General features: G+C 44.4%; 6 protein-coding genes and 1 pseudogene across 10 annotated transcripts; 3 read left to right on the top strand and 4 right to left on the bottom strand.

Annotated features, from left to right (window-relative positions):
• Positions 1 to 7448: 7448 nt before the first annotated feature.
• Positions 7449 to 8380, bottom strand: LOC123186784 (uncharacterized). The gene is made up of 2 exons (XM_044598486.1): positions 8157 to 8380; positions 7449 to 8078 (listed from the first exon to the last, which is right to left on the bottom strand). The coding sequence occupies exons 1-2, from the start codon at positions 8367 to 8369 to the stop codon at positions 7467 to 7469; spliced, it is 825 nt and encodes a 274-aa protein (XP_044454421.1). The 5' UTR covers positions 8370 to 8380; the 3' UTR covers positions 7449 to 7466.
• Positions 8381 to 80591: 72211 nt separating this feature from the next.
• Positions 80592 to 83411, bottom strand: LOC123191247 (uncharacterized). Its single transcript, XM_044604057.1, has 10 exons — positions 82803 to 83411; positions 82617 to 82714; positions 82478 to 82523; positions 82241 to 82323; positions 81959 to 82020; positions 81710 to 81771; positions 81427 to 81486; positions 81280 to 81312; positions 81091 to 81156; positions 80592 to 80963 (listed from the first exon to the last, which is right to left on the bottom strand). Exons 1-10 carry the CDS (start codon positions 83346 to 83348, stop codon positions 80907 to 80909), a joined length of 1113 nt encoding a protein of 370 aa, XP_044459992.1. The 5' UTR covers positions 83349 to 83411; the 3' UTR covers positions 80592 to 80906.
• Positions 83412 to 83417: 6 nt separating this feature from the next.
• Positions 83418 to 92358, top strand: LOC123191248 (tubulin-folding cofactor B). 5 transcript variants are annotated; one of them, XM_044604062.1, is made up of 9 exons: positions 83421 to 83695; positions 83788 to 83939; positions 84031 to 84149; positions 84371 to 84432; positions 84517 to 84555; positions 85444 to 85577; positions 85713 to 85782; positions 85903 to 85956; positions 92102 to 92358. In XM_044604062.1, exons 1-8 carry the CDS (start codon positions 83597 to 83599, stop codon positions 85954 to 85956), a joined length of 729 nt encoding a protein of 242 aa, XP_044459997.1. In that variant the 5' UTR covers positions 83421 to 83596; the 3' UTR covers positions 92102 to 92358. The 5 variants fall into 5 exon arrangements, with proteins under 5 accessions (XP_044459994.1, XP_044459995.1, XP_044459993.1 ...); XM_044604059.1 differs by having other exon boundaries at positions 83418 to 83695; positions 84371 to 84555; XM_044604060.1 differs by lacking the exon at positions 92102 to 92358 and adding an exon at positions 86353 to 86630 and having other exon boundaries at positions 83418 to 83695; positions 84371 to 84555.
• LOC123191249 (receptor kinase-like protein Xa21) lies at positions 86135 to 89948 on the bottom strand (annotated as a pseudogene).
• An 8695-nt stretch (positions 92359 to 101053) lies between the features above and the next one.
• Positions 101054 to 103471, top strand: LOC123191244 (uncharacterized). Its single transcript, XM_044604055.1, has 3 exons — positions 101054 to 101846; positions 102060 to 103052; positions 103149 to 103471. Exons 1-3 carry the CDS (start codon positions 101058 to 101060, stop codon positions 103305 to 103307), a joined length of 1941 nt encoding a protein of 646 aa, XP_044459990.1. The 5' UTR covers positions 101054 to 101057; the 3' UTR covers positions 103308 to 103471.
• Positions 103472 to 104771: 1300 nt separating this feature from the next.
• On the top strand, positions 104772 to 107338 carry LOC123191246 (UDP-galactose transporter 1). The gene is made up of 5 exons (XM_044604056.1): positions 104772 to 105116; positions 105683 to 105932; positions 106049 to 106256; positions 106481 to 106712; positions 106792 to 107338. The coding sequence occupies exons 1-5, from the start codon at positions 105006 to 105008 to the stop codon at positions 107017 to 107019; spliced, it is 1029 nt and encodes a 342-aa protein (XP_044459991.1). The 5' UTR covers positions 104772 to 105005; the 3' UTR covers positions 107020 to 107338.
• A 124-nt stretch (positions 107339 to 107462) lies between these two features.
• LOC123191243 (putative 1-phosphatidylinositol-3-phosphate 5-kinase FAB1D) lies at positions 107463 to 114204 on the bottom strand. The gene is made up of 12 exons (XM_044604054.1): positions 113877 to 114204; positions 113380 to 113558; positions 112712 to 113254; positions 112448 to 112592; positions 111963 to 112310; positions 110968 to 111846; positions 110378 to 110712; positions 110115 to 110241; positions 109853 to 110014; positions 108486 to 109742; positions 108129 to 108389; positions 107463 to 108043 (listed from the first exon to the last, which is right to left on the bottom strand). The coding sequence occupies exons 2-12, from the start codon at positions 113427 to 113429 to the stop codon at positions 107687 to 107689; spliced, it is 4464 nt and encodes a 1487-aa protein (XP_044459989.1). The 5' UTR covers positions 113430 to 113558; positions 113877 to 114204; the 3' UTR covers positions 107463 to 107686.
• Between the last annotated feature and the right edge of the window lie 29975 nt (positions 114205 to 144179).

The raw sequence follows: 144179 nt of genomic DNA, 5'->3' as shown, positions 1-144179 counted from the left end.
CTGGTTTTCCCTGCTTTGGAGTGCGAGGTTTTTCTGTGATTTTTTTTCTGCGGACGTGCCTCATCGCACGAAGCGAGGTGGGGATCGAAGGAGGTCGAACCATCACGACGTTTGATCCCCCTTTAATAGTAGAGATATGTTGGCGTTCAACTGGTGTGGCATTTTACTTCTTCTGACTGTTAGGAATTAATTAATTAGATTAATTAATTATTAATCCATGCTAATGTCGGTGGCCATGTTTGGCAACCGCCTCCTTTGTAACCGCCTCGTAACGAGGGTATAAATACCCCAATGTTCACTCAATGAAACAACTGTTCCATCATTTGCTCCCTCTCTCTTGTTTCTCTCTAAACACGTTATCAGCCCTTTGCCCTAACCTAGAGGGAGCGATTAGGCCACTAGGCAGCGCCAACGGCGCCCGTGCACATCAATCCGTCACCGGCGACGTCCTTGATGCCCGAGAGGCAGCAAGATTTCTGCCCTCCTTGATGCATCGCGTTATACCCGGCGGTGCAGTGCCCTCAGGCATGCGGCGCCGCCAGTCTGACTCCTCCCGGTGCGGATCCCCACGTCTCGCGACGGACCTCAACCCGGGCCTCCATGATGCGGCCTTTTATCCAGGAAGAATGGCGCTCGACGTGGCTCTCGGCCTGCATCCTCGCAGAAAGGCAGCGCATGCAGCAACCGCGGTGCGGTACAACAAAGGCGACCAACGGCCGATGCACAACGACGACATCCTCCAGCTCGACAAGGCGCCAGCAAGGATGCGTCACTCGAACTGCACGGCGCCGGTGCTCTCCGGCATGCGCGGCTATGGATACAACGCCCTCAGGCATGGTGCGGAAGCCGGCGGTCTGCAGCGCCCTCGGGCGTGCGGCGCAACCGGCGGCACCCGAGGCCACTCACTGCCGGAGCACAGTGCGCGGCACGCGTGAATACGCGTCAATACGAGGCCACATCCTCTTAGTTGTAGATGTTAAAAAGAGAGCGAATCATGACTCCTTGAAGATATGTGCAATTGCATGCTAAATACGAGAACTTAAGGTGATAACATTCAAAATGGGAAAACCATATGAAATATAGATATTTGGTTAATACTGCATGGATACAACCAGCGTTGCCACGGGACAAAAACAATTTTATACACACTCAATGTTCTAATCAATAATGTGTATTGAACTTGACAGGATATGTTTTTTATTCATAGAGTCACAAGTATTCCCTATCACCTGCTTCTTTTTGCGCCGCAGGTGTGGTATTGATACCCTTTATTGCCCCTAAGAGTCTAACAAACAGGGCAACAATGAGATGTGGAAGAACTAAATATAAAATGCTAAAAGCATAATTTACTAAGGATAACCCTTCACATACTGAAACATAGCTGAGCAACAGGTAAATTCAGAACACGCTACCCCCAGTACCACGAAAGAAATCTCTCTCCCTACCCGTCCTCTCTCTCTCTCTCTCTCTCTCTCTCTCAAACTCATTCAACAACATAAGAGCTCAAACTAAGTTCAATTAATTATTCATCTGAAAAGTGCATGAATATAGGTTACTATAGTATATTATATAGAGAAAAGTATGTTTTTGGTCCCTCAAGTTCCCACAAAGTATAGAGTTGGTCCCTCAAGATTTTTTTGGTATACATTTGGTCCCTCAAATCTTAAAACCGGATAAGTTTGGTCCTAAACCAGATTTTGAGCATGTTGACCGGTTTTGACCGCCACAAATCCGCCTGATGAACAGTAAATTCGAAAAAAGAACATAAAACAAACCTTAAATTTTTTGGGGTCAAATATGCTTACATGCGGAATATGCAAACAAAAATTCGGGCTCTTTCGGCACTCGAGGAGCTCGTGGCAAAAGAAAAAAAACTGGCTGATGAATAGTAAATTCAAAAATAATCAAAAAATTCTGAAAATTTTTGGGGTCCAATATGCTTACGTGCGCAAGGTGCGACCAAAATTTTGTCATGAAATGACATTGGACGGGCTCTAGCAAAATTTTGTCATTTTTTCGAAGTTCTTTTTCATATTTACGGTTTATCAGGCGGTTTTGTGGCGGTCAAACCCGGTCAACATGCTCAAAATCTGGTTTATGACCAAACTTATCCAGTTTTGATACTTGAGGGACCAAATGCATACCAAAAAATCTTGAGGGACCAAGTCTATACTTTGTGGGAACTTGAGGGACCAAAAACATACTTTTATCTATTATATATGCAACTGATTATGAACTAAACCATCTTTGTCTTTACCCTTCACCCCCTCCGTTTTCATTATTGACATCAAGTGTGAGCTCCCTTCACTAGTAGAAAACAGGGCTTTCGTCCAGGCCTGTTTAGCCCATTAGTCCCGGTTCAATCCAGAACCGGGACTAATGCGAGCATTTATCCCGGTTCGTGCGGCTAAGGCATTAGTCCCGGTTCACATGTGCCCTTTAGTCCCGGTTTGTGCCTCAAACCGGGACTAAAGGGTGCGATGCCCATTAGTCCCGGTTCATGCCTCAAACCGGGACTAAAGAGTAGACCTTTAGTCCCGGTTTGAGGCACGAACCGGGACTAATGGGGTTGAGACCTTTAGTCCCGGTTCGTGCCACGAACCGGTACTAAAGGTCCCATTTTCAAACTCTACCCCCCGCCCCCCCCCCGTGGATCGCCTTTTCAATTTTAAAAAAAATAAAAGAAAATGATGGAAATGTCAAAAAAATTAAAGAAAATAAGTTTCCCATGTGATATGTGGTCTAGTTGTTGGGGAAATTTGCAAATGTGAATTTCGACTTTATTTGCAAAATCTCTCTGGAATTTGTAAATATGGGCATAACTTTTGCATACTAACTCGGATGAAAAAGTTTTTTATATGAAAAATCATCTACTCGAAAAATTACATCCAAATTTTAGCAACTGGAACCCCGTTAAACATTTTCAAAATCCTCAAAAACCTAACAGAAAAAAAGATACGGGGCTTTTAATATCTAGAGTGGAAAAAATCGGAAAAATGACAAACTGTGGTCAAACCATGGTCAAACTAATTATTCTAGAATATTAATAACTAATTTGTTCAGTTATTTTGAATTTTGGTCAAATCTGGTCAAACTGTAGTCAAAGTGTGGTCAAACTATGGTCAAACCCTGGTCAAACTAATTATTCAAAATAACTATTGTTTTCTAAATAATTATTGTTTTTGAAAACAATAGTTTGAAACTCAAACAGTGAAATGTGTCAATTCATGCTCAAGCAAAATTCCTGAGGGTTAATAGGATTAACATCTTACTATTGTCAGGAAAACAACAAGTGCAGACTTGGAAACGAGGGAGAATAGAACCCGAAAGTTAAGCGTGCTCAGGCTGGGTGAGTGGGAGGATGGGTGACCGTTCGGGAAGTTAGGTGATTTGGAATGATGAGGGTGATTAGAGAAGAGGATAAATTGAGCAGTGATGAGGGGTGCTGATTAGAGATTCACTAATGAGGGGTTAAAATAATTCAGAAATTTGAAAATAAAAAATTTCAAAAAAAATTTCAAAAAAAAATCATAAAATTTCCATTAGTCCCGGTTGGTGTTACAAACCGGGACTAAAGGTGGATTGTTAAAGGCTCCACGTGGCCGCGGCCTTTAGTCCCGGTTCTGGATTGAACCGGGACTAAAGGGGGGAGGCATTAGTACCGACCCTTTAGTCCCGGTTCACCAACCGGGACTAAAGGCCCTTACCAACCGGGACAATAGGCCCTTCTTCTACTAGTGCTTTGTAAAATCTTGTATTTCCACATATTATATTTTTATTTCAAAATATTCGTATGATCTCCTTAGTTTCTATAGGGATTTTGATCTCCTTCGTTGACAATTAGTCAGTCAAAAAGGAAATATAAGTTAAGTACATCTCAAATTATGTAAACATGAACTATGGTGAAATAGAAGAACACAATCTTATTTTTCTAATAATAAATAACTCTCAAACTGCATATACTGGCCCCAAACCAAAAGGAAAAAGGATATACAGAAGATATATATTAACTGCACAAATTATGAACTTCATGCCACGTCAGAGAAATTTTAAAATACAAACTCAAAATCTAGAGCCGAGAAATATGTAATGCTTAGTCTACACTCTTACAGCCCAAACCATATGATTTGATCACCTCCAAGTTCCAACTTTACCACGTTTTCACAGTTTCGTCCATGTTTTTTCCTAAGCTAAATTCGCCATATTAAAATCTTCATATCAGCTTGAGTTTGTCATAAATAACAGTGATATGTTGTTGTAGAGGCAGAGCAATTGTATAGTTATTGCAATATACTCCCTCCGTCTCAAATAAGTGTCTCAAGTTTAATACAACTTTGTGCTAAAATTAGTGCAAAGTTGAGACACTTGTTTTGGGACTGAGGGAGTACAAAACAGTTTCATTTATAAAGAGAGAGTGCTGAAATGAACATTTAGCACATGATCGTATATAAACAAAAAGTTTCATGCTAGACACCCTCAATGTTCCGGCAATTCGTAAATGGCCAAACACCTGCTTATCCTCTCACATGCCACCACATTCCCATAAAGAGCAGTGATATGCACACGACATTATGTCGTTTGGTATTTGTGCAACACCAGCGGCACAAGCATCCATGCCCATGGGCCATGGTTATCCCAGGAGATGAAAGATCAAGTAAAGAATGAAGTGAATCTGCTAGGTACCTTAGAATCAAGTACGCAATGCATTACTTGGAAAGCCACCCTCCTCTTTCCAAATTTCCAGGAACTTTTTGCTGTTGCGCCCGAGCTAGCGCCACTTTGGGTCACTGAAATCAACTGAGGTGACCTCGTTGTAGCCTGGTAAGCCTAGTCTGAAAGAACAAGCAAGGGTTGGCAGTATATACACATCTAAAACTCGAAAAGACATGAACAGATTCATAAGCATCATTATATGTGACAATAAAACTGTCCCAGTGACAAAATAATGTCAATGTAAATACTGAAAAGAATGTGTTCATCATAGTTGTATGTGTTACATTTTACTATAAAGAGAAATACATATGCAGCACTTGGTCGTCAGTGGCATTATTAAGCGCCAATATAATATGCAAGCATATAAATGATAATCCAGCATCTCGTACAAAAATATATGATAATGCGGCAATAAAGTCCATAGTAGAAGAAAACAAATAACTTGGACGTTCAGAGTCAGTTAAATAAAAAAGTTGAGTGTCCACTTTTCAAATAAAAATGACTTTTGACCTTTTCTAATTTGCCAGATTCCATGAGTTGTATCTTTAATCTCTTGCATCAATCAAGGGTTCAAATTGTCAAGTTTCAGCTGTGAGTGTAGGAGAGAACCGTAACCAAAGGGGGCGGAGTTGGATGTACAGGGAAAATAGAGTGCTCATATTACGCAGAAACATAGACCAGAAATTTGTTAAATATTGTGCCAAATATTAGCCACAACATGCAGAGCTCTTTCATAAGTAATGCAAGATAGGAAAACTCTGGGCAACTTACCACAGATATTAGAACAAAGTGAACAGGATATATGCCATCTTCTCGCAGCTATGCCGGGTTTTTCCCCCAAAACTGGCTTTGTGAATTAAAAATCAGGTTTCATAGGTCCATATGGAATAGACTATGTGGATCAGGAACCTCACAAATATACAGTTCTTTCCCCCTTGTGAGGCATCCTCATATATAAAGTCTGCACGAAACTGAAACAAATCATAATTAATATATAATTCTAGGGAGCAAAGGATAAACACCAATATAGAATCTTGCAAACGAAAATCAACACCTACATCAATAAAATACAGTGGCACAATGGCGCACTTGCAGATCCTTCCTCACTCTTCTCCTTATCCAGGAACGATTCATATCCCACAACCCTCTGAAATTTCAGAGACCTCCTTTAAAAGGTAAACCCATGTTTCCTCATGCCGTTGTTGCTCCTGCTCATTCTAACAACATAGAGCGATGCGTGGTTCATTGAAACATCAAATAAAGTCAATCAAATTATATGCACCTTACCTGTTTTTGTTCTGCAAGACTGGACTAAAGTAATAAATCCAAAAGAAAAGTTGGCATACAATAAGCCATAACAATAGCTTCGTCACGCCAACCATGCAACTTGTTAGTCAGAAACACAGTAGGTTTGCCTAGATATGTATTGGAAAGTAAGGATTATAAAATCTAGTTTTTTAACCAGAGTTTGGGTTCAGAGATCAGTATGGAGAGTGAACCGACAAGTAAAATAGGATGCACATACTCACACATCCATGTTCACCATCTCTTTAACTGGACCTCCGCAACAAAATTTCTACCATGCAAAAAAATTGGATTTTTTAAAAAAAGTTTCTAGTATTTGTTTTGATTTTTTTTGACCGGATGTAGATGAGTCTGGGCACCAAAATGCTTCACTCAAACCGCCACTTCTATTTTGGAAAAGTAGCAATGGCGGGTACAAAAATGCCCCGCCACTGCAATCACGACAATAGTGGTGGGCAAAAATACCCATCCGCGAAGCTCTTTCAAATTTGCCCAGATGCTCAAAGCAAGTATTAGTTAGTGCCGCAACAGTGGCGGGCAAAACTTGTGGCCGCCACAGCAATATTTCAGTAACCCGTGACAAAAAATACAAAATTTGCAAAAGTTAGAAGTGGCGGGCAGTCACACATTTATTAAATCCTAGAGTAGTCCCAAATTTGATCATGAGGTTTTGTATGGTGTTTATTACTAATGAAAAATATTTGAAGTCCAAATGATTTAAATAAATGGAGTAGCACGTGGAAGGCGGTGGTTTATGTTCCAAACCCTGACACCTCGTTTGAGAGTGTCCGGTTTGCACATGAGTTACATCAAATTTTTACCATAACGCTTTCAATTTTTTTACCACACCCTACAAGGGTGTAATGAAGACACGTACCATGCCAAATTTAGTCCTCACCTTATTCAATTTCCCAGTTTCTTCCTCGCCTCACTCTCTCTTGCCAACTCCCCGCCCGAATGATTCCCTGGCCGAAGGCATCCTCGGCCACTGGAGCCGCCGCCGTACATGTTGTCTACCGTCCACGCCGCCGCTTCCTCCACCCACCGCCGCTTCTGCCATCGCTTCGTCAAGAGTTGCCGCCCAGGGTAAGCGTCCTGCCCCGTCCACTAGGGTTAGGGGTAGATAGTGGTGGGTAATCAGCACTAATTTGGCACTGTTCTTTAGCTAATTAGCATCAAATACATAATATTAGGGGGCGCTAGGGTAAATTTGCTTCAGTAGAGTAGTTACTAGACTTGTTAATTTTAGAATTTGCTTCAGTACAGTAGTTATTAGACTTGTTAATTTGCTAAAGCTGTACTCCCTCCGTTCCTAAATATAAGTTTTTCTAGAGATTCCAAACGGACTACATACAGAGCAAAACGAGTGAATCTACACTCTAAAATATGCTTCACCAAAATTCTGCAACAACACTCTACATCGATCAGGGTACAATATCCCTCCGGTACTAGCCAAGCTCGTCCATGGGAAGGAGGGACCAAGCAACAATGATCTCCACCACCCTAGAGTTGCCAAGTAAGCATTTCCGCTTGCTTACTTGGCATTCCTGTACAGGAAAGTTCACATGACCCTGTAGAGGAGTGGAACCAGCATTCGAGTAAGCTTGTATGCAAACTTTCAATGTAGTATGTATATCCACCGAAACCACATTCCTTGATAAATGAATGTAACCATCTGAACGTGCAGGCATTTCTTTGCCGCGAGATTCAAGCAGCACAACTTCCATCGGCGTGGAATCAATAGCCTCTTCAATAGGGGACAAGGAGCAAGAAACTCGGCATCCATACTTACAAGGCCACTTTCCTTTGACGACGCGAACACCAACAATGGTGGCCTGGATTGCTTGAGTAAGCCCCTCGAGGCTTAACTCTGCCATACAACAACGGCTGTAGATCAGAATGGTGGAACACCGCCTGTCAAAGGCGTAACTATAGCTGGAAGTGAACAATGCTGTATCTTTAGACTCTGCTCCGTACTTCATTTTTAGTTGGACTTCAAACATAACACGATCTTGGGCCACAATTGCACGTGACGGGCCAATCAAGTGCAGAAAAGGGTCCTGCAAGCAGCATCATCATTATTCTACTATACTTATTAGGAACAGACTAATCAAAAATTAGATTGACACTGTACATACATCTTGGGTGACTCGTTGGCAGTTAGCCTCGGACCCGTGGAAGAGAATGTTGCGGTTGTGGTCAAAGCAGTCTCGTGCGGCAACCACGCCGTAGACATGGAGGGGCCAGTCTAGATTGGGATTGAGGTTGACGATTTTGATAGAGTAGATCTGCAAGGCGCGGCCGACCGTAGAAGAGTATGGAAATTTAGGAGGCGTGTGCGTAAACTGCATAGGACTCCATGTAGCTGCAACACCAGATTAATTAAAATAAGTGAGTGTGGACGTAGAAATCAATCAAACTAGTCCGCGACAAGTAATATGAGTGAGTTGTACTAAACCAGCACCAAGAAAAGGAAATATTTTTGGGAAACTGAGTCGTCATTTTTTTTTAGAAAAGGAGGATGACCCCCGGCCTCTGCATCTGGGCGATGCATACGGCCACTTTATCATTATTCTCACAAAATCTTACAAAGCCATACAACAGAAATACTAAAGGCACCGTCTAAGCAACAGCTGTCGCTACACCAATCCAACTGATGAAGGGACGCAGATAGTCTGGGCCTAATACCAAACAGACATCGCAGCCAAACCTAAACATCTAAGACTTGAGGTCCCAACCAGGACGCCTGCCGGGTATGGGGCACCTACCAGTCCGGCGCACTCCTCAACCAGGACGCCCGCCGGGTATGAGGCCGCCGCAGCCACATGCCATCAATCCATCTTCAGAGTTGTACTGTTGCATGAACCGTGCCAGGTCTCTTTGCCATCGACGCCAGACAGCGCCACCATCCTGCACTCGTCCATCATCACACACGCCCACCGGCGAGACCCCCGCTGCTCCATGCCGCTGAGACCCGCCGTTGTCGACGTGCCAGATGCCACGCCGATCCTCCTCTTGTCCCCTCCAGCCAACACTTGCTCCAAAACAATGCCCCCAGGAGGGAAAACGACATCAAAACGTCGCCATCGTCCAATCCGGTAAATCCAGATCTAGGGTTTCCCCCGGAACCTTCCGATCAGGTTGACGTGACCTGCAACGACGATGCCTCGAGAAGGGAATGACGTCCGAGACGCCGCCATCGTCCGCCATGACCGCAGTCAGACGCTATTTTCACCGGAAGCCACGGCGTCCCGATCTCGCGGTTGGCTGGAACGGAGCCCTCCGCCGAACCGGTGATGTTGCCGCCGATCCGATCCCACCGCCGTGCGACGCCCCCGATGGAGATCCCGATCTAGATCGAAGACGACCTCGACCGAAACCCTGCCACCAGCACCGCCACACCGCGCCACCTCCTCCTAGCCCAGTCGCCGCCGGATCCAGCCGTCCCCGCCTCCGGGAGACCAGCCGGACGAGGCGCCCCTTGTCCCCGATCTGACGGCCCGCGCCGCCGCCACGAGGACCAGAGGAAGGAGGGAATGCCCCGCCGCCGCCACGAGGACCAGAGGAAGGAGGGAATGCCCCGCCGCCGCCCGCGCCGCGCAGGCTTCGCCCGGCGGGCGCACTCCGGCGGCGGCGAGGGGAAGGCGATGCTGGGGAGGCGACGGCGGCGGCGGCCGATCGGGATCTCCCGAGGCACGCGCGGGGCGCGCCGCGGGAGCGGTAGGCCAGTCTATACCCTCTAGATGTTGATGTTTGGTATTAAAGAACAGTTGATAATCTAATCTGTTGTTGAAAAAAGCATTCTTATCTTACTTGTGTCATAAAATGTGCCATGAGCTGGCGGTGGACTTCCCCACGTAGACTTCCAGCCGGAATAGTGAGAACGAAGAGGCCAAGGAATTTGGTCGTCCTTGTAGTCACGAGGAGGAGGAGATGCATAATAAGCAATGCGGTGGACATGAGACGCATCTTTTGGAGCTTGTCCGAGCGCATGTCGACTTGAGAATTCCTCAGAAGCGATGCCTGGGACTGAATCCGACGGCGCAACCCTTGCGTCTCATGCACCAGAAAGCCGAGGGCCTTGTCAGGATGATCAACAAGGTAAGCCGCCAAGTCGACGGCCTTGTTGATTTGTTGTTGGGTACTACTAGTATTATGCATCTCCTCCTCCTCAACGCAAAAATTGGACATCTATCTATCTATCAATCTGCGCGCTTGACTCGGGAACGAACGTACGTACGTGATCTCCCTCCCTGCTCTGTATCTGTATGATATCTCACGGTACGGTGGCGACAAAGAGCGCCGGCCGGCCAAGTATTTATTCTGTATCCTCGGATTCCTCGGGGACGTGAGGAGGTACCGTACGTGCTCCGCCTCCACCCCGGACTCGCACTCGGTCTCCGTCTTGTGGCCGGATGCCGAAACCGTGTCGCTCTCCATGTCCTTCACCTCGATCCTGCCTTGCCGCAGTGTGCCTACGCCGAGTGGTGGTGGTGTCGCCTGATGGCTCGTTGTCGCTGGAGCTCGAGCAGAATTGCCCTTGTTCCACGTCGTTGCACACCTCCGCCTCTGCCGCGCACGCTTGATGCAGAGATGCGTACATCCGTGCTTACAAGCCGAGGAGGAGGAGCAGACTATGGTGCCGATCCCGTGGCAGACTCAGCCGCATATGCCAAGCTTGTAGACCAACCAGGTACAAGAACAGAAGAACTGCATCTACTATATGTGAAGTGAAAAAGGTCATGTGTGATGTAAGCAGTAGACTAGATGTGGAATCCTGAAGCATCAAGAGGATACAAACCCAAAGAGCACACACCCGACCTCTGTGTACATTGTGTGTGTCTCTTTTGTTAGGAATATGCAACTTGTATTTCCATGGGGCCATAAGCCGGTATATATACATGTACAGGTGCAGGAAATATGAAGGAAACCCCTTTTACAACGAGGTTAAGACAAAAGGCTACATGGCTATATATACTACTCTAACCTCCCCCCCCCCCCTCTCAAACTCATGGTGGAAGAACAAGACTGAGTTTGGAGAAATAGAGGCCATCTTGTGCTCTAGTTTGGGCCTTTGTAAAGAAGTCCGTCAGCTGTAACTCGGAAGGCACATACTGAAGAACAATAACCTGATCCTGCACACCAACGCGCACATAAAAAGCATCAACACCAATATGCTTGGTGAGCTCATGCTTCACAGGGTCGCGGGCAATGCTAATAGCACCTGTACTGTCAGAAAATAGCAGAGTAGATGTAGTGACAGAAACACCAAAATCATGAAGTAACCACCATAACCAAGTCGCCTCTGCCGTCAAAAGAGCCATAGCTCGCAACTCAGCCTCTGCACTCGAACGGGAAACTGCGATCTTTTCTTCGTCTTCCAGGCAATGAGAGAACCACCAAGGAAAACACAGTAAGAAGAAAGTGAACGGCGATCCGAGGTATCACTAGCCCACATAGCATCCGAAAAGGCCTGAAGCTGTAATGAACTGGAGCGAGGAAAGAACAAACGGTGAGAGATCGTGCCATGAAGATATCGGAGAACACGAAGAAGGTGACTGTAGTGGACTGAAGTGGAAGCAGAGACAAACTGACTCAAAATATGGACTGGATAAGAGATATTTGGACGAGTGACAGCTAGATAGACAAGACTCCCAAAAAGATGACGGTAACGCGTCGGATCAGACAAGGGGTCACCATCAGTATCACGGAGGTGAACATTGAGCTCCATGGGAGTCTCAACAATGCGCCCATCAGTAAGCCCAGCACGAGCAAGAAGATCCTGGATATACCTTTCCTCGGAAATAAAAAAGGCATCAGAGGTAGAAGAGACTTCTATCCCAAGAAAGTACCAAAGAGGGCCAAGATCAGACATAAGAAAATGCTCACTAAGACGGATCTTCACAAAGGCAATATACTCGGGGTCATCACCAGTGATGATCATGTCATCGATATAGAGAAGAAGAAGAGTCTGACCACGAGCTGAAAGGTGGACAAACAACGCTGGATCATGAGCACTCGCTAAAAACCCAGCGGCAGTCACCACAGAGGGAAAACACTCAAACCAGGCGCGAGGGGCCTGCTTAAGGCCATAGAGAGAGCGACGAAGACGACATACCAACGCACTGGTGGCCCTGTGACTTCCCGTCATCGCGTCGGAGAATGTCCACCTCGAGGTCGCGCTCGCCGCGCAGCGCCTGGCGCAGCAAGACACCATGGACATAATCACCCACGTACGCACAAATCGTCCACAAGGACTACTACATGCAAGAGGAGGACGATAGGACGCTGGCCTTCTTGGACCGCAGGGCAACCTTGGACGGCATTGTTCAGAAGCACATTGAGCTCGCCGCCAATGCCGCTGCTCCTCACACGTCGGCTGGTGACCCGGCGCACTAGTGCGTGAGGATGTCGTTGATGGATCCGTATGTATTTTTATCTTTCCGCCAAATCCATGTAGTAGTATATGGTACTACTAGTAATTATCTTACCTTTCGCATCAACTTCATAATTTTCGTACGTACTCCATGCATGAACCGCACCAGGACCAAATTTCTCATTACTCTAGGGAAAATCGTTATTTCTATCTATTGGTCACGCCATGGAGCAGAACCAAATTTTACAAGTTACAAGTTCAAAAGGAAAAGCCTGCCGTGTTCGCGTCACACCCCCACACGGTTGGTCCGACACGCCACTCAAGGGGGAATGCGTGCTGTGTTGCATTTATCACTTACAAGTGGGACCGCAGTTGAGCAAACCGACTATCGGCAAACCCCCACCCCGCTCACCGCGCGATGGCTGAGAAAACAGGAGGGAGAAGAGATGGCTGTAGCATGGACTCCAAGAAAATTGGTGTCGGATGGGACTCCTGTGGGTGGCGTGTGCCGTACTGCTAGACGTGAATGCTAGTTATGGCCCATGCCACCCCACTATATCGAGCCCATATCGAGGTGCTTGTTACATAGAACAAATTTCCTGGAGTCCGTGCTCAGCCCTCCTCTATCTCTCTTCTCAGCCAGCCAGCACACGCGCGGAGCCCACCATCTGTTTACTCATATGCTGTCCCACATGTCAGTGAAAATGCAAGAGGACCCACTGAACCTGCACATCTTTCACCTCGACATGCTGGTGATGAAAAACAAATCCAATAAAGATCTTCGGTGGCCGCTTTTGGAGTTACTCAAGAGTAGTAAGATTCTATTTACAGTTTAACCCAAGATGCACATCACATGGCTTCAACTACCACTCCATTTTCTTGCATGACACGACCTGGATGCTGGATGTCCCACGTGTCAGCAAAAGAAGGAAGAACTCGACCAAATCTTCGGTTGTGCTCTCGGATTAGACTAGTTGTGCTAACTTAAAATTTTTATTGTGTAGAATGGATGCAAGTTTTGGTATTGGGAAAAAGAGTACATCGATATATTAATAGAGCGCAATTTAGTAGATGTTCTAGCACTTTTAGCTAGCATAGAGACTAGAGATGAGACTAGTACACTTGTTGATAGAATATAGGCTAGACATGAGACTAGATGCGAGGAAGCAACATCTACTTCTTTACACTCGAAGAAGAAAGAAGCATGCAAGATCGAGCCTCCGCATATCAACAATGAATGCATCGAGAAGGCACTAGTCCAACTTATAGGAGCAGTTATGGAAGTTGGATATCTTCTAAAATGTATTCTTGTGGTTCTTGTTTTCTTTGGTCTTGCTTTTCTAGTCAAATTTTGGTGATGTATTTCCATGTACCAAAAATCAATGATGAAAAAAAGATATGTGTTTGCAAAGAAAAATGTATGCGGCCGGGATCCGTCCGCACGTTGGGCGCACGGCCACCGCATCTGAGAAATGGGCCGGACACGACCCCATTGCCCTACCCAAATGGAGAGAATCCGGGTAAAATGGAGGTCTGTTTGGGGTCGTACGTTGGAGTTGGACTTACAAGTGGGACCACAGTTGAGGAAACCAACTATCGGCAAACCCCCACCTCGCCCGCCGCGCGATGGCCGAGTTAGAGAAACGACGAGGTTGAAGAGATAGTTGTAGCACGGACTCCAAGAAATATGGTGTTAGATGGAAGTCGTGCTGGTGGCGTGTGCCATACTCCTGGACGTGAATGCTTGTTCTGGCCCATATGCCACCCTACTACTATATAGTAGTAGTATCGAGGATTCGAAGTGCTGGTTACATACAGCGAACACATTAACATATGTCCCACCTCATACTGTAGCCAAATTTCCTGGAGTCTGTGCTAGGTTAAAAATTGTTCTTTGTGAGAGTGGGTGGATGGTCTCAAGTTTAAAACTTGTTGTATTGCGTATACGTAGACGTAGAGATAGTGCGGCAGTTCTGAAAGTTTAAACCCAGACATCAGAATGCAATTTCTACTGGACTCATCCGAGGACCTAGGATGATGGGATTCGCAGCTACAGTAAAAACACCCGCCCGACGCGCGAAGCATATGAAGCTAGTACAAAGTGTACTATTGTTGATTGGCCTCATCCGATAACCTGTTGCAATGCATGTACAATTATGTGTTCGGAAAATATTTTTTACCCCGTCGCAGCACCCACTCAGAGAAGCGACTTGAAAGTCATTCATAAATTTAGTAAGTTTATCACAGGCATATCATTTTATTACATACAACAGGTCATCAACCCACAACGACAACCAGGATACATTATAAATACTAAAGTTTTCATGACACAACAAATAACAAGCAATGAAATGAACTTCAACTCCACCAATCCTCGGTGTTGGAAACGCTTGCTTTGAACCATAAGTGATTCTCTGGGAAGGGCCATCTACTGTCAATCTTGAGACCAACACATGAATGATCATCCAGGCTGAAGCGGCCTACTATATCACGACCAGGGTAGGGAACCACTAAAATGTCCGAGGTATAGATACAGTTGCTTCTCATAAATGGTAGTAACATTGTGTCAACAACAGTTGGATCGCCTTTCACCATCATTGGATAGTTTTGTCCAAGGAAGAGCGAGTTTTCTCCAAGACTATCAATACTGTACCAGGGAGAAGGTGTTGGCGCTAGCACACTAGTATCCATCCTGAATACCGTGCAACGGGTGTTGGAATAGGTCCGGAGAGTGCGACCATGGGAGAAAACACCTGCTTCCTTAGTAGTAACATCAACAGTGGGCTATATACAGATAAGAAGGGGTGATCCATCGGAATAAGTTGCCAGGCGCCACTGAGTATATGGGCCCTGCTCGTCCTCATGCTCGTGATCATCACCATCGTCATCTCCCCCTTGGTTATAATTTTTTTCAAGTATAGGTGGTGGAATGTTGACGGGACCTTGGAAACACAAGAAGAAGGTTAATTTGTAAGGCTGGTTGTAATGGAGAGGATCATATACTAGTATCATGCATATGGTACTAGTGTATGAGACTACATCCGTAGTGCATAGTATCATATGTTAGTATTATAGGATAGTCATTTATTGCCATGCATGACATATAGTAGCACATCATTTAATATGATACGGTGTCATGATATGATACTCAACCCCCTCTTTCTTCATTTAATTCCATGCCACCTCATCAAAACTTCCTAGTTGGCATGCATGATACTACCTATGATACTCTCACTACGAGCAGCCTAAAGGGAAACTTGCTAACCCATATGCATGTGGATGAAACAATTATAATTACGATGGAAGACAAACGTACCGAAACTACGAGGATCCCATGCAAAAACAGTGTCACGAGTGGTGGAAGCAAGCACAAGACCCTCGTATTGAATTGCATCACAGTACACATCCGTGTATAGAAACTGATTTTTGAGCAATATCCATCCAGTCGAACCATGAAGGACGGCAACAAGCTTGTCGAAGATAGCAACAACTACATAGTTCCTGTAATGCCAAGAGCGGTTGGGAACTCGACAAATTGCTATCTTTCATAGAAGACAGTCACCATGATCGTATTTGAACGTGCCTAGAATACCGGTGTCACTACTAGGGAAAACCCTAGTAGTAGCGCGGGTTTAATGCCCACTAGTAGCGCAGGCTGCCGCGCTACAGCTATTACTTAGCAGTAGCGCCTGCCGCACGCGCTACTGCTAAGACACATAGCGGCAGCGCTTGTTCTCTCCCGCGCTGCTGCTAATCTAGCTAGTTGGAGCGTGTTTACTATCCATCGCTACTAGTATTCTTTTTTTATTTTTTTATTTTTAGTGTATTTATACACCGTTATACAAATTTTGGTACAATACCAATTATGAGGTTTATATCATTATGTCCATAACAGTGGTGTATTCGGTTCAAGTGGAGGCAATATGTGGTGCATGTCAAAGGTATACTACTAATCCAAACTTGATCTAGTTTAGACTAGTAGTACTTTCGATATGCACCACATGTTGCCTCCACTTGAATCTAATCTGCCAGCACAAGCTATTTAATCATCATCATAGTCATTACCACCAACAGTATTTATTTAATCACCATAGTCATAGTGTATCACACCATCATCTTCAAACCCATTCTAATCACCACCAACACTAGCTAATAATAATCATCATAGTCATTACCACCAACACTAGCTATTTAATCATCATAGTCATACTGTAGCACATCATCATCTTCAAACTTATTTCTAGCTAGCTAATCACTCCTGCTGCTCTCTCTCAGGTAAAATAACATAAAACATGTGTAGCTCTCCTCCTTCATCAAGTTGGAGCATGCAGATGAACCTGTCTCCTAATCGTGCGCTGCGCTTCTGATTGCTGCCCCCTAGTACTTCTCTGCACTCCTCCATCACAAATTTGGTCCAGTCTTTCACTATTAAGCATCCCTCGCTATTAGAAATCTTGAATGCACTAAAGTGCATTGTAGGATATCTTGGCCGTAAGCTAACAATACTCATGGTACCTTTAGTCTCGATCCCATGAGGCACAACATTCACTGGGAGTCCCTGTTGAAGAACATCGTATAGTAACATACTTAGCAATGAAGTTTAGCTTAAAAAATGTATGCAAAAGATGCACTGAGGACAAATAGTCAAAATCTTACCATCTTTCCTAAATAGATGTGACCGTAGTTCATTACGAACACTATTGGTCGCACGTTTTCAGTACTAACATTTCTAAGTGCAGAAAGAAAATTTGTCTTGACAGTATCAAGATCCTCAAGCCATGAAACATAATGACTTAGCTCCTTGCAGTTTAGTTCAGCCCTGAGACAGTAGTAGGTCCTGTCTACCAAGCGCTGGACATGTTTGCTTGAACAGAAATAAGCTGACGATAGAAATTAGTTGTCAACTATTTTTTAATAAACAATATCAAAGACATAAATATGGTTGAGAAACTCACATAGTGGTATAACTGGAGGCATCTGCACATTGACCCAGATGTCGGTATTACCTTCAATATCATCTTCCGGATGAATATCAAAGGTGATAACCATATCAGGCTGAAATGCATAAGTCTTGCATAGTGCTCGCCAAGTTTTGCAACCAAAATAGGCGTAGTCGTCTGCGTTGTATCATTTTCCGTGGAAAATACAACCATGCTCGTTCTTCAAGTAAACTTTGTTTACCTCCATAGTACGACTGAAATCTATCTTATCCAAGAAAAAAACTCTTGCATGGCAGGGGATACGGTAGTAGAATAGTAAAAAAAATAAATTATAAGTTGAAGCAAGTGAAGCAGATGTCATGCTTAATTACGAAAAGGACTTGTCGCTGTGACTTACTGTATCCACTTCGAAGTTCACGCCCAGCTTGATGTTGAAGCGCCTATCATAATCTAGGAAAATTTTGTCGCACATGCCGCGCTCGTCTTCGCAGTATTTGCAAATACCGAAATCATTTTCGTTGTCAGACATTTCCTGTGTTCATAGTTGAAACATTAATTGAAAATCGATCGAAGACAACTACCAAGATACTCAAAATATCATATAGGACTCATATTGACATAGGCATTCAATAAGCAAAACCAAATCGTAAAATAAATAAGTATTCAAATTAGCATGCACTCAATAAGCAAAATTAATCATCTCACTCCATATGTCCTAGTTTCTAGCACAAGTCATGCCGAAATTCATGGAAAATTTCGGCATGACTTTTACTAAAAAGTGGACAAATCGAGAACCTAAAATTTGCCGGAACGGAAATAAATCAACATTCCGGCAAAACATAGGCCACTCGACTTCATTCCCTGGAAACAACAAATCCACTTGGGAACAATCGAACCACTTCAATAATGGAATATGCAAATGAACATCAATGACATATATCATATAACAACAATCATGTTTTTTGTTAACATAGCAACAATTAGTTTAACCAAGTTTTTGAAAGAAAAACAATTCTGTTTTTTGTTTTTTCATCAAAATTTGCCCTAGCTAATTTCCTAAAAAAATTGTTAATCATTTTTCCTAAATGCTAAAAATGCCTACTGCCCTAAATAAATGCCTATTGCCCTAAAAATGCCTAATGCCTTAAACAAATGCCTACTACCCTAAAAAATGCCTACTGCCCTAAAAATGCCTACTACTAAAGAGCCTTACGGTGACTGCGGCGAGGGAGGGGCAGGCGGCGTCGAGGGCGGGGTCAGGGCTCGGGCGCGCGAAGGAGGGCGGCGTCGATGTCGGGGTCGGGGGCGGCGTCGAGGTCGGGGGCAGCGTCGAGGTCGGGGTCGGGGGCGGCGTTGAGGGTGTGCGGCGGGCGGCGGCGGTGGTGAGGTCGAGAGCGGCGGCGGTGAGGTCGAGAGCGGCAGGGCGACGACGGCGATGGAGCAGTTTGGGGAGAGGGGGAAGTGGAGGGGAAGGACTTAGGGAAATTTTGAGCCCGACGGCGGGGGTTAAGTCAAACTAGCAGCAACGCGTTTGGCCCAAACGCGCTATAGCTAAGTTAGCTATAGCTTGTCAAGCGAAACACGCTACAGCTACTCCTTTCTGTTTTATGATATCAGTAGCGTTTTGCCCTGAAAAAATGCTACTGCTAAGTCAAAGCATGTAAAAACTTCAAAAATATACATTGGTCATCATTGATCTTTTTGTGTAGAATCTAAATAGTCAACATGAATCATCACTGTACCTGTATAAGCACTGGTGAAGATTCATATTGCAGCCACAAATCCTACACATATAGTTCAATGAAGACCAAGTGCTCGAGATAGTTTGAGAAGTAACATATTTAAGGTGGTAAACACCTTGTTCGCTTAGCAGTATGGGACTAAACTTAATTAGGTGCAGTACTTAGCAGTAGCGTGTTTTGGAGAAAAACATTGCTACTAAATACTTTATCAGTAGCGCGTCCCCGGAGGGGCGCTACTACTATATCTAGCCCGGGGGCAACGCCGTGGCAATTATAGTAGTAGCGCTTGTTTCACGTAGACCGCTACTGCTACCGTGCTATTAGCAGCGCTGTTTTCTGAAGCTCGCTACCGCTACCTAGTAGTAGCGTTTGTTTTTAAACCGCGTTGCTGCTAAGATTCTGTGTATAAGGTTTTCCCTAGTAGTGTGTGCTCAACCTCTGGGCAGTCTGAGATTTTTGGAAGTGGAACCCGGTGACGAGTGTACACATTCACAAGTTCCCACTCGCAGTTGTTCCCAATATAAACAACCCAATCTCCATTTGTGCCTGCCCAAGACTTGCCCTCAAGCGATGGCATCTTAACATCATACGTATCATTATCAAGCGGCATCAACTTGCACAAGGCGAGGCTTCCCTCGTCCCCGCGCCAGTCAGCAGGGTCACGGTGAAGAAGATAGGGGAGATCAAACCACTCCTGGACCCTTGGGTTCCTTGTAATGATGTTATTAGTTGAGTCGAGAATGGTCTTGAACGAACCTGCCATGCTAGCCGAGCGGATGGTGTCGCACCGATCAATGAGTTCCTCCACCATGTCATCTTTCAGATCGGGGCAAGAATAACGGGATCGTTTCCTGGCTGTTCCCTCCATGGAGAAGACAATCGAACAATGGCAGAAGGAAGTGTGAAGGTAAATGGAGGAGGGAGGAAGAGCGTGCGACATCAGTTCCAAATCGAGAGGGAAAGGCGAAGAGTCGGTGGACGGTTGCCAGTTTGCCACGGTACACGAAGAGGCGCCCCAGCCTACACGTCCGTTCGGAAATAGTACAAAAGGACTCGCCGTCGTCTCACTGACATGTTGGAACGGGACCACATGTCAATAAGACATGTTGTGTAATTTCTCTTGCAAAATGCGATCTGGCCGCGTTGGCCCGAGGTACCGCATTAGTTATCGACCTTTATTTTTTAACATACAATCTGAGTGGATAGCTCATGTGGTCATCACACGTGAGCGGATATATAGGTGGGCTAGGTGGGCAGGCGGCAAAAATCTAAGTGCTAAAAGAGTTGATCCAATGCTTGGTTTTGTTTGGATTTTCCAACTATGACCGTTGGATAGAGTGAATAAATGGCTTACGTTCAAAGTTATTCTCATACTATAGAATGGTATAGGAACGTGGAGAGATTTGGTTGATTTTATATCATTGAATAATATAAAATATTATGAGTGCAGACGCTCCACCGCGAGGTTCGTTGCTCCTTCTCGGTCGTCGGGAATCTATGTTCTTTCACTCTTTCGTTTAAGACATGAGCTTTGTTCATCCTTTTGCCAACACGCGAGACATCTATATGCCTCCATTTTAAAAATCATACTATATGCCTCCATGAAACGCGGGACATATAACATCTAGGTGGCGTGTCATGCAAGAAAATGGAGATATGCAGTGCGTAAGTGAGTCGTGCACTTCGATGGCACCTAGTACTATGCAATATTTTTTCCTCGATGGCACGTGAATAGTGCATGTACTCAATGACAGAGCACGGGATGGTAGCCATGGACATGGTTGGCCCTTTTTGAGGAGAGTACTAATAAATAACTTTGATGTGTCCCGTCAACTCGCAGAACGACGAGAAGCTTGCTTGCTAAGTACGCCTTCTCCCTCGCTAACGCGTGCGCGGTGGCTCGCAGCATGAGGAGAAACTTTTGCTTACAAGCGATGGATGTGCAACAGTTCATTTGGTGTCAGATTGCCAGAAGTACCACTGCAGTACCATCATTATTGTTCGACTTCCAGAAAAGAAGAAGAGCCAAGCACAAGGTCACCTACTAACCTAGTACAGTACTACTATAGCCAAAGCTGGTCCACCTTTTTAGAGCATGGTTAATTAATATAGGCGGCTCTTGCATAGGCACATAACTTAGAGAAAGTACTCTCTTCATAGGAACAAAGGAAGTGAAACAAAAGTTGGAGTGGATGCTAGATTGCCAATTAAAACATGATTACATAGGGAAAAAAATTCCTATAGCATTCTATCCTATGAATCAAACGGCCAATATAGGAATATTATGAGGGGGGTGTCTCCAACAGTGTTCATCGGCTCGCACCTAGCATCACGGTGGTCGAACTTGGAGTCATTCATCTGGTACAAGTGGTGACGCGACCTCTCACTTTGTCTGCCATTTGAAGCGACACACCGATGGAGGGCTAGCATACTCCAATATTAGGTTGGCTGTAACACCCCTGATGTAACTTACCTTATTTATATTCCAACTCTTGCCATTTTCGGCACTAAGTTATGATATTTCCACTTTGTCGGGTTTTTGCCTTCGTGTGTTTTCGTCTTTGTCATGCATCTCATATCATGTCATCATATGCATTGCATTTGCATACGTGTTCGTCTCATGCATCCGAGCATTTTCCCATTGTCCGTTTTGCATTCCGGCGCTCCTATATCCTCCGGTGTCCCTTTCTACCTCTTTCCGTGTGCGGGTGTTAAACGTTTTCGGATTGGACCAAGACTTGTCATGCGGCCTTGGTTTACTACCGGTAGACCGTCTGTCAAGTTTCGTGTCATTTGGACTTCGTTTGATACTCCAACGGTTAACCGAGGGACCGAGAAGGCCTCGTGTGTGTTGCAGCCCAACACCCCTCCAAACTGGCCCACAACCCACCAAAACCTCCTCCATCATCTAGAGCGTTCGATCACGATCGCGTGGCCGAAAACCGCACCTCATTTGGAGCTTCCTAGCTCCCTCTACCCCTATATAAAGATCCCTACATTCCAAATCCGGGCGAAACCCTAAAATTCCGCTCCCCGCGCCGCCGGACACAACTCCGCCGCCGACACGTGGCACCACCTGACTCGTCGCCGCCCGGTGCCCACATCGCCGCCGCGCGGGCCCGCCTGGGCCCGGGGAGAGCCCTCCCGGCCCACGCGCGCGTCGCCGGCGAGCTCCGCCACCCGCCGGCCCGGTGCGCCGCCCTACATCGTCACCCCGCCGACTCGGCTTCCGCACCGCTCCGAGGCGCCGCGCCCTCACCATCCTCGTCGCTAGCCGCGCCCCCGCCAGATCCACCTCCCCCTCACTCCGGTGGTTCGTACTCCGGCCGTCTACAGCTCCGGCGAGCTCGGATCCGCCGCCACCTCGATCCGTGTGCGAACCCTAGATCTGAGAATCGGGTTGACTTTTGCCTCTCTTAGTAAATTTTAGCATTCTTCATCATGCCATAACTTTCTCATCGTAGCTCCGATTCGTGCGTGTAGCATATCAAATGTTCGCCTCGACGAGTACTCCATTTCATCTCATTGCATCATTTTTATTTGAGCTCACCTTGATGCCCGAAATACTGTTGGAAGAGGGCTGTGTGAAGATAATTTCAGATCTGTTTCAGCAAATAAACTTTTGTCATTTTTCTCATGATTAATATGTGCATGCTATGATCCCGAGCTCTACATGTATTTTGATGTATGCCATGCCATCTTTATAGGGGTGTATGCCATGTATTTTTGCGACCTTTGTGGTGACTAGCACAAGCATGCAAAGTAGCTTACTCAATGATGCTGATTTCAGGGACTTAGAATTTCACTAAGTCCTTGCCCTGTCATTATTTTTATGCCATATGTTCATGTTGTTTCCTAGTGATCTGTGCCTCTTTTGAGCATGATCAGTAAAGGATGTTTTGTAGATAATGTTGTGATCTATCCATACATGCCTTTGTTTGCAATTATGGAGCACCCTAGATTGAGTCAATCGATCTCTAATTTTACTATAAAATGTTCCTGGCAGATTGTTAACATATTTAGCGATTTTGCCGAGCTTATTGTAGTTGATCCGTGCATGCTATGTTGTTGTTCTTGCCATGTCTAGCTTCTATGCCATGTCTATTTGCTGGGTGTATGTTTAGTTTTTCATGCAATGCCTCGTAGTGAGTGCATCGAGCTCGTAAACATGCCTACTCGTTATCTGTTTTGCCATGCTCCAGTTTTTCACTAAGTCTGAATCTGTTTATGTTTTTGCTATATTCACATGCTTGCAATTGTATTTTGTGATCCCTTTTGGCTCATGGTCTCTAAGGGACTTTTGTTATATGCTTAGAGCAGCTTCATACCATGCCTTGCTTTGCCATGATATGTTCCTGTAGCATATAGTTATCGTGCTCTAAACATTGCTTCCTGATGATAAATTCCTGACATGCTGTTAATTTCACTAAGTCTGAAACCTGTTATCTTTTACACTTTTGTCATGCTTGTTTGAACCTGCTATTGAGTGAATTAGCCGTAGCTCAGTGTTCATATTTTGTCAATCATCATGAGTGGATCCCTCCCATGTATTTTGTTATCATGTTTGAGTGCAGTAGTTTATTTATCTTGATGCATTTAGAAGGCTCTTGCTGATTATCGCAGACCGGTGCCATATTTGTTTTGCTTGCCATTTCCAAACCGTGCATCTGTTTCCGGTGATCTTTATATTGATTTCAACCAAAATCAACTCCCCTTTCTAGTGGCACTCTTGGATTTCCATGTTGAGGCCAAGTTCAATCATTCCTTTCGAAATCATGCATATGCATCACATACCGCGTCCCGCATTATCATACCATGTTTGCATCATGTTGTTTGAGCATTGCACGGGATTGATTGTGTTCCTTTTGCTTGTTGTTATTACTTGGGTAGAGCCGGGAGACGAGTACGTGAACGAGGAAGCCCGTTGAGTACGCTTATGAGGATCAAGGCAACTCTGAGAACTTTGCAGCCAAGATGACCATACCCTCGAAATCACTTCTATCTTTGCTTGCTAGATGCTCGCTCTTTTGCTATGCCTATGCTACGATACCTACCACTTGCTTATCATGCCTCCTAAATTTCCATGTCAACCCTCTAACCCACCTTGTCCTAGCAAACTGTTGTTTCGCTATGTTACCGCTTTGCTCAGCCCCTCTTATAGCGTTGTTAGTTGCAGGTGAAGATTGGAGATCGTTCCTTGTTGGAACATGTTTATTGTTGGGATATCACCATATTATCTTGTTTATCTTAATGCACCTATATACTTGGTAAAGGGTGGAAGGCTCGGCCTTTTGCCTAGTGTTTTGTTCCACTCTTGCCGCCCTAGTTTCCGTCATATCGGTGTTATGTTCCCGGATTTTTGCGTTCCTTACACGGTTGGGTTATAATGGGAACCCCTTGACAGTTCTCCTTGAATAAAACTCCTCCAGCAATGCCCAACATTGGTTTTACCATTTGCCAGCTAGCCTCTTTTTCCCTTGGGTTTCCGAAGCCCAAGGGTCATCTTTATTAACCCCCCCAGGTCAGTGCTCCTCTGAGTGTTGGTCCAAACTAGAGCCCCTTGCAGCACCACCTCGGGGAAACTCGAGGGCTGGTTTTAGTTGTATGGATTGCTTATCTGAGTGTGCCCTGAGAATGAGATATGTGCAGCTCCTATCGGGATTTGTCATCACATTCGGGCGGTGTTGCTGGACTTGTTTTATCATTGTCGAGATGTCTTGTAACCGGGATGCCGAGTCTGATCGGATTGTCTTGGGAGAAGGAATATCCTTCATTGACTGTGAGAGCTTGTGATGAGCTAAGTTGGGACTCCCCTACAGAGATTTGAATTTTCGAAAGTCGTGCCCGCGGTTATGGGCAGATGGGAATTTGTTAATGTCCGGTTGTAGGTAACCTGTAACTTAACTTAATTAAAATGCATCAACCGCGTGTGTAACCATGATGGTCTCTTCTCGGCAGAGTCCGGGAAGTGAACACGGTGTTGGAGTAATGCTTGACGTAGGTTGTTCTAGGATCACTTCTTGATGATAGTTGATCGACCGTGCTTTTGCCTTCTCTTCTCGCTCTCTTTTGCGAATATGTTAGCCACCATATATGCTAGTCGCTTGCTGCAGCTCCACATCATACCTTTACCCTACCTATAAGCTTAAATAGTCTTGACCGCGAGGGTGTGAGATTGCTGAGTCCCTGTGACTCACAGATTACTTCCAAAACCAAATGCAGGGACCGATGATACCGCTCCAGATGATATGACCGAGCTCAAGTGGGAGTTCGATGAAGACTCTCGTCGTTACTACGTGTCTTTCCCAGATGATCAGTAGTGGTGCCCAGTTGGGGAGATCGGGGACTATGTTGCATTTGGGGTTTATCTTCATTTTGGTTCCGTAGTCGGACCTTGAGTGTATTTGGATGAATGTACTGTTATTTATGATATTTGTGTGACGTGGCGAGTGTAAGCCAACTATGTACCTTTTCCTTTATTGTATTACATGGGTTGTTTGCGAAGATTACCTCACTTACGACATTGCTTTCAATGCGGTTATGCCTCTAAGTCGTGCTTCGACACGTGGGAGATATATCCGCATCGAGGGCGTTACATTGGCTCTATGTGATGTGGCAACTTCATATACTAACAGGATGCTGGCTATACTACTACGGTACTCACACTCCAAGAAGTGACTCGAAAACCATTCATAAATTCAGTCTATGACATGCATTTGCAAATGTACCATTCATTACATACAACAAGTCATCAACACACAATGACAACGAGGATACATGTTAGATTATAGAATATTTCCAACAAAACATTATAGTAAATACTGAAGTTTTTATCACACAACAAATAACAAGCAATGAAATGAACTTCAACTCAACCAATCCTCGGCGTTGGAAATGCTTGCTTTGAACCATAGGTGCTCTAGGAAGGGCCAGCTATTGTCAATAACAAGAGCAACGCATGACTGATCATCCAGGCTAAAGCGGCATATATAAGGACCAGGGTAGGGAACCACCGCAATGTCCGAGTTATAGATACAGTTGCTTCTCATAAATGGTAGTAACATTGTGTCAACAGCAGCTGGATCGCCTTTAACCATCATTGGATAGTTTAGTCCAAGGAAGAGCGAGTTTTCTCCAAGACTATCAATACTGAACCAGGGAGAAGGTGTTGGCGCTAGCACACTTGTATCCATCCCGAATACCCTGCAACGGGTGATGGAATAGGTCCGAAGAGGGCGACCATGGGAGACAACACGTGCTGCCTCAGTAGTAACAATCTCAGTGCACTATATATAGACAAGAAGAGGTGATCCATCGGAATTAGTTGCCAGGTGCCACTGAGTATATAAGTTCTGCTCGTCCTCATGCTCGTGATCATCACCATCATCATCTCCCCCTTGGTTATAAAAATTTTCAAGTATAAGTGGTGAAATGTTCATAGGACCTTGGAAACACAAGAAGGTTAATTAGTAAAGGGAAACTTGCTAACCCGCATGCATGTGGATGAAACAATTATAATTATGGTGGAAGACAAATGTACCAAAACTACGAGGATCCCATGCAAAAACAGTGCCACGAGTGGTGGCAGCAAACACAAGATCCTCGTATTCAATTGCATCACAGTACTCATCATCTGTGTACAAAAACTGATTTTTGAGCAATATCCATGGACAAACCGTGGAATCAATAACGACGGCAACACGCTTGTCGAAGATAGCAACAACTTCATAGTTCTCGTAATTCCAAGAGCGGTTTGGGAACTCGACAAATTGCTATCTTCCGTAGACGACAGCCACCATGATCGTATTTTGAACGTACGCATATCATCTATGTGCTCAACCTCGGGGCACTCTAAGATTTTTGGAAGTAGAATCCGCTGACGAGTGTACACATTCACAAGTTCCACTCGCAATTGTACCCAATATAAAAAACCCAATCTCCATTTGTGCCAGCCCAGGCCTTACCCTTAAGCGATGGCATCTTGACATCACGCGTATCATTATCAAGCAGTGTCAACTTGCACAAGGTGTGGCCTCCGTCGTCCGCGCCCATGCATATCATTATCAAGAACAGGCTTATAGTGAAGAAGATAAGGGAGATCAAACCGCTCCTGGAACCTTGGGTTCCTTGTTATTATGTTATTAGTTGAGTCGAGAATGGTCTGGAACGAACCTGCCATGCTAGCCGAGGTGACGATGTCGCACCAATCAATGAGTTCCTCCACCACGTCATCTTTCAGATCGAGACAAGAATAACGGGGTCGTTTCTGGCTTGTTTCCTCCATGGACAAGATGGTTGAACAATGGCAGAAGGAAGGGTGAAGGCAAATGGAGGAGGGAGGAAGAGCGTGCGACATCAGTTCCAAATCGAGAGGGAAAGGCGAAGAGTCGGTGGATGGTTGCCAGTTTGGCACGGTACACAAAGAGGCACCCCGGCCTACACGTTCGTTCGGAAATAGTACAAAAGGACTCGCCGTCGTCTCACTGACATGTTGGAATGGGACCACATGTCAACGAAACATGGTGTGTAATTTCTCGTGCAAAATGCGATCTGGTCGCGTTGGCCCGAAAAGCCGCATTATTTCTCAACTTTATTTTTGTAATGGCGTGCCGTTGAGTTTTGAAGCACGACTAACTGGTACTGTATGCAAAGAAAATATAAACTACTCTACCACTACTCCACCTCTAGTACTAGTAGTATAAAAAAGATATATAGGTTGGAGCTTCAGCGCTTTCTTGCTAAGGGTTGCCTAGTTGCTTCTCACACTATCACCCTCTCTCCAGATCTAAAAAAGATGGCCTCCCTCTCCCTCCTCACCGGTGGTCACAGATCCGCCGGGGAAGAAAAGGACGTGCAGCGTTGACGCACTCGTCATCGGCGAGCGAGGTCACGCATTAACGACAAGGCCGTCCTCTCAGACCTAGCGTCCGCACGGAATGGCCTCCGTCCCCAAGCTCGCTGCCGTAGTGTGTGCGGAGGACGATGACCACGAGCGAAGCCACTTCTCGCCGACCCTCAGGTATGCTACCTCCTTTGGAACCATACCCTTACTCTATTGCCCCATCTGTCACGTCGCTGCATGTGGGTCTTTTTTCACTCCACCATCTTCCCAATTTGCTATCCTCTGCTCTGCTGGTCACACAGACGAAAACCTTAATTTGCACTATTAAAGGAAACCCTACTTCATGCATACTAATCCATGTCTGGGTTGAATAAGGAAAGGAAGGGAGACTGTAGGCATCGAACCCGCATCTAGGTTGAAAAGGGGAAAATCAGTAGCTAAGGAACGAGTCTCGTGTCTCTTGGTTGAAGAAGGGTAGAAAGGCATGACAACACAATAGAGAATGACAAGGTCGATCAGTTTGTTGTCCTCACATAGGAAAAAGGTGGCTAAATAGAACAAAAATGGGACGTAATCCACATATGCTGCCTGGATATTTGTTTGCTCTGGGCAACCATACCTCCCTCACCACTCTATGCGTCCGTGGAGGTACATTGTACTGGTGTGCCCACTGTCGGAATGGGCCTCCCATGCTCTTATTGTCACTTTTTTGCTGTTTGTATAACGCCAACAGTCAAGTCAAGCAATGCTACTGCTAAAGTGATGTGACATTTAACTAATGACGCACTCAGTCTAATGCCACCGATAAATTTAAGCAATGTCATTTAATGTCACTGGATTATTTCAGGGTTAGCTGTTGATTGTGGATGAATTAAAGATTTTTCAGCTAAGGCATTCTAATGTTGTTGCACAACCAGTATACCAACGATGAATCTTGTTACTACCTTCAGATTTTTGCACTGTTAATGCTTATAGCTTACATACCTTATTTTCATGAGATGAGTCAATTTTTTTTACAGTGTCAAGAGGAAAGGTCAAGAGTGGGTACCTCCTCCTCCGGTTGTTCTCTTGATTCGTTCGATCAAGTTTTCATGTTTGACCTATTATCAAGATTGGGATAGGAATATTTAGGTCCCCTCGAGTTCGAAATGATATTTACCTTGAAGGTACATGGTTTGGAATTTTTTATACTGTCATTAGTTAATAATGCTAGTTACCTTCAGACTTTTGTATTTGGTTTAATGCCCATGCACAGCTAGTATACCAATGCTGAAACTTGTTACCTTTACATTTTATATTGTTAATTCTTATAGAAATCTTCCAGTGCTAGAGTTTATTGAAATCTGTTCAGTAAAACTATTGTACTGTACCCTGTAATAAAATAACTACTTTACTATTGCACTAGCCACTAGATTAGTGTATATTTGTAGTATTCGAATGGTGTTGCATTAGCGTATGGACATAAATAAAGTGTGGCAAGCTTTCCCAGATATCACTACAAGGATACCCCTATAAAGCAACACATATTCTACAACGTTTTGACTATAAGTTGCAAAATTTACAAGAGATACGCATATAAGCATTGCAGCATATGCATTGTCGACTTGTTCGTTATCATAGTGCCCTACATAGATTGCAACAGATTTTATATGTTGTCATGTATGTGTTGCCAATATATCTGCTACACACAAGGAGTGTGGCGCGAAAATCCGTTCGGGCGAAAATCAATTTTTTGCGTAGTCCCTTCCTTTTATTCTCCGATCCAGATCATAGGAGGAGGCACAGGACGAGCCACGCTCCACCCTGGAATTTTGGCCCAGCCTGTATACCACACATAGGTAATATAAGAGATGGGCTTGGAGAAAAATATAAGCCCAGTAACAGCCTACCCTGCTCCTCGTGTCGTGCCAAAGCGAAAGCAGCCACACACAGTCAGTCGACCCTGCTTCTCCAGTCCCGGGAATACTTGATCTACCACCTGCCTCGCCGTCCTTGCCCGGCCGCCCGGAGCCATCGATAGACCGCCCTGTGACCCTGACCGGCATGAAGGCTGATACCCGCAACCTGCTGCTTCCTGCCTCGGTTGGCGCCCGGCCGGCTGCTGTCCGCGCAGGCACGCAGCTGGGCGCACCACCGCGCCCTGCTGACCGGACTACCGGAGCCGCCCACTTCCAGTGCGCTCCGTGGTCGCTTCCTCAGCCGTTGATCCTCCGGTCCTCCCCAATCCTCGTCCCCTGCTCAGCTCAGAGAGGTACCTCATCCCCGCGTCCCCAGATCTCTGAATCTGCAAGCTTTGGACGAAATTATACGCAGAAGTTTTCAAAATACCGCCCCATACCAAAACTTATATGCAGAAGTTTTCAAAATACCGCCCCATACCAAAACTTCGGTATTATTATGCGTTGGCAATGAATACTACAGTTTCTAAAAACAGAAATTTTCTCAGTTTTAGTGAAACCGCCGATATATTTGGCTCGTACCATTTTACCATAGTTTTGACACCTTAAGCAACCGAACCTAACTTAGCTAGCTACACCAAGGAGCTACACGACTGGATGAACCTTTTGCATTTGTCAATCAAGTTGACAAGTGTTCTACGTGGATGACCATATCCAGGATGGTCAATTGTTTTGAAGATGAAACCTTGAGATAATTTTGATGGTGAAGAATGGAATGATGTGGAAACAGAACCTTATCATGTCAGCAAATTCTTCGAGCTTTTTGATACTGCCCATCATAAACAAAATTGGATGAGAAGACATATAGAGGGAGAAACTGTAGATGCTCCTATAGTGCCAATTGATGACACAGTACCTCGATAAAGGACAGCTTCCATTGTGATTCTGTTATTTATATTTTTAGTATTGTTGCTACAACTTATGTCATTTTGGTCATGAAACTTACTACTCTATTGCTTCTGCATGCAGGTTCGATGGATAATGAAAGTCACCGATCTGAAAATGTGGAGCCTAGTTGAAGTGACGAATTCATTACTGTTATTTTCTATTTTTTCTTTTATGTCCATGTACTTTATAATTCGGACAACAAGATTTGTAAGTGTGACTGGCCTAAAGTGTCAATACTTGATCCTAAATATGTTGATGTTGGTTGTTCTGTTTCCTACACATTCTTACACATGTTCATATGTACCTACATCCGGGTTGTTGGTTATATCTTAAACATCGAAGTGTTACATAGGCTTGTTCCACGAACTTGATCAATACATTGATGCTGGTTGTCTTTTGCCAATATATCATGAGGGCATCTCTAACTTGGAGGGGAATAGCGGTAGAGTGTTAGTGTTAATCTCTTTGCACTAGAATAATGTAGCTGTATCTTTCCTTCAGTTAGCTGTAGCGTTTCTTCAGTTAACTCTAGCTTTTCTTCAGATAGCTGTTTGTTTTGCACACGTGATTTAAAAAAAAGAAAACAAATTTGATGCTAATTTAAATAGATTGGACGATTTACGTTCAAACTTACATATTTTTAACATAAAACCGGACGGTATTTTCTCTCGTGAATTAAAACTTGAAAAAAACCAATCCTACCCTGTACTTGACGGTGAACTAGTACGCCTGGCCGGCTGGCCGACGACACCTCCATCACCGTTGTCGGCTTCCAACCGCGGAAGGGCGCGGGGTCACGGCAGTGCTTCCCGACTGCCGTCTAGCGCTCATGGATGATCTTGTTCGCTTGCTCCTGCGCCACGCGCAATGCGGCCGCGGACTCACGGATGATCTTGTTCGCTTGCTCCTGCGCCGCGCACAGTGCGGCCAAGGACACTGCGGATGGGCGAGGGGACAGATGAGCGAGGGGACATACCGGAGGTGGCAGCGTCGTTGTCTCGCTTAGAGACCACTATTTGCGGTACTTCAGCATCTCCTCGTCAAGAAGGCAGAGACAACGCTTTCTCGTCTCTATCGTGGTGTTCGACTTGTAAATGACCCAAGCCATCGCGTCAAGTCATATCTCTCCAGCATGTAACAGGCATGGAGACTCGAACGCGGCGCGGGCGTTGCTCTCGGCTGACCTGCCGCTTCACTGCCGGCTCTAGTGACAGCTCGCGTCCGCTCTGGTCGGCATCAATTTGGCACAAAGAGCAAAGGAGCGTTCGCGTGGGAGAGGCACTTGCGTGGGAGATGTTTTTGGTGGTCCCTGGTTTGCAGCCAGTTTGCGGGATTTCGGAAAAACTAGACCGGTCCATGGACTGATGGGGTACCATGTTGGAAGGCAAACTGCATCAGGAACGTAGATCCGGATGTTTGCAGACATTTTGTGGGTCCGTGTTGGGGCTGACGCAAAAACGGACACACCGTTTGTCCGTGGACTGGTTCGAACTGGTCCGTAGACAGTGATGCGGTAGCCGGCCATACAACCATGCTCGCATCCATTTCAAAACAATTTAGAATCAACCAGACGAATTTCACCAAACACGAGGGAATTTATAAAGTTTGTACATAATTTACACAAAACAGACGATATTTCATCCGTTGAACTAAAACCTAAAGAAACATGGCTAACTTGTAGCGGACGGTGACCTTGTATACCTAGCCGCCCTAGCCGGACGCAATGTCATCGTTGTCATCCATGTTGTCGTCGTAGCACGAGTCGTCCTTCCAGTGAAGGAAGGGCACCAAGGCACGACAGCCCTGATTGGGTGCCACCTGGAGCTCGTGGAGGAACTGTTCCGCTTCCTCCTGTGCCGTGCGGAGGGCCTTTGCGGCCAATGCCTACCTCGGCAACGGTGCCCTGGCAGCAGCCTTGCCCCTGCCTGCAGCAATGGAGGTGCCTCTTAGCGTCCCCACCTTGTCGATCCTGATGAGCCTCCCATTGAGGTGTCGTGCGTCACTGTGCGACCATTCTCGTTGTGGTGACGGACCGGTCATGGGTCCAGGCCTCCACTAGGTCAGGGTCCCCGAGGACCCAGGCCGGTGCCTCGTCGAACTTGGCGAATGCGGAGTGGCGCGCTGCGTTGCACCACGCCTGATGTGTCGCCTATCTCACTGCCCTCTCCTCGGTGGACCTGATGGCCCGCGACGAGGAGTCGGCACCATCACGGCTTCCGAGGTAGTGGAGGCGATGGAAGTGCGCCTTCGCGGTTGCATGTGGCACGTCTTCCTTGACGGACTTGTCGCACTAGTTGCGACGTTACGGCGACGCCATCCCGTCAATCCGGTGTAATGGTTGTGTGGTGGCGAGGGGCTCCACCTTCATGCGGCGCCCGATCGGGACGCCGTGGTTGCACTGTATGTCATGAAACTCTAAATTAATACTACGTCCATGAAAACTAGTGATCCTGGATGACAATTATACTTATACATGTAGGTCCGAACATGTAAGCTAAGAGTTTTTTTTGTGTTTTGGATGAATTTTTTCTATTGTTTGAGCAACAGAATTCATTTTTGCTTCACCCATATTGCACTGAATTTTTTCAAACATAGAAGAAGCACTGAATTTCTACAAACATAGAAGAAGCACGTTCTGTTTAGCACAAATATATGTACAAGTGCCTATCACGGGCCAGATGATTAATAACAAAATTCATAATTTGTTTCGCTCGACTCACTTCTATTTCTTTTTTGGTTTCGCTCCAATTTTTTCCTTTTCCCTCCGTTCTCTCCCGCCAACAGCGACTAATCTGACCAAGTACGTGCGCTTCATTACCATGGCCCCACCTGTCATTGGAATTCAGAACAGAGACTAAACATCGGTCAAACAGATCGTGATGAGCTAACTGCGCAAATAAAATCGGAAACCTCCCCCCAAATCAGAACGGTCCCCTTCGTCGTCTCGTACTGGATTCATCCGCACGCCCGGCGGCCGGTGGCGGAGGCATCTCCACGACCTGAGCAAGGTTAGTTGCCGACCCTCCCCCAATTCATCCTCTCTTCCTCCCTGCTCTACCGATCTATGCTCTAAATCAATTCACATCTCTCTTGTCAGGAAAACCCAGCTGATATAGATTCTCCAAATCCGACTGGTACGTGGTGGCAACAATCCTGCAAATTCATCTAGTAAGTGCCCTGCTCCTTATCCCATCTCATTGCTGCAATTCATGCCCTACATATTGGTTCTAAGCTGTTTTTTTCAACCACCAATCGATATACAGAGAGATCACGATTCTAGTTTAATCTGAAATTGACTCATATATTTTGTTCACTCGTTGCAAAAGTTTCGTCAGTCGACTGAAAACCATTTCAGTCAGATATTTTGGCCAATTGGAGCCTAACAATTTGTCCCTCTTTGTACTTGTCATCTGTATGTCCATGTCAGTTTTTTCTACCAGCCCCGCTGTTCTTTCCCCATTGAGTTGCTTCACAGTCTGATGACAAACAAAAAACAAGAAACATGAAACATATATCTGATTAGATCAATGTCATTGTAAACTTGAAACCACCACCAATTGCTGTGACCAAATAACAGCGAATCTTAGTAAAAGCACACTGTAAAAATGAATCAAATTGGCATTGTTATAAACAATACTTTAGTATCAGACTCGGAGCAGCAAAACACACTTGGATGCTATGATTCAAGTTTTCTATAACTATGTAGGAGAGTAGTCCTTGCTACATTGTAAAATATACAATAGATGCACGGTAAACAAAACAACATTACTTTAGGGAGCAACAGAACAACTACGAGCCTAATGGTTCTAGGCTCAAAATATATTACAACTTTGCAGTACAATTACATTTCTTTCACACTGAAAAATCATATAGTAGATGCATTTAGTAAAAACCTCGGTGCAGCAAACAAGCTCGCATGCTAGGGTTTACAATTACAAAAGGCTTTGTGGTAGAATACACTGCACGCATACCTAGTTTAGTACCTACTGGGAGCAGCAAACAAAATTCAGCTGAAAACACTAGGAAAAATAAACCATTTAGGACTGAACTTCAGAATTACTGTAGCTGCAGTACAGTTACATTTATTGTGACACTGTAAATAATATAAAAAATTCACTGTAAGATTACTAGAAATTACTAATGATGAAGACGGCTTCACAGATTGTGATGATGCTAATGCAGATGAAAATGAAGATGGTAAGTTTAGTACCTTCATCTATTTTTTGAACAAACCTTTCTGTATTTCTATGATAGGAAATTTCGGATCCAATGGCTACAATTGGGCTTGAACCTTTGGTTGATGGACATAACTCGATCGTAAAAGTATGTATCTTGTCGAAGTACACAAAAAAATTCCTCAAATTTCACTCAAAAATTATGGTCTCAACTAATAGTTTGTTATGCTATCTATAGAGAATGCTTGCTCCTTCGGCTGATGGACTCCGACTAGTTAAAAAACGACCCAATAATTTACAAAACAAGCCTAGCGGTTCAAAATAGTGCAGTTTTGCAAGCATCAAACAACCATTCTATTCCAGATAAGGAGGTTTATTTACTTAAATACTCTTTGAAACATGTCATTGCCGAGGATTACGTTGTTACACTACTAGAAAAAGGGCTATAGATGGGATTGACACTAATGGCGCACCAGACAAGCGGTGCGCCATTAGTATATACTAATGGCGCACCACCTTCTGATACGCTATTAGAGTTGAAACTACTAATGGCGCACCTGGCACAGGGTGCGCCATTAGTATCAAAAAAAAATTAACTAGTGCGCCTATCCAAACATACTAATGGCGCATCCAGACACAGTACACCATTACTAGTTGTAACTAGTAATGGCGCACCTGCCGGAAAGTGCGCCACTAATGTTGTTTTTTCTATTATATTTTTTATTTCCTTTTTTGCAAAACTACTAATGGCGCACTGTTCCACCGTGCGCCATTACTAGTGGCGCACTGTGGGACAGTGCGCCATTAGTATGTTTTTTTTGCAAAACTACTAATGGCGCACCACCAGAAGGTGCACCACTAGTAACCTGGATTACTAATGGCGCATTTAGAGTTGGTGCGCCATTAGTAAGTGGGCAGCAACAAGATATTTTGGACAGCCTCTCCTACCCACACTCACTTTCTCCCCACTTCATTCTCTCCACCTCCTCCTTGTCTCGGGTGCCTCCTCTTTTTCACCTCATTTCCACCATAGATTCATTCAATTTAAGTGGTTAAATTACCTTGTTTTGATAGGTAAGTAAGGGGGAAGCTATATTTATGTTGTTCTCCCTACAACAATGTGCACATGCACTTTTTATGGCCTAGCTAGATCTATGTATGCTCGTGGTGTTGCATATGTTTGTGATGTTGCATATGTGTTTGTGTTTGGAGGTGTACCGGTATTTGAAATGCGATAGTTGCCAATATTTTGCCGAAATGTTGATTCATTTCCGTTTCGGCGAGAATTTTGGCATTAAGCATTCTTTTTGGTCCTATTTTTAGGGAAAGTCATGCCAAATTTTTTCTTGGTTCTAAAATATCGTTTTGCTCTACCCCGCAGGTGACCATGGTCCGCATGATGACCGAAGGCATCGTGAATAGGTTTTTGAGGTCCGTGAAGGCCGAGATGCTTCAAAAGAACGAGACGGAGATAAGATGTCCGTGTCGAAGATGCAAGCTGAAGAGCCTTATTGCGGACCCGGAATCCGGGTAGGTGCGGGACCACCTGCTCTTGCGTGGTTTCATGGATGGCTATCGGTGGCAAGGTGATGAAGATGACTACGAAGTCGTCCATGGGGGCCGGGCAAGAAATGAGGAAGGGCAGCAAGACAACCACCGCGGCTCGGGCGGGCGAGAAGACGAAGAATCCCCAGGAGATGATCACGACGGTGATGCTGTACACAGTCATCATGTAGAAGATGCAGGACATGATGATGAGGAAGATGCCAGAGCAGACGACGGGCATGATCATGAAGATGATGATGCCGGCGGAGCAGACGACGCTGGACCATCGATGGGCTGGGTGCAGGACCCTCATATTCAAGAGCTGCTTCTCAAGCAGACGGATAACGCAAGAGCTGCCGCCTGAGAGAAAGCCAAGATGGATCAAGTTGAGTTAGACGCGGTTACTCCATTGTATGAAGGATGCAGGCCCGAGGATACCCGCCTGAAAGTAACGCTCATGGCTCTGGAGATGCAGGTAAAACACAAAATGACCAACGCATGCTTCGACGAGAACATGTCATTCTGGCACGAACGTCTTCCCAAGGGGAACAAGTGCCCGACCAGTTTGGAGGAGGCGAAGAAAATCGTGTGTCCTCTGGATTTACCGCACGTGAAATACCATGTGTGCATGAACAATTGCATCATTTATCAGGACGAGCACGCGGAGTCTACCATATGTCTGGTGTGCGGCGTCACTCGATACAAGAAGAGGAAGAAAGCTCCTCGAAAAGTGGTGTGGTACTTTCCGATCACTCCTCGTCTGCAGCGGTATTTCGCGGACCCTAAGGTAGCAAAGCTCCTACGTTGGCACGCGGATAGGGAGGAGAAGAAGCGAGAAGATGACGCAAATGATCCGGAGATAGATAAAAAAGACAAGATGCTGAGTCACCCTAAGGATGCGAGCCAGTGGCAAGCGTTGAACTTCGAAGACCTAGAATTTGGGAACGATCCAAGGAACATCGTGCTAGGCGCGAGCACCGATGGAGTCAATCCGTTTGGCAGCCAGAGAAGCACACATAGCACCTGGCCTGTGTTTGTGTGGATGTACAACCTTCCCCCCTGGTTGTGCATGAAGAGGAAGTACATTCACATGAGTACGCTAATTGAAGGACCGAAACAACCAGGGAACGACATCAATCTGTATCTGGGGCTGCTGAAAGAGGAGCTTGACACGCTGTGGAAAACGCCAGCCAATACGTGGGACGCCGCAGAGAAAGAATATTTCCCTATGAGAGCCGCGCTGCTCACGACGGTGCACGACTATCTCGGTTACGGATATGTCACGGGGCAGGTGGTCCATGGATTTTCTGGATGCGTCAGGTGCATGGATGACACAACATATCGCCAGCTAGATAGAGATCCCGGGTCTTCGAAAACCGTGTTCATGGGACATCGAAGGTGGCTTCACGACGATGACCCGTGGAGAAAACGCAAGGATCTATTCGATGGTGAAACCGAACCCCGAGGACGCCCGCGTACGAGGAGCGGTGAGGAAATAGACGAGCTGTTGAAAAATTGGAAAGACTGCCCACTGCCGGGAAAGAAGCAAAAGGCGCCAGAGCCGGGAAAGAAGCGAAAGGCGCCAGAGCCGCTGGTGAAGGTATGGAAAACAAGGTCTGTTTTCTGGGACTTGCCGTACTGGAAGATCCACCGTGTGCCTCACAGCCTTGATGTCATGCATATCACGAAGAACGTGTGCGAGAGTCTGCTTGGTACCCTGGTCAACATGCCAGAGAGGGCCAAAGATGGTCCAAAAGCAAGGGCAGACTTGAAATCAATGGGCATCAGGCAGGAGCTTCACGCTATATATGATGATGATGATGATGATGATGATGATGATGATGATGATGATGATGATGATGATGATGATGATGATGAGGCGAAGCAGGACACGGAAAGTCGTCGCAAAGGCAAAAAGGCCAAGAAGACCGGAAATGACTACCCTCCCGCGTGCTTCACTCTAAGTTAGGAGGAGATCGAGCAGTTTTTCACCTGCCTCGTAGGAGTAAAACTTCCTTACGGTTACGCGGGGAAGATAAGCAGATACCTAGACCCAGCGAAGCAGAAGTTCAGCGGGATGAAGTCTCACGACTGTCATGTGCTGATGACGCAGATACTTCCAGTTGCAATCCGTGGGATCATGGACGCGCACGTCCGTGAAACCCTATTTGGCCTATGCAACTTTTTCGACGTCATCTCTCGGAAGTCTGTTGGCGTGAGGCAACTCAGAAGGCTACAGGAAGAGATCGTGGTGATACTATGCGAGCTTGAGATGTACTTCCCGCCCGCATTCTTCGACGTTATGGTGCATCTGCTGGTCCATATCGTGGACGATATCATCCAACTCGGGCCGACGTTCCTGCACAGCATGATGCCGTTCGAAAGGATGAATGGTGTCATCAAAGGATACGTTCGCAACATGTCACGTCCAGAGGGAAGCATAGCCAGGGGCTTTCTGACTGAAGAGTGCATCTCCTACTGCACGAATTATCTAGGCATCGAGAACCCCGTTGGTCTGCCCATCAACAGGCACCTCGGCAGGCTCGCTGGATGGGGTCACCGTGAGGGTCGTCGCGAAATGCATGTCGACTTCGAGGGTCGACTCGCCGACTTTGAAAGAGCAAACCTAGTCGCGCTACAACACATAGACGTGGTCGATCCTTGGGTGGTAGAGCACAAAACCTTTATTAAGAAGACGTACAATGACTGAGGCCAACAGAGGACGGACGGAGATATACTCAAAGAGCACAACTCATGTTTCATGCGTTGGTTCAAGCAAAAGCTTCTGTCATACCCTTTACATGAGGATTCTTCCGCGGAAGAACTACTCATATTCGCCTTGTCACAGGGCGCCGAGCACAACCTGATGACCTATGAGGCGTACGATATCAACGGCTACACATTCTACACCGAGGCCAAGGACATGAAGAGCGATGGTTATCAGAACTCCGGGGTAACGATGGAATCCTACACCGGTAACGACAAGGACAGATACTACGGAAGGATCGAGGAGATCTGGGAGCTGAGCTACGCTGGAGAGAAGGTCCCGATGTTCTGTGTCAGATGGGCCAAGAGCGTCCTAAAAGAAGACCGGTATTTCACCACCATGGTTATACCCGAAGCCAAATCCAAGACCGCGGGCGCAAACGTCACCGCGAAAAATGAGCCATGGGTACTGGCTTCCCAAGTGGACCAATGCTTCTTCATTACCGACCCGTCAAAGCCCAGTCGTGTTGTCGTGAGGAGAGGCAAAAGGAAGATCATCGGAATGGATGGAGTAGCCAATGAGCAAGACTTCGACAAGTACGGCGACCCGAGGATCGAACATGACGACGATGATGAAGTAGCAGCATACACCACAAGAAGAAGCAGGACCACCCTACCTAAAGGACGTCCGTTCCACAGAAGAACTCCATTTGCGAAAAAGAAGGGCAAGAAGATTGTGAACAGATAGCTAGCTAAGATCGATTGTATTTAAATCGTAGCCTTCATTTCTCGATTGTATTTCATGGGCACTTTTTGAACTATCATGAATATTTTTAAATTTCATAGACACTCGATCTCGATCCCCCTCCATCTCGATCGCTATCCCACCTCGCCAGATCCGGTCCCCCTCGCCGCCGAGCACCCCCCGGTCCACCGGCCGCCGCCGCCGAGCCCCCGCACCCTCGATTCCCCTACTCAACCGCCGCCGCCGACCCCCCGCACCCCGCTCACCCTCCCCCGCTCCACCGGCATTACTGTTTGATGATATTTTTTAAAAAATTATTATTGTCTTATAAAAATATTACTGTTATGATTTAAACAAGTTTGAACATATTTAAACACAAATAAGTATCAAACAGCATTTTAAATGCATAAAAAAATTGTGGAGCCTGGGAATCGAACCCAAGACCTCCTGGTGTGAGAACTGGTTGCTGACCAGTCGAGCTGGTAGAGGGAACTTGGTGTGGATCAGGTCAGGTGGAAGATAACCTTTTGGCTCGAGCAGAAATCAAAAAAAAAGTACTAATGGCGCACCACGGTGAGGTGCGCCATTAGTATGGATGTAGTTATGGCGCACCGAGGGGTGGTGCGCCATTAGTATTGTGCCGCCCCATCCATATTTCCTCCCCGGCCCCTCCCTATCCCCTCTCTCTCCCTCGCCCTCGCCCTCGATCCCCTTCCCCTCTCCTTTCCCGACGCCGCCGCCCCGCCGCCCCGTCGTCCTCATCTCCCCGCCGCCCCGTCGTCCTCGTCTCCTCGGCGCCGCTCTCCCTGTCGCCCCACCTCATTGGACACCATCGCCCCGCCGCCCTCATCGCCGGTGGCCTGGACGCCGCCCCGTCCACACCACCGTCGCCGGAGCACCACCACCACCACCCGGACCTCGTCGCACCACCACCACCCGGACCTCGTCGCCCCGTCCACACCACCGCCCCCGTGAGCTCCCCCTCCTCCTCTCCCCCTCTCCCCCTCTGTTCATGTGAAGAAATGTGTGACAGTTTCACTAACTTAATTTCATTCTGAAGAAATTTGCGCCTAGAATTTCTTTTTGTTACAATGCTGCTTGCTAAATGGAGTGATGGCATCAAATTGAAACATGGATAGAAAAAAATTGTCTGCTGAAATGTTATGCTAGAAATGTAAAAATGTGTTCTGAAACACTTAGCTTGATCATAGTTAATTTACCGAATTTTTTAACAAAAAGGAGATCCAGCATGCACAGGCACATTGATGCACCGGCCCTGTAAGAAGCATCAGGGAAATAGAGGTTGGTTGTGGCAATTGTCACATTAGCCTTGCACTCTCCGACCAAATGTAAGATATGCAACAAATAACGGACAAATACCTAACAGTTTTTTGGAGCTAGCGAAGAGATTAAAATCTATGTGAGATATTCATAGCCATGAAGCCCAGTAGCCTGTAGTTCACTAAACTTATAGCCCAAGACCCAATTTACATGCTATACCCTTCAGCAACATTGCTTGCTAGAACTACTGTCACATGTGCACTTGGCAGGTAACACTAACTAAACCTAGCATGCAAAAAGGATCACATGTTTTAGAGCAGTATCTTCTACTACAACCTGAGGGTTTTCTTAGCTAAATTAGGCTATGTTCGTTTTGTGTCAGCTACTTGCTGTCCATGTTAACTTCTTTTCATGGTACCCATAGATTTGACTTTCAGTGTTGGTGATTCTGCAGTTGCTGTAGACTACTATAGTGATGAGTGTCTAGCTTTTGTAATCTACACTTCTTGCATAAGGATTTGCATGTGCCTTTGTACCATGAGTAATTTGGGACTTGGGAATTGGTTCTTTCTTACTACAGTCTTGCTGCTATAGTATGGCTCTGTTCTTGGTGGAGGTTTCATTACTTGTTTTGTGTGGCTTAGGTTATATTTTAGTGGAATTTGTGTGATATGTTTGGCTGGACTCTGCTCTTTTCACAGTTATAGTGTTTTCACTTTACAGCTTGCATGCTTGCCATACCAGACCATCAGTGTCCCACTGTTATGATAAATTGTTTAATTCTTTTTCTGCTGTTATAGTTTGTCCTCTAATTAGCAGAAACTACTCATTCTTACTCCCCGCAGGTGGCTGGTAGTATCATCCTTGATCTATATTTTTTGGATGGTTAGTCAAAGAGCATGTGATTAATAAATTAGAGGAAGTGCATGTGATTAATAAATTGTGGATACCACTTGCATCTTTTCTATGTACACATGAAAAAGCATGACGGTTTGCTTCAGTTTGTATGTGTCCAATTGTTTTTTTTAATTTGACTGAAACTATCTATCTTGGTGGCACTTGCATCTCCTGTACATACATACATATGAATCAGCACCACACTTCTCTTCAGTTTGTATGTGTCATTTTTTTTGGTTGAACTTTGACTGAAACCAACTGGATGTACTTGGCATTAATTCAGATTCAGTCATGTACTTGGCATTCAAATAGTATAAATCTGTTCAAATGGCATAATTTACTTGCTGATAGATAGATAGCATATCCAAATACTCAGACATGTACTACTAGTTATTTATAGATCAAATCTGAACAAACAAGGACATTAGTTGGAGGTCACCTTTTTTGGGGGGTAGTTTTTGTTTGGAGATTGCAATTGGAATTGTTGTATTTGGTGCATCTGTCAGTCAACTGCTGCTGACCATATGATACTGCTTGGAGATGCATATATTGTTTCACCTCTTTACATGCCAATGTATTTTCCATGTTGTGATGGAGGCCTTTTTTGCCTTGTCCACCCGAGAGGCCCTTGAGTTTGCTGGAATGTCGATTAACTTCCGTTCCGGCAAATTCGGGTACTCCATATGTCCTATTTTCAGCAAAGGTCATGCTGAAATTTTCCGTGAATTTTAGCATGACTTTGCTAAAAAAAGGACATATGGGGTACTTGTGACTAATGCGTGGGGCAGGGTATCTTAGTAGTTAATTAAGTAGGATCAAGTGCCCCGGCGTACTTGTGACTAATGCATGGCTTTTAGGGTGCCTCGGTGTCGATAAAAACCGAAATGATGAAAGCTTAGGCTTTTAGGGTGCCTCGGCGTCGAAAAACCCTCAATGATAAAAGCTTAGCTTTTAGGATGCCTCGGTGTTGACAAACCCTAAATGATGAGACCATGATCTTGTTCCTTGACAATAACCAACTTTTTGACCAAACTTTGTTCCTATTTAGAGAGAAACATGGCCAACAACGATGAGGCCGGGGGTTCGGGCGTCAAGGCATTCTGGGAGTTATCCCAGGAGATGGAGGAACAACCTCACTTGTATGAGGACGCCGCCTTCCCCACCGATCCTGAGACCACTGATGGTACCGCCGAGGATGACCCCACTGATGCCACCACTGATGGTGCCGCCGAGGATGCCACCACTGATGATGGCAGCGCACGCACAGATGGCAGCCAACGGAAGGATCGGCGCCCGACCATGCTCCGCACCCTCAAGGAGGAAGTTACTGAAGTGGACTCCAACGGGAATCCAACGGCGCCCGAACGAATAGTCAAGGGGTACTCGCTTCAGCTCGGGTGCATTCTCCGGAGCACCGTCTTGATCAACACCGAGAACCTCAGGCATCCTGACCGAGGGAATTTGCGCAACCTCCTCTTCACGAAGCTGCACGAACGATACAAGTTCCCCGCTGAATTTGAAAACACAAGCCTCAAAGGGAATAAAGTGAACAGTGTTTCCCTCACGAAGATGAGCACGTCCCTGTCTACTTGGAAAATCAATGTGAAGAGAATGATCGAGAAAGGTGAGAGTTATGAGAAGATCAAGGAGAAAAATCCTTCGATCACCGAAGATGACTACAACGACTTCAAGATCAATTGCTCGAGCACCGCAAACTCCGAATCAAGTAAGTGGGGGAAAGAAATGCGGGAGCTGAACTTAGGGGAACAAACACTTGGTCCCAGCGGTTACAGAGTGGCGGAGCCTATATGGGACAAGGAGGAGGCGGACCGTGCCGAGCAAGGCCTACCGCCCCTCTTCGATAAATACGGTGACAAGCAGACCAGGAACTTTGTCAGGGCCCGGTACAAGAAGGACCCGAAAACAAAGGAGCTTACCACGGATCCGAAGACCCGGGCGCTTGAGCTTGTTCTAGTAAGGAATACACCCCCGCGTAATTAGCTCCATATGGTTGCATTATAATTAATGAAGCCAAATTTCTAAATGGTTCACATTCCTTCCGCAGGCGACTGAAAGCAGTAGCCGGGGTCGACTAAGAGCAACCCTTGGGACACCACTCTAAATAGGGCGTTGAATGTAATGAAGAACAAGGATAAGCTCAGTAAGCCGACGTCAGCTGGTCGTGTGGCCGGCAAAGGCTTGTCGACAAAATGGTCGTCATACTATAACACTGGTGGGCGAAAGGAGAAAAAGACCAGCTCGGAAAGCCAGGCGCGTGAGGTTCAAGAACTCATGGCATAGGTGGCGCGGATTCCGGAGATTGTCCAAGAGCAAGTGCAACAACAACTCGGAGCAACGATCACCGCCATTGTGCCTACCTTGATCCAAGGGATTAGTGCGTGGATTGCGGGCGGCCAACAGGGGCCGCCCCTGATTCCTAGCTTCATGGCCAGCAACTCCCAGAACGCGATGGCGGGGCCATTGGTGTCTCCGGCGGAGGCGGCATTGGTGTCTCCGATGCCGGCACGGGAGCTTAATGCACCCGGGTGTACGCCGGCCGGCACCTCTGCAGCAAGCGGCCCCTCCGTCAACTGCACGCCCGCCGTTGGCGGTGCCTCGACATTAGCCGAGCTCGACGCCATCATCACGGTAACTAATTAAGCCTCTCTCAGCCGAGGACTTTATCTCCTTGCCTTTGACTGGGCATCCCTAACGCCCTACATGTTTTCGCAGGGCGCCGCCGACGTTCCGTGCACTCTCCTGCACTTCGTGAACAACGAGTTGGTCGATGTTGCCAAGGGCAAAATCGTTCAACCGGGCAACCCCTTGTTCCACGGTACCCAGATGCCACCCAACTTGTTTAGGGTTCAACTAGTTCGGGTGCTGCCAGGCTGCGACGAGTTGTTACCTCCGATTTGACCCGTCGGGGCCGACGATGATGACGTGATGACCCTCAGCGCCTGCCTGAGCTGGCCCCTGCTTTGGCCGAAGAGCCAGATTCGTTTGGGGGCGGGGGACACCACCCCAAAGACAACACCGCCAGTCGTGCCGGTGCCAAGTTGGCCCCATGGCAAGACCGCCGCAACGGTGCCGGACATCCCTATGCCACTAGATCCAAACATGCATATGGCACAGGATCAGAACGACGACGACGATGATACATTTGCCAACGTCGATCAGTACTTTGTCGATCATGGGTACGGTGGCGACTTCATGGGGCCTCCTTCTCAACAACCCAACCCAACAAAAGATGTGCGCGATCTAGCTGGTACCGCGGAGAAGCCAAGTTGCAACAGGCGTTGTCTGCCGTTCAGCTCTCAGGAGACGCCTCCAGCTGCCGACTTCACCGAGCCTCAGATAGGCGAGGTGAGAAATATTATCAGCCCCAACACACTCAAGAAGGAGGTCAGTGAGCAGAACTCGATCCCATTATAGGAGAAGAAGAACGCACGCAAAAGAAAGACTAACAAGGGTGCGGGCCAGCCGGCACCGAGTACGATCCGTGCTCAGGACGGGCCACCTTCACCTGAGGATATCTCGAGGAGGGTGCATGTGGCGGGTAGGCCGATGCTACCGAGAAATATGCTTGATGCTGCAACCGGTGCTATGCGGAGTCTGCATGACAGTGTTCTTTCTTTGGAGAAGCGGCGTCTCGGAGAGAAGGATGTGGCATACCCGGTTTTCGCGGCCAAGGTGCCAGAGGGCAAGGGCTTTGTGGATAACTCCATCGGGGGTACGATCGTCCTGTGGTTTGATGACATCCACGCTATGTTGAACCTTCATCCGCTGCACTACACCTTCGTTCGGCTATTTTCGCTGAGTATGGAGATGCGGATCATTCGCGACAAGACCCCGGACATCGTGATAGTCGACCCCTTCTACATGTGTGCCAAGATCTTGGGCAGCGCTGGGGACCGACAAGTCGCGAGTTCTTACCTCGAAGGCGTCATTCTGGCAAACCAAGATAAGGATAACTTCCTCGTGCCTTACTTTCCCGAGTAAGTCCTCCCCTCAACCGCCCCGTAACATATGAATTCTTAGATTTCGATCGTTTTTCTTTTAACATTCCGTGTTTTCTGCAGTGACACACATTGCACGCTCATCCTCCTAAGCCCCAAATAGTCCATGGCCACGTATTTCGACCCGGACCGTCAGTCGAACGTAGACTACACAAATGTCAAGAAGGTTCTTGATGATGTTCTCCCCGGCTACGTCAAATCTGGAGGCACCTTCACCAGGCCTATTCGTAAGTACGGCAAGCACGTGTTCTCCCACAATACGACATTATGCTGCGTCAAGCAGCTGCCTGGCGGTCAGAAGGGTGCCTACTACGCCATCCATCACATGCGGGCGATCGTACGGGACCATCATCAACTTCTGCTACCGAGTAGACTCAAAGATTGGGCCGCGAGCGTGTCGGCAATCCAGGATGCGGACATCAGACAAGAATCTTCGCATCCAGTCGGAGTTTGCGGAAATCATCCATCAAGATGTCCTTCGTACCTCGGGGCAGTTCTACCTCAGAAATCAACCGTCCAACAGTGACATCGACACAATCCTACAAATGCAGGCTGACAACGCCCGTTGTTTCATGACTCCCACGATAGACGGCGGCTTCATCCACGCTCCGGTCCCTTGAGTCGAGTCGAAAGCAGTGATGCTGTGTCTAGTTCTGAAACATCGATCGGCTCATGTTGTAATTAAACTTTAATGAACTTGTAGTATGTCTCTTTGGTTTCGAGAGTCGTTCAACTTAGATGTAATCGATGCTATTAATGTCTTGCTTTTCTCTTCCGATCGTTCTGTTGCATACTTATATATTGCTTATGTATTGTCTGTGAATTGGTACTAACGTTTCGTTTGGCTACTGCATAGCGATGCCGTGGTATGTCGTGTACAAGGGTAAGGTTTCCGGAGTCTACGACGACTGGGAGGAGTGTCGGAGACAGGTTCACCGATTCAGCGGTAACAGTTACAAAGGGTACACCACTAGGGCCGAGGCCGAATCTAGATACGCCCGCTATCTAGCGGGAGAGGGGAGGGAGCGTTGGAGGAACCGGATGAAGACGAGTTTCATCGTGATGATGCTCATCGTGATGACCGCAGCTCTCTTCTATGTGATGGTAGTTTAGATGATCGATATCGACTTGTAATGTGAAGACAAACTCGCGGTCTCGAGACTTGTAATATAATGTTCTATCTTTGTTCGGTCTTTTCAATTCGAAGACTAATATGGTGAGTTGTATTCGGAGACTAAAATGATGAATTGTATTCAGAGACTAATCTTCTATTGTATTCGATGAATCTGTTGTTAATGTGTGCTGTCTATATTTTGTCCAATTATACATTTTGTAACCTGTGCAAAAAACAAAAAATTAAAAAATAAAATAAAAACCTAATATTCATACTAATGGTGCATCACATCATAGTGCGCCATTAGTATGGCATACTAATGGCGCATCATTAAACAGTGCGCCATTAGTATGCCGAAGTTACTAATGGCGCATCCTGCTGTTGTGCGCCATTAGTATGCCAAAGCACCTGGGTATACATGGCCCCCTGGGAGGCATACTAATGGCGCACTGTTGTATATACTAATGGCGCATCTGAGGTGCGCCATTAGTATACCAGATACTAATGGCGCACCAGTGGTGCGCCATTAGTAAAATATACTAATGGCGTGGCACTAATGGCGCACCACTAATGCGCCATTAATGGCCAAATTAGGTGTGCCATTAGTAGGCCTTTTCCTAGTAGTGTTACGCTTACACCTTTTGCAATTGCATATACAGTACCCAGAACTTGACGTGTATCTGTTTATCCCAGAACAAAGAAACTATGATTCATAATGGTGGCGGTGCATGACAACTAGAAAAATGTTCTGCTGCACACAAGGTATGTTCATAGTCTCACATACAAAATTATGATCAAACTATAGTGCTCCCATGTTTATGTGTTTACTTTCTGCTATGAGAATGTTGTCCAGAACCAAGAAAATTTTGATTAGAATTTCAGTACACGGCAAGGGGAAATAAATTCTGCTGAACACAAGGTATATTTCCATTACCATATACAACATGTTCAAAATATACTGCTTCGATGTTTATGTATCTGGTGGTCATCTTGCTATCAGAATTCTGTTTAGAACAAAGAAACTTTGCTTGAGAATGTGAGTGCACGTCAGGCAGAAAATACTTTTGCTGTAAAGAAGCTGCTATCTTTCCATAATCACATACAAACTGTTCAATCTATAGCGCTAGCTTTTTTATTTGTTTATTACTTCTTTGCTATCAAACTGTTGTCCAGACCAAAAGAACAACAAAAGGTACTAATGTAGCAAGTAAGAGAGCTCAAAGTGGTAGTGGTTCGCTGAGTTGGTTGGGTGCGAGTGAACTACTTGTAAGAGTGCTGAAATTCATTTCATATGTTCTCCTGTTTTGACTCTGTTTTTCATGGGTGATGAGGATGATTCTGACAATGGTAACTTTGATCTTCTCTATCAGGCAGGAACTAAATTATTCTTGAAGAAACTGAAAAACCGTAACAGGGACATAGCTCTTGCTGCAAGTGTAAGGTGTGATCCTAAAGTTAAACTTGATGGTGCAGAAATTAGAACTGAATTCTGGATAGGGCTTTTCGATATGGCACTTGTGAAAGCTGAAAATATGGTACGGAGTTGCAAAACTGCAATACTCGCGGTAATACATAAAAAACAAAGAGTGTGTGGCCTTCAACCTTTGTACATGACTAATATCTTACCTCAATTACTACTTGCATCATGTGTCAATGCATTGTGTTCTAACAGTTCATTTTGTTTTCTTGTTTGCAGATTCAGAAGATAAATGGATGAGTGTATGGGTGTGTGGCGAGTATACTTCCATGATGATGCTGACGTTCTGATTCATGGTGAAGATGATGGATGCTTTCAGTTTTAGTTAAGTTGTAGTAATGACATTCCTGTTGGATGTTGTTCCTCGTTTATGTTTTAGTTAAGTTGTACTGATGTTGATGGATGCTTTCAGTTTAACCTTCGCTGTCAAGAAAATAGTTAGATTATGCATCACATTTGGATGATGTTCCTCCTCCAATATCCACTATTGTAATCCAACAACTTTATCTATTATATTTATATGATTTCTTCGTTTCATGAGTATATTCTCTTGTTTTGCTTCACTTGAAAATACATAATTATGACCATTACATGGAGCATTAGTTTAATATATAAAATAATATTATTCACATGATATATGGTCAACACTTGAAGCGTTGGAAATTCTTCGTTGCCAAGCAATGGGATTTTGATTCCTGTGCATTAACCACCAACATATAGAAGCGTTGTAGAAGTCCATTTTATCTGTTGTAGTCTTGCAACGGTCCCTTTTACCAACGATAATATAAGTGTTGCATTATGCGCTAGCAACACTGGATAAGGCTACGCATCCAAAACCGTTGGTAAATACACTAGCAACGCATATATGCACTCTTAGATACGGAAAAATGCGTTGCTATATGGGGGTTCCTATTGTAGTGTATGTGCTCAAGAAAACTACTACCTGTTTTTTTAAATACTAGACGTTTGGGTACTTCAAATTTAACTGCGAAAACGTCTTATATTAAGGAACAGAGGGTGTAGAGTTCACTCAAATTATCCCGGTAAAGCTAGTCACACCTTTTTTAAATTAATGTTCATTATGTTATCGAAGGAGGTCTGTATGTTTGTTTCTAATGCCTGCCGACTACATACCTGACATCATGATGTAATGTTAAGTCATTTCCTTTTGTACAGTGTCACTGAATTGTCAAGGCGGTGATGGAATTTTATTTTAGTTGAACTGCACAAAATATACTTAAAAGAAGAGAAAATGTCAGGAATCGATCATTCTTTCAGAAAGAACCATATATGCCTTCCTTACATCAGCCGTTGTTGCCTTATTTATTCCTTCAAACAGGTGGTTAGAAATAGTCTTGCTACCTTTTCCCATTAAGAAATTGGAATGCTTATATTTCCGAGTCTATGCTTCAACTAGTGCCACTTTTATAGTAATCACACTTTCAATATCTATGCAAACATGGATGCTCAATTTTAGTGAAACTGCACAAAAAGTCCAAATGGTTCAACATTAGGAGCATGTTTTCTTCCAAACCTTTATATCCAATTGGTGGCACTATGAGCTGTTCATTACGAAGGTACATGGTTTGCTACTATCTTGCTACTCTTTTTGTACCGTCATTAGATAGTAATACTAGTGGTTTGCATGTGAATTTATTGGTAGGGTGGACCTGCATTGGAGGTGCAGGACAGGATTCAATGATTGGATGCTCAATTTCGGTTGTATCGATTTCACTTATTTCATCACTGCAAACATGGATATCCTTGGTCTGATGAAGAATAGGCGCTATATTTCTTCTCTGAACCAACAAATCAATTCAGTATGAAATTGTCTAGGGCAAAACATGACTGTATCAAATTGTCCAGTGCAAAACATGACAGATGCTAAGCGGAAGATACGTGTTTAAATCGAAAATACAAGGTGGGGTACATGTTTACTAGCTGCTTGATATTTGTGCAGACAGAGATGTCTGCCCATTGCTATTTCGCAAACAAATAAAGTGACCGCAATTTTGGTTGAACTGCACAAGAGAATAGTATAGTCACTGCATGCAGTGCCATTTGAAAATAGATACAGAAAGATTGGATAGTCACTTCATGGACTGCAGAAAAGTAGTATGTACTATTTATTGGCCAACACTAGGTGCTTCATTGCTTTGGTCTAATTATGCAATGGGCATCATTTTGCCTAAGTTAAAGTTTGTATTCCGAAAATAGTGTCGCCGTGTGATCGAGAGAAGACCAAATCATATTGCGGTGAATGTTCCTCCATCATGTGTGGTTCATTCTCATGGTTCCAGCTATTAGTGAAACCACTTACGTTTGCAAAAGGAATTGTAGACTTCATGAACAAATTTGTCTTTCAGTCTGTACTGAATGTTGACCAAGAGAAGCATCCATGTTAGTAGGAAGAACATATGTTTTTTCTAGATCTTTACTTTTGGAGCTACATATTTGTATATGATCTGTGAATCATTGAGATCCATTAACTGTTGGATCTTATGTATGGGAATCGTAGTAGTTGGATTTGAATTTGGGCTACTAACGTGAACATATTACAATGTCAGGCCTATTAGTCTCGTGTGAACATTTCGAACGGATCAGCTCTTACTGCTGTGCACAACATGACCCTTATTTCTGTGTTCTCAGTGTTTACAAGTTACTAACAGTTCCTTATTTCTGTTTGCCCAGTGTTTACAAGTTACTGATCGATCACTAGCTAGCCTACTAATGCGCTCCTGGCAATTTTAGTTGCGACACAAGGGCCGAAGTAGCAGTTTTTTGAATAAAAATGCCTAGCTCTGAAGAAACTGACAAGCTGCTCTGAAGAAAATGCCATGCGAATCTGAAGAAGCTGCCAGCAAAAACGTTCGCAAATGCCTTATCTCCCAGCTAACATTCATCAGCTAATGCGATCGTACACGTACACCATCCGACCTACTCGATCGTACACGTACACTATCTGACCTACTCGATCCTACACGGATAAATAGCGAATCACGCACGTACTACCTCCTTTCCTGTTTGCAGGGCTCAATTCAAGAAACGACCTACTCAATCCTACATGAATAAATAGCTGATCACACACGTACTAGTACCTCCTTTTTGGTTTGCAGGGCTTAATTCAAAAATCTCACCAACCAAGGTACTCCCTCCGTCTGGGTTTATTAGTCCTGTGAGCCAATGCAGCAAGACCAAGGCATGGCAATAATTAACTGCATGCAGAAGTTTAAGCCTAATTAATTGCAGCGATTTAAGTGGCTACATGCGTTCCCTCGGCTGCGACTCATTGCATACTGCTCCGCGTACTGGCTGCGAGCGATTCTGAGTGCCTGCATGCAGCCAGCCGTAATTAAGGCAGCTAACTGATGCGAAAAAGATGTGGTTTAATTGTTGCGGGCCTTTTAAATCCGTGGAATCATTATTGACAAGGAGGGAGTACCTCATCTGGATGATTCGAGTGCACTCATTTGACCGTCATGCCGGCGTGCAACCTAGCATGGATGGGACGGGATGGCACAGTCATAATTTCAGTTTCTCTAGTTTTCTACGGCAAGCTAGCGCGCTAAGCCATGCCTGCTTATGCATTGAATTCCGATGACCGTCGCGCTACCTTCCGCCTATAAGTACTGTTTCCCGGCATTTTCCGGTGGCACCATGACCCAACTCGCCCTATCCTCATAAGCCCGCACTGGCTTGACGCCGCTCGCCACTTATCCTCGCTCTCGCCACGTCCGCCATGCCCCCGCCCGTCCGAGATAGGCGAGGCCGGAGGCGGTCACCGTTAGAACTAGTGTTTGGTTTTCACTGGAAGTCAGACGGAGGGAGGAGGCATTCTATTGGTCTTTAGATGGCAATGAGGAGATCGAGGACTTGTTGGAGCGCGGCCGCCTGGCGGAGGAGCAGGAGTTGTTGGAGCGCGACTGTTGACGCTCAAAGATGGCACAATCATAAAAGTTGCTTAAAACTATGTCAAGATTAATTCAAACTTATGATTGGAAGTCACCATGGTATGGCTCTCTTCGAGAAGATCAAGATGGATATGAAGATGGTCTAAAACGGAGCTCGGATGCAAAAGTTATGACAAGATCAGAGATGCTCATATTGACATCAGATTATAAAATGGACATAAACTCAATTAAGTTAGCCTCTGATGGAAAATGTTCCAACATGAAAGTTGTGCATCTCGTCGAATCAGTTGATTTTGATATAAAGATCATCTTAATCCGAGGTCATATGCAACCTGTGGAGGCAAAACAAGGTCAGAAACAGAAGCTGCAGAGTCATTTCTGACCGACCGAGTTGATTGACTCGTTGAGACCGAGTTGATCTGGAAAATTACAGAAAGTTGGCAACGTTCACTCTGTGGGACCGAAGCAAACTAATCGGTGAGACCGAGTTGCTCCGAGAAATTACAGAAAGTTACAGAGAGTTGGCCACATTCACTCGATGGGACCGAAACAAACCAATCGATGAGACCGATTTGATCCGGAAAATTGCCAAAAATTCCTGTCCGAGTTAGGTTAGGGTTTTTGACGTTTTGGATGGACTTTTTAGCTCTTTTCTTGTACGGGAAGTCCAGCCGCCTCATAAATAGATGAGAGGTGACGGCCGATTGAACAACACACAATCGAACAAATCATTTACCACTTTTTACCTTTACTTTTATATTTCTCCCTTGTTCTTCTTCTTTCTCGTTCTTCTTTCATTCTTCTTGTTGCAGGGCGGTGAACCTCGAGGCCCTAGGGGTGGTCAGCCCGACCTAGGGCAGCCCATAGCCGTCGTGCGTCTAGACGGGGTCCCTCCTGGGCGCGTGAGGTTTCGGGTTCTCAAAAGCACCCGACGGATTGCTTGCGTACCGCGCTTCCGGACGGGTCTCCTTTGACGTGAGTTGCGGTGCATCACTCTCGGCATTGGAGGTACACAGTGTCGTGTTCGTGTGCGAACAGTGACCGCCTGGCTGAGGAGCAGCGTATCGCCGATTTGCACCGCCGGCGGGACATGGAGCAGCAGCGCACCAACACTCTGAGTCGCTAGCAGAGCGCCTGCAACTGGGCCGACTACATGAGGCCGGCGCCCGGCAAGTAGCCTTAGAGGCTGTCGGGCACGCACGCGTTTGCGACGCCGATATTTACTACCAGCTCGTCAAGTGGGTTTCCTGCTTAGAAGCCGAAGCTTCGGTGGACCACGCCGGCATGGAAAGGGCCAACACGCGCGAGCAACGCGCCCTATCGCACCTCTGGCAAGTCCGAGGCGAGGCAAACAACGCTGGTGCCAGCGTTTAGCATGTACCGCAGATGGCGGCCGGCATCGTCTAGTTAGCTAAGAGTAAGTTAGTACTTGTATGCTACTAGAGTATTAGTGGGAGTAGATAGTTAACTTGGCTATGATGGTTGTCAACGTGAAAGTTCAGTATTCTATATGTGGATCAGACCTGTTACTTTGCTCTGAATGTTAAACTTTCCGTTTGAATGTATGGAATGGGCTGTTATTTTTTTTAAATGGGTTGTATTTGTTCGCCACGAGTTTAGAGGCTGACTTGTGGGCCTACCAAGTTGACGCGTACACAATCAAGAGATGATTGTACATGGAGAGGATGACAGCAGGGACCCGCCAAGGTCATGGTAGTACGCAAGCAGGTGCCTTCTTATTTCAAGCCAATAAAAAAATGGCTCCTCCTAATGGATTTCTGACATCTGGGTCCCATGTCATTGTCAATGTACTCAATAAACAAGCGAATTGCACAACGAGTGGCTGACACCAGGGACCCAGCAGCTCGCCCAGTTATTTTTATTTCGGGTTAATTTGATAAATGCCACTCCAAATTTGGTGTTTCCGAGAAATGCCACTGCAATTTCCAAACTTTGAAAAATGCCATTTCATGCCATTTCCAGTGGCATTTTTCGAAGTCTGGAGTGGCGTTTTTCAAAGTTTGCAAATTGCACTGGCATTTTTCAAAGTTTGCAAAAATTGTAGTGGCATTTTTCAAAGTTTGGAAATTGCAGTGGCATTTTTATGAATCGCCATAATTGGAGTGGCATATATCTAATTTATTTTTGAGACAGAAGCAAGGTGTCAACTGGGTTGTGCGGGGCACTCTGGCCTGTGTAGGTGGCATTTTCTTTTATGTTTACCACACACCAGCCTAGTAGTTTTTTTTCTTTCTGAAAATGGCTACCCTAGTTTTTTTTCTGATTTGTCAGGTAAGTCGCTTTGTCAGGCCTGTTGGTCTGTAAATCTTTCAAGACGGGGAGAGCTTCATTCGGCTGGCCGAAAAAATGGCCTATCAGTAATGAGAAATGGGTTGTACATTTTTAAAACACATCAAACCGGCAATTAGTTTTAATTTTTTTCATTTCAAGATTTTAAATTGCATTGATTTTTATACGTGGACAATTTGTTGGATTTTATATTGATATATATTTATTTTTTAAATCAGTTTGAATGTGACTCGAAATTTCGGGATTAAAAACAGTTCGGACCTTACCGAAATATGCAAATTTTCGTATAATTGTTTAACCGTGGCCATAATATGGGCTGTAATGCTAACAAAAAGAATATGGGCTCCAAAAAACTTAAGAATTAGCAAATGGGCTAGAAATTATTAGAAATAATGGCAGATGAGATGTATGCTGTTTTCCACAGATTTGATGCTTTCCTAAAAAAACGGTTGACGCACAAGCAGTGATTGTTGGATGTCCATCCAACGGCGGTCGTGCTTCTTCAATCTCTGCTCTTCCTGCTCCAGCCGCTCAAACAAGCACCGGCGGGACTGCCTGCTCCCTCCTCCCGCGGCCGGCTGTGCTACCGCGTAGGCCTCACCGCCCCACCGTACTCCCATCGCTGGCCTAGCCATCCCTCTACTCACCCACACATGTTGTTATTCTCCGACGACGGCAGACGAACCAGTAAACCCTCGTATAGTCGTACTCCCCTCCGCGTGGGAAACAACTGCCAAGTCTTCCCTGGCTCCATGTCGTTTCCTACCTAGGCCTCGCCGTCGTCCACCGCCCCGGTTCGCTCGGCATGGCGTGATCAACGTGGTCAACGACCGACATGCATCTGAAGTGGACTGTACATGGAGAGGCTGATAGCTGGGTCCATGCCCGCATGCAAGGAAATGCCTCCTTATTACGCGCAAAATAATAATTTCTCCACCTGACATCTAGGACCCACCGAAAATGCATCTGTATTTCGCAAAAAAAAAACGTTACCACCGCTGAAAGCTCGGACCCACCAGCTATATCTTCGCACGCAAGGAAGTGCCTCCTTATTACGCACAAAAAATGAATACTCCCCCTGCTAGCTGGGACCCAGTATAATGGGAGGCTCACTTGTGGGCCTACTAAGTTGATGGGGATGGAGGGCTTTGTCAACTTACTCAATATGCATGATTCTAGATCCAATGACCGTACGATGTCCATCCAACGGCCGTAGTGCTTCTTCAACCTCCGGTCTTCTTGCTCCAGCCGTCCAAAGCAGCGTCGGTCGTGCCGCCTGCTCCTGCCTCCCGTGGTCGGCTGTGCTTCCGCGGAGGCCCCACCGCCCCCTACTACTCCCACCGCTAGCCAGGCCATCCCTCCACTCACCCACACCCCCTGTTATTCTGTGGCGACGGCAGCCTCACACCGCAGCTAAACCAGTGAACCCTTGTACTCCTCTCCGCGTCGGCATCCACTGCCGCGTCTTCCCCGGCTCCGCGTCGTCCCCTTCCTAGGCCTCGCCGTCGTCCACCGCCCTGGTGCTCTCGGCGCGGCATGGTCAATGTGGTCAATGACCGACTTCCATCGGAAAAGTACCGTACGTGGAGAGGCTAACAGCAGGGTCCACGGCAGCCGCAGGGAAGTGCCTCCTTATTACGCGCAAAATAATTATTCCTCCACCTGACAGCGGGGACCCACCAGACGGGCCACCGTATGTCGTGAAAAAAACATTTCCCCCTGACTATTGGGATCCACGAGCTACATCTTCGCACGCAAGGAAGTGCGTCCAGGCAAAAAAAAACGATTCGCCCCCCTGACTGCTGGGACCCACCAGCTACATCTTCGCATGCAAGGAAGTGCCTGACAGTCGGGACCCACCTGGTCAAAGCGTACGTAGCGTTTTCATTCTGGTCGCGAACGTGTACGTACATACTGGTCGATGTAGAGGCATGCACGTGTCGTAGTAGAGGCGCGCACGTAGCATGTACACGTACGTACATCGACCAGTGTGCAGAAAGAAAATACTGCCATGTATGTACATACGGGTCGGGTCTCGAACGCCTACTCGCGCATACGTATGGCCAGGGCTCGTGTACATGGCTAGGTCGGAACAGAGAAACTGCGCCCTCGTCGTGTTCATGGGGAGCCAACCGACTGGTTCGGAACGGAATGCGTCATCATGTTCATCGAGAGGGCTTGGACGGAACAGCCGATGGAAACGAGGCCTGGCATACCGCACAACGGAGGAAACAGCCTTGTGTTCATCCGGCCACGGTCGAAACGGGATCTTGTTCATCGGGAGGGCTCTGGCGTACCGCACAAACGGAGGAAACGGACTTCTGCTGGACCTCCTACGGTCGAAACAGGGTCATGTCGATCGGGAGGGTGTGGCGTACCACCAAACGGAGGAAACGAACTTGTGTTGGAGCTCTACGGTCAAAATGGGGTCCTGTTCATCGGGAGGGGTGTGGCGTACCGCAAAACGGGACTCCACGGGATAATGTTCATCTCCACCGTCGACCTCCTCCAGCCTCCACGGGCTACTGTTCATCCACCGTCAACCTCCTCCAGCCTCCACCTGCGATTGTTCATCCACGGGCTCCTGTTCAACCAGCCTTCACCGCGCGCTACTCCATCGGCTACTGTTCAACCAGCCCTCTACAAGGGGTCCTGTTCAACCACACCTCCACGGGCTACTGTTCATCCAGCCCTCCACCGGCTACTGTTCAACCAGCCCTCCACGGGGTCCTGTTCATCCAGCCCTCCATGGGGTAATGTTCATCCAGCCCCAACCGGCTCGATCCGGGTCCTATTCATCCAGAGGCAACACCACTGGGTCCTGTTCATCCACCCCCACCGGGGACTGTTCATCCATACCCCCTGATATGTCTCCAACGTATCTATAATTTATGAAGTATTCATGCTATTATATTATCCATCTTAGATGTTTTATATGCATTTATATGATATTTTATATGATTTTTAGGACTAACTTATTAACCTAGAGCGCAGTGCCAGTCTCTGTTTTTTCCAATTGACGTGCCAATTTTTTTGATGATTTTTTATGGACCAAAAGAAACCCCCAGAATAAAAGAGTTGGGCCATAAGAGTCTTGGGCTGTCCACGAAGGTCGGGGGCGCGCCCACCCCCCTGGGCATGGGCCCCTATCTCGTGGACGACTCGGAGACCCCCCTGACGTGAGACCTATGCCAAAAATTTCTATAAATACAGAAACCTCCAGAAAACAACCTAGATCGAAAGTTCCGCCGCCGCAAGCCTATGTAGACACGAGAAATCAATATAGGCCCTCTTTGGACCCTGCCGGAGGGGACCATCATCACCGGAGGCCATGGAGGAGGATCCAGGAGAGGCCATCATCGCCATGAAGGCCAAGGACCAGAGGGAGAACCTCTCCTCATCTAGGAGGGAGGCCATGGAGGAGGAAGCACAAGGGGGAACCTCTCCTCCTCTCTCTCGGTGGCGCCGGAGTGCCATCGGGAGGGGAATCATCGCCGCGGTGATCGTCTTCATCAACATCACCATCATCACCACCATCCTCATCTATTTTATGCGGTCCACTCTCCCGCACCCCGCTGTAATCCCTACTTGAACATGGTGCTTTATGCCACATATTATGATCCAATGATGTGTTGCCATCCTATGATGTTTTGAGTAGATATCCTTTGTATTTGGGTTGATTGATGATCTAGATTGGTACGAGTTGTATGTTTTATTTGGTGTTGTCCTATTGTGCCCTCCGTGTCGCGCAAGCGTGAGGGATTCCCGCTGTAGGGTGTTGCAATACATTCATGATTCGCTTATAGTGGGTTCCTTGAGTGACAGAAGCATAAACCCGAGTAAGGGGTTGTTGCGGATGGGATAAAGGGGACTTGATGCTTTAATGCTATGGTTGGGTTTTACATTTATGATCTTTAGTAGTTGTGTATGCTTGCTAGAGTTCCAATCATAAGTGCATATGATCCAAGAAGAGAAAGTATGTTAGCTTCTGCCTCTCCCTCATATGAAATTGCAATGATGACTACTGGTCTTGTTAACAATTGCCTAGGACAATTCCGCACACCGATCCATCATTATTTCACAGTCGCTATTTATAATATTTAGTAATATATTCTAATTTTATGATAACAACACCTACTTTTATATTTTAGCTCTCCGATATCATGCAAAGTTATCCTCTTCATACCCACAACGTAGTTTTATTTCTCGTTTCTAGTTGGAAGTAAACGCTCGGTGTACGTAGAGTCGTATCGGTGGCAGATAGGACTTGAGAGAATGTTGATCTTACCTTTAGCTCCTTGTGGGTTCGACAATCCATACTTATCACTTCCACCTTTGGGAATTGCTACGATGATTCCCTGCATTTGGGGATTATCAAGCTCTTTTCTGGCGTATACCTTACTCGGAGCTATATTTTTATTCGTCACATGATATGTGTTTTCCTTGGAGCGTATTTTCAATTTTACTTTATGTTTGAATAAAATCATTGGATCTGAAATATTGAATGAAAAAGAATCCTCCCATGGCTAGTTAATTATTTGACTACTCAGTGTTCTTCACTTATATCTTTTTGGAGTAGTTTGTCATTTTTACTCACGTGCTTCACATATATACTATGAGTAAATGGTTGAATGAATTGAATATCATAAATCTGAATTTATATATGTTTCATATGCTTATACCATGGGGAGTAATGACTTCACACAGAATAAATATAGGTAGTAAACTTAATTAAAGTTAGCAAACGCAGAATTGGTCACTTGAACAATTCATGAAAGAATATTGAAGGAAGAGATATTTCACATATAAATATACTATCTTGGACATCTTTTATAATTATGAGCACTCATTAAAATATGACATGCTAAAAGGTTGATGTTGGACAAGGAAGACAACTTAATGGGTTATGTTTTCCTATATCCGAAACGTTATATTGTCTTGGATCATCCAACATGTTGGGCTTGCCTTTCCCTCTCATGCTAGCCAAATTCTTTGCACCAAGTAGAAATTCTACTTGTGCTTCCAAATATCCCTTAAACCAGTTTTGCCATGAGAGTCCACCATACCTACCTAAGGATTGAGTAAGATCCTTCAAGTAAGTTATCATCGGTGCATGCATTAAAAATTGCTCTCTAAATATGTATGATCTATTAGTGCGAAGAAAATAAGCTTTATACGAACTTGTGATAGGGAAGAAATAAAAGTGACGGACTGCATAATGAAGGTCTTTATCACAAGAGGCAATATAAAGTGACGTTCTTTTGCATTAAGATTTTGTGCATCCAAACATAAAAGCGCATGACAACCTCTGCTTCCCTCTGCGAAGGGCCTATCTTTTATTTTTATCTTCTACCCTTATACAAGAGTCATGGTGATCAGCACCTTTCCTTTTTACACTTGGCAAGCACTTTGTGTTGGAGCGATCCGATATATATATCCACTTGGATGTAGGTTTTCATAAATTATTATTGTTGACATTACCCTTGAGGTAAGAGGTTGGGAGGCGAAACTATAAGCCCCTATCTTTCTCTGTGTCTGATTAAAGCTTTGAACCCATAAATATCACATGAGTGTTAGCAATTGTGAAAGATTAAATGATAGTTGAGTATGTGGAGTTTGCTGAATCAAAGCTCTTACATAGACCCTTCCTGAAAATAAGATGAATTGCAATTGTTTGATGACTAAGAGCACTGTTTGTTAGTTTTCAAGAAAGTTTATGATCTATACTTTAACATGTGAATAGCTTGTTACTTGATCATGAAAAGTTTTATGAGATGAGCTACTATTGTGACATATAATGATGCTAGAAAAGGTGATTGAAATTATCATTGATCAAACTTGTGCACCTGCTAGCATTCACACTTCATAAATGATTTCTTTTATCATTTACGTACTCGAGGACGAGCAGGAATTAAGCTTGGGGATGTTGATACGTCTCCAACGTATCTATAATTTCTGAAGTATTCATGCTATTATATTATCCATCTTAGATGTTTTATATGCATTTATATGATATTTTATATGATTTTTGGGACTAACCTATTAACCTAGAGCCCAGTGCCAGTTTCTGTTTTTTCCTTGTTTTTGAGTATCGCAGAAAAAGAATACCAAACGGAGTCCAATTGACGTGCCAATTTTTGATTATTTTTTATGGACCAAAAGAAGCCCCCGGAGTAAAAGAGTTGGGCCAGAAGAGTCCCGGGCTGTCCACGAGAGTGGGGGCGCGCCCACCCCCCTGGGCATGGGCCCCTATCTCGTGGACAACTCAGAGACCCCCCCTGATGTGAGACCTACGTAGAAACCTCCAGAAAATAACCTAGATCAGAAGTTCCACCGCCGCAAGCCTCTTTAGCCACGAGAAATCAATCTAGGCCCTCTCAGGCACCCTGCCGAAGGGGGCAATCATCACCGGAGGCCATGGAGGAGGATCCAGGAGGGGCCATCGTCGCCATGAAGGCCAAAGACCAGAGGGAGAACCTCTCCCTATCTAGGGGGGAGGCCATGGAGGAGGAAGCAGGAGGGGGAGAACCTCTCCTCCTCTCTCTCGGTGGCGACAGAGTGCCATCGGGAGGGGAATCATCGCCGCGGTGATCGTCTTCATCAACATCACCATCATCACCATCATCATCACAATCCTCATCTATTTTACGCGGTCCACTCTCCCGCGCCCCGCTGTAATCCCTACTTGAACATGGTGCTTTATCCCACATATGATGATCCAATGATGTGTTGCCATCCTATCATGTTTTGAGTAGATATCCTTTGTCTTTGGGTTGGTTGATGATCTAGATTAGTACGAGTTGTATGTTTTATTTTGGTGCTGTCTTATCGTGACCTCTGTGTCGCGCAAGCGTGAGGGATTGCCATTGTAGGGTGTTGCAATACATTCATGATTCGCTTATAGTGGGTTCCTTGAGTGACAGAAGCATAAACCCGAGTAAGGGGGTTGTTGTGTATGAGATAAAGGGGACTTGATGCTTTAATGCTATGGTTGGGTTTTACCTTAATGATCTTTAGTAGTTGCGGATGCTTGCTAGAGTTCCAATCATAAGTGCATATGATCCAAGAAGAGAAAGTATGTTATCTTATGCCTCTCCCTCATATGAAATTGCAATGACGACTACCGGTCTTGTTAACAATTGCCTAGGACAATTCCGCACACCGATCCATCATTATTCCACACTCGCTATTTATAATATTTAGTAATATATTCTAACTTTATGGTAACAACATCTACTTTTATATTTTAGCTCTCCGATATCATGCAAAGTTATCCTCTTCATACCCACAATGTAGTTTTATTTCTCATTTCTAGTTGGAAGCAAACGCTCGGTGTACGTAGGGTTGTATTAGTGGTGGATAGGACTTGAGAGAATATTTATCTTACCTTTAGCTCCTTGTGGGTTCGACACTCCATACTTATCGCTTCCACCTTTGGCAATTGCTACGATGATTCCCTGCACTTGGGAGTTATCACCCCCCAGCAACACCCACTGTTCATCCAGAGGTAGCATCGATCGGCTTCAGTTAGTAGCAGTAGCGAAGGAATCGCTCGATTGCTCAGGTTCAGTAACGCGTAGCCTACAGTGCAATCACTCGCGTTCAGTTAGGCGACGCCTCGCTCGGGTTCAGTTAGAGCCCAACTGCTCGCACCCACGCGCGTACGTGTACGAGAGAAACACGCATCGCTCGGCCCCCGACCACCCACCGTAACCGGGAACTCCCCAAAATTTTCCTCGCCCTCGCTTCTACCACAGTTTTTTCTTTCATGGACGGCCCAAAGAATGTCATGCAGTTGCGTCTCCGGCCCACCCAGGACAAAAAGCCCATTCTTTGTCATGATTTTTTGTCATAGAAGTAGGAGACCACCACATCTATGATGATACCGGGTTTTGTCACAATTATCATCATAGAATGTCATAAGTATGACGGAAAAAAATTTCGTTCAGCCCAAAATGTCACGGATGTGTCTTTTTTTGTAGTGTTTGCCTCAAAAGGATTGGGCTACCTTGCTGCACTTTTGTTACTATTACTGTTACTTGCTCGTTACAAATTATCTTGCTATCAAACTACTCTGTTACTTATAATTTCAGCATTTGCAGACATTACCTTGCTGAAAACCACTTATCATTTCCTTCTGCTCCTCATTGGGTTCGACACTCTTACTTATTGAAAAGGCTACAATTGATCCCATATACTTGCGGGTCATCACTCCATGACGCGGCCATGAAGGCACCTTCAGAGAGGAACGACACATAGTTCAGAGAGAGAGAGGGACGGAGAGAGAGAGGTAGGGGAAGAGGAGAAGGGCAGAGGGAGGCACGGCGGGGGCGTCCTGCTGTCTGCTCCCAGTGAGGTCAGGAAGCGCTCGGCGGCGAGGGTGGAGTAGGAGGGGCAGTGAAGGAGGAGGGGTTAGGAACCCTAGCTGAGTCGTGGGTCGCGATGGGTTGTTTCCATCGACGCTTCTGCGATGGCGGCTGTGGTGAGGTCCTTGCTCCCAGGCTGATTCATCTGGGTTTTTTCATGCTAGGGCGTCGTCTAATTTTTTGTTCGTGCGAAGGAAAATCGCTATGGCATCATTGCCATTTTTTTGTTATCGCAGATCGGATTGGTGGAGGTGGCAATAGGACAAAAAACCAGATGAAGGTGGGAGGTGGGACGAAAAAATTTCGGAACAGAGACTACCAACTACTCCATTAAGAGTAGAGATTATTTGTTTCCTGAAATTTTGTTATTTGTTTCCTAAAACAAATTGCATTATTGGAAGGATCGATTGATTTGGATAAATTAGGAAAGTTAGATCCATGATCTTTTTTATGTTAGGAAAGTGTTGATTTGCAATAAAAGAGTGGAGAGAAAAATAAACCGATAGATAAGAAAACCAACATAGCAAGGGTGGTTGGTGGTGTAACGAAGAAAAATCAAATGAAAATAAACTGTACCAGGCTACCAACTGCTCCATTGGGAGTAGAGATAACTGTACAAATGCTCCTCGCTCCAGGGCATGCCCTTGTGGAGCTCGTCGTTGCTCGCGCCACGACCACGGTGATAGCCTGCCGTAGATATTTCCGATGGTGGCGGCATCGTCGTCGTCCCACGAGTTAGACCTGGACGTGGGCGAGGCAGGCCGTCATCGGTGGGGCACGCAGCCCACGGCGGCGAGCTCCATGACGCGGCCATGAAGGCACCTTCAGAGAGGAACAACACGTAGTTCAGATGAGAGAGAGAGAGGGGGGGAAGAGAAGAAGGGGAGAGGGAGGCACAGCGGTGACGTCCCACTGTCAGCTCCCAGTGAGGTCAGGAAGCGCTCGGCGGTGACGGTGCAGTAGGATGGGCAGCAAAGGAGGAGCGGCTAGGAACCCTAGCTAGCTGAGTCATGGGTCGCGATGATTTGTTTCCATCGACGCTTCCGCAATGGCGGCTGCGGCGAGGGTCCTTGCTCCCAGGCCGATTCATCTGGGTTTTTCGTATTCGTACTAGGGCGGCGTCCAATTTTTTGTTCGTGCGAAGGGAAATCGCTACGGCATCATTGTCGGTTTTTTTGTCACCGCAGATCGGATCAGTGGAGGTGGCAGGAGGACGATGAAAAAAATCGGAACGAAGACTACCAGCTGCTCCATTAAGAGTACAGATTATTTGTTTCCTGAAATTTTGTTATTCTTTTCCTAAAGCAAATTGCATTATTGGAACGATCGGTTGATTTGGATAAATTAGGAAAGTAAGATCCGTGATCTTTTGTAGGATGGCTCAAGCATGGGGATCGGAACACGAGTTTCTTCCAAGCATTTGCTTCGGCGAGGCGTAAGAAGAACTTGATAAAAAAATTAAATGATGACCAGGGGAATGTGATTGAAGGTACATGAGCACTCAACATACATGTCCAGAATTATTTCGGTAACCTCTTTGCTTCAGAAGTAAACCATGTTGACCCTGCTGTTCTGCAAAATGTGCAAACGAAAGTTACTGAGCAAATGAATGAAATGTTATTAGCCCCGTATACCCATGATGATGTACGTAAGGCTGTGCACAGTATAGGAGATCTCAAGGCGCCTGGCCCTGATGGTCTCCATGCTATATTTTTTAAGAAGTTCTGGCATATTATTGGTGATGAGATTTCCCAAGAGGTGTTGTTTGCGATCAATACAAGGCAGATCCCGGCAGAGTGGAATGATACGTCCATTGTACTCATTCCCAAGGTAGACTCGCCTGAACAAATTACACAATATAGACCTATCAGTCTATGTAATGTGATGTACAAAATTATCTCAAAGATGTTGGCTGCTAGACTGAAAGGTATTCTACCTGACATTATCTCCCCCACTCAAAGTGCATTTGTTCCGGGACGTTTAATTATTGATAATGTACTAATAGCATATGAGTGTGTCCATAAGATAAAAACTCAAGAGAAGGTCGCAGGGGGCTATGTGCAGTGAAATTGGATATGCATAAGGCCTATGACCGGGTTGAGTGGATATTCTTGAGAGCTATGATGGAAAAACTTGGTTTTGATACTGGTTGGATAGACATGATAATGGCCTGTGTATCTTCTGTCAAATATAAGGTCAGATTCAACTCCCAGGAGACTGAGATTTTTACCCCTACTAGGGGGATTCGGCAAGGGGACCCCCTCCCCCCTTATTTGATCCTTCTTTGTGCGAAAGGGTTGTCCAGTATGTTGACGTTTGAAGAAGAAGTTGGTGGCATAGATGGGATTAGAGTGTGCAGAAATGCACCGTCAGTTTCACACCTTTTATTTGCTGACGATTCTCTAATTCTCATGAGAGCAGATGTGATGAATGCAACTTCCTTACAAAACGTATTGGATACCTATTGTGCAAGTTCAGGACAAATGGTGAGTTTGGCCAAGTCTAGCATTTTCTTCAGTCCCAACACCTCGGGTGTTTCAAAAGCAGAAATTAGTCAAATTCTTCATATTGACACAGAAGCATTATCTGACAAGTATCTTGGGTTGCCAGCAATTGTGGGAGCTGACAAAAGTGACTGTTTCAGGCATTTCGTTGACAGAATTAAAGCAAGATTGATAGGTTGGATGGAGAAACAACTGTCAATTGGAGGTAAAGAGATTTTATTAAAGTCTGTGGCACAGGCCATTCCAGTTTTTGCCATGTCAGATTTTAGTCTTCCAAAAGGAATTTGCAAAGAAATCACAGATATTATTGCACAATTTTGGTGGGGTGATGATGAAGATCTCAGGAAAATGCATTGGATGGCGTGGTGGAAGCTATGTATTCCAAAAAATGAGGGAGGTATGGGATTTCATGATTTATATTCATTCAACTTAGCTATGCTTGCTAAGCAATGCTGGAGGCTCATCACTAATCCAGATTCCTTGGTTGCAAAAGTACTGAAAGCTAAATACTACCCCAATGGAACTCTTTTGGATGCTACCCCAAAGAAGGGGTCATCATTTACATGGCAAAGTATTTTAAAGGGCCTTGATACATTCAAGAAAGGTTACATATGAAGGATTGGTACTGGTGAGGAGGTAAATATATGGAGGGATCCTTGGATACCTTCAAGCTCAGATATGAAGGTAATTACACCGAGAGGCCAATCAATTATTACAAGAGTTTGTGAACTCATTGATCCGGTGACCGGGGAGTGGGATGAACAGCTATTACAGAGCCTTTTCTACCCTGTGGGTGTTAGAAGAATACTTCAGATCCCGCTCAACACACACGCATTTGAGGATTTTATTGCCTGGCAACCTAATCGCACTGGAATTTTTTCAGTGAAAACTGCGTACCATTTGCAATGGATGCACACTTTGGAAAGGGCTGGTGGTTCAACGCCTTTGGCAGTGTGGAATACACTTTGGAAAGTGCAAGTCCCACGTAGAATTCAGATTTTTGGGTGGAGGGTTCTGCGAGGAATCGTTCCGCTAAAAGCAATCCTGACAAACAGACATATTTGGTTCTAATGGGGCGTGCCCGATATGCCATCAAGGTGCTGAGGATATTAGGCATCTTTTATTTCTATGTGTGCATGCAAAGGAAGTGTGGAGGCGTCTTGGGATGTTGCAACTGGTGGAAGATGCTATACCAGTGGATAGGTCGGGCTCAATTATATTTGAACATCTTTTAACCCTTCCGGATGATCTACTGATGGTACATTCTAATGTCAACTTCAAACAAGCACTAATGGTGGGAGCATGGTGCTTGTGGTGGATACGTAGGCGAATGACACATGATGAGCCGGTGCCACCTTCCTGGAGATGGCCCATATCCATTCTATCGATTGCTCAAATTTCCAGAATTCATTGACAAGTTCACATGTAATGCCAGAGACTAAATGGTGTAAGCCGGACCCAGGATATACAAAACTAAATGTTGATGCAGCCTTTTTTCCAGATGAAGGGAGTGGAGCAACTGTGGCTGTTATGAGGGATATTCATGGAAACTTCATTGCCGCGCAATGCAATTTTGTACCGGTGGCGGTGGATGCGATTACAATGGAGGCGATGGCCATGAGGGATGGGCTATTCTTTGCCAACTCTCTAGGACTAAACCAGATTGAAGCGGGATCAGATTCTCACCAGGTAATTAACTTCTGCAATGGCCAAGAAAGATGGTGGGATGAAGCTGCGGCTCTCTTCGCAGAATGCGTTGATATTAGTACGTCGATTGGGAAGGTCATTTTTAAGCATTGTATTCGTTCTTGTAATCAAGCGGCGCATGTGCTAGCTAACTTCTCCTTTTGTAATAAGTCAAATCTCAGTTGGTTAAACGAGCCACGTCAGTAAGCTCATGGACGATGTAAGTGTTCTATAATTCAATAAAGCTTGCCATGATGGCCTTCCCTCAAAAAAAAAACTTCTGCTCACCATACATACCCGGTTACCTAATAGAAATATGTGCATATTACAAGTATATACCTAAAACTTCCAAGCGATTTTAGTTGGTGGGTATTATGCCTACTGGTAGATGTTGGTGATATACCTAACGAAATTATACACATACTCAAGGTATTATACCTAATAAAAATATACATTCCGAGGATATTATACCTAATCAAAATATACACACAATTGCTAGCTATTTTATAGCTAACGATAATATACATAAACCTGTTACTAAATTCCTATTTTAACTTAGGCTCACCATACATACCCATTTATTAAAAAGGTATATACCTAAAGTACATTCAGGCCTAGAAATCATAACATTAAATCTTGGTTCTCTCTCCAATTAATATGCATGACTCTAGCCATCCGTTAGGATACCAATTAAATAATAATATGAATTATCCTTTCCAAATCAATGCTAATTGATTAACCCATTAATTACACATTCCATACCAGAACCTTCAGGCAATAAAATTGTCAGGTAATCAACGTACCCCGGCGCGCTCGATCTCATCCCCAAGTCCAAACCAAACCAGACCAGCAAGCCGCGACTCATCTGTCTCTTCCTCTCCCCCGATTGATTATTCCCCAATCCACCCGCGCCGGCGACGTCCTCTGCGCCAGCCCCACGACGACCTCCCTTCGTCTCTCTGCACGGCGTGGCACAGGGGGGAGCGGCGGCCCTCGACGGCAGCGGCATCTCCGACCTTGCTGCGACGGCGCCTCCCTACGCGCTGCAGGACCTAGACGCCCAAGGTACGCCCTCCTCCTTACTTCTCCATTCCGCAAGTCCATAGCCTCCTCTGAACTGCTTGCTTCCTTAGGGCAGAATTGCGCTGCAGATCCGACGCCCCGCACGACCACGACCACGACCACGACAACGCCCACAGGATCTCCTCGCCGCGTCGGCTTGCATGTCTCTCCATCTCCTCCCGGTAAGAAATTCCGCTATCTCAACCCTGCTAGTTCTACCTCCATCCTGTCAGTTGAATTATGGAAAGTGATTCGTGATTGTATTACTTGCCCACCAAGGGGTTATATGCCATGTACAGAGGATAACTGCCCGAGCTATACGTATACGTAGTGAATGCACATCGTGCGAGTCGACTCAGTCAATATCGAGATAAAGGACGCGACGTTTATATATTGAATTCCACCGATATTGTATCTTATCAATGTAGCCAAGAATAGCAACCACATGTGCAAAATTTTAATCACACTGAAACAATGAGTTGTACTAAGTAATATGCAAGAACAAAGTTAAAGATGATGCATCGGATGATGCTTTTGTCCCGTAGCGAGAATATGACTTCAAATTGTGGGAAGCACGATAGGCAAATTGTGGATGTTATCCGCTGCACTAACCTCGGTCCTAGCACTTAGTGTGATGATAAAGTCCATGGCTAGATATCAAAAATTTCCATTTGGTATTTCCGTGGAATTGAACCCGACGCGATTGAAATCATAAGTCATACCGGTCTGTAGCATGTTATTGAAGCGAATTGCTTAGTTGTTGTACGCAATTGCTTCCATCTTTGGTCTCTAATATTTTTTTATAAATCATAACAATAATGAGGAAACAAAACTGTTACCAAATTTGTATTTTTAAAATGCGGGCTATCAAGTAGTGATGATTAATAACTTACATGTTGATCGAGTAGTCTGCAGTGAAGGTACAACTTTCTCATGCCATTTTCTTTGATTTGAGCCTTCCATGGGAACCTAGCATGAATGATCCGGCAATATTGATATATATGCTCCATTTGGACACGATGAAAAGTCAAGTTCCTGTGCGTAGAATAGAAAGAACGGATGAGGTAAATTACTGAGCGGTGATGGCAAACAGCCATACAATGTGATTGTTTTATTTTGCCTGTTCATCGGAGGGGTGATGGTTTGACTGGCGATAGGAACCGGCGGCGATGCCATCACCCTTTTAGAGATGATCGATGCGTATGAGTTTACCATGGTCATGGAGGAGATGACTTTTTCTCTATAGAGAGATGAAGACAAATATAATGTCGCAGAAAGGTGGAGACAAAGATGGTGCTGCGGGGCTTTTTTATAAGCATAGTGGGCGGCGGGGAAATGAAAAATGGTTAAGAAAATTTGTTTTTGGCCGGCTAGGTCCGCGTGGATGACATATCAATATTCGCTTTAATATTCGGCAACCTATTAAAAATCGTTTATTTATTAAGGAAACAGACACTTCAAAATCAGTCTGTGATCAACCCAGTTGATTCACAATATATTAAATTAATGCAAATTTGTGATTTATGATCATTTGCCTTATTAAAACGTAACTGATTTATCACATGCGTATACAATCTCAAGTTCTTGCCGTAATATATTAAATAAGGAAATTGACTTTCTTCTTTCAGAATATTTCTTAACCTTACTGATATTCACATTAAGTTATTTACTTTTTTCCTTTTATATTATGCGCACGTCACGAACGGCATATTATTTAATGAGGCAAGCTTGGTTCGAGACGTGTTAGAAAGTAATTTATCTGTAACGATTTTTGTTGTTTCAGTTTTAAAAAAACTAACCGCGTCCGTTTTGTGTGTACTGCAGCAAAACTTCAATATGATATATCCCATATAACATATATTTTTTCAGACATCAGAGGTAAGGTCTCTCCACGACATTCTTTCGCATTCTCTTTAGAAAAAAGAGGTTGGGACCTCTTTTTTAGATACAACGAAAATATCACAATTTTTGAAATACTACGGTTTATAGAACTTCAGTCTTTTTAGACACCAAACACGTCAAAGTATTTAAAATTGTGGGTCTCTAGAAAACCAGAGTATTCTCCGAAAACTACAAAAAATACTTTGCTGCCAAGCATAACCTAAGTACTGTATACTTTCAAGTGTTTGGCTTAAAAAATACTGTTGTTTAAGTTACTATGGGATATATCATATTGAAGTTTTGCTGCAGTACACACAAAACGGACGCGGTTAGTTTTTTTAAAATTGAAACAACAAAAATCGTTACAGATAGATTACTTTCTAACACGTCTTGAACCAAGCTTGCCTCATTAAATAATATGTCGTTCGTGACGTGCGCATAATATAAAAGGGAAAAAGTAAATAACTTAATGTGAATATCAGTAAGGTTAAGAAATATTCTAAAAGAAGAAAGTCAATTTCCCCTATTTAATATATTATGGCAAGAATTTGAGATTGTATACGCATGTGATAAATCAGTTACATTTTGATAAGGCAAGTGATCATAAATCACAAATTTGCATTAATTTAATATATTGTGAATCAACTGGGTTGATCACGGACCAATTTTGAAGTGTCTGTTTCCTTGATAAATAAACGATTTTTAATAGGTTTCTGAATATTAAAGATCTGAATATTGATATGTCACCCACGGGGACCTAGCCCGTCAAAAAAAATCTTAACCATTTTTCATTTTCCCGCCGCCCACTATGCTTATAAAAAAGCCCCGCGGCACCAACTTTGTCTCCATCTTTCTGCAGCACCATACAGAGAAAAAGCCATCTCCTCCACGACCATGGTAAACTCATACGGATCGATCACCTCTAAGAGGGTGATGGCATCGCTGCCGGTTCCTATCGTCAGTCAACCCATCACCCCTCCGATGAACAGGCAAGATAGAATAATCACAGTGTACAGCTATTTGTCATCACCGGTTAGTAATTTACCTCATACGTTCTTTCTATTCTACGCACAGGACTTTTCATCATGTCCAAATGGAGCATATATATCAATATTGCTGGATCATTCATGCTAGGGTCCTGTGGAAGGCTCAAATCAAGGAGAATGGCATGGGAAACTTGTACCTTTAGTGCATACTACTCGATCAACATGTAAGTCATTAATCATCACTATTTGATAGCCCACATTTTTAAAATATAAGTTTGATAAACAGTTTTGTTTCCTCATTATTGTTATGATTCATAAAAAAATATTAGAGAACAAAGATGGAAGCAACTGCGCACAACAACCAATCAATTCGCTTCAACAGCATGGTATAGACCGGTATGACCTATGATTTCAATCGCGTCGGGTTCAACCCCACGGAAATACTAAATGGACATTTCTGGTATCTAGCCATGGACTTTGTCATCACACTAAATGCTAGGACCGAGGTTAGGATGTCGGCGCAGCGGATAACATCGACAATTTGCCCATCGTGCTTCCCACAGTTTGAAGTCATATTCTCGCTACGGGACAAAAGCATCACCGGTCCATCATCTTTAACTTTGTTCTTGCACATTACTCCATACAACTCATTGTCTCATTGTGATTAAAATTTTGCAGATGTGGTTTCTATTCTTGCCTATGTTGGTAAGATACAATATGAGTGGGATTCAATATATACACGCCGCGTCCCTTCCCTCGTCATAAATGGATGGTAATAAGAGCGTTTGGACCATGTTGCTTCATGCCACATGTATGGCACTTATCATTAGGGAAGAACAATGGACACACCCATTGATAAGAACCAACGCCACACCACGTATTCTGGTTGATGCTCCATGGAATGTATTTTATCAGCAAGCACTCTTGTTGTATTTTTTGTACATAACATCTATATAGCAATATATGAGAACGGCTTGTTGATATTTGATTGACATAAAAGTAGATAGTACAGAAGTCATTCATTCATCCATCTTTGAATTTCATCAGACATGCAAATAATGTTTGTTTTACCATGGGCATGGCCATACCAAGTGTGGCCGAATTCACTGTTTTGAACCTTATGCGAAAATTTAGCACGAGACCAATTTGTAAAAAAAGTTTGGATCTGACCATTTTTCTACCGCCGTAGATGTTGGTGGTACGATATAAGAGGCTATCACCATGGTCAATGGCGGTAGGCTTCTGGTCAACATGATGACATCGCAACAATGTGAAGTGGCTACCACCACAGTCGTGGGTGGTAGGACCTGGGACGAACTGAATGCTATAAATAAATAATGTGTGTTGCCCAGTAGTACTAAACTACTTCGGTGGGCTGCTAGCTAGAGCGTGTATATTAGCGACAGTAGGTCTTGGGTTTGATATTTGCAAGGGCAAATATTTATTGTTTATTTTGCCCAATACCAACGAAAATAGCCTAATTGATGTTACACACAGATTACTATCAAAAACATTTTTTTGACCATGTAAATATCATTTATAAGGAAAGTTTTTTAAGGAATGACAGGAGAAGATCTTTTCTAAATACAGTCAAAGGATGCATGTTTCCTTATGTGCAAGATATGGGCGCATCTTCATTCAACATCTTCAAGGTCCATCGGTTAGCGTGCCACAATTGTGTCATACGCTTTGTAATTTCAACTTATTTTCAGTATTGAACGGGTCTAAGATAATTACGTTAACTAGTATGCTACTAATCGAGTGAATGTTACAATGTCATTTAAAGTGTGATACATATGACATGACACATGTTTGTGTCGTGAACAAAAATATATATAGAATTTGATTGAAATCTTCACATAAATTATAAAAAGCACATACATGAATATTAATTAGATTGCACACATGTTGAAATGGTAAGTGCACACACATATCACTATATATTATATATGGTTCACTCATATGAGAGTGCTACACAAAACTCTTTTTTTTAACACAAGTGCTCCAGATGTAGTTTTAGTATGGTAAAGAAAATAAAGAAAAAGAAAAACGTTTTTGATGTCTTACCATATTCTGTACATAAGGAAACACGCATCGTGTGATTATCTTTTAGGAAGGAGAGAAGATATTTTCCTGTCATTCCTTAAAAACACATTTTCCTTGTAAATGATAAGCAATTTTTTTACAATATTCCATATCTAACATTAATTAGACTAGTGTAGTTTTTTTGCCCTTGACATCGTGTGATTGTATTTATGAAAGAGAGAAGATATTTTCCTATTATTCCTTAAAAACACACTTTCCTTATAAATGATAAGCAATTCTTTTGACAATAATCCAAATCTAACATTAATTAGACTAGTTTTCTTTTCATTTTTACTAAGCATAGGACACAATTGTGGCATGGTAACCGATGGACCGTGCAGATGTTGAATGGAGATGCCACCATATCTTGCACATAAGGAAACATACATCATGTCATTATATTTAGAAAATAGAAAAGATCTTATCCTGTCATTCCTTAAAATAATCCTTATAAATTCTATTTACATGGTCAAAAAAATGTTTTCCATAGTAATCCTTATGTAACATCAATTAGGCTATTTTTAAATTGTTATTGTGCAAAGAAAATAAACCAAAAGAAACTTGCCCTTTGCAATAATCGAACCCAAGACGGATTGTTGCTAACTGCACGCTCAAGCTAGCAAGCCACTGAAGCAGCTTAGTACTACATGGCAACACATGTTATTTATCATTTACTTCGGCCAGGTCCTACCGCCAACAGGTGTGGTGGTAGCCACTTGCCACATTGTTGCCATGTCATCATGTTGACTAGAAGCCTACCGCCATTGACCATGGCGGTAGCCTGTTCTATCCTAGCACTAACGTAAAAAAGGATCAGATTCGAGCTTTTTTTACAAATAGAGTCAAATCGTACTAAACTTTAGCACAAGGGTCAGAACAGTGAATTTGGCCACCAAGTGTATGCCCAAACACTATTAACTATCTACCATTCCATTCTCCAATCCAAGGCTTGTAGCTTCTTCTTCTTCTTCACCTATACACTCTCTACACATACGCGCGCACACACACAACACGAGCGTATGTATACCTACCTCAAAAACACGTGCGCTCTACGCATCTAACAACATATACTCCCAAGAGATACCTCCCTCTCACACACTTGTACTCTACCACTAAAGCAACAAACACACACATCAGTACCAGAATATGATCACCAGTAGCAAAACTAGCTACTAGGAGCCAACTAGAAGGAAAGAAATAAAGCAATTGATCGCTGCCAGGCGTACCACCAACGCTCGTGAACTCTGTCTCTTCGTCTATGGCGCTCACGATGCTGGGGTCGTCCATCAGCTCCTGCATGTTCACAGTTGTTGTTCATATACAAAGCGCTTCTACATTGGACCATCAATCATCAAAAACGTTGTTCAGCGTATAAGAATAGTGATAAACTGGACTTACATCTTGAGCAATGCGTGGCACACGGTCCTTGTCCTGCATAACTACATACCAATCATTAATTGTCCATAATTTCTTTCATTATGGGGTTTATAAAATCATTTAGCTGCCAAGAGATTCTGAACAAGTTGAAAGAACAACCGACATACCTTGACTGCGACAAACAGAAGCGCGTCGATTGGTGTACAGATCACATAGTGCGACACGTACCTGGGGTAGGGTCCTAGGCCTGACCTACATGCCCTTCCCAAGGACAGGACACAAGAAGCCAAGACCTATAAAGTTAAAAGGAAGATACCGACTGGAATCCTCAAAAAGTGTAATCCACTCGACAAGTGATTCCACTCGGATATCCCAATTCCACTCGACCGGTGTTATTTCACTCGGGAGACAAGAATCCACTCGGAAGCTAGAAGACCTAGAGTCACCTCTGAATGGCAACGGTCAGACATTCACTCCGTAGCCATTAAGATCATTATGGGTGTTACCCGTAACGTGCGTGGCTTAACTCGCATTGAACCCTCGTGTAACTGAGGAGGGAAGGGGCTGGCGCACTCTATATAAGCCACCCTTCCCCTCAGACACAACGGTTCGCACGCCCTGTTCCACCCTTCAATCAACAAAGCCTCCCGAGGCACCGAGACGTAGGGCTATTACCTTCTCCGTGGGGGGCCTGAACTCGTAATCTCGTGTGTGTACAAACCTAGCACTAGTAGAAAACGGAGCTTTATTACCGGTTCGTAAGGGCCTTTAGTGCCGGTTCTGCAACCGGCACTAAAGGGTGGAGACTAAAGCCCCCCCCCCTTAGTACCGGTTAGGCACGAACCGCCACTAAAGGCCCACCACGTGGCGTGAGCTCGCGCCGTGGTATGGGGGACCTTCAGTACCGGTTGGTGTTACCAACCGGTACTAAAGGTTTTTTTTTTGAAATTATTTTTTGAAAATTTTGAAAAAAAATTGATTTTTTTATTTTCAATTTTCTGAATTATTTGATGATTTAGTCTCTAATCACCCCTCTTAAATGCTCAAGTGTGGATCACTGATTCCAAATCGTCCAACTTCCCGACCGGTCACCCATCCTCTCACTCCCCCAGCCTGAGCATGCTTAACTTCGAAGTTCTATTCCCCCTACTTTTCAAGTCTGCACTTGTTGTTTCCTGACAAATGTAAGCTGTCAATCCTATTAACCCTCAGCAGTTTAGCTTGAGCATTAGGTCACACGTTTCACCGTTTGAGTTTGAAACTATTATTCCAAAAAACAGTAATTATTTAGTATCACTAATATTTCTTGAATAAGTTTGACCATAGTTTGACCAGATTTGACCAAAATTCAAAAAATTGAAATAATTATTTAGTAACACTAATATTCTTGAATAATTATGTAGTAACATTAATACTTCTTGAATAAGTAGTTTGACCATAGTTTGACCAGATTTAACCAAAATTAAAAAAACTGAAATTTGAGCATATCTTTTTTTTCCTTTTGGAATTTGAGGAATCTAAAAATTGCAAACAGGCCATAGGCTGTCAAAATCGGATGCGGATTTTCATTCTGAATTTTTTGATATATTATACATTTTTTCCGACATTGTATGCAAAAGTTATAGCCGTTTTACTTTTTCATAACACTTTTTGCAAAACATGTCCAAATTTAAGTTTTTAAATTTTCCTAACTAGTAGATGTAGTAATATAACTACATCTCGAAGAATTTTATTTTTTAATTTTTTTTATCATTTTATTTTGTTTTTTTCAAAATTGAAATGGCGATACACAGAGGGGGTAGAGTTTGGAAATTGCCCTATAGTCCCGGTTTGTGTCGCCAACCGGTACTATAGGTCAGACCCCTTTAGTCCCGGTTCGTGGCACGAACCGGTACTAAAGGGGCCTGACCCTTCTCCTATGTACCCCCTACTTCTACTGTCAGACTCACTCCCACGACATTGGCGCCCACCATGGGGCAGGCGTCTTAGCGGCTTCCGGTGAGGTTGCAGTTTTTGTTCTTCATCAACATGGTTCGGCGGTGGTTTGCCTGCTTTGGGCCGCCAGATTCGTCTCGGCGCGCTCACCTTCATCGCTGACGACTCGGCCTGGCTCCGGGAGGCCCCCCTCGACATCGAAGCGCTCCCCGTCCGCGGGGCGGCGCACTTCCGCGTAAGTGCCTGCGGCGTCCTACTGTAGCAGCCGTCGACTCAGTACCAGTCGGCTCCCGTGGCGTCTTCGCTTCCCGCTACCCGCCGCCGCAAGCGATCTGGTCGCTCGCGGGGTCCACCGGTGGGTGAAGCGCGCGGTGGCCCGTTAGCTAGCCACTCCTCAGTTCACGGCAATCGAGCCCAATGACTCCCTGTATGGCTTGTTCGACATGTCGACTGGCCATTCAGACACTCTCTCCAAGTGTGAAAGTAACGACCCCACGGCGGAAGTTTTGATGGTCGACTCCCATCGTAGCCCGCCAGGATTTCCCTGTGGTGCAGGCGGCAACGACGGTCGTGCACGCAACAACGACGAGTATTATCCTGAAGCTCTCACAGTGCAGCAGAGGGAAGAGTTGCAGCGAAGGCAAGGTCAAGCTTTTGAAGCTCTCCAGATCCCCATCGTTGGGGAGACCTCCGAGGCTCGGGCCTTGGAGGCTGCGCGCGTTGCCACTCTGGCTGAGCGCATGCGTCTGGAGAATCTTCAACGGGAACTCGACGACCGCGCCCGCAGCCAGATTCCAAGTTCCAGTCGACGACATCGGCAACTATTTCCGACTAGGAGTAAAGATGATTGTCAGGTATTCTGTACTCTGATCCAGAATGTTGCAGCAGCTGCACATATGGCAGAATTGATCCAGCCGTCCCGCTCTAAGGCTGGCAGAGGTTTTACAGCAGATTCGGGCACTGCTCAGAGCAGCTGGACTCTGTTGTTTCTCAGTTGCGCAACAGGATTAATCCACAGCAGATCAGTTGTTGCGGATCATTTGGCACAAAGCCCAAGGTCACCCCTACGGCGTGAAGACCGTGGTTATCACCAGGACCAGCACCTGGACAGAGGCCATGGGCAGTTTGAGCCTCGATACAACCGTGATGACCGTCGTCGAGTGCTTACACCCCTTCCGAGGGGTGGATCGTATGCACCCCGGCGGTATGATGACAGGCGCACGCACACGGTAACCAATTCGTAAAGAGGAGACGATCATCAGTAGCACACGGTCCATAAATATTATACAAATGCCCATGATTCCCTTAAGCTTTAGATGTAAATGAGATGCCAAGGGCAAAGAAATCAAAGAAAACCACATTTCCATCAAAAGCCGAGCTATTCCAGATCATTACTAGACCTCCAGAGGCACCACGCGAGGGAACAAAAGCAAATTTATCAAAGCGGCGAGGGCAGAAAGTTTTAACATAAGCTAGATCAAAAGAGGAGCACTTGGTCTCTTGCACACATATTACATCACATCCACAAGCATTGATCGCATTTTTAATAGCTAAGAGTTTATCATCTGAATTTATTCCACGGATGTTCCAAACCAAAATGTTCCACTGCTGCCGTGGGGCATTGGAGATTAGGGCGAAGAGGGTGGGGTGGCTCCGGTGCTGGCTAGAAGCTTGGAAGCCTCCGGGTCTTCAGCTGGGATGCCGCATTTGATAGTGCCTATCTGTTGGATGGTAGTAATGGGAGTGGGAGGAGGCACATCGGCAGGTATAGCAGAGGTGCTGGTCTTCACGTCAGGCGTCGTTGCAATATTGCGTGGCTTAACCTTGCTCTTCACCTGGCGGCCCTCATTCATGGATGGTGGTTTGAAGCCATCATACCTATTTGTACGGGTGCTCCTACGTAGTTCAGCTGGGTCGATTACCACCTGGGCCTTCTTCTTCTTTCCCTTGTGCGTAACAGTCTCAGGCATGTCACCCACTACTTCAGTTTGGACAGGTTCAGTTTGGGTAGATTCAAACTCGGGATAAAGGTACATCTCAGTGTCTTCGATCACCATAGAGCTACCAGTAGTTTGTGTCTTGCATATTAACAAAGGAGTAAATGCAGTGTCCCAGTTACGCTTGTCCACCCTAAACATCTGAGAGCAATCAATATTGATGATGGGATCCAAGCTAGCTTTTATGGCACGAGACACAAATAAGAACTGGAGTTTCTTGCAGAAGATTGCATCAGCATTGGGATTTCCTTCAGAGTTACCATTCATGATCATTGGCAACATCGGCTTGTATATATAGGTCCTGAAGAAAGCAATAATGTCTCGGTCTGGCAAGACTCTGAAACTAGCTTCTTCAGTAGTATCTTTGACGAAACTGAATTGACTAGTATTGGAGCCTAGAACAATGTCATCAACTGCTAGCTCAACCTGCGCGGCATGTGCATTCCAGGCCGCTAGTCCGTCATCCTGAACATTCTCCTGTGGGATCACTCCATCCATCATCGACGGTAGTGGTGAGGGATGCAACAGAGGAGAGGGTTGGTCTGTGGTAGTGTTCTGGGTGATGGGTGTTTTGGTCGAGGGTGGCAGGGTGGTCAGAGGAGGCGGACCGGCATCTCCAATGGGAAAGGATCACGTCTTCCGGGTCTGCTGTTGATTTGATTTTGCTCTCCAAAGATGTTTTGCGGGTATAGAATTAGAGGAAATCAATTTTCCACCTTGCCTCTCTAAGCCATTATTCTTATCAAGTTTTATTTTGCCAAATCATCTGTTGATGAGTGTGTTTGTTTCCCAATGAGTTTCTTCTCGTATTATTTACTATAGAAAACAATCGACCCATGTAAATTTATGTTATGCTGTAGATCAGATGTATTCTTTTCCAAATCAGCATTCTGGTCCTTAGGCCTTCAATATAAATGGGCTGCACTATCATCCAGGCAGTAGGAAAAGGTATGGCTCAAGCAAAGGAAATAAGAGCAGAAAAAACGAGACAAACATTCTGGAGAAGAATGAGCTTGTGATTTACAACTGAAGCAACATAATGGGCACCTGGGGCTGTTAAATATACAATTTACAATTTATCGTCATTTTTGTACTTCTCTAATATTTTTTTAAAACATAAATTTCATGTTATGGTTGATATAAATAATTTGTAATTTAATAGTTTACATAAATCTATATGTTCAATTTAGTGTTGCCTATTCATTAACAAATAACACATTCTTTATAACATTAACATAATGGTCTTTTCTCAAAACATGTATTTAAATAGACATTATTTTCAGCTTGATAATGTTATTCCTGACATTAAAAAATGTGATAGTTTCATGACTCTAAAAAGATCACATTGAGCTTTCAATTAAGTTCGTTGAAAAAGTTGCTCTATCTTTACAAGTTGATATACTCTTATCTAAAAATAATAATGATCTCTTAATTTCGGCGTCGAGTATCACAAGTGCTTTTTGCAATGAACATAGTGATGAATACATAAGTTAAAATACGATATTGTTGGTGGTTATTGAACTTTTTTTTTATTGAGAAAGATATTTTCAAGTGATGTTCATATACCCAAGATTTATATGGGTAGGAAACATCAAACATGTAAAAAAAATAAGTAAGTTTGAGTTCAATAATACACTGGAATTATTTTTGCAAATTATTAAAATGCATTTGTGGTCTCTTTCCTTGCACGATGCAGTTATTTTGGAATAACTCTAAAAACTTGTGTATCCCTCTAAACTTCAATTTTGATTGTAATAAAAGCCGACAATACTACTAAATCCACTCATCCATCAATTTCTCCAACTCATAGACAAATAATGTCTGTTTTGTTTCACCATGGGCCACTGCCATAACAAGCAAACAAAACTATCTACCATTACATCCTCCAAATTCAAGGCCTGCAGCTTCTTCTTAACCTACACTCGCTTTACAAACACATACAACAGCACCAACGTATGTGTATAATCCCTACCTGCAAAATACGTACTCACTACGCGAGATCTAACAACATATTCTCCAAAGAGAATCATTCTCACAAACATATACTCTATATATCCTCACATTCTCATCATGCATGTAAGCATTAGCTAACATCATCGTCGCCGTGCAGTATCGATTCGAGAAGGGCCTCCTCCTCCTCCTGCATACACAAAGCAACCAAAACATCAAACACCAGTCAGTACAAAAATATGGCCATCAATAGCAAAAAGTAGCTAGGAGCCAACTAGAAAGAAAGAAAGAAAGAATGCAATCGCCGGCTCACATACCACCAATGCCGTGAACTCTGTCTCTTCATCTATGGCGCTCACAATGCTGGGGTCGTCCATCAGATCCTGCATGTTTACAGATCACCGTAAGTAAGTATAGTTGCTATTCATACACAAAGTGCTTTTAAGTTGCACTGCCAATCATCAAAACACTCTCTAGTGTATAAGAATAGTGGTAACTGGACTAACATCTTCAGCAATGCGTAGCACACCGTCCTTGTCCTGCACAATGACATGCCAATCAATAATTATGCATAACTTCTTTCCTTGTGGGGGTTTATAAAAGCATTTAGCTGCCAAGAGTTGCTAAGCAGGCTGAAAGAGCAACTGACATACCTTGACCGCGACAAATAGAAGCGGATCGACTGGTGTATAGATCATATAGTGTGCACCATCCTGCAAACAGAGTATCCACGCTAAGTGCCAGCAATAACATAGTCACAAGCATGCTGAAAAAACACCGTGAGATATTTACAGTAGCAGCAAGACAAGAATATGTTAACTATTCTGAGAAGGCAAATAAATTACAGTTCACCGCATGTCTCTACTTGGTCGGAATATGATTCTTTGGCTACAGCTACAAAACAGGAAGATAAGTAAAGGAATCTAATTTGCTGACCAAATTGAAGTTGCAAATCTCTACACCTTCAAAAGGTGCCTCCCCGCTACCGCCACTAGAATCTGCAATTTTAATATGACAAATCAAAGAGGGAACTACACAACTAGAAGCACATCACATAAGAGACACACAAACTTTTAAATTCACAGCAAGAAAGATATCATTGAAACCTTTTCTTACAAGCAGGAACCCATTTTTAGGGGGGATTACTGACACAATAATACTAGACATTTTAGTGCTTCAGGTTACCGTGGAATTCTTGGATGGCATCTTCAGGAAAGCAGAAGCCACCCCGTGCTGTATAGCAGAATCTGAAACAGAGGGCAAGAATTATTATCATTTTTTTGACAAGGGAGATCTCTCCCCAGCCTCTGCACACAGCCCAGAGGGTGAAATACCATAGTGTCAGTGTGTTACATAAGCAATGAACACGGTTAAATGTACACATAAGCATTTGTAATGCCCTTGTCTCAGTTCAGTTAAAAAGGTTAGATGTTCGCATTTGTATGGTGTTTTCTGTGTGATCCTTACCCGCTTTCGACAAAGTGCATATGTACCCTAGCAAGGGCGTACGCAACCGATGGAATGATCTGCTTAATCTGGTCATCGTCAACCTACAACAGAATGGAAGAACACACACCATTTACCTCATTAAAAACCATATCATATCCAAAGAAATGAATATTTCTAGCATCAACTGAAATCATGCTTGAACTACAAATGAATGGAGCACTCAATCGATGAAAATGCAGGGAACTAGAGACATACGGCAATCCATCCACTGAAGTTTGTGCTCTTGAGCACCTGCACAGGCCTGAAAGATAGAATTGGAACTCTTGCTAAGTGAAAGAAGAGGGTAATCTCTCATGAACATTGCTACTAAGATATGTATAGTGTGGTTGTTTACATGTCGACCGGGCATAGAAGCAAGCACTCGTGATCCTGCGTGCTGCTGAACACCCTCCTGATTATGCACTCCAACGGGCGATTGTTCGCGTCATCAATCTGCTCAAATTCGCAAGATGAGCTTAGGATAATGCATTTCAAGTATGAATGAATTAGTTATGACAAAGCTGAATGTGATGTAACTCACGATGGTGACGATGCGCTTGGAGGCGGCGGCGATGCACCGGCCCTGGTCGTCGAGCACGAAGCCGGCGGGCGGCTTGGGCATGGCGCCACCCGACCGGGTTCCCCCGGCGAACCTCCCCTCCCCCTCCTCCTCATCCTCCTCGCCGTCGTAGTCCCTGTACCCCGCCTCGTCGTCGAACTCCTCTTCCTCCCGCCGCAGAGCGACGACGGGCGAGCGGGTCATGCCTGCCGGCGAAGCGCGGCCAGATTGCCCCCTGGGCGGCGGCCCGCGGCCCTGGTGGTGGCGGCTGGGCGCGCCAGGAGGGCCCCGCCTCCCGGGCGGACCCTGGTCGTCGCCTTCGTCGTCGCGGAGCCTGGGCGGCGGCCCGCGCCGGCGGTTCTGCGGAGGAGGGCCGCGGTTCCTGGGCGGCGGCCGGGACGACCGCTGCTGCCGCGGAGGCGCAGCCGCGCGGACGGAGACGCACCTCCCGCCAGCAGGCTGACCCCCGGCGAGCTGGGCAGCCCGAGGGATGACCGCCGCCCCCATCGCCATCGCCAAAGCCGCCATCTTTCACTTTCACTATCCGTTCGCGGGTCTGGAGGTAGAAGACGAGGAGATAACAGAGTGGAGACAGATATTTGCTCGCTCTCACGGGCCTCATTTGAGCCCGGCCCGGCCCGGCCCGCAGACGAGCCCACCTAGAGCCCCTACTACTCCCGCAGATCGGCGTCGGCGGCGCACGCTCCTGCTCCGACGGCCGCCGCCACACTAGCAGACCAGAGAGTCGTCGTCGCGGTCACCGCCGGACCGGAGACATGTCGAAGCTGCAGCTGCCGGCGGACGACAGCGTGTCGCTGCGCGTCACGCACTCCAACCTCACCTCCTTCGCCTCCGACATCCGGGTCTCGCAGCAGGTAGGCGCCACCAACCCAACCCAGGATCTCATCTCCAGCTTGGATCTCATCTCTAATGGCGGCGGGGGTGGGTGGGTCCGCTCTGCTCGCAGACCACGGTGGAGGCGCTCAAGGAGAAGCTGTGGAAGAAGACGGGCACGGCCGTGGGCTCCATGCGGCTGGAGCTCCGGGACGAGGCCGGCGCCAGGGTCGCCGACCTCGACCGCGACGCCGCGCCCCTCGCCGCCTACTCCCCCTACGACGGGTCCGTTCCCCCACCCCACCTGCATCTCCTCTTGTTAACTACTGGTGTCTTTCTACTGCTGCTGTTGGACTGATGATGGTCTGCTCTCAAGGTACCGGCTGCACATCATCGACCTCGACCCGTCGTCGGTGACCTCCGGCGGGTGGCTGGAGGACACCTCGCTCGTCGAGAAGTACACCATCTCGGACGAAGCGTACGACAAGCTCGGCAGTAAGCTCAGGACACATTCTGTTTCCAGTTTATAAGATGAATTTGGACACCTTGTATACCTCTTGTAGAATTCTCAGTCTGAAACATACTTCAGCTTATTCCTTAACTAAAAAAGCTTGCATACCTCTAGACTCTGGTAGAGGAGTCTGAATATACTTCAGTTTATCATTTGCAATCGGCTCACTCGATCATAACATCTAAACTTGTGTGCAATTGTGCAGCAAACTTCCGGAAGTTCAAAGAGAAGATGGTGTCGAAAAACCCTGTATCGGACGATAAGCAAGTAAGCTGCCCATGCTCTGGACTTCTTTGTTCCTTTCAAGGCTTCAACAGGTCTGTTTACTCTGTTTCTTGTCCTCTTTGGCAGTCAGACAATCAGATGGAGGAATTGTGTGCCAACATCAAGGTCAGTACATTTGCTTTACACATGTATGTTGGATTAAGTTTTTGCACACCGTATGGAATGGAATATTCCCAGCTAATCTGCTGATGTTAAGAGCCCCAGCCACCTCAGTTGTTTACCTTGCATCCACTATGTTTTTTCCAAGGCAGAGTTTTGAAATTCTATGGCCTAGCTTGCTGCATATTAATGATTTAGCACCCCATCACTGCTCGAGCTAATTCTTTTCATATTTGATGTCTGGTATAGCAGCCCAATTGGTAGTAACTTGTTCCCATAGAACAAGCTGAATTAGTATGTACGAATCTGTGGCCACATCTACTTGGCACACCCACATGAACTTGACAAACTTCCACCATTGGCTGGATATTCTGTCCTTCCGTCTACAGTCATACAGTGCATTATTCTAACTTTGTAGGAATATGCGTCTTCATCTTCCCCTTCTGTTTTTTGCTAACTGGAGCAGCTATTGGGAGAATTGCAGTGTATATTTCCTTCTAGTACCTTCCTGGTTTGACTAGCAGTTTCAGTAAAGCACACTAGGAATCCCATTCACAAAATGACCATCCAATTCAACGAAATTCAGGTGGGGAAACTCACCCCTGCGGTGATGTTCCAAACAAAAGACCATCCAACCATCTATAGTTGACTAAGTTGGCGAGGAATACAGAATTGTGCCAATGTATATAACTGGCCACTTATAAACAGGGTACTCTGCTTTCAGAGACATGTGTATGTAGTAAATATTGGTCCTTGGTGTGGATATCCTTTGCTATTGAAAAGAATAGGCTGGAACGTCGGGTGCAAGCTTTCTTCTTCTGTAGCATGAAATTGAAATTACACCTTCTTTATCTTGTAATGTTTTACAATCCAATATGAACATTTATGTCATAGGTGGGAGACAGATGTGAAGTCGAGCCAGGTGCCAAGAGGGGCACCGTGAAATTCGTTGGCAAAGCTGAAGCCCTTGGGCGTGGATTTTGGGTTGGCGTGCAATACGATGAGCCACTTGGAAAGCACGATGGCATGTATGTTCATTCTCAAACTATGGCAGTGATAAATTTATACCCAGTGCCCAAGTTATCATGGCTTCTTGCGACTAGTAACGACATACGCTTGGAAAAACAACTCATTCTGTTTGACTTGTTGGGTGCTTGCTGCAGGGTGAAAGGAGTCCGCTTCTTCGAGTGCCCTCAAGGGCATGGAGTAATTGTTAGGCCAGAGAAAGTGAAGGTAGTTACATGCCTACCTTACCTATTAGTATATTTTTAATTGGTTCTTATAACATTCAGCCATCATCCATCCGGTTAAAAATTCAGGAGTGGAAGTGTTATTGAGCAGTTTCCTTTGCAGGTTGGTGACTTTCCGGAGAGGGACCCATTCGATGATGAAGAAGATGAGATATAGGCAAGTTTATGTACTTTGGTGTGGATCGTTTTGGTGTCTCTTCAACTTGTGTCAAATTCATTTGTTATGTAGTCGCTTATCTGTACCTAGTGAGATGATTGAGCATGCATGTACTGGCTAGTGTATCAGCAAAGGAAGGGGATCTAGAACCCATATTTTTATGGAGATTAGTTTGGGTTCAAGCAGTCGCTGGATTACTAAAAAGCTCATACCCCAAGAACCAATGACCAAGATTGTGGGTGTAATGGGTATATAAACTTGATGTCATTGGATTTGTATCCAGTACCCGAAAACTCAAAGCACTGTTTTTCATTAGCCACTGGAATCAAAGCAGTAACCTGACTGCAACAAGCATTATCTTCAACTTTAGCTATCTGAACCAATGTTGCAATTCAGGAAATTCTAAAGATGATGCAACGGCAAGGAGAACTGAAAATCTGCTAGGAGTAGGAGCCACTCAATACAGTCCAGATGCCATGAAAAATTGCCGCCAAACTTATTTTCTACGAGGATTGCAAAGTAAACTACTTGTGCTTCTAATACAATGACACATGACAATGCTCTTGCATATTCCTAAAACAGAAAACAGGAATGGTCACCAGACATACTGGGACATGCTTGTAACCACATCGCCACAGGGTGACAACAACAGAGCTGTAGAGATGATCGTAGCACTTCATTGCTCATCCAGATCAAGCGCTTGCTCGAAATCCATGAACATGCATATGAGGGGCGCACGCCTTCTTTATGGCATTCAGCTCCTTGACTACATTGTTCATCTTCATTCGGTGCCTTGGGGAATCCTCACAGCAAGCTAGACCAATCTTAAGCATAGGATGTAAGAATATGTCTATGATACGTTGCGGGTTTCCGCTGTATGTTGCACTAGCATCTAACACTTCCAGCAGAGTATCAGGATATGCCATCTTGACATAGTTGACAAGACTTGTCGCGCCATCTCTGAAACTGTCAGTTGGCCGTCTTCCAGTAAGCATTTCCAATAGCAACACCCCGAAGCTGTATACGTCACCCGCTGTGGAGGCTTCAGATCCCGAGCCATACTCTGAAACAAACATATAAACCAAGGGTTTATTAGTCATAAACTCAACGCATTTAACTCTTCAGTTTGAATTGGCAAGTGAACGTTAATTAGCGACATAAAATGTACTGCACAATGTAAAAAATTTGATTAAAAGAATCATTGCTGACCAGGTGCGACGTATCCAATTGTGCCTTTAATCACAAGTGAGCTGCTTTCAGTCCCACCGCCACTTTGCTTGCATGCTTCAGTATGCATTATCTTTGCTAGACCAAAGTCAGCAACATGCGCAACAATGTCATCATCTAGAAGGATGTTGCATGGTTTGATATCACAGTGAACTATGGGGGGCTCAATTTGGTGGTGAAGATATTCCAATGCCTCTGCAACATCAAGAGCGATGCACAACCTTTCCATCAGACTTAGCCTTCTGAAGGTCCTGCTGTTCTCTGTGTTTGGATGCAGCCACTCATCTAAGTTCCCATTGCAGATAAATTCTAGGACAAGTGCCTTGAACTCATCACCATTACGGTCCAAACTGCTACACACAGTGATCACCTTGACAAGTTTCCGGTGTCGGATCTTCCTCAGGGCTTCACACTCCCTCAAAAAGCTTCTGTTAGCTCCTCGTTTGCCAAGATTGAGAACTTTGATTGCTACGGTGTATAAACTCTCATCAAGATTCAGAGTTCCAATGTACACATCGCCAAAGCTGCCGGAACCAATCAAATTTGCCGGTGAGAAGGACTGTGTTGCTTCATCTATATCGGCATAGGATATCCTCTCATGCTTCTCATTGTGAAATCCGGTTTCTTGACCAACACTATTTGGTTTGATTCTTGTCTTCATCAAGTAGCATGCAGTTAGGGAGCACATCAACATCAAAGTTCCAACCATGCAAAAGAGTATGACCCGATGATGATGCTTCTGTGAAGCATGGTTGGAACCTATATCTGGGCATGAAGGTAGTTGCAAGGAAGAGGGACCTCCACATAGCATGCAACAATACAGTGGCGTTGCGGAAAATCCCTGCATTTGGCACTGGGCCAGATAGGTTGTTGAAAGAGAGGTTTAGATACATTAGAAGCTCGAAGCCCTCGAGGAACTCAGGTATGGGCCCTCCTAAGTTGTTGCTAGAAAGATCCAACTTTTCAAGGCCTCTTAAAGAAGACAAAACTTTTGAAATTTGCCCTTGCAGAAGATTTCCTTGCAAGTATAGGGAGTTCAGTAGGACGCAACTGCTGAGAGCTTCTGGAATTTCACCAGATAGCTCGTTCATGGAAAGGTCAATTGTGCCTAGGCTGTTCAGTTGCCCTATCCGTGTTGGAATGGAGCCACTCAGAGAATTGTGGGAGAGGTTGAGAAGTTTGGTCAGGGAGGGGATGCTAAGTACCTCCGGTGGGATTTCCCCCCTCAAGGAGTTACCAGAAAGATCCAGAGATGTAAGTTTTGTTAGGTTACCAAGGCTTGATGGCATGCTGCCATCTAGAAAGTTATTAGATAGGAAGAGGTTGCTCAACTTTGTGATATTGCCTAATGATTGTGGAATCTGCCCATGAAATCTACTATGGGATAGGTCAAGTTCCTGGAGGCTAGGAATCAGGCCAATATCCAGAGGCAAGGTGCCTGTGAAGAGGCTTTGCTTCAGGGAGAGCGTTGCAAGTTTTTGAAACTTGCTTAAACCTGCAGGTATGGTCCCAGCTATTTTGTTTCTACCTAGTGTAATCATGTAGAGCTCTGTAGATAGGTTAGCAATTGTAACTGGCATAGCACCTTCAAGGTTGTTTTGGTCAAGGTCTAGTATTCCCAGGTTGCTACAGTTGGTTAAGGATGTGAGAAAATCCCAATCCCTAGGCTCTGTGGTTTGAAGCAAATTGTTTCCTAACGAAAATAATATCAAACGACCATGGATGCCAATGTCCCGTGGAATCGGACCATGATACTGATTTCCGTGAAGAATCAAATATTTAAGTGCGGATGCATTTGACAAGGAGGCTGGTATTTTTCCTACGAATCGGTTCGCATGTGTGCCCAAAACATTTAGCTTGGGAAGCTTAAAGCCAATATCCAGCGGCAGAGATCCTGTCAACTGGTTGAAGCCAATGTTGAAGTTTTTGATTGAAGAAATATTGAACATGGATGGAGGAAAAGGGCCTTCCAGTTTGTTGTCATTGATGTCAAATGTAACAAGATTAGACATCTTACCAAGATCTGGAGGGATATGGCCATTGAACCTGTTCCCGACTAATTCCAAGTGTGTCAACGATGTCAGGTTGCCCAGCCAGCTTGGGATTCCGCCAAGGAATTGGTTGTTCGACATGCTAAGGTTCGTGAGAGCTGTGAGGTTGGAGAACGACATGGGAATATCACCAGTCAGGTTGTTATGGGTAACGCTGAGAAATGTGAGCTTTGATAGGAGACCCAGAGAAGCAGGCATGGAACCAGAGAGGGAGTTCTCCCCCAGGTCCACAGTGCCAAGTGCTGCACAGTGGCTGATGCTGCCTGGGATCTCACCTCCCAGGCTATTGGCTGAGAGGTTGAGGACGCGGAGGCGTGTCAGGTTACCGAGCTGCGGGCTGATGGTACCGACCAGGCCAAAGCCATGCAGGCGTATGGCGGTGACACGGCCAGGGTACCGGTGGTTGCCACAGGACACACCCGTCCATTTGCAGAAACCGGGCACCTTCGTCTTCGTGCTGCTGGTACCGTTGCCAGCGCCAGCACCAGCACTGGCATGGCCCCGTGACCACGAGGACAGTGCCCGTGTAGGGTCACTGGTGATGAAGGATTTGAATGACAGGAGGACGAAAAGATCGCCGCTGCTGACAGTTTCATTGTTGGTAGGTTGAGAGCTGGATGTGAGGAAAAGGAAGAGGATATGAGTGAGGAGATGGAGCATCAGGAGCTGCTGCCATGTTCTCTGGATGTTCATGGTTGAGCAAGGAGCTAGGTGGAGGCGATTATTGTGTTCTTGCCCGTCCATTTGTGCATGTCCGCGTCGTTAAATAAGCTTGAGATGGTCCTTAATTTTGAGTTTCTGTGATTGCTAATGTCACCTTCAGAAAAAACAAGTGTGACGATGACGATGACTAGTCATTAAATAAGGTGGAGGTGCTCCTTCATTTTCAGTTTTTGTGATTGCCAATGTCACCTTGAAGAAAACAAGTGCGGCAAGGACTAGTGTTCTGTCTCACGCGACACGTGGTTAAAGATACTGCATACAATTCCATAAACTGAAGTGTCCTCATGATGTTACAGCGCAATGGCAATAAATGTTTCACGAGAAAAACTGGGTCTTATGGATTTTTATGTTCATATGGAGTAATCAGATGGATCAAAAGTCACCAGATACCGTGAACTGTTACATCTCCAGTTCCGCTTCGAAAAGTTGTTGCGGCATTGGGCTCATGCTGTATTTCTCCATTGTGTTTACCCAGTTTCTACTTTTGATATATGGCCGTAGGTAGGTATTATACCTTTTAAGAAGCCGATCATGATTTCATATTGAGTATATATGGACCCGGTAATGTTTTCGAGAGGTGCTCGCGCACAAAAAATCTCTTCCAGGTGGGGCACATGCTAAACCAAACAAACATCTATACTTTCCTTTGCAATGATAAATATCTCTACCAGGAAGAGAAAAAGAAAAAATGGTTGTGACAATGACTAGTGTGGGTGCCATGTACTAGTTAAAGACGTGGCATAATTTGAAACCTTGAAATATTTCAAGATGTTACAGGAAATTGCAATAGTTGGATGTAGTCATGTAGAGAAAAAAAAAACAGGTTTATAAGGACTTTTATGTTCATGCGCCAATCAGCTCAACAACAGCACTTAACTAAAAGATTGAAAACCCCCTTCCTCAGTCCTTAGTCAGAAAAGTCATCCCTATGAATGAATCAATGAAATCATAGTAAGGATCGCAGGGAACATGATGGTTACATAAGGCGCAGAAGTCAGAAGTGGATAAAAGGTCACCATATACTGAAAAATGGTACTGACGGATCCAGTTCCGCCACGAAAGTTTGTTGCAGAACTGGGCCCATGCTGTATTTCTCCATTGGGTGAACCCAGTTTCTAGTTCACAAAAGCACTAGGGGTCGGTTGTGCGCTTTGTCACCGCCTTGTGCTTTTCTGACAAAAGTGCATGCTTATGCATAGATTAAACGCAATTAAGCGCTAGGCGTACACTAGAATATGCTTAGCATTTGTCAAACTGTTACAGTTTAGCTTGGTAAGTTGTCAAGTCTATTTCTCCATTGGGTGCACTCAGTTTCTAGTTCGAAAAACTGTAACAATTGCTAACCTAACCTATCAGAGAATTCAAGCTAGGTTTTCTGACCAAAGCCGACCAAGGATTGGAAACCCCTTAGTTAGAAAGGTCAATGAAATCATAAGGATCACAGGAAACATGATGGTTACAGAAGGGGCAGAGAGCACAGAACTTGACGCATACCTGTCCAGTGTATAGGCTTCCTCTCCTTGGATAAGAGTAAGACCGACTGATTCACAGTAAAGCTAGTAAGACGATCTGTATGAACGCGCCAAATGCCGAAGTATCACCACGTATACAGGAACCAGGACATGGGTTGAACGCCTTGTGTGTATCCAAAGAACATACGTGCGCGAAGAAGAGAGGACCAGATGGAGACATCCAGCAAATGGGGGCTCACTCCTCCGCCGGAGAGCTCTGAGACAGAGGGAGAAGATGTTTTTTGTGTGTGTCTTTTGTGGAAGGTTTCTAAAATCGGATATCAATCAGCTTACCTCCAATCCAAGTTTCTGCACAAACTATGGAATGAAATGGAATATGTCCAGCTAATCTGATGATGTTAGAGCCCCAGCCATCTCAGTTGCCTGCCTTGCATATGTTTTTTTTTTCCTGGGCAAGATCTTATCACAGTTTAGCTTGGTAAGTTGTTTTTTGCAGTGATAAATATCTCTATCAGGTAAGCAATTGTTGAGCCAGAGCAATTGGTTTTTCCTTGCTTTGGCGTACACTAGAATATGCTTAGCATTTGTCAAGTCTATTTTCCATAGGTTCTATCTTGTACATGTAGATAAAACCTGGGGACTGTCCCTCAGTAGAAGCTTCTCTGTCTGTAGGTCAGCGACTTCCTGGAGAGTGACCCCTTGGACGAAGACGAAGACGAAGAGATATAAGCAAGCAAGGCTGCAAAGGTGCTCATTTCTTTGGCACGTCTTCTTAAGTTGTAATTGTAACACTCGTTGGTGGTGTGCAACATTGCAAAAGGAACACTGCAAAATTCATTGACGTTGAGGGATGATGTGAGATGGTTGAAATATGCACCTACCTATGTAATTTTGTCATGTACTGTTCGTGCCCCTGTGCCTCCACTCTACCTGCCCGATGTGATGGTCCATTGTGATGTGCCTTCTATAAGTGCATCCACATGAAGTTCAGGATGATCAATACTAACATTTCTGTCCTAAAAAGCTAACATGTCTTTCATAATACAATTAACTCTCAGTAGTATTATGATTTGAAAATATGATTGATTTCATTTCTTATATTAATGATTATACACAAAGCAAAAGGTGTTACCCGCTGAGCCATACAATTTGACCCTTCACAAGTATTCACATTTTCCATTGCTTTTACACGTGTATTCGACAACCAAGGTACAAGTATTAGGATTTTGCGTACCATATTTTTGTGGTGGTGGGGCGCATACTTCAATATTTCGAGGTGGCTACATTTCCCATAAAAAATAGGATTTATAACTTATGTACTTAATGTTTAGATTAAATTCTTTCCGATCCATGTTTTTGTTTTCGATGACCGGTTCTTGATGACCAACCGACAAAATTGGCAACCTATTTAATTGGTGAAACTTAGCTTTGTTAAGTACTAGCCCGCGCATTTGCACGGACCACTTTGCTAGTTTTCTGGAGACTAAAGTAAATGGAAGACATGCTAGATTTGTGTTAATTTCTCAAAACGATTATTTTTTACATTTGGGGACAAGTTAGAGATGCTCTTACAGTGCTAATTCGGAACCTAAACAATAATCTTGTCTAGGATGTGGAGAGAAGGCAGTGCACATGCCGTGGAGAGAAGTCAGTGCACATGTCGACATGAAATCTATAGCGATGAGTGGTTACGACCCCCCCCCCCCCCCGCATTAGTCTGTACGCAGCTCTTCAACTGCTCAGTGCATTTCATTTGACAAGAGAAATATACTCTATCTCTCTTTTTATGTGCATAGAAGAACATCTTTCATTTCACAACTCACTTGCCATATTCATTTGATCGACCAACTATCTCTATGTTCTAATTCATAAGCAACTTCAACACAATACACTTTCTTCCAATCCCATTTTGTGCCTATGTGTGTTCGGGTTTTTTTGTGCGGTGAGGTGGGCTATGGTTTTTTTGTGAGGGAGGGTTCGGGTTTTGTAGCTGAAGATGCACTACTAGGGAAAACCTTACCAGTAGCGCTGGTTTTTGAGCTACCAGTAGCGTGGGCGTCAGCGCTACTGCTACGGCGCTACAGCTATTTTTTAGCAGTAGCGCTTATTTAGGCCAGCGCTACTGGTACAGATACTAGTAGCGCGGCACTGGAAAACGCTACTGGTAAATGAGCGCTGTTGGTAATATTTTGGCCCGCGCAACTGCTAAAATTTATGTTTTTTTTCGCATTTTGGCATTGTACATGTTTAAACAGATATATCTTTTATACAATAACAACTCATCATGAACTAGTCTGTTTAAATAGCATATTCATTACCACTTGTCATCATCACCAAATAATGTTCGTCAATGAGACATCATATAACAAGTTGGTCACTAGTCATAATCACAACTCCTCTCATCATCAACTCTAACACATTGCACTAGTGCAGAACCGGGCTTTAGCGCCGGTTCGTAAGGGCCTTTAGTGCCAGTTCTACAATCAGCACTAAAAAGTGGAGACTAAAGCTCCCAACCGGCGCTAAAGTGCCACCACGTGGCACGAGCCTGGCCCCGGGTGCGGATAGATCATTAGTACCGGTTGGTAACATCAACCGGTACTAAATGTTTGGGATGTTTTTGTTTTATTTTTATTTTTCTTTTAATTTTGTGTTTTCAATTTAATTTAGTGATTGTTTTACATTATAATGAGTTGTTAAATCATTAGGTGAAAGTACCGCATATTAGTTTCGACTGGATACATGTGGATCCTGGCAGCTAAGTGATCAAGTATATGCCATATCCATATTATCTTGATCACCTAAGTGAGGTAATATGGATATGGCATATACTTGATCACTCCTGCTGCTCTCTCTCAGGTAAAATAGCATAGAACATGTATAGCTCTCCTGATTCATCATATTGGAGCATGCAGATGAACATGTCTCCTAATCATGGGTTGCGCTTCTAATTGCTGCCCCCTAGTACTTCTCTGCGACCGTTAACAATTTTGCTCCAATCTTTCACTATTAAGCATTTCTCACTTTTAGAAATCCTAAATGCACTCATGTGCAATGTAGGATGTCTTGACCGTAAGCTAACCATTGACATGCGACCTTTAGTCTCGATCCACTGAGGCACAACTGTCATCGGGAGTCCCTGTTCAAGAACATCGTATAGTAATATACTTAGCAATGAAAGTTTAGCTTGAAAAATAATGTATGCAAAAGATGCACTAAGGATAAATGGTAAAAATCATACCATGTTTCCTAAATAGATATGACCGTAGTTCAATACGATCACTATTGGTCACATGTTTTGAGTACTAAGATTTTCAAATTCAGAAAAATAATTTCTCTTAACAGCATCAAGATCCTCAAGCCATGAAACCTAATGACTTGTCTCCTCGCAGTTTAGTTCAGCCCCGGGATAGTGGACGATCCTGTCAGCTAAGCGTCGGACAAGTTTGCTTGAATGGAAATAAGTTGTCAATAAAAATTACTTGTCAACTATTTTTAAATAAACAATATCGAAGACATAAATATGGTTGAGAAACTCACATAATGGTAGAACTGGAGGCGTCTGCACATCGACCCAGATGTCTCTATTACCTTCAATATCATCTTTCGGACGAATATCAAAGGTGATAATCATATCAGGCTCAAATGCATAAGCCTTGCATAGTGCTTGCCAAGTTTTGCATTCAAAATAGGTGTATGTGTCTGCATTGTATAATTTGACGTTGAAGGTATAACCATGCTCGGTCTTCAAGTAACTTTTTTTACCTCCATAGTTTTGTTAGGACTGAAACATATCTTATCCAAGACAAAAATTCTTGCATGGCAGGGGATATGCTAGTAGAATAGTGAAAAATTAAAATTATAAGTTGAAGCAAATGAAGCATAAGTCATGCTTAATTACGAAAAAAGAATTGTCGTTGTGACTTACTGTATCCACTTCGAAGTTCTAATCCAGCTTGATGCTGAAGCGTCTATCATCAACTAGAAAATTTCCGTCGCACAGGCCGCGCTGGTCTTTGCAGTATTCGCACTCGCACATAATGAAACTGTGTTCGTCGTCAGACGACATTCCTATATTCATAGGTGAAACATTAAACACTCATTAGTTCTATTAATTCAACTAATTCAACTAGTTCTATTAATTCAACTAGTTCAACTAATTAATTTGACTAATTCAAGTAAGCACTTACTAAAAATATACTTAAATAAAGTACCTCAACTAATCCAATTAACTAGTTCAACTAATTCAACTAAACTAGTTCTATTAATTTTCTTACTAAAAATAAAGTAGTTAGTTCTATATAGTAAAATTTTAATTAGATGATCAAATCTCGTATAACTAAATTAAATATATATCTAACATATAAACATTAAACACTTACTAGTAATATTTTAATTAGATAATCAAATCACAGATACCTAAATTTTCTTACTAAAAATAAACTAGTTCTATTAATTCAACTAAGAATTTACTAAAAATAAACTAGTTCTATTAATTTTCTTACTAAAATATATAAAGTAGCTATATATAGTAATGTTTTAATTAGATCATCAAATCTCATATACCTAAATTTTCTTACTAAAAATAAACTAGTTCTAATTCAACTAGCTAGTTCAACTAAGCATTTACTAAAAATAAACTAGTTATATTAATTCAACTAATTCAAATAATCTCATATACCTAATTAATATCTAGCTAATTCATCTAAGAATTGACATTAATATTTAACTTTTCTATCTAATTCATGTAACATTAACATTCTTATCTAGGTAATTTATTTAATTCGATCATCTAATTAACAATTTAACATGCATTAATCTAAAAAACAGAAAACAGAAAATAAGTAAAAAAATGTGTGTGTGTGTGCGCGCGCGTGCATGTACGTGTTTGTGTGTGTGTGTGTGTGTGTGTGCGCCGCGCGTGCGCGAGGGCGGCGACGTACCGGCGTCGGGGGCGAGACGGCAACGACGGGGACGACGGGGAGCGGCGGGGGCGGCGTGAGACGGCGACGACGTTCGGCGGGGCGACGGCGAGCGGCGAGGGTGACGACGCGCGCGGGACGGGAGAGAGGTTGGAGATGGGAGATGAAACTGAATTTTTCGTAACTGCTATATATATAGGAGAGGTCTTTAGTACCGGTTGGAGCCACCAACTGGTACTAAAGGCCAATTTGGCCAGGTCAAGCGACGGGAGGCGGCCCTCTTTAGTACCGGTTCGTGGCTCCAAATCGGTAAATGATTGAAATGAGCAAATGATGTTAGAAAGGGTTGAAAATTGATGACGTTGCTTTGAATGCTGCATACTGAACGGAAAAAAAAAGTCTGGAGTTCAAATAAGTTTAAAAAAATGAAGTAACTGCGTAAGAGACGAGTTCTCGTCCGAAACCCTCATACTCTAAAAAAGATTGTCTAGTTTGTACATGAAGTGCGTTCAGTTTTTGTCGTAACCCTCTCTACTCTTTTGCACATGCTATGAGGCTGAAATGATGATACAATGTCAAGTTTCAACATTTACAGAGTTCATTTTCTAGTGATTTTCAATTTCACGGTCATTTAGCTCTCTAAACAAATCGGTAAATGACTGAAAAAGAGCAAATGATGTCAGCAGAGAGTGAGGGGCAACCGGCGGGGGAGGACCGGCGTGCGCGGGGGGGGGGGGGGTTGAGGGGGAGACCGAATGAGTGGGGAGAGTGAGGGCGTAAACAAATAAAAATATACATAAAAAATATATTGATTATTAATGATCTTTTTGTGTACAATCAGAATTGTCAACATGAGTCCTCAACGGTTTAGAAACCGGTGAAGACTCATATTGCGGTTGATATGATTTGGATGTTCTGCTCCTTGACACAAAAAGCATATGATTTGGATGTTGCGGTTGCGCGGATAGAAATGCGGCATCGGGCCTCGGCTGGTTAGGGACCAAAATCGTCCATTTATGCTGCAAACTCATCTTGTATTGCAGAAGGGAAGAGGGCCGACTTCTGCTCCTCCTCATCTGAGGAGAGCGTCTCCACTTTAACGGTGGATGGAGCCATGGACGATGAGGGGCCTGATGAGCGTGGCGTCGGCGAGAAATTGATCTGGAGCTGGATCCACCGTCAAGAACTCGATCTAGAGTTGGATATATATGCTGCCAAGTAGGCACCGCGTTTAGCAGCCAAGCAACCACGATGTTCAGGTGTTATTGGCACCCTTCTTCCTGCCCATCACCAACTAGGGGTGCGGTGTTTATTGAAGGTGTAGAAGAGGAGGAGTGTACAGATAAGCTTTGTCCATAGGTGTGTGACAAGTCAAACAGAGTGAATGCTTGGAGGATTCTGAAGCGGAAGCAAAGAGGGTTTTCGGGACGAGTCCAGGATGTCGGTCCAACGTGATGGATGTCCAGACTCCACCAGAGCTCTTCTCAGTTTTTGGCTAGGCTCTGTAAGGTTTTGAACATCCGATGACCCGCGTTGGAGGCCCAAAAAGTCCGGACCATTTGGACGAAACATGTGCGGGTGTTTTGTTAGTCCGCGTTGTAGAGGCCCTGACTGTGCCAACTAACAGGCTATCTCTTCTTTTCTCTCCATCTGAAGAAGAAAAATATGTCACTTGGCAGCGTGTCAAAAACTGGTCAGCAAAGGGCGCCGGGAGGAGAGCAAAAGCAGCAAACTTTGCTTGACCAGCGACACTTGGTAGTGGTGATCACACAAGCTTTTTCCAAGCAAGCGAGTCTAGATCTCGAAGCAACTTTCGATAGTTTGACTTGGGCACTTTTAAGTGCAACGAACGCAACCTATACTAGGCTTTTCTTCTGTCCTCCCGTTTTGTTTGTTTGTTTGTTTGTCTGCTTCTTTCTTCCTTGTGCATGCACAAGCAACCTTCCATGCTAGTGGGCCTTTTTTCTGCTTGCCACTGTCCGTGGTGAGACTGACTCCCTCGTCGGTGCCGACGGATATACCAACTCCACATTGGCATCTTCCTTTTTCAAATGAGAGACCAAGAGAAACTGGTATCACGGGAGGAGTGTACCTAGTCATTTCAGTGTAAACTAGTACTTCCTCTCTGTTCACAAATACTTCTATAAAATATTTTGGAACTACATACAGACTGTAATGAGTGAACAAACATCCTGAAATATGGATTGTCCAAAAAACAACCCATTACAATTTGTCTATATACATTTAATTTACGATTTTAAAACATCTTAATATTCGTGAACGGGAGGGAGTATCTATTTTCTTTGTACTTCCTATCTTGGTTCCAGTTAGTTAAATGAGAAAAGAAATCCAGCTTAGCCACCCATCACTATCAACCTCCGGCCGGCCTCTTCCTATCGCATGCCTCTGTAGACATGTCCGCCACCACCAGCCTAACAGCCCCTCCCCCTTCCCTCGCCATCCGCGGCCGCTGTTGTTGCCTTGCACACTGCACGAGTTGAAGCATCTTCAGCCATCCCTTTACTCTCTTCTCTTCTGTGAGAACCCGACTTATCAGGAACGATATACTACTTATATCAATAAGAATTTTTTTAAAAAAAAAATTGGTGCCAACTACACATGAGTGAGGACAAAATGCACAGAAAAAACTAGTATTGATCCGTGGGGCGAGTCTAGATCCCGCCAGAAGTAACGACCAGTAACCGACTGGTGTGTCCTTGGCGTTACACCTTCCCTCCTCTTCTCTAATGTTGGCACCCCCCTTGTTGGCCCGACTCCTCATTGGCGGTGAACCTATGGGCAACCATGTCAACCCGTCTCCGGCTCGGTCCCGGTGCCGTCTCGAAAACACCAAAGATTTTGGCGCGAACCAAAGGTCATCAGATGTATTTTTCTTCTCCATGACAAACAGAATGCACAGGAAAATATCAATAGTTCATTTTACCTCTTAATACGACTTTGTCGTGGATGGCCGGCGTTTCTGTTGTTCTCATGCGCGTGAGTTGTTGTCGGCCTTGTGCATCCTAGTTATTTATGGTGCCACAATATCCACTTAGTGCTACATTTTTTGAGTTAACAAAAAGGGATAAGTCTAAAAAAAACCTTGATTTTGTTCTCCAAGTCTGAATCAAACCCTGAACTAAGAATCCCTGAAATTGTCACCTTGTCTTTGTTAATCCCGGTTTATCCCAGCCCATTAGTACTAATAGCTGGTTTGGGCGTTGGGATTGCTGGCGTGGCTGGGATTAGGGGTTAATTGGACGCCATGATGGACGGACTATGGGCCCTACCGTCCTCATAAACCCCACCACGAACCTGCTCCCTCCCCTGTTTCTCTCCCTGGACGTCACCCGTTCCTTCCCCTGCTTGCAGCGGCAATGGCGTACATGCACTGATTGATCGCAGGGACGGCAAGACGATCACGGCGGCCGGAAAATTCTCCGGTAATCCCCTTCCATCTTCTATTCGTCTTCTCGTCCTTATTTTTTTCACCAAAGATTGTCTCTGCTTAGGGTTTCTGGGCGCAGAACAATCTGGTTTTTAGGGCATTTACTTTGTGCAGAAACAATAGATTTTTACTTACATCTAGTTCGGAATATGTATCACTCGTTGATTTTATCAAAAAATCTGTGGCAATGCAGGTTCCTCATGTCATCATGGATCCTTGCGACAAACTACATGTGCGGTTTCATTTTGGTGGCCAATTTGTTCGAATTGGGCCTACTTTAGACTATGTTGGTGGAGATGAAGCAAATTCAGAGATTGAAAGGGATAGATTGTCTTTGCCAGAGATCAAAGGCTTTCTTTGTGATCACATACCAGTGAAAGAAAGTATGAAGATTCACTTCCTGATGCCCGGTAAAAAACTAGTGGATGGCTTATTATTTTTGTGTGATGATGTTGGTTGATGAAGATGTCTGAATATATAACTGATGGAGGAGTGGCTGAGGTCTATGTGGAGTATTTTGGGGAGCAAGATGATCAGAGTGCAAGTGACAGTGGTAGTGATTTTGAAAATGAGATGGACAATGATTTAGAAGGAGAGACTGATGTAGAACCAGATGCAGTCATAACTGCAGAGGATGATGTGCAAATAATTAGTGTGGATCCATCATCATTGACCGCAACAGAAAATGTGCTCGAACCAAATGAGAGTGTTGTTATTACCCAGGTGATTAGCAGCCCTACAAATCACAATTTCTGTAGGAAACAGAGGGCTGAAAGTTCGCAAGTTCAGATACTGAGTTCTCAATTTCAGACACAAAGTTCTCAGGTTCAGATACATAGCTCTCAGGTCATTAATCCAGTAATACATAGTGGGCATGCAGCAGCTCAACAAACACAGGAACATGACAATGATGACAATGGCTCTGCAGTTTCAGACAGTGAGGAGGATGACAGTGATTATGTGGCAGGAAGTGATGACAGTGGACTGGAAGAGGAATATGTGGAACTAAGGGAACAAGCAAAGGCTTTTAAGAAGAGAATTAGAGACTCAAAGAGATGGGCTCAGAGAAATCCATCTGGTGTTGTTCCAATAGATCTAGTGGCATGTGGAAGAAGTGGTAGGAGAAGACCACTTTGACTCAGATGATGAAGATTACTCATATGATGAGGACAGTGATCATGAAGGAGAATTTGTTAGGAGGAAAACTAAGTTCCCTAGGTATAACCCTAAGGTAGATATTCCACTATTCTGCTTGGGAATGGTTTTCAGGAGCAAGGAACAGATGAGGAAGGCACTAATAAAATATGGACTTCTGACATTTAGAAGTATAAACTTCATGAAGTCAGAAGAAGGGAGGATCAGGGCTAAGTGTGGATGGCCTGGATGTCCGTGGACTATATATGGTGCTTACAGTAGCAGGTGTTCTAGATTTCAGGTGATCACATATGAAGATCAACATGAGTGTGCACCTAACAGAGACAATCACCTTGTCACAGCAAAAGTTATTGCTAGGAGATATGAGCACATCTTAAGAGCCAATCCGACATGGAAAATTGATAGCATTAAAGCCACGGTTCTGAAAGATTTCTTTGCGGATGTTTCAACATCAAAGTGCAAGGCTGCTAAGAAGATAGTGTCAGAGAAGCTACTTGCCGGACTGAAAGATGAGTACACCAAGGTGTTCGATTACCAGCTTGAACTACTTAGGAGCAATCCTGGGAGCACAATCCTTGTTGGCTTGAACCCTAAGTACATGGATCAAAATATTTTCCAAAGCTTCTATGTATGCTTCAATGCTATGAAAAAGGGTTTTAAAGCTTGCAGAAGAGTTATTGGGCTTGATGGCTGCTTTTTCAAAGGAGCATGTCAAGGTGAGCTTCTATGTGCTATTGGTAGAGATGCTAATAATCAAATGTATCCAGTAGCTTGGGCAGTAGTGGAGAAAGAAACTAGTGAATCTTGGGAGTGGTTTGTTGGCCTTTTGATAAAGGACTTGGATATTATTGATCAAGGTGAAGGATGGGTGTTCATTTCAGATCAACAGGAGGTATGTTGTTCACATAGTTGTCCATATTGGCTTTTTGTTAATTATTTACTTGTTAGTGATATCCTGTTAATTACTAGTTTATGGTAGGTTGCTTAGGTTCACTCTCCTTGACGAAGCGTGACCTACTCACTTTTATGCTAGGTACACTTTTGTAGGCTAGGTTAATTTGTCCTATCTACCTATTGTAATATATTTTTTGCAACTTGAATGTAGGGCCTTATCAGTGCAATGCAAAACTACGTACCAAAGGCACAACATAGAATGTGTGCTAGACACATCTATGCTAACTGGAAAAAAAAGTTTAGAGAGCATGCTCTGCAAAAGAAATTTTGGGCAATTGCCAAGGCTGCAAACAGAGAAGATTTCATGTATAGGAAGGCCAAGTTAGCTCAAGATACACCTGAAGGTGCAAGGGACATAATGAGGACAGAGCCTAAGCATTGGGCAAGAGCATTTTTTCCTGTTGGGTCCCTTTGTGACTCAGTCGATAACAATCTATGTGAGTCCTTCAACAATGCTATAGTTGAGGCCAGATTCTATCCTATCATCTCTATGCTAGAGAAGATTAGACACAAGATGACACTTAGAGTCCAAGAAAATAGGAGCAAAAGTGAAAAGTGGACATCTAGTGATATATGCCCAAACATTTTCAAGAAGCTTAAGGTGGCCATCAAAATGACTCAGTTCTGTGATGTGCTCTGGAATGGCAAGGAAGGGTTTGAGGTGAAACATGTCAGTGGCAGAGGAAGGAGCTATACAGTGAACTTGGACAAATGGACTTGCTCTTGTGGTTACTTTCAGCTGGCAGGGCTGCCTTGTTGCCATGCCATCAGTGCCATATACAAGAGTGGAAGAAACATAGCTGACTTCATTCATAAATGCTATTCAGTTGAGCAATTTAAGAAGATATATGAGCACTGCTTGGAGCCAGTAGAAGGACAAGAGAGATGGCCTATCTCTGACAAACCTAGACCACAAGCACCTGGGTATGTGTGTATGCCAGGTAGGCCTAGGAATAATGACAGGAAGAGGGAAGAGGGAGAAGCACCGAAAGGAAAGAAAATGTCAAAGCATGGCACTAAAATTACATGCAGCATGTGTGGCCACAAGGGGCATAACAAGACAGGTTGCAAGAATAATCCTGAAAAGGGGAAGAAGAAGAATGCCTTCCTGAAGAAAACAGGCAGGAAAATGAAGTCATCCGAGGTAAATACAAGTTCACTTTCTTGTTTCAAATGCTTTTGCTTTTTCTTAATCACTTGTGCATTCACATGCTTATGTACTCTCATATTTTTTTAACAGCAAGCAAACACTGATGCTCAAATCAGATCAAGCCAGCAAGCTAAAAGCATTGGAGAAGTTCAAGCACAAGCAGGATCAAATGGTGGGAAGAGGAAGGCTACCAAAAAACAGAATGTGCAATCCAAGAAAAAAAATCAAAGATGTGATATGATGGAGTAGTGATTTTCTGTTAGCATATTACTGAACTGCTATGTCCTTTTGTTCCTTATGTCACTCTGGTCATATAGTACCTATTGTGTGCTGAACTTATGCAAAAATATGGAACTAAACTGCTGTACTAGTGATTTTCTCACTCTGGACTAGTGATTTTACTAGACATGTCACTCTGGTTATGTCCTTTTGCTGGTTATGTCACTCTGTTAGCATATTAATAAATTACTTGTTATTTTGGTTTACTCAAACTGTGTTTGTGTAAGCTGAAATGTCATATATGTTGTTGAGAACATGTGATATGTTCTCACAAATTTACCTACTGTTTATGTGATATGTTACCAGAAATTTAGCACATATCACATAAGTAGCACTTCCTGTTGTTTTCTCAAGTTGCAGACTAAAGAAATGTACCATCAATTACCACATAAATAGTAGTATGGAATACCATTACATCATCCAACCATTACATCATTCAGCCATTACAAGATTTTGGCATCACATTCTTCTTCTAGCTATTAATGCAGTACAAATCCTGTAAATACACCTGCCAATAACATTTTTGGTTCAATCTCTGCATTCTTCTCTAGAACTTGTTGACTCAGTTCATCCCCTGTTCCAATTCTTTGGCGCTGTTCCAATCATGGTTGCCAGTCATCACCACCTGCAGCTTCAAACCTCCTGATTGTAGCCCTGAGATCGAGCCATAGTTCTGCAAGGAATGGGGAGCAGGGATCACTATGCCACTGAAAAAAAATCCACAACCAGCCTCTGATTCGAGTGTTCATACCATCAGAAATGGAAAGAAGGACGAGGAAGAATTGGTAGAGAAGATTGGGAGCTCACAATTTCATGGACGCAACACTAGTATCTTCCAGGGAGGAGGCTTCTTGCACGGGCGACCTTGATGGAGCCCTACGCCCGCGACCTCCGCCTGATTACGACGCACGGGAGGAGGAAGACATCGCCGTCGCCGCCGCCTCCGCCGTCGCCGCCGCCGCCGCCAGCCAGCCTACTGACGGACCCTAATTTGGTTCCCCTGCTGAAGCTCTGTTCTTTCCCTGCCGCTGCACCTTATGTGAGTATCCAAAGAGGCCCGCTGTCAGTCCATCGTCGCGTCCAGTTAACCCTAATCCCAGCCACGGCAGCAATCCCAACGCCCAAACCAGCTATTAGCACTAATGGGCTGGGATAAACCAGGATTAACAAACACAGGGTGATGATTTCAGGGATTCTCAGTTCAGGGTTTGATTCAGACTTGGAGAACAAAATCAAGGTTTTTTTTAGACTTTTCCCTAACAAAAACACCATTTATTTATTTATAAGATAAGAAACATCTTAATAACTGGAAAAGAAATTGTAAAGGTAGTAGGAGAAAAGTATTCGTGGTACTGTATCTTTCAATCAACCCACCAATCAATGGATTTTAGGTATACGGAGGAGAGGAGAGGAGAGATCCATTTGGATTCAGATTTCAGAGCGGCAGCTTCCTCCCTTCCCCTTCCTACTCTCTCCTACTCCTTCCCCTTCCTACTCCACTGACGCGGCCTTCTTCTTGTCTTCCTCTCCCCTTCCCCCTCCCGCCGCCGCCGCCTTCCTCCGCCGGGGCTGGTTCAGCTACTAACCGCGGCCGGGGGGAGGAGAAAGGCCGCCTCTTGTCCGGCCACCTTTCGGCTGGTTCAGCCCACGCGGGAGCCGGATTGAGAGATGGAGTCGGCCGCCGGCGGCGGGCTGGGCAGCATGCGAGCCGTGCTTGCCATCCTCCAGTGGTGGGGCTTCAACGTCACCGTCATCATCATCAACAAGTGGATCTTCCAGGTAACAGCCCCCTTCTCCCCCTCTCGCATCTCATCTCGCCGCCGCCGCCGCCAGGCCGCCCGCCGTCTCCATTGCTCGGATCTGCGGGTCGGGACACGGCCACGCCCCGCTTTCCGACCTGATTTGGTGCTAATGCGAGTCGGCCACACCCACAAGGAGCAGGAGGAGCAATTCGTAGCAACGCGTGGCTCTCCTTGCCCCCAATGGGGGAAAAAAGGTGCTCCCTTTCTGCGGTTTCCATAGATTCATACTACTCCAAGAAGCGCACATCCTCTTCGTTGGACTGGGAGCTGCCTCCTTCAGCAGCCCAGCTCATTCACTGGACCTAGTGGTTCAGTCTAATTTTGAGATGTTGTCCCCTTCAGCACTTCAGCTCACCACATCCTGTATGTAATCCTTAGTAGCAATGTTTTGCACCTGTAACCGGGACTCGATTTGCTCTTGGTTTACAGCGTCGTGTTCTCGACGCGAAAATGGAATGAACTATTAAGAACAATGACCTCCTTTGTGGAGAGCAATGTGTTTGTTTGCTGATATGGCATTAACCCTTATGTTTTCTTCTGCAGAAGCTGGATTTCAAGTTCCCCCTGACGGTGTCCTGCGTCCACTTCATATGCTCCTCGATAGGGGCTTACGTCGCGATCCACGTGCTCAAGGCGAAGCCGCTGATTCAGGTCGAGCCCGAGGACCGCTGGAAGAGGATCTTCCCCATGTCATTCGTGTTCTGCATGAACATCGTGCTCGGGAATGTCAGCCTGCGCTACATCCCGGTCTCCTTCATGCAGACTATCAAATCGTTCACCCCTGCAACCACAGGTATGGTACCGTCATTCTGTGCTCTTACTGCCTGCATTATTCCTGTTCACGAAGAAGCAGTAGAGTTGTGGTGTTGCTGCCTATAACAACTTTTCTGGCGATTCCGTGTGATGCAGTTATTCTGCAGTGGTTGGTTTGGAGCAAGCACTTTGAGTGGCGCATATGGGCTTCGCTGGTCCCGATAGTTGGGGGAATACTTCTGACCTCAATGACAGAGCTTAGTTTCAACGTTTTCGGTTTCTGTGCTGCCATGATTGGCTGCCTTGCCACGTCGACAAAGACCATCTTGGCAGAGTCCCTGCTCCATGGATACAAATTTGACAGGTACATGCTCATCTCGTTGTGTGATGTCTGATGCTTTAGCAACTGCTGTTGTCTGGCATACGTAATTTTAGAACATTTTATCTTCTTTCTTCCGAAAATGATTAGTTGTTTTTCAAGTTAGAGGATCACAAGATTTAGTTCTTAATGTAGTGTTACTGCCAAGTTCAGTCATGTAAGTTCTTGCCTCAGTCTGATGATTTATTAAGTATTCTCTGTTCCTACAGCATTAACACAGTGTACTACATGGCACCCTTTGCCACCATGATACTGGCTCTGCCAGCAATGTTGCTTGAGGGAGGTGGCGTAATCGACTGGTTCTACACACACGACTCTGTTTTTTCTTCGTTGATTATCATCCTAGGCTCAGGGGTGCTTGCGTTTTGCCTCAACTTCTCCATCTTCTATGTGATCCATTCAACCACCGCAGTGACCTTCAATGTTGCTGGCAACCTTAAAGTAAGACAATTGTGGACTATCTATGTTTTCTTCCCTCAAGTTTCTCTTCTGGTTCTAAAACCTGCACATTGTGCTGTAGGTTGCTGTTGCAGTATTGGTCTCATGGCTGATCTTCCGGAACCCGATCTCCCCAATGAATGCAATCGGATGCGCAATCACGCTCGTCGGCTGTACTTTCTATGGGTATGTGAGGCATCTCATCTCCCAACAGCAGGCTGCTGCCCTCCTGGGGAGCCAAGGAACGAACTCACCAAGAAGTCGGGTGGAGATGCTCCCCCTTGTAGGCGACAAGGAAGATAAGGTCTAGCAAGGGAATACTCCCATATTCAAGAGCCGTTCATTTCAGCGGTTGACGGTACATTACAGTTTGGGACACAGATGCTGAGTTGAGGGAGGCCAGTAAATTGGTAGGGGGGCAACACTTTCTTGTGAAGTTGCATATGTTGTACTCAGGCAAACTGTGAGGGTTTGTTCAGTCACTAGTTATCATAGGGTTGCTAGTTATCAACTTAATCAAACCCCCCCAGGACAATTCATGCGATTAGGATGGTGCTTCTGTTTTCTTGTTTTGCTGCCATATGTTTAGACCTTGAACTGCTGGTATGAATATTGATGCCATTATGATATGAGTCGTGTTTGCATCGAAATTCCATGGCGCATTGTCTCTGATTGAAAAAAAAGGACTTAGGAACATAAAGGTTAAGCCACTTCCAAAATTTAGTTATGCGGGAATGTAAAGAATTAAACAAATGATCTACAAATTATGTGATTTCACTTTACTGATTGTGAATTTTACAGCAATAAAACTTAGTGGTACATGTATTTTGGACCTCACTTTCCCCAAAAGTTTGCCTAAAAGATGCAAACTCTGGATAACTTTACAAGTGAATACACACACCCATCCCATGTACACTGCTTGCAAAATAGCTAAAAGTAAGCTTGGAGATGAACTCCATAACGGCGAGAGCAGTTCTTCACTGGATAGAGCACGACTCGGCTCGAAGTTGAGGCTTCTGGCTGTCGATCTTTGACAAGTTACAGTTGCCGCGAGTGCAATATTTACAGGTCCCTGAACTCTTCTTCGCGGTGGTCCAATCATCTGGGACCGTTAGGAAATACTTGGCCATGAACTTCCTGAACCTTTTCTTGTACTCCCTGGGTGAAATCACTGTCGGCGACTCATTCTTCGGCACTACGAGAGAAGTTTTCGCCCATGTCTCCAGTTGCTTGTCCCATGTGTATTGCCTCAGGTAATCGATGATGCCAAGTACAAATTCATGGTTTTGTTCATCGACTCCCACTAGTAGAGAGTAATCCATAACATTAACTGACTGCAAGCACAATATTTTTTGTTAAACCATATGCTGATAGAAACATGACTAATTTACCCGTGGTTCATGCGACGTAAATGCATACCGTGAGAAAAGATGTATCGTTCCAGATCGCCCGCTGCAAGAGATGTTTTGTTCTTCCACCAATATAGATTGGAGAAACACGCATGTCCTCCACAAAGTTTTGATCCAAGTAGACAGTGTGAGGGTCACTCGAGTCAGCTATGTATCGAGAGAAAACCGCACCTTTAAGATCGTATATCCGTGACACATTGTGTCCAAAGAGGAGATTTTCCATCACCATCAGATCAATCTTCACTTCCTTGCCATGCCTTATCTGCTTAACCTGAAATAGGGACGCTCACACTGTAAAAACACATGCACAACAGAAGACTTTTTTTTTTTTTTTGGAAATCATGCTCCATATATTGATGTAAAATACCTGATAGATGCCTAGAATTTTGGCAAGGCAGGTTTGGCTCCCGGTGTCGAGAGAGTGGTAAACATGCTTGAAGTAATCCGGGGCAAACTCTATGAAAGACTCGAACTCTGTCTTCTGTATTTGCTTGACGATGAACCTGCCATCCATTGTTTTCGCAAAGAAAGCCTTGCTCTTTCCGCCTTGCGCGTTCCATTTCTTGCATCGGCTTAAGGAAGCGACGTATGCAAGCTCAGATGGACAGCATTTCTGTCTAAGAGTGTAGAACTGATTAGCGTGCACACATATAACTGAATATTTTCCTTTGAGATTTGCTTTCCCGTTGACAGATATCTCCGGATGGAGGGAGGATGACAGGAGCGAGCTGTCGTAGTTGTACAGTTCGTCGGACAAAAAGCCTGCTTCAGAATCTGAAGATTCAGATGACCAGGATGATGAAGAGGCGGAAGAGGAAGATTCGGATAACATGCTAGTAGTGTCTGATGCATGACTCTCGACAATAGAATCCAGCAGGTGGCGGCGGTCCTCGGACATGGTGAGAGCACGGGAGATTATGCTGGATATCTCATCCTCTGACACAGACAAGACATTGCCACCCGGACCAACGACGAACCGTGGAGAGGGCACCTCTTCAGCAGATTGTTTGTGCAAGGGTGGCAGATGAGATGGCGAGTAGCGGTTAACAAGCTCAAATTTTTCCACACATCCGGCCTGAAGCTCCTGCCTGTAAGCCAATCTTAACTCACTAAGTGGACTCCAGACCCATTTCTCCCTGTCCTCCCATTCAGAAACTCTGAATTGTTGAATACCAAGTGGCTCTTGCTTAAAGGATATCGAACGTTGTACCATTGGACCATTTCCCTGCCCCTGAGCATCCAATATACCTGATGTTCTGGACGGTGCGCTAGCTTGCTTTTCATAGTGCCTATCCTGATGGGTTTCATCAGTCACTGCTGATGAATGTCTGTTCACCCCCAGTTCACCAAACTGCACTGGCTCAATAGATCCATTTTCCTCGGCGATATCATCGGCCTCGGCTCCAGTTGCCGTTCGGTCATGAGTAAGTTCAATAGTCACCTTCTTCATGCTGTTACTCATTCTTTCTTTTCCAGCAGATTTACAAAGTAGAAGTCCATGCAACCGACGGTCCCAGACATACTGTCCAAGCAGAAGGTCCTGATAGAGCCAATTTACATGAAGAATCTCATGCACCGAGGACCTAGACACCCCATGCCGATCAACAGCCTTCATGAGAAAATCCTGCATGATGATATCAAATTATCAATGGACAACCAGAAAAATAGCAATTACCAGAAATCATGAGTAACTTCATTAAATTAAAGTAACAGAAAAAGGGGCATGCAGTTTACCACAAACTCGGCTTTCTCATTAACCAACATCTCTTCGAGTTGAGAAAACTCTTCAACGGGAAGGATGGTGCCGCAGTTGATCACCACCTCAGGAAACTGATTCTTCATGTGCTCTATTATGTTTTCAACTTCAGTGAAAATGGTAACTCCTCTGGCAAGAACCTAAACGAACACGACAAAGGCATTAGAGTGAATTCAGAAGGTTGGTATATAAGGTGACCATGAAATAAAAATAAAAGAACCAAATAAAAACTGTACATACATTTCTTCCCTGTTGCTCGAACAACTCATGTGTACTGGGATTATGGAACTCAAGGGTTTGCTGTGGTTTGCAGGCGTTGTATATTTCGACTGATGAATACTGAAACATTGCAACTTTGGAGCCCAGCCTGAAAGTTCAGACCCCAAACCAGAAGTAAGAAAATTTATCAATATTATTTTTTGCAAGAGAAAAAATTATAGACAAACATAAAATAACTTCTTGAATCATTTCAAATAAAATGCTAAAGGATGTGCGTGCGTTACCCAAAAAAGCGCAAGCAGTCCCTGTTCACCGAGTGTCCACACACTGATAGCCTTCTATCAGCAGAGTGGCTTGAAAAGCTGAGTTCAAGGAACTTCCCGAATGAGAGATTCCGTGCCTCAGCCGACATCATCACTCTTCGAGATGATTTGGATATTCTGCTTTCCTGCTCACATCTTAGGCATCTAGTCCACATCCAAATTTTTCCTTTGGATTCACCAGACAAGCGATGCTCAGGCAGCAAACGCTTCACAAGAACTGTCAGGTTACCATCGCGGTGGGTGTAAGAGTACATGTGAGCCTCCGGAGGCTCTCCGCATGAGAAACAGCTTAGGTTCTGCCACAAGTAAATATTCAGGAATCATGAGCAGTTGTAAGTACCAAATTTGTGCAGCTGGCATAATGTTAAACAATAAATCATCTTCTTTTTTAGTAAACAGTAAGAAAGGATCCCTACTGATTCTTTTCATTAAAAGAGTCATGTACAAAAAGAAAACAGTAGTAGAAGGAGATTACCAGTGAAAATAAATTATCCCTGAAAATATTATCTAGATTGCTCAACATAAGAGGGGTAGTGTAACAAGAGCGTTACCTGATTCTGCAAAATGTCTTGCAAATATCGTCCTAAGGAGACGTCAAAATTTCCATAATAATTGATACGGGACAGATGACTCTGCTCACAAATGACCTGTTTTGCGATGCATTGGCTAGACATCAAAATCAGTATGCTTTGAGAATCCAACACGTCATCAGCCTCGTCAATGTGTAAGGTTTTCTCTTCACTGTAAGGGGTGCTGTGTTGCTCCTCATTTTCAAATGCAACTGACAATTGCTCATGTTTTCCAATTGTTGGATGACCAGCCAGCATCATTTGCTGATCTGTTTGTTTCTGGAAATCTTTTAAACTATCCGTGTACTCACCGGAATAATCAACTGGTCCATCAGTCATTACCATGGCATGAAGACCTTCACTTGGTACTTCTTGATTGAGCTCAGGTGTACCTTCTTTCTGGTGATCAGCTGTCTCTTGAGAAGTGACAGGTAGATAAATATTCTGATGGCGGAATTTATCGATGAATCCTCTCAGTGATCCCGAGACTGGTGTTACTAGCATTTTTTCAGAAGGAAGTGCATGATTTGAATGGATGGTTTTACTTGCACCCTCCGTGAGCCCACTCGAGCAGCCATCCGTCGGTGAGTGTAAGGCATCTGAATTTGCAGAATGAGCAGTACTTGCCTCTGCATCAGAAATGTGCTCCACGGATCTGTTATACCTGACACCATTCTCTGCATGACTGACAGGAAATGATGGCCCTTCCTTCATACCAACAGAGTTTGGAGCATTCAAGAATACCCTCTGATCTTCAAAGAAGGATGCCTCAAGAACCAGGTGGTACGCTGCAAACACGGTGTAGAGCATGACTTGCTTGACTTTCTTCAGTTCTTCGCTATTTGCTCCTCGCAATAATATCTACAGAAAGCAAAATTTATAATGGATTCATGAAATAGATTCAACATGAATGAATCTTATGTATGATAATATTGACACTGAACAAATCTTCTATATGATAGACAAAGCACGCCTACCGTGCAGCCCAACGGCCTGGGAAAGCCTTCCAAGAACATCAATGTTTTCAATGTCCTCTTCCCTCCATCACCGGCACTGTTATGCTCCTCCACCATCTTTTCTATGTGGAAATAGTCGCACTGCTTCAGCTTCGTCGTGGTCATGATGTCTAAGACAGAGACTATAGGAGATCCAGAACAGCGAGCAATTCTCTGCAACCGGTCGAGCTTCATATCGAGCACCAGAGTGACACCTTGGTTCAGTAGAAGCTCCTGTATGTCCCGTGAAACTGTTTTCTCCACCAGGATGACATCTGGAGCACATTTCTCCATCACTTGGCTGATGGCCTTTTCCAAATGGTCCTTTTCCTGTTAAAGAACATACAAAAAAAAAACCCTCAAGTTGTGTTTCAGAAAAGAGCATAAATCATCTCTGACATACAAAAAAAGACAGTAGAAATGCGGATTCAGTATTTGAAGAAAAATCATATATATGCACTTCCAACCTGCCCCATGGAATCAAATGATGATAGACCGACATCGGAGTCCCCGAGGGTGCCTCCGAGCAGCAGCAGCTTGGGGTTGTGGCACTTGGTGGGCATGTGCTTGTGAGCTGCATACTTCCTGAACACCAACCCGTTGATCACCTCACTGCAAACAAGAGTACAAGACACAAACAGCTCCATCAGAGCACCCTATTGCCGCAGTGACGATCCGGTGTCGATCAGCATACATGGCTTGTAATTAGGAGGATGGTATATATTAGTTACCACTGTCGGCGGGTGCCGGAGGCGACGCGCTTGACCTTGATATAAGACCCAGGGTCCATTTCATTTCCGGCTTTGCCGTCAGGCTTGATGAGCAGAGCAGCCTCCCAGGACAGGGCGGTTACGATGTCGAGCCAGCTTTCGCCGCCGTCATCTTCGTGGGGCAAGGATATGCCTGCAGACGTTAGGAATCGGGTTGTGAGCATCTTTAGCTGCTTGTCCATGGCCTTGAGCATCCCGGTGTGCCGGTCCTCCCTGGGACTAGGACTTGGGCTGGGTTCAGAGTCACTGGAGCTTGGCTGCCCCCAACTGATACCATCATGCCATTCATCATCGTCGTCGTCATCATCATCATTTGTGTGCACGCCCAAATGGTTGGTATCATCATCGTTGGTGGCCGGCTCTGGCGGTACCCAGACGGCATCACCCTCCTCAGGGTTATTGAATTCAGTGGCACCGTCAGAGTGGTCAGGTTGCTTGACCGTGGTTTGGTACGCCGGCAGCAGGAAATGGACACGGTTCGGTTTACCGTCGACGCTGCCATCCCTGCAGCAGCAGCAGCAGCAGATACAGGTACATGTATATTTTTGCCTCAGAACCAAAATAGAGTACCTACTAGGCTGCTAGGGATGCAGGATTAGGAGGGAAAATGAGATGACAGACACACATACCTACTGATACTGCTGGTGCTGGTGGTGATGATGAGCGTATTGTTATTCATGGCCAAATTACTGAAATTAAGCTCAGGTGCCCCCCTTGCTAAAATTAAGCAGGCTGAAGAATGATGTAGTACTATCTCTGAATTTCCTGCCTGCCTGCGTGATTGCCCCCCCCTCCAAGCTTGTGTAAACTGGAAGTGGAAGATATATTAGAAGAAGGTCATCGATATGAATGAATTAATCGACTCTGTCTGCAGCACCAAAAAAATATGAGGAATGTTCATCATGTTCATTCGGAGTACAAGTTTCAGAGTGTATGTATGTACATTTATGGAACAGAGTTAGGAAGTAAAAGGGGAACCCATCCGTCCTAGAGCGACAAAAAGAAAATCAATCAATTCAATTGGTTAATGAACCCATCCGTCCATGTCCATGTACTCTGTCTATTATCCTACTAGTAGTAGTAATTACTAGAGTAGATTGTAAAGAAGAAAGAAAGAGGAACTTACCCAGCCTCGCAGCTAGCTAGTTGGCCTCGGATTGTCGCCGGCGACTGCGAGAGAGATGAAGAAATAGGAGTAGGACAAGGGAAGAAATAGGAGTAGCAATGGAGCAACGGAGCAGGGCAGGGAAGAAATAGGAGTAGGACAAGGGACAAGGGAGAAGAAGACGACGAAGAAAGAGAGAGCCGAGCCGTGTCGTCGGTGTCTCCCTCCTCCTCTCTTCTCTCTTGAGTCTTGACAATCACCCAACCACCCAAACCAAGCAAAGCCAAGGATTGAGGAGATAGGAGATGAGGATTTGACCACCCGGCGCCGAAATCGAACGATTGATTGATCGATCGATTTTGTACTACTACCAAAAAAATCTTTCTTTCTTTCTTTCTTGTGTGCCTCGCTTTCTTAAAATGATTCTTGTGCCTCCCACAAAAAAAAGAAAGAAAGAAAGAAAGAAATTACTGCATTTGTGCCTAGCGTAGCCTAGGTACGCCGCGTGGGCAGGCCCAAGAGACAGAGTAGACGTTGCATGACATGCACGCTGACACATGGACGAATGGATCATCCATTGCCTTCTCTTGTCCACACTAGACGCACCTACGTGTCCAGCTTACCCAGCCATTATTCCATGATGAATCAAATCAAACTTGTTGCGCTGCTGCCCGCCTGAATTATTTGATTGTGCCCGCATATCCTGTGAGGATGCCGCACGCGATTATTCACGGCGTTTTCTTTCCAATTCACTCATTAACCAATTAGTATATGTTTTCTTCTTCCCGTTCATTAATCGGTTATTAATTTATTAGAATCTTTTCTTGTCCATACGATGGCGAGATTTAGTGCCGGATCATTAGACAGAATCAAGCATTTAACTACGTCAATCAACTGCGGTTCCAGTGCGTTGGTCCTGAGCGGCATGTGTGTATGATGGCTTCTCGCCTGTCATCGACAAGGTCATGCCGGCTCCGATAAAAAAAGTGACGATGGTGGCTCATTCTAGCAGCGACAATGCTCGTTCAGAAGTCCAGGAATCTCAATATAAATTTTATTACTATGTTTCATATGTTTTATGATTCCTTCTAATAATCCGGATTCCTTTAAAAACCATTATACTTTATGATTTCTTCCATCAATATATTTTATGATTCCTTCTAATAATCCTACTTTCCGGAAAATAATGGCCAATGTTTTCTTTTGTAAAACAATATTTATAACTACATGAAAATCTACGCTTGTTCCACTCCTGAATAGAAAATGATTGCCACTTTCAAATTTACTTTCGCCCAATGAATTACATTTTGAGGTGGCACTTCATCTTAGTGAGTAGGGATTATCTTTCTAGTGAAGCAAGGTGCACAGGTGACTGATATCCTCTAAGGTGGCGTTTGGTTCAAAGGATAACCACCCAGGGGATAGGGATAGCCAGTTTTAGAAGGGATACCACTCGTTTGGTTTGTGAGCGAAGATGGCTGAGGATAACCAGATACCTGGGAATATTCCATCAAAAGCTGGCTGAGGGGAGCCGCGAAATTATGGCGGATGGTGGCAACCACCCACGCGCGATGCCCTCCTGAGCCAGGGAAACATTTTCCTTCCTTTTCTCACCCCTCCCAAAAAATGATATATATGTTTTGTATAATTAGTTTATTTACAAAAAAGAACTCAAATTATAAGATATCCATCTTCCATCCTTCTTACCAAACATAAAATTGGCTACCCTTAACCACCTCTCAATTTGCAACCAAACACGAGAATAAGGATATCCCCAACCACGTGGTTAGGTATATCCTTAGCCAGCTAACCTTGCCCACGAACCAAACGCCCCCTAAGTTAAGTCATCTAACTTTGTAGAGGCTGGTATGTGAGCACACCAAGTCACCTCAGCAAAATCTCTTTCTGCAACTGGATGCACACACACTGCGAGTGCGTTTGTTGATATCACACACAAAGTTATGGAAAATAGGAATTTACTCTTGAAATTTTCAAGAAAAAAACATATTAACCAGTCATGATCATATAAAAATCGCAAGAAATAGGTTACCACATGAAAAACTACACTACAATTTTAACTCGCGTTGCAAAAAAAAAGTTATTGTTATTAATATTGATTTGCAAAACAATATATAAATGCATGATTTCCTTTCATACTTTTTTTAATGGATTATTTTGGCCAAGTTCTACAAATGAGCGTACTTGTGTCCAGAATAGCATTATCCTATGCGTACTTGTCAGGCCAGATGTGTGGCTAGCTATATTCTAGCTCATGTGTGCAAGCAAGGTGACATGATTGGATACACCAATAATTCCTACCAGAATTAATAATGAGAAAACTACGGATGATTGATCCATATTACTACTATTCAACATGGTGTTGACCATTTGAGCATCCGACGGGACGGATCTCCACGCCACAAACAAATAATTCCCCTGTCCACATATGCCCATCGTCTCCATTCGTTAATAAATGGTGTTAGACTCAATTTTTTTTAATAAATGGTGTCAACCGTTGGAGAGCATGAGAAAATTTTAAACCCGCAAATTAAGCTATACCATGGTCTTAAGTGCACCCACCATAAACATTTCGCAAACCGCTCCATGAGATAAAATGAAATTTTCACGTCTCAAAAAATAGCCAGATAAAGATATAAGATAGAAAATTAGTAAGTCGAGGAATCAAGCCGACCATGCAATCTGCTGTAAAAAAAAAAAAAAAAACCGACCATGCAATCTATCCTATGAATATCTTGATGAAAGATGCGATCCTCTCAAGATATTATGCATGTACGATCCCTTCAACAAAAAAATATCATGCATGTACGATCGATGAACATCCAGCTAGAATTTGGTGGTTAGACATGGACAAGATCCATGCAGAGACACATAGTCCAAATTCGATATGGGACAAGATTGTACGTACACATGCAAGGTGGTAAATTTGATGTGGCCGGTCAATCCATTTGGATTAACTGTCAGTGGATCGATATATTGTGGTAACTATAATATGAAATATCGGTATATCACATCAAGTGAGGATAAAATTCATCTTTCAACTCAGGTAAAAAAAAACCAGGTAGGATGAATGTACCAGTCACAAAAGAAACAAATGGCAAAATGCTGACCGATTTGGCCTGGCGGACGGCGCATGCGTATGCATGCATCCAGGTTAAGGTCACTTCGATCTGAACCAGCGACATCCTCTGCTGGTAGGTGGCCACAGGTCCATAGACAACTAATTGACAGATGGAAATTAGTAGAGAGGGTATGTTGTTGACTGAAGAGAAAATGAGCTACTTGACAACTATAAATTCGAAAAATAAAATGATTGGCTGGGCAGTTAGTGCTAGGAAAAGAGTGAAAGGAGTTTGCGGCGTGGCGTCAGGATAGTCTGTTCAAGAGCATCTACAATCGGACCCCAGATGCGTCCAAATGCGTGGGCGTGTTGCCCGGTTACTGCATGGACAGAAAATCACCCAACTGCACGCCTCATATCCGGCACAAACGTCTGGACTGACCGACACTCCTCATATCTGGCTCATATCTAGGATGGATATGTGACACCCAAACATGGCTACCACGTCGGAGTGACAACTAGGGCCCACGCCAATTCGTCCATATCCACTCCCTCCTTGTCCAACTAGTCCCCTCCTCTTCTCCGTTGGCCCTCGTCCGTACATGCGCCACTGGAGTTCCGCCGCCATCATTATTCCGCCGTCACCCAGGGCTTTGCCAAGGTCGCCTCCACCGGACTTGAAGCCACCATCATACTTGAAGCAATGACATCGAAGAAATTGCCGATTTGACATGCTTTCTTTGTCACGCTTGGTTCGTGCAATGACATCATGTGCTCCAACGATCTCCTTTCTTCAGGAGACTTAAGGACCGATAAGCTCCACCGTGTAACCTACGTTGCATTGATACTTGGATACATATCGGATACACGATTACGGGGATACGTTGGATATGTCAATTTTCTAAAAACTAGGATATAAGGATACATTTCTATATACATATTATACGTCAATTTTCTAAAAACTAGGAAAAACAAAGTCCAATCTGAGATATAGAGACAGAGGAGCCTGGCTGGTAGCTACTCGTGTCGGTCTCTCTCTCTCTCCTCTGAAAATCACCAAACTAAGAGCAACTCTAGCAGACCCCGCAAAATCCCGACCCGTTAAACATGTTTGCAATTTGACGAAGATCTCGTTTGCGGGTCGAGAATGAGTGCGGCCGATCAGAAACAGTAGATGAAACTGCATAATTTGAAAAAACAGTTTCGCAGAAGAAATTGCACCATAGTAGTTCATCACATACTATATATATTACATGATCAAACACTACAAACACTAGTTCATACTACATACTACATCAGTACTAGTACTAGAGGGGGTGGGGATCTTACGGCGGCGAGCTCACGGCCATGGACGACGCCGTGGAGGAGCTCAATCCTCCTCGCCGGAGCTGCCGAGGTCGATGTACTTCTCCCTCTGCTCCTCGCGGATGCGCCGCCACTCGTCGTCCTTCTCCTTGGCGGCGAGGTTGGCTGCGACCGCCTGCTGGAACACGAGGTCTTTGAGCTCCTCGTGGTGGCGCCGGCGCTCCGCCTCCTCGCGCAAGCTCCGCTCAGCAATGGCGTCGGCGAATATACAGACTCTGTTCTGGCCAGAAAATTGGGCCAATCCCACATACTCGCCGGAATTTTACGGGTTTGGAGCTTTTGCGGGGTCTGCTAGAGTTGCTCTGATCAAGCAAACCAAACCCGGAGCCGGAAACTCAAATCGTTGACTTTCGTACTGCTACAATCTTTTTTTCCTTGTGTGTCTCTCTTTCTTGAAATGGTATTTTTTTGTGTGTGTAGGTAGATATAAGCCACACAATAAGCCAGTTTATACATTACGTTTTTTGAATGATTCCAGCACCTTATTGCATTTGTGTGTACTGTAGGTACGCCGCGTGGGCAGGCCCAAGAGAAAGAGTAGACGTACGTTGCATGGCATGCACGCTGACACATGGACGAATGGATCATCCATCGTCTTCTTGTTGACGCTCAAAATTGGCACGGTCATAAAATTAGCATAGGTTATATCAAGACCAATTCAAACTTATGATTGGAAGTCACCTTGAAATCTCTCTCTTCGAGAAGATCAAGATGGATATGAAGATGGTCTAAAACGGAGCTCGGACTCAAAAGTTATGACAAGTTCAGAGATGCTCATGTTGACACCAGAGTAAAGAAATGCATAAAACTTAGTTAAGATGGCCTCTTATGAAAACTGTTCCAACATGAAAGTTGTGCGTCTCGTTGAAACGATTGATTTTAATATAAAAATCGTCTTACTCCGAGTTTATATGCAACCTGTGAAGGCAAAACAAGGTCAGAAACAGAACCTGCAGAGTCATTTCGGACCGACCGAGTTGATTTGATCGGTGAGACCGAGTTGGTCCGAAAATTTACCAGAGAGTTGGCAATGTTCACTCGGCAGGACCGAAACAAACCAATCGATGAGACCGAGTTGATCCGAGAAATTACAGAAGGATACAGAGAGTTGGCAACGTTCACTCGGTGGGATCGAAACGAACCAATCGGTGAGACCGAGATGGTCCGGGAGATTACCAAAGATTCCTGTCCGAGTTAGGTTAGGGTTTTTGATGTTTTGGACGGAAATTTTAGTCCTTTTCTTGTACGGGAAGTCCAGCCGCCTCATAAATTGATGAGAGGTGACGGCCGATTGAACAACACACAGTCGAACACATCAATCTATCATCTTTTACATTTACCTTTATCTCCTTCCCTTGTTCTTCTTCTTCGTCGTTCTTCGTTCGTTCTTCTTGTTGCAGGGCGACGAACCTCGAGGCCCTAGGGGCGATCAGGTCGACCTAGGGCAGCCCATAGCCGCCGCGCGCCCTGATGGGGTCCCTCCCGGGCACGTGGGGGTTTCGGGTCCTCAAAAGCACCCGCCGAATTGCTTGCGTACCGCGCTTCCGGTCAGGTCTCCTTCGACGTGAGCTGCGGTGCATCACCCTCGGCGTTGGAGGTACACGGTGACGTGTTCGTATGCGAACACCCTTTTTGGCGACTCCGCTGGGGACGAAGCTTTGAACGGTCTCCGGCCCGTTCTTGCTACGAAGAGATCGTCATCTAGGGTTTGCAATCTACAAAGGTAATATGAATACCCAATTCACATATGTAGATGCAAATAATGTGTATGTTGTTGCTAGATCATCTAATGAGCATAATGTATCGGCTAGCCCTAGCTTTATCAATCATGCATCTAATTATGTGCAAGGGCCTATGCAACAAAATCTCCATGATTCTACTTCATATAATTTTAGCAACATGCAACATATGTATGCCAACTCCCATGCATCGGCAATCCCCACAAATTTATATGCCGATGAATAACATGATGAGTTCGGTTAATCAAGTTGAGACACCCTATGTAAGAACTTCCAATGGTATGCAACAAAGTGTTTCAAGTTTTTAATTATCGGCAAATAACTTGCAGTATGTTAATCCAAACGTGCCGATGGATAAGGGAATTGGCCATGTTACTACTAGTTATTTGGCCCTTCAACCATCATATGGAAGCAACAACCAATTAAGCCGAAGAAGTGCATCACAACATCAAAATCTTCGGTTAGCACATCATCCATTTTCTTCAACCATGCCATTGATGCCTTTGCCATGGAACTCATCCCTAGGTATGATCAATTACCCTCCATGGATTTATTTTCATCCATGGATGCAACATAAGCTTCTATATCATGAGAGGGTATTACCAAATCACTATACATTTGATTAGCTACAAGTTTGTTGCTGATCCAAACAGCCGAAATTCTTGATTTGTCATTTCATTTGTTTATTTCGGCTATACATGCTTTGGTCGATGAATTCTACATGAAACACCTTATGGAGGTGGCCGATATTTATTTATCGCCCTAAGAATATGACGAAGCATAGCCGGTATAACATTCTAAACATCGTCCTTAGTTTGATTGGAGAGCAAGACAAGGTACATGTTCATGGAAATCTATACATATACTTATATTATTCTTGCATGGTGTAGGATCGAAAGTATGTCTAGAGGGGGGTGATTAGACTACTTGACCAAATAAAAACTTAACATTTTCCCAATTTTAGTTCTTGGCAGATTTTAGCTATTTTAGGACAAGTCAAGCAATCATCACAAAATTCAAGCAAGCATGCAAAGAGTATATTGGCAGCGGAAAGTAAAGCATGCAACTTGCAAGAATGTAAAGGGAAGGGTTTGGAGAAATCAAACGCAATTGGAGACACAGATGTTTTTCCCGTGGTTCGGATAGGTGGTGCTATCCTACATCCACGTTGATGGAGACTTCAACCCACAAAGGGTAACGGTTGCGAGAGTCCACACAGGGCTCCACCCATGAAGGGTAACGGTTGCGCGAGCCCACACAGGCCTCCACCCACAAAGGGTCCACGAAGAAGCAACCACCCACAAAGGGTTCACGAAGAAGCAACCTTGTCTATCCCACCATGGCCATCGCCCACACAGGACTTGCCTCACTAGCGGTAGATCTTCATGAAGTAGGCGATCTCCTTGCCCTTACAAACTCCTTGGTTCAACTCCACAATCTTGTTGGAGGCTCCCAAGTGACACCTAGCCAATCTAGGAGACACCACTCTCCAAGAAGTAACAAATGGTGTGTAGGTAATGAACTCCTTGCTCTTGTGCTTCAAATGATAGTCTCCCCAACACTCAACTCTCTCTCATAGGATTTGGATTTTGTGGAAAGAAGATTTGAGTGGAAAGCAACTTGGAGAGGCTAGAGATCAAGATTCATATGGTAGGAATGGAATATCTTGGTCTCAACACATGAGTAGGTGGTTCTCTCTCAGAACATATGAGTTGGAATGGTGTATGTGTTCTGATGGCTCTCTCCTCGAATGAAGAGGAGGTGGAGGGGTATATATAGCCTCCACACAAAATCCAACCGTTACACATAGTTTTCCAATCTCGGTGGGACCGAATCAATAAACTCGGTCGGACCGAAAATGTAAACCTAGTGACCATTAGAGATTTTCGGTGGGACTGACATGCAACTCGGTAGGACCGATATGGTTAGGGTTTGGGCATAACGTAATCTTGGTGAGACCGATTACACAAACTCGGTGAGACCGAATTTGGTAATCAGCTAACCAGAGAGTTGGTCAGGCAAACTCGGTGGGACCGATTTGCTCTTTCGGTGAGACTGAAAAGTTACAAAGGGGAAACACTGAATTTACATTGCAATCTCGGTGGAACCAATTCGCTCTTTCGGTGAGACCGAAAAGTTACGAAAGGGAAACAGAGAGTTTGCAATCCCATCTCGGTGAGACCGAGATCCCTATCGGTAGAACCGAATTGCTAGGGTTTGGCAGTGGCTAATGACAAGTGAAACTCGGTGGCGCCGGATAGGAAGAATCGGTAGGAGCAAGTTTGGCTTAGGGTTTAGGTCATATGTGGATATGGGAAAGTAGTTGAGGGTTTTTGGAGCATATCACTAAGCACATGAAGCAAGAGGCTCATTAAGCAACACCTCATCCCTCCTTGATAGTATTGGCTTTTCCTAAGGACTCAATGTGATCTTGGATCACTAAAATATAAAATGAAGAGTCTTGAGCTTTTGAGCTTGAGCCAATCCTTTTTCCTTAGCATTTTGAGGGTTCCACTTTCACATCCATGCCATGACAATCATTGAGCTTTCCTGAAATAATTATCTTGGAATAGCATTAGCTCAATGAGCTATATGTTGTTATGAATTACCAAAACCACCTAGGGATAGTTGCACTTTCAATCTCCCCCTTTTTGGTAATTGATGACAACATATAGATCAAAGCTTCGACAAATGATAATAAGCATAAAATATATCGTCGCTTTGAGAAGTATGTGATAAGTAAGAGCTCCCCCTAAATTTGTGCATATTAAAAATTTGCTTTGGACTGCAAATGCACAAGGAGTTAGAGTCATGGGTTACTCTTCCATGTCACATACATCTTGGTGGAGCGCTTAAAATGATAAGAATGAATTACATGCACTCATCACCAAGAATAGTGAATGATCACATAAGATAGATAAGATAATAGCATTAAGCAAGCATTAAGTGTAGCTTATGATCAAACACATGATCATCAATGTCTCACAAACATAGTATCTCAAGCACTCAAAAGCAAACAAGTTTGAAAAACCACCAAATAAAGCAAGAGAGAAAAGCAACACTCTCTCTCTCGAAGCCTATGATCTATACATCTTCTCCCCCTTTGGCAACAAGTTACCAAAAAGTTCCTAGAAAATGCATAGCACTAGATCGACGCTCAGGCTTGATCTTCAGGTGGTGGTGGAGTCCGGATCACTCCAAGGACGAAGGCTTCGGTAGATGCTGAAGTAGACGCTGGAGTTGGAGCTGAAGTAGATGCTGGAGCTGGTGGAACTGAGGCTGTGGCTGGTGCTGAGGTGGTGGCTCTTGTGTCAGCAACTGGTACGGCAGACGACCTCATACCTCTTGGCACTCTGGCAAAGGCATGAGTGGTAGTCCTGCCTCTCCTCTCCTGCATATCATCTTGGAGCTGCTCCACTGCAGACTGAATCTCCGTTACCTTGACATCCAAGTCATAGAACTTTTGTTTCATGATTCTCTCTAGGCTTGCCTGGTTTTGAGTTAGGGTGGCTAGTCCTTTCTTAATCCGCAGGGTGGATGCAATTAGGTAACCAAGCTGCTCTTGTTTGGTCTTCAAGAAATACTCAGATGCCTCCTCTTGAGTTGGCATCTTGGCAGCTTTCTCCTTCCTTGCCTTATCCTTCTTTGCGTATGCTTGGGGAGATGATGGCTCGTTCTCAGTCATGACAACTTGATTGTCCTCAAAATCTAGACGGATGGGCAGGTGTTCCTTGTCCAATAAATATATGCCCGTGCCCATCTTGGAGTTAATGAGCTCTTGGATCTGAGGGGCATATCCGCAACTCCTCTTCTGATCTGCTGCAGTCCTTTTGATAGTTTCCACTATGAGGCTCATCACCTTGAACTTCTGAGGCACATCAAACACATGTAGAAAGTTGATCGCATGGCCTCTGATCATCTTGTGATCTCCAGACTTGGGCAAGAGAGTGTGCCTCAATATCCAATTGATTGTTGGCAGTCCTGATAGAAGATAGTGCACTGAGCCAAATTTGAACGTGTCAAGTGCTTCATTTGGAATTTCCTTGTACATATTGGACATAGAGTTATGGTCCATCTTCTTCTTGGCATATATGTCCATGTCATCATCATGCTCCTCTGGGGCATTAATGATCTGTGCCCACTCAGCAACTGTGGATTGGTACCTCGTACCCTCAGACATCCATGTGATCCTCCCATCTGGATAAAAGTGTGCCGTGGAGTAGAATTGCATAATGAGCTCCTCGTTCCACTTTGTGAGCTTTTACCCAACAAAGTCAGCTACTCCACAAGCTATGAAGCTGTCTTGCACTCCAGGATAGTGTTTCTCATTGTCCTTGATGTATTGCCAATCGACCCATCTCATGTCACAAACAATGGGCTTCTTGTCTAGCAGCACTGTCTCATAGAAGTCTTGCTGCTCCTTGGTGTGAAATCTGTAGTCCACAGCAGTCCTTCTCCTTGAAGCATATGGGTATGCTTCTCTCTACTTCCTCAGCCCTGAATCTCTCCTGAGCTTCTTGTCCTCAGCCACAGGATGAGCATCGTTGTGGTCTGGGATCTTGGGCTTTAGCTTTCTCAGAACTTGCTCTTCATCCTCTTCTTCAGCAACAGTCTCAGGCACTGGGGCCTTGTTCTTCTCAACTGCAGGAATGCTCCTTGTGTTCCTCTTTGGTTTTGGCTTGGAGGCAGCTTTGGGCTTAGATGCAGTAGCCCCTGATCTTATGGCACCACCCATCAGCTTGGGTGCCTTGGGTGCTGGTGCAGCTACCTCTTCTTCCTCTTCCTCTTCCATGATGGAGGCCTTTCCTAGCACTCTGGCTACGGTCTTCTTGACCCTTTCCTTCCTCTTCTTGCTTTCTGCTGCAACTGGCTCTTTGGGAGTGGGCTTCTCAGTTGAAGCTCTTGCCTTTGACATGGGCTGTCTGCCTGCTGGCCTTTTGATTTTCAGCCCTGGCTTTGTGCCTTGAGCTGGCTCAACTCTCTTGGAAGTGGCCTCTTCCTCTGCCACATAGTCTTCATCTTCGGAGTCTGAAGTTCTCTTCTTCCTTTGTCTCGTGGCAGCTTTTGGCAAGTTGCTAGGGGTGCTCCTGCTGCCTTCATCAGAAGAACTGGAGGGACTAGTGCCCTCACTCATGTGCACCTGCTGCTCTGACATGTTCTGGCTATCACTTTGATCAGACATGCTGCAAACTCTGACTGCTGACCCTGTGAATAGTTTATAGATGAGATAGAAAAGATGAGCATCACAAAATGCAGAGATTTTTGCAAAAGAATGATCCAAAAACTTAGTTTTAGTTTCCCACTGAAATCATCTCGGATCTACCGATTTTTAAACTCGGTGATACCGAAGCAGTTTTGGCACCTAAACTGGTGAACTCGGTCGGACCGAGTCACAGTTCGGTGGCACCGAGACTGCTAGGGTTTCACAGAGTTCCAAAATCGGTCTCACCGGTAAGTGATTCTCGGTCAGAGCGAGTCTCACTTGTGCAATGGCATAAGCCAAATCGGTGGGACCGAGTTTTTCAACTCGGTGGGTCTGAGATGGTTTCGGCGGAAACCTAACCCTAAAATTTTCGAATCAAAGCTAATCTATGGGCGCATTGACTAGATAGGAGTGTTTCAATTGTGGAAAGAATCATGAAGAACACAATGTGCTAGGAATCGGACGAGGAATAGCACTGTGATCGAGTCCATACCCTAGTTCGGCGGAGACTCGCTACGGCGGCAACGGCGGGGCAGAATTCCCGTTGACGGCGACGGAGACCAGCGACTGGAGGCGGCTGGTGGCGAGAAGACGATCCGGAGACCACGTTGGCAGAGCAGGCTATCGCGCGGGCGAAGGGGTTCGGAGAAATTTCCAAAATTTTGCCCGTGACTATATATAGCCCGACCCTGTCGGTGTGACCGAGTGGAAAAACTCGGTGGCACCGAGATTCATAACTACATGCAGTTACTGAAACTCGGTGTGACCAAAAGGTCAAATCGGTTGCACCGAGATCGAAAACCTAGATCAACTTAATGATCTCGGTAGGACCGAAAGTGGAGTATCGGTCAGACCGAGAATCATAAAGAGGTTTTGGAAGTTTAAGTCTATGACGAATCGGGGACTCCGAGCGCTCCTCACACAGAGTGGTTCGAATCTGACTTGATCAAATTTTGTGATGCAGCATGAATAGAGTTTGAGACGAGAAAAGCATAGATAGCTAGAGGAGGTTCTTAGGCATTCTTGTCCATCCACTTGGCAAAAGAAGATAAAACCAAACAATCAAAACAACAAGTGGATGTCCTCGAATGAGTAAAATATGCAACCAGCATGCTCACACAGTAAGATGGCAAATGAAATATGTGGCAAGGCATGCACAACCAATTCTAGCATCTATCAAGCAATTTGCGATGACTAGGTCATCTATATATGAGTATATTGACTTAGGAGTCAAGTGAGAACACTTGATCATAGGTCATACTCATCGTTTAAGCTCAAGTGGGGTTACCAATTTTACATAAAGCATTGTTGTGTTCACATCTTTAGAGTTGCTGTAGCTCAAGTCTTAGAGTAAAGCTCCCCCTAGATGTGATATCCCCCCTTAGAGGGATGAACTAACCTTGGGTTTTGTAGATGATGACTTCATGTAGATGTTGAAGATGTGGATGCTCAATGTTGATGTAGATCACTTGGAGCTATCCATTTGAGTGAATTGCACTTTCAATACCTACATGGGTTAGTCCCACAAGGAACAAACAAGGATATTCATAGACATAGAGTGATGCACACACAAGATGATGTCCATGAAAACTTTTAGGTTACCTTGTCCCTTGTCTTACCAACAAGAGGGTTTGTAACTCCTTGAACTAGTGCACGATGTGGAAGTTGATTGCACTTGTTCTTGCCAAAATGATAAGAGTGAAGTATGTTGGCGGAGTCACCCTCAAGAACTCTCTAGTTCTTCTTCTTTTGGATCCACATCATCTTGATGGGAATCCTTGGAGTTGTAGTCGTACTTGATGAAGTGGAACTTGAAGTAGTCTTGGGAATCCACTTGACTAAGGTCTTAGGAGCTTCTTCAAATGCATCAATTTCCTCTTGAAGCTTGTCCTTGCCTTTTTGCTTGTAGTCTTGTGGTGGAAGATCATCTTGAGCTTGTGTCCCCTTGAAAGAAGTATAGTTCTCTTGTTGAGGGGCAAACTTTGTCTTGGGGTATTGATCTTCTTCCCACTCAACTCCATTGGCATTGAACTTTCGTTCAAAACCAACACCTTGATTCTTCCGGTGCATTCCTTGCTTGCGCACAATTTCCTCGAATTGCTTACTCCAGGCAAGGCTTTTGTACACTCCTTTCTCTATAATTCCCTTCAATAAACTATTTTCTTGCTCAAGTGTAACTTGGCTAAGAGAATCATTAGTAGAATCAAGAGAACTACTAGAAGCAACAATATTGGATTTAGCATGATCATTGTTACTACTAGAGGAAGAATATTTCTTGTTCTTGTTACTCGACTTGACTTGAGGCATGTAAGTGGATAAGAGTAAACGCTTGGCAATGTAAGAAGAACTTTTCTTACGGAGATCATCATTGATTGCTTTTAAGAACTCATGCTCTTGCTCAAGATTGAGCTTTTCAAAGCGTAATTTCTCATGAGCTCTTAAAAGTTCTCGATGATCTTCGAAGATGGTTTCATGAGCTAACTTAAGAGTGTTTAGTTCTTTAGTTAGGGCCTCAATCTTCTCCTTATCATTGTCATTCGTTTTAACTTGATTATCATGTTTAATTGATGTTTCATCATAGTATTCATCACTAGAGTTGTCAACAAGCAAATCATCACCTAACAAGTCATCTTCATCACTATTGAAATCAACATACTCGGGGTGTGTTACCTTAGGACCTTTGGCCATGAAGCATCTTCCAATTCCTTCATTTGGTGAGTCAAATATGTCGTAGGAGTTGGTTGACACAAGTGCTAGACCGGCAACACCTTCATCTTGAGTATCTTCGGAGTCGGAGTGATAACTTCTCTCGGAGTGGCTGTCGGAGTCGGAGCCGGATACCCATTCACCAACATGAGCTTGATGTCTTCGTCTTGTGTAGCTCCTTGATGATTTTTCCTTCCTTTCCGAATCCTTGCTTCTCCGTGAGTATCTTCGTTCATAACGATCATCTCTATTCCTTCTCTCTCTTGGTGGTGATTCTTTGCTTCTTCTTTTTGGAGAATCTTCTCTTCTCTTGTAGGGAGCCATACACTCATTGGAATAGTGTCCGGGTCTTCCACAACTGTAGCAGTTTCGCTCTCGACTAGAAGATCTTTTGTCATTGTAGAACCTTGACTTGGAGCTTCTATCTTTGCTTCTACTCTTGTAGAACTTGTTGAAGTTCTTCACCATTAAGCTCAATTCTTCATTGAAGTCTTGTTTCTCACTTGATGATGTAGGGGCTTCACATGAGGCTTTATAGGCACCACTTGATTTGTTGTGAAGTTCCTCTTTATCCTTAAGTGACACCTCATGAGCAACAATTCTTCCAATCACCTCCGTTGGCTTGAGATCTTTGTAATTGGGCATCATTTGGATGAATGCGCACACGGTATCATATTTTCCATCCAAGGCTCTTAGAATCTTCTTGATGATGAATTTATCGGTCATCTCTTCACTTCCTAAGCCGGCAATCTCATTTGTGATGAGAGCAAGCCTAGAGTACATTTCAGCGACACCTTCACCATCCTTCATCCTGAACTTGTCAAGTTGGCTTTGAAGCACATCCAACTTGGATTCCTTGACGGAGTCGGTACCTTCGTGCATATCAATCAAAGTGTCCCAAATTTCCTTTGCATTCTCAAGACGGCTGATTTTGTTGAATTCTTCGGGGCACAATCCGTTGAAGAGAATATCACAAGCTTGAGCATTGTATTGCAACATCTTCAACTCTTCCGCGGTAGCTTCACGGTTTGGTTCTCTCCCATCAAAGAAGTCACCTTGCAAACCAACACATACAATAGCCCAAACGGCGGGGTTATGTCCAAGAATATGCATTTTCATTTTATGCTTCCAACTAGCAAAATTAGTACCATCAAAGTAGGGACCTCTACGGTGATAATCTCCCTCGCTAGACGCCATACTCTCCTAGGTTGTGAAACCAAGGCTATGATCACCAAAGCTATGGAGATCAAAGCAAATGGAGACCAAAGCTCTAATACCACTTGTAGGATCGAAAGTATGTCTAGAGGGGGGGGGGTGATTAGACTACTTGACCAAATAAAAACTTAACCTTTTCCCAATTTTAGTTCTTGGCAGATTTTAGCTATTTTAGGACAAGTCAAGCAATCATCACACAATTCAAGCAAGCATGCAAAGAGTATATTGGCAGCGGAAAGTAAAGCATGCAACTTGCAAGAATGTAAAGGGAAGGGTTTGGAGAAATCAAATGCAATTGGAGCACGGATGTTTTTCCCGTGGTTTGGATAGGTGGTGCTATCCTACATCCACGTTGATGGAGACTTTGACCCACAAAGGGTAACGGTTGCGAGAGTCCACACAGGGCTCCACCCACGAAGGGTAACGGTTGCGTGAGCCCACACAGGGCTCCACCCACGAAGGGTCCACGAAGAAGCAACCACCCACAAAGGGTCCACGAAGAAGCAACCTTGTCTATCCCACCATGGCCATCGCCCACACAGGACTTGCCTCACTAACGGTAGATCTTCACGAAGTAGGCGATCTCCTTGCCCTTACAAACTCCTTGGTTCAACTCCACAATCTTGTCGGAGGCTCCCAAGTGACACCTAGCCAATCTAGGAGACACCACTCTCCAAGAAGTAACAAATGGTGTGTAGGTAATGAACTCCTTGCTCTTGTTCTTAAAATGATAGTCTCCCCAACACTCAACTCTCTCTCATAGGATTTGGATTTTGTGGAAAGAATATTTGAGTGGAAAGCAACTTGGAGAGGCTAGAGATCAAGATTCATATGGTAGGAATGGAATATCTTGGTCTCAACACATGAATAGGTGGTTCTCTCTCAGAACATGAGTTGGAATGGTGTATGTGTTCTGATGGCTCTCTCCTCGAATGAAGAGGAGGTGGAGGGGTATATATAGCCTCCACACAAAATCCAACCGTTACACACAGTTTTCCAATCTCGGTGGGACCGAATCAATATACTCGGTCGGACCGAAAATGTAAACCTAGTGACCGTTAGAGATTTTCGGTGGGACTGACATGCAACTCGGTAGGACCGATATGGTTAGGGTTTGGGCATAACGTAATCTCGGTGAGACCGATTACACAAACTCGGTGAGACCGAATTTGGTAATCAGCTAACCAGAGAGTTGGTCAGGCAAACTCGGTGGGACCGATTTGCTCTTTCGGTGACACCGAAAAGTTACAAAGGGGAAACACTGAATTTACATTGCAATCTCGGTGGGACCGATTCGCTCTTTCGGTGAGACCGAAAAGTTACGAAAGGGAAACAGAGAGTTTGCAATCCCATCTCGGTGAGACCGAGATCCCTTTCGGTAGAACCGAATTGCTAGGGTTTGGCAGTGGCTAATGACAAGTGAAACTCGGTGGCGCCGGATAGGAAGAATCGGTAGGACCGAGTTTGGCTTAGGGTTTAGGTCATATGTGGATATGGGAAAGTAGTTGAGGGTTTTTGGAGCATATCACTAAGCACATGAAGCAAGAGGCTCATTAAGCAACACCTCATCCCTCCTTGATAGTATTGGCTTTTCCTAAGGACTCAACGTGATCTTGGATCACTAAAATATAAAATGAAGAGTCTTGAGCTTTTGAGCTTGAGCCAATCCTTTTTTCTTAGCATTTTGAGGGTTCCACTTTCACATCCATGCCATGCCAATCATTGAACTTTCCTGAAATAATTATCTTGGAATAGCATTAGCTCAATGAGCTATATGTTGTTATGAATTACCAAAACCACCTAGGGATAGTTGCACTTTCACATGGAGATGAAACATTATGACCGATGCCATTCAAAATATGTTTCATAGACCGATTCATAGAAATTGAGTGGGTTTATGCTTTGATTTAATATATATGATTCGGCCTACGAATATGAGAGGCCAAATAATTGTTGTTTTATTATCGACCATCGAATTTATGACATGCATAATATTGATATTAGCCTTGTCCTTCCAGTACTATGGAGATTATGTTTTGATGGTTGAATTCATAACAATGTCCAAGGTGTTGGTGTTGTTTATATATCTCCTTTTGGTACTATTTTGTGAAGCCTCATGCCACTTAAAATATTTTTTTTGCACAATAATCAAAGCCGAATATGCAATGTTATTCGGTTTGGATCTTTTGGGTGCCATAGGTGCTACGCACATTGAGGCTTTGGGTGATTCGTTATGAGTAGTGCAAAAAATATCCAAGGGTTATCAATGTTTTGACGAATCACTTATAGTTTACCTTGAGGTATCTCTAGATATAAAATTTACCTTGGGTTGCTTTAATATTTCTCTTATATCTAGACATGAAAATTGAAGAGAAAATGAGTTGGCGCAACAAGCATTCGGCTACCATGTTGATGATGGTGTATTGCACATCTATCAATAGCCGATGCTTGATCTCATCGACGTAGGTAAGGCCGAACCAAAGCCCATTCCTTCGGCCACAAATGAAATTTGTGTGCAGGTGAAAGAAAGGATTAGAGGGAATTCATTCTTGATTATCTGCAAAATCCCAGTGAAAGGGTGAACTGAAGGAAATATGCCCTAGAGGCAATAATAAAGTTATTATTTATTTCCTTATATCATGATAAATGTTTATTTTTCATGCTAGAATTGTATTAACCGGAAACATAATACATGTGTGAATACATAGACAAACAGAGTGTCACTAGTATGCCTCTACTTGACTAGCTCGTTGATCAAAGATGGTTATGTTTCCTAACCATAGACATGAGTTGTCATTTGATTAACGGGATCACATCGTTAGGAGAATGATGTGATTGACTTGACCCATTTCGTTAGCATAGCACTTGATCGTTTAGTTTGTTGCTATTGCTTTCTTCATGACTTATACATGTTCCTATGACTATGAGATTATGCAACTCCCGTTTACCGGAGGAACACTTTGTGTGCTACCAAACGTCACAACGTAACTGGGTGATTATAAAGGTGCTCTACAGGTGTCTCTGAAGGTACTTGTTGGGTTGGCGTATTTCGAGATTAGGATTTGTCACTCCGATTGTCGGAGAGGTATCTCTGGGCCCTCTGGGTAATGCACATCACTTAAGCCTTGCAAGCATTGCAACTAATGAGTTAGTTGCAGGATGATGTATTATGGAACAAGTAAAGAGACTTGCCGGTAACGAGATTGAACTAGGTATTGAGATACCGACGATCGAATCTCGGGAAAGTAACATACCGATGACAAAGGAAACAACGTATGTTGTTATGCGGTCTGACCGATAATGATCTTCGTAGAATATGTGGGAGCCAATATGAGCATCCAGGTTCCGCTATTGGTTATTGACTGGAGACGTGTCTCGGTCATGTCTACATTGTTCTCGAACCCATAGGGTCCGCACGCTTAAGGTTTCGATGACAGTTATATTATGAGTTTATGAGTTTTGATGTACCGAAGGAGTTCGGAGTCCCAGATGAGATCGGGGACATGACGAATAGTCTCGAAATGGTCGAGACGTAAAGATCGATATATTGGACGACTATATTCGGACATCGGAAAGGTTCCGAGTGATTCAGGTATTTTTCGGAGCACCGGAGAGTTACGGGAATTCGCCAGGGAGTATATGGGCCTTATTGGGCTTTAGGGGAAAGAGAGAGGACTAGGGGGAGGGGCTGCGCCCCCTCCTTCCTTCTCTTCGCTCTTCCCTTGCCTTGACTCCTACTCCTACTCCTTGGAAAGGGGGGAATCCTACTCCCGGTGGGAGTAGGACTCCTCCAGGGCGTGCCATAGGGGCCGGCCCTCTCCCCCTCCTCCACTCCTTACGTGGCCAGGGGGCACCTCATAGACACAACAATTGATCCTTGAGATCTATTAGCCGTATGCGGTGCCCTCCTCCACCATAATCCTCGATAATATTGTAGTGGTGCTTAGGCGAAGCCCTGCGACGGTAGAGCATCAAGATCGTCACCACGTCGTCGTGCTGACGGAACTCTTCCCCGACACTTTGCTGGATCGGAGTCCGGGGATCGTCATCGAGCTGAACGTGTGCTAGAACTCGGAGGTTCTGTAGTTTCGGTGCTTGATCGGTCGGGCCGTGAAGACGTACGACTACATCAACTGCGTTGTGCTAACGCTTCCGCTTTCGGTCTACGAGGGTACGTAGACAACACTCTCCTCTCTCGTTGCTATGCATCACCATGATCTTGCGTGTGCATAGGAAGTTTTTGAAATTACTATGTTCCCCAACATGAACAATATGGTTCGGAGGATGACTTTGAAATACATATCTATGGAAATTTATCACCGGATTGTTAATGAAATTGAGAAGGTTTCACCCAAGTTTGCATCAAGGTTCAAACAAGTAATGGCTGATATATACTTATCGTCCTAAGAAGATGCAGAATGGCCGGTGGAGTGTTGACATCGTCCTTAGAACCAACATGGTACAAGTTATTTTTTTCGGCACACTAGCTATGCCGAAAAACAGGGGGGCATGTGTTGACGCTCAAAATTGGCACGGTCATGAAATTAGCATAGGTCATATCAAGACCAATTCAAACTTATGATTGGAAGTCACCTTGGAATCTCTCTCTTCGAGAAGATCAAGATGGATATGAAGATGGTCTAAAACAGAGCTCGGACTCAAAAGTTATGACAAGTTCAGAGATGCTCATGTTGACACCAGAGTAAAGAAATGCATAAAACTCAGTTAAGATGGCCTCTTATGGAAACTGTTCCAACATGAAAGTTGTGCGTCTCGTTGAAACAATTGATTTTGATATAAAAATCGTCTTAATCCGAGTTTGTATGTAACCTGTGGAGGGAAAACAAGGTCAGAAACAGAAGCTGCATAGTCATTTCGGACCGACGAGTTGATTTGATCGATGAGACCGAGTTGGTACGAAAATTTACCAGAGAGTTGGCAATGTTCACTCTGTAGGACCGAAACAAACCAATCGGTGAGACCGAGTTGATCCGAGAAATTACAGAAGGATACAGAGAGTTGGCAGCATTCACTCGGTGGGACCGAAACGAACCAATCGGTGAGACCGAGTTGGTCCGGGAGATTACCAAAGATTCCTGTCCGAGTTAGGTTAGGGTTTTTGATGTTTTGGATGGAATTTTTAGTCCTTTTCTTGTACAGGAAGTCCAGTCGCCTCATAATTGATGAGAGGTGACGGCCGATTGAACAACACACATCGAACACATCAATCTATCATCTTTTACATTTACCTTTATCTCCTTCCCTTGTTCTTCTTCTTCCTCGTTCTTCGTTCGTTCTTCTTGTTGCAGGGCAACGAACCTCGAGGCCCTAGGGGCGATCAGGTCGACCTAGGGCAGCCCATAGCCACCGCGCGCCCTGACGGGGTCCCTCCCGGGCACATGGGGGTTTCGGGTCCTCAAAAGCACCCGCCGGATTGCTTGCGTACCGCGCTTCCGGTCGGGTCTCCTTCGACGTGAGCTGAGGTGCATCATCCTCGGTGTTGGAGGTACACGGTGACGTGTTCGTGTGCGAACACACTTTTTGGCGACTCCGCTGGGACGAAGCTTTGAACGGTCTCCGGCCCGTTCTTGCTACGAAGAGATCGTCATCTAGGGTTTGCAATCTACAAAGGTAATATGAATACCCAATTCACATATGTAGATGCAAATAATGTGTTTGTTGTTGCTAGATCATCTAATGAGCATAATGTATCGGCTAGCCCTAGCTTTATCAATCATGCATCTAATTATGTGCAAGGGCCGATGCAACAAAATCTCCATGATTCTACTTCATATAATTTTAGCAACATGCAACATATGTATGCCAACTCCCATGCATCGGCAAGCCCACAAATTTATATGCCGATGAATAACATGATGAGTTCGGTTAATCAAGTTGAGACACCCTATGTAAGAACTTCCAATGGTATGCAACAAAGTGTTTCAAGTTTTTAATTATCGGCAAATAACTTGCAGTATGTTAATCTAAACGTGCCGGTGGATAAGGGAATTGGCCATGTTACTACTAGTTATTTGGCCCTTCAACCATCATATGCTACACCTCATGTTAGTAATTTTTCAGCACCGCATGCAACTGTAGATGTTCATAATTCGGCCCCGCATCTTCATGGTCATAGCCGAATAAGTGAAAATTTTACAGGAACACATGTGCCGTCATCAAATACTGTAGCATATAATGCATACTCTACGCAATTTGAGAATTTCGGCAACACTCGCGAATCATTGCAGAAAGAATCTGAAAGTATTGCGGAGCAATCTCTTCCAGAAGCGGTTGTGGCTGCATTAAAAAAGAGCTTGGCACAAAACAAGTGGATTAGTGCTCTTTGCCTTTATCTCCTTCCCTTGTTCTTCTTCTTCCTCTTTCTTCGTTCGTTCTTCTTGTTGCAGGGCGACGAACCTCGAGGCCCTAGGGGCAATCAGGTCGACCTAGGGCAGCCCATAGCCGCCGCGCGCCGGGGTTCCTCCCGGGCACATGGGGGTTTCGGGTCCTCAAAAGCACCCGCCGGATTGCTTGCGTACCGCGCTTCCGGTCGGGTCTCCTTCGACGTAAGCTGCGGTGCATCATCCTCGGTGTTGGAGGTACACGGTGACGTGTTCATGTGCGAACACTTCTCTTGTCCGACAATAAACATACGTACGTGTCCAACTTAGCCATGATTCCATTCCATGAATCAAATCAAACTTGTTCAGCTGCTGCTTGGCCGCTTGCTTGCATCCTGTGAGGACGCACCGCACGCAATTATTGACGGCGTTTTCTTCCCATTCACTAATCGGTAATTAATTTATTAGAAACTTTTGTTATGCGTACGACCGTAAGATTTGGTGTCAGATCTTCGGACCAAATCAAGCATCTAACTGCGACGACTGCGGCTCCTATTTAACGTGCAGGAAGGATTCCAACCTGTCATCGACAGACGGCTCCCATGTACTAGGAGCGACGGCAGCCGCTTGTTCTAGCAGCGACAATGCTTGTTTAGTGGTGCAGGAATCTTGATATAAATTTTATTGTGTTTGAGATGCCTTATGAACTTTTCAATAGACCAGATTCCTTTAAAAACCATTATTACATAGTTGACGATCTCTTTCAACTAATGAAATTATTATTCCATTCGAATGGCTGATTACACCAGGGAACTAAATAATTAGCCCACAAAGCATCTGTATTAAATTAAAAGTGATGGTGACTCTCAGATCCATTTCGGTCCAATCACTCAATTATTGTAGTTGCTTTTTTCCTCTCTAGATGGGACGTCATTTTAGACTCGTTTTTCTCGGCTGTTCTATGTTGTGCATTAAGTTTACAATTTTTTTTTTGAATTTTCCCTTCAAGTTTTTTTCTCTCCTTCCCCTCGGTGGTTAGGGCAAACTTTTTCCTCTAAGCAGACGAGGCGGTGTGACAGCTCCCTGAAAATGGAATAAGATGTGCAGGCTGGCGACTGAGATCCTCTAAGTCACCTAAATTTATAGTGACTGGCATGTGAGTCCACCAAGTCACCGAACTTTGCAGTGGTTGACATGTGGGTCCACATGCCAGGCACTTCAAAAACCAGGTGACGTAAGCTAGAGAATCTCTGTCCACAGGCCGGCAGATGCACGCACACTCAAAGTGTGTTTGTTGATATCACAGACATAGTTATGGAAAATAGGAATTTACTCTTGAAATTTTCATGAAAAAACATATTAACCAGTCAGTGGCGGAGCTACAAATACAAAGTTGGGCGGGCCGGACTGAAACAGACCTTAAGTCTAGGCTGCAATCTTGTAGTGCTCCGTGTTCACGGGCTGATCCTATGTATAGTTTTGAAATTTTGCTAAAAGTTTGGGTGGGCGATGGCCTATTCGGCCACAACATAGCTCTGCCAGTGCGAGTCATGCTCTATATGAAATTCGCAAAAGATAGGTTACCATATGGAAAGCTACAATATAATTTTAAATTGTAGTGCAGAAAAATATGGTTATTATTATTATTAATATTGATTTGTAAAAAATAAATATAAATGCGTACTTGGCAGGCCAGATGTCTGGCTAGCTCTACTCTAGCTCATGTGTGCAAGCAAGGTGACATGATTAGATAGACCAATAATTCCTACCTCCATTTATAATAAGAAAACTACGGGTGATTGAGCAATATTATTCAACATGCTGTTGACAATTTTTGTTTTTGTTTTTGAGATAGCTCACCACTCATGTCAAGTGGTATGGTGTTGACCATTTGAGCATCCAATTGGACCGATCTCCACGCCACAAACAAATAATTTGCCCTGCCCACATGTAATCCTCTCCATTCATAAATAAATGGTGTGAACCCGTTCGTGAACATGAGAAACATCCTTAAACCCGCAAATTAAGCTATAACATCATCTTAAATGCGCATCATAACATTTCACAAACCCCTCCATGAGATAAAATGAATTTTTGTGTCTAAAAAAAGTAGCCAGATAAAGATAAGCTAGAAAATTATTCAGTTGAGAAATCAAGCCGACCATGCAATCTGCTGTCAAAAAAAAAAACCCCGACCTTGCAATCTATCCTATTAAAATCTTTTTGAAAAAAAATGCGATCATATCAAGATATCATGCATGGACGAGCCCTTGCAAAGAATCATGCATGTACGATCGATGAACATCCAGCTAGAATTTGGTGGTTAGACATGGACAAGATCCATGCAGAGACACATAGTCCAAATTCGATATGGGACAAGATTGTACGTACACATGCAAGGTGGTAAATTTGATGTGGCCGGTCAATCCATTTGGATTAACTGTCAGTGGATCGATATATTGTGGTAACTATAATATGAAATATCGGTATATCACATCAAGTGAGGATAAAATTCATCTTTCAACTCAGGTAAAAAAAAACCAGGTAGGATGAATGTACCAGTCACAAAAGAAACAAATGGCAAAATGCTGACCGATTTGGCCTGGCGGACGGCGCATGCGTATGCATGCATCCAGGTTAAGGTCACTTCGATCTGAACCAGCGACATCCTCTGCTGGTAGGTGGCCACAGGTCCATAGACATGATCGATCGATCGAGCCAGGCAGCCAGCAGCAAACTACTCCCTCCGTTCCTAAATATTTGTCTTTCTAGACATTTCAAATGACTACTACATACGGATGTATGTAGACATATTTTAGAGTGTAGATTCATTCATTTTGCTCTGTATGTAGTCACTTGTTGAAATGCCTAGAAAGACAAGTATTTAGGAACGGAGGGAGTAATTGACAGATGCCCGCAAAAATAAAAAACTAATTGACAGATGAAAATTGGTAGAGAGGGTATGTTGTTGACTGAAGAGAAAATGAGCTACTTGGCAACTGCGAATTCAAAAAATAAAATGATAGGAGTGAAAGGAGTTTGCGGCGTGGCATCAGGCTAGTCTGTTCAAGAGCATCTACAACTGGACCCCATACGCGTCCAAATGTGTGGGCGGGTTGCCCCGTCACTGCCTCGACAGAAAAACCGCACCCAACCGCACGCCCCGTATCCAGCCCAAATGCCTGGATTGACGGCACTTTTCATATTTAACCCATATATAGGATGGATATGAGACATCCAGACGTGCCTGCTACGTCGGACTGACAACTAGGGCCCATGCCTATTTGCCCAACTTCGCTCCTCCTTGCCCAGTCAGTCGTCTCCTCATCTCCGTTGGCCCTCGTCCACACATGCACCACTGGAGTTCTGTCATCACCCCCAACCTAGGCCTTCGCCACCGGAGACCGCAACCCACACCGCTATCGACTAGGCCGCAACCGGTCAAGGACGCCGCCACCGGACGCTGGCCCAGTACGTCCAACTCCCCCATATATACACCTCATGCTCAACGTGTTCGACGGAGTGTGGAAGCCAGATTTTTATTCTTTCGGTCATTATTTATAGGTCAAGTACCCTATGCGTACTTGGCAGGCCAGATGTCTGGCTAGCTGCAGCTCATGTCTACATGCAAGGTGACATGATTAGATATACACCAATAATTACTACCTCAACTAATAATTAGAAAACTATGGGTGGTTGATGAATTAATTATTAATATTATTTACATGGTCTGGTTGTAGATGCTCTTGCACCAGGAAATTAAGCTATAACATGTCTTAAATGCACTTGCGATTACATTTCGCAAACCCCTTCATGAGGTAAAATGAATTTTCATGTCTCAAAAAATAGCCAGATAAAGATTGGATAGAAAATTAATTAGTTGAGGAATCAAGCCGACCATGTAAGATATCCCATGAAGATATTTTCGGGAAAAAAATGCTATCCTATCAAGATATCATGCGTGTATGATCCATGAACATCCAGCTAGAATTTATTGGTTAGATATGGACAAGGTGCATGCAGAGACACACATTATAAAATTTGATATGAGACAAGATTGTACGTACACATGCAAGGTGGTAAATTTGATGTGGCCGGTCGATCCATTGGGATTAATTGTTAGTGGATCGATATATTGTGGTAACTAGAATAAATATCGGTAAATCACGTCGGGTGTGGATAAAATTCATCTTTCATGTAGGATGGATGTACCAATCACGAATGAAACAAAAGGCAAAATATTGATCGATTTGGCCTAGCACGGTGCATGTCCATGTAAGGTCACTTCGATCTGAATTGGCCACGCACTCTGCTGATAGGCGGACAGAGGTCCATAGACATGATCGATCGATCCATCTGACAGCAAACTAGTAATTGATTGATGGAGATTAATAGAATGTGCATGTTGTTGACTGAAGAGAAAATGAGCTACTTGACAACTGCAAATTCGAAAAATAGAAGGGTAGGCTTGGCAGTTAGTGCTTTTTTTTTTTTTTTGCGGGTAGGCTTGGCAGTTAGTGCTACAAAAAAAGTGAAAGGAGTTTGCGGAGTGGCGTCAGGCTGGTCTGTTAAAACCAACGTCTTTCCTTTTGGGTTGCCGGTAGAGACTGACGACTAGTACGTTTAACTGTTTAGGCGGCGACATCCTTGTATATTGGTTTGGGTTGTAGTCTTCCTGGTGTTATAGTTGGCCTTCTGGCGGGTCATATCCTTAAGAAAGATCCCACTAGCACAAAATAAAAGATCATAAATTGTTTAAAAGTTGATACTAATATTTAAGCCTAGTTTGGTAATTGGTAGCACAACTTTTTAAATACCATACTACTATTTTTCCGGTTTAACAAACCATACTAGGAATTTTATTCTAGATGGTACGTCATTTTAGACTCTGCTTGCGGCTGTTTTGTGTTCCTAACGAATCGTGAGCATTAAGTTTAACATGATAGACACCTAGCAAAAAAAAAAAAAACGAGTGACAGGAGTTTGTGGCATGGCGTCGGGCTGGTTTGTTCAAGACCGACCTCTTTCCTTGTGACATTAGTGCCTGTTCGTTTACAAATCGGGACTAGTGTGTCTCACGTAAAGTAGTTTTTCTACTAGTGATAATAAAGAGGAAATCATTATGCATGTTTGCATGTTGAGGTGGTCTTTTTCCATGCACATCGCATGCTGAGGTGATGCACTTGCTTGTTGAGAGAAATAGGCTAGTGGGGGACAGTTAGTATAAAGTTGAGTCATCTATTTTGAAACGGAGGGAGTGGAATATAAGTAAATTATGAATATAAAACATGTCCTTTCGCTTCCATTCCCTTACTTATACGAGGAGAAATGAAGTTAGTGATCTGCTAAAATTTCTAGAGACAAGCATAGATTGAGCAAGAAAATGGAGCAACATATAAACACAATTTAAGTTTAGTAAGGCAAGCGACATGCATATTTACTTCTATCTCAGAAGGCCGTGCACTATCAATCTTGCTGCCCTATTGACGTTTCCAGAAGGCGTATTCCACGGCAAAAAAAAAATCACGGCTGAGCAACCAGGGCCCTCCTATAAGTTAGAAAAATTGGAAAATGCCTTGGGCCCCATCAGAAGGAGGGTACAACATACAAAATATATACGTAATCACTATATAATTACCTCTCATTGAAAAAATATTAAAGGTGTTAAAAAATTCTATTTGTAAGCGCAAGTCTACACACAGACCAATAGCATGTATTAATGAAAAACAAACCAATCTGACTGCGATAGTATGGTTGTGAGAGACTAAAAGGAGCTTTTATATGGAGCCTATCAATAATCAATTTACAGAATAGATAAATCCCAAACGTTCGATTTTTAAGCATGCTAATTCGAACTATTTTCATGGCAACTTTAGTTAGGGTGATGTTGACAAACATGGTAATTTTGCGACAAAAATTGAACTGGAACAAAGTTGCCATGTGTTAACAACTAAAGTTGCCACCTCGCAGCAACTAAAGTTGCCATCAAAAAACATTCAGGGTGACTGCTTAAATTCCGAACATTCGGGACTTATTGAGGTCCTCAATTTAATGTATGTGAAAGTCAAATTGAGATCATTTTTATGGTAGTTGTGAATTATTATATGCAATGTATTTAATTCCCAGTAAAAGCATGCACAATATTTCACTGAACCTAAATTCCAAGACCTATTTACCAATGGCACAACTTATACCCCAAAATTTTATGCAAAAACAATTACCTAATAATAGTACACTGGAAACCACTATTAAGATATTTGATGGACGATATGATTTAGAGCTATAAACTGTATTGATATTTAAATATATTGAGGCACATGTATATACACACGAATACATTCATATATACACTGCATGATTTAGGCAATCGTCAAAATTCAGTTCAAACAACTTTTTTATTAGAATTTCTTTTTAAAAAATGCAGAAACAAATTTATCAATATATACATTAGAACTATATTAAAAATAATATTAAATACTATTCATCAATGTTATTACCTGGTTTATTATGCCAACTATGTAATTGAAAAGGACATTCATTATGAGAGTAGTATAATAACAAATAGTATTAAAAAGTATAAATGTTTTGTATAAACATATTGGTTTTATTTCACTATGTTATTACCTTGATTAGATATTTGGCAGTGCCAACTCTATTATCATCAATCTAAGGAAGCAGGCAGTCTTAGACAAAAAACCCCAGTTCATGATAACCCCTTAGACCTGATACTACTTTTGATAATTCTCTTCAAAATATCCGATTTTTGGGCGAGATAAATTTGAAAGAACAACTCAGCTCCCTTACTCTTATCACCGTCAGGATTAAAATAGACATGTTTAAGGGCATCAATTCCAAACTCCAAGATATCAATTTGAAACTTAGCATTTTCCCTACAAAGACACATTTTGCACGTTTAGTTGTTAAATTACAATACAACTACTTTCAATAAAGATACATTACAGGATGACAAGACAACACACTTACACAAAGGTATAAGTAGATCTATAATTGGTAGGCACAAATTTCAGAAACTTCAGAATATTAATGATTCCAGTCTTATCCCAAAAATAGCACAACATCACTATCTTGGCCTGAGAAAGATCTTTCAACCACCGCCAAGCACCAATGTAACCATTAGAGTTCACACGGAGAAAATCTAAGAAGCCCCCAAGTTCCGTAGTATCTTTGAAATGTATGATATGGTACATTTACTGTAAATAAGAACCCATTGGTCAGTAGATATGCAATTAAAAGGGCAGAATAAAAAAGACAAGTCCGAAAGCACTCTCACTTTGATTAGTTCATCACAGACCGACTTAACAGGGGTGCCTTTTAACACAATCTCCTCAATGCCTTTTAGCTTATCCTTAGGAGCCACATTGACAACTCTAGAGCTCACCATGGTATAAGAACATACATCAAATGCATGTTGATTGAGTTGGCCATACAGATTATCAATCTGCTCTAAGGTTGGACTCAATAGAAACCAGTCTTCGAAAAGATTGTCCCGAATGTACTAATCATCATGAATTTCAGTTACCCAAAGAGGAGGGGCACGCTTGTTGTCAGTTGGGGATGTCTTTTTACCAGCATAGGCACACTAGTGCAGAAACGGGATATTAGATGGCAACTTTTCACTCGTACGACAACCTTCCACTGGAATGACAACCTTTCACTCGGATTTCCCAACTAAAATTTCAGCATGATCTTATTTTGTCTTCCTAGGTTGCATATGACCTCGGATCAAGACGATTTATATATCAAAATTGATTGGATCTACGAAACAAAACTTTTTTGCATTGAAGGTTTTTCGATTCAAGGCCATCTTGTGGGACGAATAGCTCACGCAACCCACCAGACATCACCTAGGTGATTGTCTGGTACCTCGCGCCACTTTTTTACTCAGGATCGGTCCGCAGTGCGTTGGCTCGAACTTTTGCATACGACCTCGGTTTGAGAAGATTTATATATCAAAATCGATTAGCTCAACAAGATGAAGACAATCCATGTAGAGCACTCATTCATCTAGGCCATATTTGAGGCATAATTGGCCAAACAGTGATCTGAACACGAAATCTCAGAACTTTGAACACAGTTTCAGCCTCTAAGACGAGGTCGGATGGCGATGACACGAACATCAAAGTAGCCCAATTCGATTATACGAAATCATTTCATGTTGAAAATCTTTTCATTTGACGCCATCTTAATTGTGTTATATACCGTGCCAAAATCTAGTGTTAACAGCCGGGTGGACGGGCGCGTACAATGGCTCTGGCTCCTCCTCCTCCTCCTCAACCCCAACCTCATCCATTTAGGTGAGTATCTCCTACTCCTCTGCGGCGTGATCTGCCTTCATCCTGCTGACGACGGCGTCTGGCCTCCGCATCCGACTCTGAGCGGAGGGAATCAAGGATGGCCTGCTGCTTCGCCTGCAGAACCGCTTCCCCCACATCCTCCTCAACCTCCTTCTCCTCCTCCTCAACCTCATCCTCCTCCTCCTCCAACTCCTCATTTGGATCCGCTACATCCAGAGGTAGCCCCGTGGTGATCCCCGCTTCGCACCATGCCTGGATCTGTTCAAGGAGATACAGTCGGCGCTCCGGCGTTAGAAATGGGTATCTCCTCACCCGGCGGCATGGGGGTATTGCTACTAGTGGTGGCGGACGGGCAATGGAA

The sequence above is a fragment of the Triticum aestivum genome, chromosome 2A (assembly GCF_018294505.1).
Source record: "Triticum aestivum cultivar Chinese Spring chromosome 2A, IWGSC CS RefSeq v2.1, whole genome shotgun sequence".
NCBI classification, from domain to species: Eukaryota; Viridiplantae; Streptophyta; class Magnoliopsida; order Poales; family Poaceae; genus Triticum; species Triticum aestivum.
This window is presented reverse-complemented; position numbering and strand designations above follow the sequence as displayed.

Bases quoted from the DNA above. Each gene is read 5' to 3' on its own strand.
- LOC123191247 (XM_044604057.1), bottom strand. From the start codon at position 83,348: ATGGCGGCTTTGGCGATGGCGATGGGGGCGGCGGTCATCCCTCGGGCT. The intron at 82,524-82,616 runs GTAAACAACCAC...TCTATCTTTCAG, and splicing joins CTTCTATGCCCGGTCGACAT to GCCTGTGCAGGTGCTCAAGA. The intron at 81,487-81,709 runs GTCAGCAAATTA...CTCTGTTTGCAG, and splicing joins AGATTTGCAACTTCAATTTG to GATGGTGCACACTATATGAT.
- LOC123186784 (XM_044598486.1), bottom strand. From the start codon at position 8,369: ATGCAGTTTACGCACACGCCTCCTAAATTTCCATACTCTTCTACGGTC. The intron at 8,079-8,156 runs GTATGTACAGTG...TGCTGCTTGCAG, and splicing joins GCCAACGAGTCACCCAAGAT to GACCCTTTTCTGCACTTGAT.
- LOC123191244 (XM_044604055.1), top strand. From the start codon at position 101,058: ATGGTTTTCAGGAGCAAGGAACAGATGAGGAAGGCACTAATAAAATAT. The intron at 101,847-102,059 runs GTATGTTGTTCA...ACTTGAATGTAG, and splicing joins TCATTTCAGATCAACAGGAG to GGCCTTATCAGTGCAATGCA. The intron at 103,053-103,148 runs GTAAATACAAGT...TTTTTTTAACAG, and splicing joins GGAAAATGAAGTCATCCGAG to CAAGCAAACACTGATGCTCA.
- LOC123191243 (XM_044604054.1), bottom strand. From the start codon at position 113,429: ATGAATAACAATACGCTCATCATCACCACCAGCACCAGCAGTATCAGT. The intron at 110,713-110,967 runs GTAACGCTCTTG...TACTTGTGGCAG, and splicing joins AAGACATTTTGCAGAATCAG to AACCTAAGCTGTTTCTCATG. The intron at 110,015-110,114 runs GTATGTACAGTT...GTGTTCGTTTAG, and splicing joins TCGAGCAACAGGGAAGAAAT to GTTCTTGCCAGAGGAGTTAC.
- LOC123191246 (XM_044604056.1), top strand. From the start codon at position 105,006: ATGGAGTCGGCCGCCGGCGGCGGGCTGGGCAGCATGCGAGCCGTGCTT. The intron at 105,117-105,682 runs GTAACAGCCCCC...TTTCTTCTGCAG, and splicing joins TCAACAAGTGGATCTTCCAG to AAGCTGGATTTCAAGTTCCC. The intron at 105,933-106,048 runs GTATGGTACCGT...CGTGTGATGCAG, and splicing joins GTTCACCCCTGCAACCACAG to TTATTCTGCAGTGGTTGGTT.
- LOC123191248 (XM_044604059.1), top strand. From the start codon at position 83,597: ATGTCGAAGCTGCAGCTGCCGGCGGACGACAGCGTGTCGCTGCGCGTC. The intron at 84,150-84,370 runs GTAAGCTCAGGA...GCAATTGTGCAG, and splicing joins AGCGTACGACAAGCTCGGCA to CAAACTTCCGGAAGTTCAAA. The intron at 85,578-85,712 runs GTATGTTCATTC...TGCTTGCTGCAG, and splicing joins CTTGGAAAGCACGATGGCAT to GGTGAAAGGAGTCCGCTTCT.